Raw genomic sequence first — 144,179 nt, forward strand, 5'->3', positions numbered from 1 at the left:
TGTGATGGTTGAGTCGGTGACTACAACAATCGTTTCTGTGGCAGAAAACACGATTCCTCGCTCTTTAGGGCGCCCCCGGCGAAAAGCAGACACTTGGTGGTCGCCGGAAGTCGCTGAAGCAATTAAGGAGCGTCGGCGTGCTCTACAGCGGCATAAGCGGCACCCTTCCCTGGAGCACCTCATAGCCTTTAAACGGCTCCGTGCCAGCATTCGCAAACTTATCAAACGACGAATGCTGGAGTGTTGGTAAAGATTTGTCTCGACCATTGGGTGGTATACGTTACCTTCCCAAGTCTGGGCAAAGATCAAACGTGTTTTCGGATACCAGAACCCGATAAGTGTTACTGGCATTAACATCAATGCCGTGTTATCTACCGACGCAAACGTGATTGCCGAGCACTTTTCTCTTGTTTGACTTGTTCTTCAACCTCTGAGTCGGAGAATTGCCCCCCCCCCCCCCCCCCCCCCCCACAGTTATTCGCACTCTCAAACGGCGGCTGGAAGGGAAAGTCCTCTCGTTTACTACACGCCACGGTGAATCCTATAACGCCCCATTGGCAGAGTGGGAGCTCCTCAGTGCCTTTGCACATTGCCCCAACACGGCTCCTGGGCCAGATCGGATCCACAGTCATATGATTAAACGTTTCTCACCTGACAACAAGTGACATGTCCTCGTCATCTTCAACCGGATCTGGTGCGATGGCATCTTTCCACCGCAATGGCAGGAGAGCATCATCATTCCGATGCCAAAACCGGTAGAAACCCGCTTGATGTGGATAGCTATCGGTCCATCAGCCTCACCAACGTTCTTTGTGAGCTGCTGGAACGTATGGTGTGTCAGCGGCTGGGTTGGGTCCTGGAGTCATGTGGTCTACTATCTCCATGTTAGGGCGACTTCCGCCAGGGTCGCTCTACCACTGATAATCTTGTATCCCTCGAGTTTGCCATCCGAACACCCTTTTCCAGACGCCAACACCTGGTTGCTGTTTTTTTTTTATTTACGAAAAGCGTATGACACCACCTGGCGACATAATATCCTTGCTACATTTTACGAGTGGGGTCTCTGAGGCCCGCTCCCAATTTTCATCCAAAATTTCCTGTAGCTTCGTACTTTCCATGTCCAAGTTGGTGCCTCTCATAATTACCTGCCATATCCAGGAGAATGTGTCTCTCTATTTTTAGTGGTCATTAATGGTCTAGCAGCAGCTGTGAGGCCGTCCGTCTCACCTTCTCTATGTGCAGACGACTTCTGCGTTTCGTACTGCCCCACCACTACTGGTGTTGCTGAGCGGAGCCTACAGGGAGCCATCCACAAGGTGCAGTTATGGGCTCTAGCCCACGATTTCCAGTTTTCGGCCGGAAAGTCGTGTGTTATGCACTTCTGTCGGCGTCGTACTGTTCATTCAGAGTGAGAACCTTAATGACGATCCACTCACTGTAGTGGAGACATATTGATTCTTAGGACTGGTTTTCGACGCCCGATTGACTTGGCTTCCTCACCTTCGTGAGCTTCAGCGGAAGTGCTGGGAGAACCTCAATGCCCTCCGTTGCCTGAGCAACGCCAACCGGGGTGCAGATCGCTCTAAGCTGCTGCAGCTCTACAGAGCCCTTCTTCAATCCCGCCTTGACTGTGGGAGTGTGATGTATGGTTCTGCGATACCCTTAGCGTTGCGTTTACTCGACCCAGTGCACCACCGTGGCGTTCACCTAGCGACAGTAGCTTTTAGGACGAGTCCGGTGACGAGTGTCCTTGGAGGCCGAAGTCCCTCCATTGTAGGTTAGGCATGTACAACTGCTGGCCAGTTACGTTGCACACGTTTGTAGTTATCCTGTGCATCTGAATCACTGTCTCCTTTTCCCGCTCACGTCGGTTCATCTCCTGCATTGGCGGCCCAGGTCAGGGCTTCCAATTGCAGTTCATGTCCGATCCCTTCTTTCCGAACTAGAGTCCTTGCCTTTACCACCTATAATTCAGGTCCATTCACGTACACCTCCATGGTGTACACCTAGGCGACGGATTCACCTGGACCTTTCACATGGCCCAAAGGACTCAGTTGACCCTGCAGCTGTCCACCGCTACTTCCTCTCGATTGTTGACATGTACCGAGGGCTTGATATAATAAGGTCATATCTGTGTCAATGTGGAATTAGAGGACTTGTAATGCAGGGTGTTTATGAATGAATATCGGGGGTTTAACGCTTTATAATATTTGTTATATTGAACTTATAGTTATAAATGATATGTCAAATAAAGAGCAACTCAAACAGTTGTGTTTGGCACCAGTGTGCTCTCACCTCACTGGCATAGCGAAATACGCGATTGGTTGAACTTCACTGTACCCAGACGCTGGATAGGCCGCAAGGAGCCCAATGACTGGGCTCGCTTTGCATGGCCTCCACGTTCACTCTACCTAACGCCATGCGATTTTTTCCTTTGGGACTTCATCAATAATCGTGTGTACGTACCTCCGCTACCAGCAGACCTCCCTGAATTAAGAAACCGGACTGAAGCAGCTGTTGCATCAATCACTTAAGACACACTTATAAACGTTTGGGAAAAACTCGGCTACAGACTTTGTGTGCCGTGTGACAAATGTTACTCACATTGAACATTTATACGGTTCTTTGTTAAACTGTTTTAGTTGCTCTTTCATTTGACATATAATTTATAACTGTAAGTTTAATATAATAAATATTATAAAGCGTTAAAACCCCGATATTCATTTATAAACACCCTGTATTAACACGTCTCTGTGTGATTAAGTGTATGAGTATCGGCGAATGTAACTGATCTCAGTTATTTGTTCCAGGAAATACTCGGTGCAAGTGTACGAGTATTCTCTATTATAATCTGAATCAATGAAATTAAATTTGTAACGTAATCTGTGTGGGAGGGAAAGCTCCCTTTGTAGATCAGTATGCCTTAATCATTACAACAGAAGGTGCTGATATTATGGTTTCTAATTTACAAGTAATTTTAAGGAGTGTAGTCTTGCGTAAGGAGTTGATTTCCTACATTTTAGCCATTGTCTGTAGCTTTATTTGCACAGATTACTGTTGCCTTCTGATCTGTGTTGACAGGGTAGCTTTGGCAGTGGACTAAGTGTTCCTGCTGCCTAGGCCCGGAGCAGGGACGTGTTTACTTCCCGCTGCGGTGGCACTTCAGTCGTCACAGCAATCTAGCATCTCTATCAGCCGCATAATGGTGGCTCAAGTTGATGGTTTGATGTGTGCCACGGCAGAATGTTACCGATTAATCAAGAACCAGTAGTATGTCCTATTTGGTGAATTCACTAAGCTCATGAAGGTTAAAGTGTGCCTGCAAGCCCGAAGTTCATCCTTGCTATACCTGCTCTTTAACTAGTCTTTGAAACCTGGCACGCTTTTTACTACTACAGGAGCACATAAAGCTTAAGATCTCTTACTTATTATTTAGAACTATTGAACTTTTCCCTTGGCCTACAGTCATTAGCTAACTCCACTCATTGTGAAACTTCCCTGCTTGTTGCCTGTTGGCTGTGACAGCCGCCTGCTGTATTTCTCAGCATATCTTGTATTTTGGGCTATTGTATTTTTATAAAGGGTCATTGTCAACATTACTGATGGTGTGTACCTGTTGCGAGTCACTTTCAAATTGTATGCATTCTCAGTTTTACCTGTATTTTGCGGGATTCTGTATTTTATTGCTTAAGGGATTTTTATTAAGGTTTGTAAATTAAGGGCTTTCCAGCAGCCACAATCAGTGCCCTGACTTTTTACTCTTTCTGTATTTGGGAACCCACTTGTGCAACTTGTTACTCATGCTTGGAAGTTGTTAATATATTTAGTGGTTGTCACTGTAATTCATGTTACTGATTAAATTGTTTGTTGAACCTACTTGCACGCCTAGTTGGTGTGACTTTCTTCTATTTGGGAACTGTATACTCCCGGTTTCAAGCCCTGCTCTTAGTGATATAATTAGTTAAAGTTTGTTTTTAGTGAATTGAGTCTGTTACTTTTTTTCTAAGTTAGGATTTTTGATTATTTTAACAAGTTTTTAAAAAATTGTCATTATAATATTGTTGTTACACAATAAAATGTGTTCCACAAAACAACAAATGACGAAAAATTTCGGTACACCTTCCACGTGTTTTTTCTTGAAGTTATCCCAACCCTAGTCGTGAGGTATCACTAAGTATCATTTGATTGCTGTTTCCGCTGCCTTATATATGTCTTCAGGAACATCGGGCCAAAGTAGGACAAAGAATGTAAAAAAATTGAAAAACTCCTGTAATCAATGTAGCAAAATCTAGAAAAATGGGTAAGATAATTTTCAGTGTTACATCCGACCATTTGTAGGAAACAATTCATCACTTTTGTTGGACTCTTGGCCTAGATATTGTGACAGCTCGCCCTTTAGCAGAGTGACGAAAAAAATTTGGGTTTCACCCAGGATTAATAGTGTGATTCCGCCTCTCGATAAAAAGAAAATTCGGCATGCTAAGCATTTTTCAGCAAGTTGTCAGACAGTTAATTTCCAATAACTGTCATTTCAGGTTTATCAATGCAACAGTTTTGTCAAACTTCAGCTATTCCTGCATTGTCATTCTGCATCACAACATTTTACGAGTTTTATCAAGTATGCCAGGTGCACAGCGCAATATACAGAACAACGCCAGTTCTTACTCAGTTCAAGTTCTATCCAAATACAACTAGTAATGACTGAAGTGCCTGAATGCATTAATTTTTCTTTTATCAGGCGTGCCTGGAATAGGAAAAATGTTTTTCTTCAAACAGTAGACACTTCGCATTTTGTCGCAACCGCTGGGAGTACATTATTCAAAACTTATAACTATGCAATAGGCATAGTTATAAAATATTTGAGGTTGTGGTTATTACTGCAACTAAGGTAATGTGCATCAACAATAACACACGTCTTGATGGAAATACATTTATTAAACACTATATAACTGGACACAGTAAAGCAGAAATATGAGTGTTGCAACACGTGAGAAAGCTGGCATCAGACACCTCCAGAGAAAGTCGTTCACAGATAAAACACTTTTCACCTGTCGATAGTACCCACAGAGCCCCTCCCCCTCCCTCCCCTCCCCTCCCCCAAAATCCCCTCCCCCCCCCTTCCCATAGAAGTGCAGAGCATTGTGAAAAGGTTGTCCCAAGGCCCTGTGCTGGTGTGTAGGAGACTGGCTGCAGTAAGATGTAATAGTTTTATGCCAGCGGGGTAATTGAATATGACATCCAGCTCTGGAGGTGGTAGACACATCAGCTTGTGTCAGTTGAATGTCTTCATGTTTGTGCGCTGAAAGGAGGCCTGAGGGCGCATTGTCAACAGGCGATTGTGGAGCCAATGCCTCAGAGGACTCTTCCTGGATCCAAACGGATTTTACATGCTGTACCAATATTGTTTGAGATTTACCATTTAGGACATTGTGCATATTATTGTTGCTACATGTGAGCACTTTATGTGGTCCTGAGTAGGGGCAGTGAAGAGCTGCAAGTATGCAAGTATGCATAAATACCATGGACTCCAAAGTGGAGTGCACGATATCAGACGAAATGGTATGACCCTTAATGATGATGCTGCTGCTAAGGTGCGACTTTTCATGATTCATCTTGCCGCCATTCGAATCCAAGGCCACCTAAATGTGCTCAACGTGCTGCTGATGCTCGCTGACAGATAATGAGAATATCCTCCAGGTATGCATAGGCAAAGGGGAATTTAAACGACACGAAATAGATAAAATATCTCTACCTTTCAACGGCGTTTTTAAGGCTGTAAGGCATGAACTTGTACTCAAAGAGCCCAAACAGCATGATAGCAGTCTTAGGTATGTCAGGAGGGTCCATGGTACTTTGGTGGCACGCCTTATGGCAGTCAAGCACTGAAAACATTTTGGCCCCATTTAGCAGCAGTGTAAAGTTCTGGATGTGGGAATAGGGTAGTCATCGATGATTGTGTGAGAATTTAGCTTTCTATAAGCAGCACACATACAGAATGTACAATCTTTCTTTAATATGAGGTGTATTGGTGAGGAACAGTTGCTATCCCTCACTGAGTAAGCCTTTGACGATGTCTTCAATGTAGCATAGCTTGAAAGCATTAAAGCACTGAGCCTTGTGTCAAACCAGAACCACGTCCATGGTATTTATTTTGTGACTAGTGTTACTGGTGATAGCACCTAAGCAACAGGTGAGGTGGGAGGGGCAGTTGGATGGCATGAGTTGTGGGTTGCTGGTAGCTGATAAAACATAGCGTCAATGGGAGATGGGCTGTTGGCCCATGAGAGGGGAGGATGGGTCCAGCGGCAGTGCTAGTGGTGTGTCAACTGATATCAGGAGGTCCTGGGCGAGGTGCTGCAATGACAGGTGGTTAGTGTGGCAGAACATCAGCAGAAAGGATGATGCTATAATCACTGTGCACATCATGCAGAAGCAGGTGTGTTGGTTGGGCCTTGTGTAGTGGTCTCCAGTTGTTGCTCTGAACAGAGGGGTGGTGTGTTGGCCCATGTTAGAATGGTCAGGTCAGGTCAGGTCGAGATTTTACTCAGAAGCCTGGGTGTCGGTAGAGAGGCGACTGAAATCCGCCAATACACATGATACTTTGTGGACATCGCCACAGTGCATGACAGTAGCTCCGAGTTCTGTGTGCAAAGAGCTGCTGTCAGAACACTTGTGCGAGAGCTCAGTGCATCGTCACGACGTCAGAGGCCAGTGATGTGCATTCCATGAGAGTTACCAGTTGTGGCACCTGAGGAACAGGCATCAGGTGCGGCATATGGCTGTCATCACAGGAGAGCAAAGCACATGAAGAGTGGCGAAGTGTGGTAGCTTGAAGATCAGGCGAGAGGTCATAGTGGTGGAGGAAGCGAACCCTTCGACTGGTTCATCGATTTCTACCATAAAAAAGTCGATGGAAACAGCCTATTTTGAGCAAAACAGAGTGCTATGCCAACAGAGCTGTGAACATCTGTTTGCAATGGCGTGAGGTAACGTAGCTAGAGAAGGACAGGGATGACACCGACATCCACGCCTGTGTCCGTGAGGAAGTTAGTGTGTGGACACAATATCATGCATGTAGAAGTGATGAGCGTGTGCCTGAGGCAGATGCTGTGTGATCTGGGTGCTGGTTGGCGGTGTGTAGCACCATTGCGCGTAAATGTGTCTGCTTTTGGCGTTTGGGTGACTACAGAGAGGCCTGAAGTTACTAGCAGCGGCGCCAAATGTTGTGTGAACCCAACAGCGCAGATTGGTAGGGAGGTGAGGCAGGGAGGCGGTGTCGATGGACGGACTGGGTCATTATTGAGCGCTTAAGGGTCCGCCAGGCACAGCTTTAGCTGAAGTCAGTGCGCTTTGGGTCGTTGACACTGGCAGCGCAGGCTGGAGGCCACCAGGTGGCAGGGGCGTAGCAATGGGGGACTGGCCCAGGTGGGCGCGGCTGTGGCCACACAAGGGACAGGGTAGTGGGGAAGACACTGCCCCCACCACTGTGCACAGCAACGGCACTTGAGGCATGCCCTGGTGGTGCCGAATAATAGTGAAAACTAGGTCAGTGAAACGGAGGCATGACTCCAGAGGGGCTGTGTCTGCGAAAGCAATAGCAGCTGTTGCTCTTATGGCAGTCTGACAAGTCAAAGGATCCAGAGAACAATGACAGGCATAACTGCATTGTCAATTTGTGAGTGAAGGTGGAGCCAGATGTGGAACAGTGTGCTCGCCTAATACTTTGACATGAATAATGTGATTTATGGCCTCTGAGGGAGAAGGGGAGAGGCAATTTTTAGCTGACATACATTTGCAGTCCTCATGTGGCGAAAGCATTAGGTCATTAATGAGATCAATGTGGTCATGCAGATAACTTATTAAGCAAATGAACCTCATCCTATCACCTGAGATAACAAAAATCGAGGATGTTGTACACTAGGGCAAACCACATCTTAGGATAGTCTTTTTGCAGGGATGGCAGTTTGGGAATCCTCAGAGGGGTAGTATTATGAGTGGGCAATGAACCAGCCAACATGCACTGAGGGAGGGGAGTCATACTGGCCTGTGATTGAGCAGTGCAAGGATCGTTATCAGACTGGTGACAGAAGCAGCAGAAACCTGTCCTGGCTTGTTGTCAGACACATGTTGAAGTCTGCTATTAGCAGAAATGTGTGCGGTCGAAACAGGTGCGTCAGCACTCGGGGCTGTGGTGCGCTGAGCAGGTAGCAGTGCCATACTTGGAGACAGTTGGCGCGAACGAGGCAGGCATGAGCAAGAAAGGGAGGCAATGGTCTGTAGCAGCAGGAGTGGGCATGAGTGTGGCGGGCACAAAGGATGCTGCGACGCCATGGCCCAGTGCATTTGAAGCTGGTGCGAGCAGAGTATGGGCGCTGTAGGTCGCTGTGATAGGAGCCAGTACAGAAGGCATCTGGGTGACAGAAGCCGCCAGCTTCCCCAAAAATCACTGTGGGTTGGAGGCGAGATACTCGGAGATGGGGCTGTCCGATGGGGCGGATGCGAGTTGCGTCGCTGCTAAAGCGGGCATAGAGCAGATTTAGAAGAGGCGAAATGCAACGCCTGGTGAGAATTCAGGCGAACCGATTCGGCAGAGGCGACCGGCATTGCTGCGTAAGCATGTGAAAACGGAACCGTGTGTTCGCAGGCTGTCGCTGAAGGGGGGCGGGTGTCGTCGACGCGAACTGTGAGAACACTGCAGAATGAGGAGCCGAGTGGCACGACGAAGCACGCTGTGGACTCACCAAATGGGACGTGTAGCTACAATATTGTCCATGAGCCAGCGATCTGGTGTGGAGCTGTTGCGTGGCGACGTCATTTCCAGGGACGAGGTCAGTAGGCAGGCCGCTCGGCGCAGCCTGGCCGGTATGCAGGGCGGCCGGCGAGGTCGGTCATATTGTGCTGGGTGAGGCTGGCTCAGTGGCGTTGGAAACCTGTGAAACGAAGTCACGTGGTTGCGTCTCAGCCGTGAGTGACGAGGCAGGTAAGATAGCGGATTCACAGTCAAACTTCATTGTAGGTAGGAGAAATCCAAACGTGAAGGAATAATGCGGTCCATGTTGGAAGTGAACAATGGGAATCGAAGCTCGCGAAACAAAGGTGATGAACATTCACAGATTATTAATATTACTAATGGTTGTCAGAGTCACCAATGGGGCTGTTATGATAACACACATGTCGATGGAAATACATTTATTAAACACTGAATAACTAGACACAGTACAGCAGAAGATAGGAGTGCTGCATCCAGTGGCGCATATAAAACTTTTGCACCCCTAGGCACACCATATTATATGCCCCCCCCAAAAAAAACACTTGTTTTAAATAATAACTATTACCCTATCACATCACGATTGCTGTTTTGGGTGGGAGCAATGTGAGTGTGGAAAAATCATATTTGTTTTATAATCTAATAGTTAAACGTTTAAAGCATTAGGGTCTGTGTAGCTAGATGATGCATAATAAGTGTGCACAATACCTTTAATCCACGTAAGGGTTGAACAGTTTTGTGCAGCAGCTACTGCTTTCACCATAGGTGTTTCTAAAGTTATTAGCAAAGCCTTTACGTATTTATCGACAGAACTGAACTACGTTATTTATTAACACTTTTTCATCTGAGCGTACTATCCGATAACGTATATTTCCGCAATAACTATACATTTCAGCAGACGTCAAGAATATGCGTCAGTTGCAATATACTACAGTATCAGTATGACTTGACTGTACAGCGCCGAACGGCCTGGTTCATTCGGGTATTGTTTAGTATTGTCAGGCGCCTTCGGTCACGTCTGCAAGTAAACGCGGTTTACTTCCGCGTTCTGCCATCGGCAGTTGTAAAATAAACAGGTAATACGCAGTTTGTAAATCCAATAATTGTGCACTAAGTTATAATAAAAATCACATTGTAATCTTAGATTTTTAAAACTAATATAAATAAATAAACAAACTCACCAGTCAGCAAAGTTTGCGTCTGGCTCTGACGGCAGAAAACCCGTTGATCATATCTTCACAGTTCAGACGGTTGTCACATAGGAGGTCGACTTCGATGTGAAGAATGGACAAGGTGTTCAACCTCTCCCCAGACAACGTAGAACGTAGGTACGATTTCAGTCTTTTACAAGCCGAAAAGGAGCGTTCTGCTGAGCAATTTGTTAAGTGCTATAAATAGAAATATTCTAAGAGCAATTTCAACATTCGGAAACACGGCTGTAACTTCTCTTTTCGTAAAAATTTACTCATCTCGACTGGTATATAACTAATGTCAGAAGATTTCAAAAGTTCCGCGAAATGTACACATTCACTAGGGAAGGAATGCTCTAGATCTGTGTCATATGATGCTTGGAGTTTTCCTGCGTGTTCAGCAATATCGTCAGATGAACTGTTCTTAAGGTTACTGAAAACTGTGGAAGAGTCCAACAGTGTTCTATAGCTTTCCTTCCTCCTCGCTAAATAAGGGTAGAAGTTGTCGAGTACTGGGAGAAATATTTCGACTCTAAATTTTTCCCTTCCTGTCAACAAAATTTCTTCAGAGTCCACTTCTTCGTCATCATGAAGTTTGCGTTTTTGTGATCTTTTATAGGTGCATTCATAGTCTACATCAGTCACAATCTCCATGGATTTATTTTCATGTTAATCGAAAGTGCCACGAATAGATGCAATAAATCCTACAAGTGATTCATATAATTTATGCACTATTTTAGTATCAATATTTACACTTTGCAATTTCAGATTTACATCATTAAATCTCTGGAGTATGTCCTTCCAAACTGTCATTATGAATATTGTTTCTGGTCTACTGAATTGATTCAAATAACCTATGCCGCGCGGGGTAACCGTGCGGTCTGGGGCACCTTGCCACGGTTCGCGCGGTTCCTCCCGTCGGAGGTTCGAGTCCTACCTTGGGCATAGGTGTGTGTGTGTTGTCCTTAGCATAAGTTAGTTTAAGTTAGATTAAGTAGTGTGTAAGCCTAGGGACCGATGACCTCAGCAGTTTGGTCCCATAGAACTTACCACAAATTTCCAATTTCCAATAAAACTGGAGCCTCATTTCGCACAAGTGGTCTTTCAAACGTATTATTGGCAATATGTGTGAGGGCATTGATAACGCCCTCTCAGTTTTCGTATAAATTTACACACGCTTCCTCTCTTGCTGACCAACGTGTTTTTTATAAACTTTTTACCGTTTTGCTTCTTGGTTTCATGAAAGAAAGAAGTTTATTCCAGCGCTGTGTAGAAGCAGAGAAAAAATTATAAAGATTTTGCACTGTATTGAAAAATGAACATGCTTCCTGACAACAGCTTCCAGCACTGCTCCCGACTAAATTCAAAGAATGTGCTGCACAAGGCACATAATGCACTTTCGGATTTCGTTCTTTAACGCGTGTCTGCAAACCAGTGTAGGTTTCTGACATATTGCTTGCGATGTCATATGATTGGCCTCTATAGTCAGTAATTTGAAGACAGGACTTTTAGTACTGCCTCTTCTAAGTTTTCAGACTTGTGTCCTGCGTTTGGTAAAAACAGAAAGAAACGTTCAACTGGTTCACCATTCTCGTTCACATATCTTAATATGAAAGATAGTTGATCAATACGTGAAATGTCCACAGTAGAATCAAGTATTATAGAGAAATATTTGGCCTGCTTTATTTCACTTACGATAATTGTTTTTATTTCATCAGAAAGAAGCTATTATTTAATCACAGATTGTTGAAGAAAGGTAACTTTTATGTCCCTACCCTGGATTTCCATATTGTTCAATGTTCTCTGTAAGAAAAGGATCAAACTTAGCTGCAAGTTCAAGAAACACCATAAATTGACTATTATGTAATGAATGGAATTTTCAACGTGTCCACGTAGGTGAAGTCAATGACTTGTTAACTTCTTCGCTACTGCAAACACCATTTTCAATACACTGGGCCAGTACACTTTTTCCGTCTCAAGATATGACTCGAAATGGTTATCTATTGTTCCAAGTAACTTTTTGCTTGGCAAGAGTGATAACTCAGAATTTTTGTGGTCAAGTGAATTCTCATGATGAGATAAAATATTAAAAATATTTTTCCAAACAGCAATGTCATTAGTAGCAATTACAGCCTTACCTCCGAACAATTTACATGGTGCACAAAAAACAGCACCGGTGCTACATGAGTATACTAGAAAATCACGCAAAGTTGATTTACCATCTAAAAGTTTACGGTAAAATACATTTTTCTTCAAATATCTGGTTTTATCGCCTATTGATCTTCTTGAATTAGAAAAATCACCATTACAATTTTGATCCAAAGAAGAGCGGCGCGTTTCGTCACAGGGTTATTTGGTAGGCGTGATAGCGTTATGGAGATGTTTAGCAAACTCAAGTGGCAGACTCTGCAAGAGAGGCGCTCTGCGTCGCGGTGTAGCTTGCTGTCCAGATTTAGAGAGGGTGCGTTCTTGGATGAGGTAGCGAATATATTGCTTCCCCCTACTTATACCTCCCGAGGAGATCACGAATGTAAAATCAGAGAGATTCGAGCGCGCATAGAGGCTTTCCGGCAGTCGTTCTTCCCGCGAACCATGCGCGACTGGAACAGGAAAGGGAGGAGGTAATGACAGTGGCATGCAAAGTGCACTCCGCCACACACCGTTGGGTGGTTTGCGGAGTATAAATGTAGATGTAGATTAATGCCACCTTGTAAGAGAATGTCAATTGTTGATTCGTTGACACACCATTCTGCAGGATCATCACTAACGAGGTTATTCTTTTTGTAATGTCTGACTCGACACTTAGTTTTTCGCGAAACTCAAAATAGGAACAATTTGCTTTTCTTCATTTTTAACATTTTTAACTCGAAATAGGAACAATTTGCTTTTCTTAATTTTTAACTTTTTATTTACATCTTCTACAACAGCTGTAGTGCCAGAAATATCATCCATATTACTTGAACTCGAAGTCGAACCAGCAACATTTTTTGCGAAAAATATATCTACTCTGCCATGCGTTTTTAGAACATTGGCTTCTCGTTCTCGCCTTTCCTTTGATATTTTTCGAAATGCCGCCCCAGTTAATTTTGCACATTTGCTTTTTTCGCTGTTATTCATGTTAAGGCACTTCCAAAATTTTCAGCCAAGAGTCAAAACAAAAGAAAAAAATGTAAAGGGAACGAAAGAAAAACTGTATTCAGTTCCAATTGTCGTACACCACACATGAGCACAAAGCTTTTTACTTTAAACATGGCACATGGGCACAAAGATTTTTTCCTTAAACACATAGCGATGAGCTCGACCTAACAGTGCTGCGAAAGAACGACAATGCAGAATAATTTAATTTCATTGTTGCCTGTTTCTCTGTTGTCAGTGAACAGTAGAAGCACACCTGCCGGCTGGAATTCGTCTAATATAGAAAATGGCACAGTCCCTTTTTCGGCTTCTGTTTCCCGCGTCGCCAGAATTTTAGCTGGGACGCAAATACGTTCTGAATATTCTTGATACTGTCTTGCTAATTTGAAAAGCAAATAATTTTTGGAATTTTTTGCAGTGAGGTGTGCTGGATCGACTCATTTCACACTTATTCTTATAACATTTTAGCAGTTTCCGTGGGCAGAAAATACAGACTACAAAGTTTAAGTAGTTTTGTTGGTAGTTGATGTGGCGTGCTATGATTTGTTTGAACACCGCTGTATGTCTACACACAAACGCACCTTTTGTTCCAACATAAAATAAGAATAACCTTTCCTAGAACAAAGAAGCTTAGTTAAGAAGTTTAATATAAAATTTGCAATGCCACATACTATTCAATTGCACAGAGTGGGAACTTTGATATCGTGCAGACTGCAGCAGAATAAATGAGATAAGCGAAAGTTGGTTTCTTCTTCTTTTTTCGCCAAAAAGAGTTACTAAGTAAATAAATAAAATTTTTAAACTATTGTGAAGTGTATTTCACACATTATTAGATATTCGCTTATGTCCTTTTCGTATAAGCATGTGTTTAAAAATTGTAAAACATTCCCAGTATCGACATGTTTTGTTAAAGAGGTGTCGTTAAATCAAACCTCAGATATTGAAGACCACAGAGCTTTCACATTAATTACAGTAATGGAGGGTTGACCTGGTACTTCCCTGTAATTTCTACAAGAAATTTAAGTTGATTTGGTTTTTAGATTCTGAGGCCCGCACATGTTACAGTATTTAAGAAACTGCTGATTAATTTATCACAGATTTTCAAGGGGCCCAGTATTTTCACGGGGGAAATATGGTAGGATTAAGTGGCAGCCGACAACATTCTCGGTATAATAACGTTTCAAACATTGTATTGTAGATTGCCGTCCTGACATCCCACTTCAAAATATTTTGAACAGTCATGAAGAAGATATCAGACAGAAACCCAGTGTTAAATTTCGAATCAGACACCAAGTAAACTATGTATATTTCCAAGCTTTATTGTCGAATTTCGTTCTTAAGGCTTATTTAAACTAGCAAGTTGTTTAAAAATATTAAAAATTGTTGTCATTCGTAAGCGCAGTTATTTTAAAACGTAAATGGTTGAAATGAGTACAGAGCAAAAAATACCGCCCCCTTAAGGTGCCAGTGTAGGTCCGTGCCTAGTGGGCCTATATGTAAATCCGCCACTGGCTACAACACAGGAGACAGCTAGCTTCGGATTTCTCCAAAGAAAGTCGTTCACAGATGAAACACACTTTTCACTTATCCATAGTTGCCACAAGGTCAACAAATTAATGTCCCGAGTGATGGAAGACGTCTGTTACGTAACATCATACACTGCCTTGAGTTTCTTTTCTCTGCTAGTCATTTGTGTAACAATTATATTTGCAACAGTTAAAATGTCGAAACGAACTACGAGTTACTCAAAAACTGATATTTTTTGTATGGTTAAAGTGCTTAAAATACGCGTGTGTGCACTTTGTGCTTTGCACTGTATGGTGCTACGTTCGCTTGTCATGGCTGTGTGTGCTTATTCGTCGATCCTCGAGCTAGGCAGAAATCGCTGTTGTATGCGGTTCTTTGTGCGTCACCAACATTTGCCGTGCGGTTAGCAGCTAAAATTTTGACAGTGCATTTTTTCCTGTGTGAGAAATTTTAGTGCGAGATTCGACATGTTGGATTGGACCACCATTAACAAACATGACTCCAATAATCCTATTGTTTCCTCTCCATTTTCCAATTCTAGTACACTGCCGCGCCTCTACCAACATGTCCCACAGACCCTACAATGGCATACCCTCCACATCCTCTCCCAGCAAAAATTAAACCATTTTCTTTCCCCAGACCATGTAATCGGCCCCACAATTTACCCATCCTACCAACTATAAATGTACTCCACACAATCAGTCTCATAAGGGCTCACTTTCACTTCTCTCTCCATCCTTCCCTGCTTCTTTCCCCCTTCCTTCTTCTCTTCCTACCTCCTGTTTCCTCTGATCTTATCGACACCTCCAACTACTATTTCCTTCCTGTCTCCCAACATCCTTTACATCTACACCATTCATCAGTCATCTATCATTATATCCACACCCTTCTATCAACCGCAACGCCCAACTTTATGCCCCTTCAACATCAGGCGACCTTTTCCTGAGTAGGTCCTTCACGTTTTAGTGACAGAGAAGTAGATCTTTATAACATAATTGTTTTACATCCTGTTTTAAATTTATCCTTACTGTTCTTGTTTTATCTTTTTACTATTCCTGTTTTAAATTGAAAAGGAAGGAAGTACTGTTTTTTATATATAAATCCTTGCATTAATTTCACCTGTAAAAATTGTGTGAATTGAGTTGTAAATATCTCTCAATTTAGTGTTTTTCTGTTTTTATACTTAGTTACTGTTTCCTTGGCCAAAGAGCTGTTTGGATGTACCACTTACAGCCTGCCCATGGTGGTCATGCCCTCTGTTTGTTGGCACAACTTCAAATTTGTAAATTCATGAAACAGAAGGCAACAAGAATGCCAAATAGACAGAGTGATTTGACAATGCTCTACATCAATCATCTGATTTTCTCATTTTTCTGCAGTTCTGAAGATGGTCATCACTGATCGAAATCGGTAGTCAAAGGACCGAAAATTATTAATCATTGACAGAAATAACAGAAATTTATTCTAAACGTTTATTTGCGACTATGTAGCAGGTTGTGAAATCACACTTGACGGATGAAGCAAAGAGAGCAGTCTAGAACAGGCGAAGTGGGAATTCCAGGTCAAAAGAAATCTACTGGTATCAAATACAGACGGAAATTTTAGGGTGTAATTTCTGAGAATGTTTGTTTTAAGCACAGATTGTATCGTAGTGAAGCCTGGACTGTGGGGAAACTGTAAAACAAAATAACAGAAGCGTCTGAGCTGTGGTGTTAGAGCAAGATGTTGAGAATTATGTGAATTGTCAAGTAATGAGGATGTTCTCCACATAATCAACGAAGCGAGGAACATGTGGAGCACACTGACGAGAAGAATGGACAGGATGACACAACATTTGTTAAGGCATAGAGATTATCTTCCAGAGTTCTAGAGAGCCGTAGGAGATTAAAATAATAATAATTATAATAATAATGATAATAATAACACATTGAAGTGGAAACGTCACACGTTACTCATTATCAATTGATCATGAGTCGAAGCTATGATTTTAATCATTGTTTCTGCAAAATACCGTTCACGCAGCTGTTGAATGATAACCATTATGCTGTGATGAAACTTCAGGTCGTCATGTAGGATACGCCACAGTTGGAGCGTGAACGTCACAAAGATGGCTCACGATGCATAGGGACGTTTTGCGACTGAGGAAGAATCTCCATTCTCACCATGTTTGTACTCTGATTTGTCTGAAAAGAGCCAGTTGACCTTTTCTTTACAACACTGTAAGAAGCGAATGATTAGCTAATAGAATCAGAGAAAGCTCCATGTTGCACATCATTAAACCATTGACGTAAAAGACGGAGGATGTAATCAACTGAGCCGGTCGGAGTGGCCGAGCGGTTCTAGGCGCTTCACTCTGGAACCGCGCGACCGCTACGGTCGCAAGTTCGAATCCTGCCTCGGGCATGGATGTGTGTGATGTCCTTAGGTTAGTTAGGTTTAAGTAGTTCTAAGTTCTAGGGGACTGATGACCTCAGATGTTAAGTCCCATAGTGCTCAGAGCCAATTGAACCATTTTTTGTAATCGACTGAACAATGTTTCTAAAATACTCCTCAAAAGCGAAAGCACGAAGATTTCAGTGCGCCAAAGCTTTTGAAACCACCCACTCTGAACTACTTGCAGGTGCAGGTGGAAGATCGACAGCCGGCAGTTTCCCAAATAGCACAAGCGTCAGAAACAAGAGCACAGGAAGACAGTATTACCACCAAATTGAATGAAAACTTTACGAACAAAAAGTCAGAAGTTGAAAATATTTTTAATAACCATTTTCAAAATGTTGTGGATATAGTAGGATCCAGGTGTTCATTAGAAGATGTTAGGCTGTTGATGGAAGAGGCCACACCTATGCAATTTGATACAATTGAAATCTCACCCACTTCTATCTTTGAAATTAGGAAAATAATAAACTTGCTTAAAAGCAAAAACTCACATGGAATTGATGGCATTTCCAGCAAAATACTAAAAGCTTGTTCTCGACAAATAAGTAAGATACTCAGCCACCTGTGTAATAGCTCTCTGGAACAGGGCATTTTCCATGATAGGCTGAAATATGCTATTGTTATATCTTTGCATAAAGAAGGGGATAGATCTGATGTCAACAATTACTGTCCAGTCTCCCTTCTAACAGCTTTATCCAAAATTTTCGAGAAAGTAATGTATTCAAGAGTAGCTTCACATATCTGTAAAAATGAAGTACTAAAAAAATGTCAATTTGGTTTCCAGAAAGGTTTTTCAACAGAAAATGCCATATATGCTTTCACCAATCAAATTTTGAATGATATTAATAACCGAACACCATCCATTGGGATTTTTTGTGATCTCTCAAAGGCTTTTGATTGTGTAAATCATGAAATTCTGCTAGACAAGCTCAAGTATTGTGGCATGAGTGGGACAGTGCACAAATGGTTTAATTCATACCAAACTGGAAGAGTGCACAATGCTGAAATAAGCAGTTCTCATAATATGCAAAGATCAGCACATTCCTCAAACTGGGGAACTATCAAGAATGGGGTTCCACAAGGGTCGGTCTTGGGTCCTTTGTTGTTCTTAATATATATTAATGACTTGCCATTCTATATTCATGAAGAGGCAAAGTTAGTTCTCTTTGCTGATGATTCAAGTATAGTTATCACACCTGACAAACAAGAATTAACTGATGAAATTGTCAATAATGTCTTTCAGAAAATTACTAAATAGTTCCTTCTAAATGGACTCTCACTGAATTTTGATAAGACACAGTACATACAATTCCGTACAGTAAATGGTATGATGCCATTAATAAATATAGACCTTAATCAGTAGCATACAGCTAAGGTAGAATAGTCAAAATTTTTAGGTGTGTCAATTGATGAGAGATTAAATTGGAAGAAACACATTGATGATCTGCTGAAACGTTTGAGTTCAGCTACTTATGCAATAAGGGTCATTGCAAATTTTGGTGATAAACATCTTAGTAAATTAGCTTACTACGCCTATTTTCACCCATTGCTTGCATATGGCGTCATATTTTGGGGTAATTCATCACTGAAGACTAAAGTATTTATTGCACAAAAGCATGTAATCAGAATAATAGCTGGAGTCCACCCAAGATCATCCTGCAGACATTTATTTAAGGATCTAGGGATATTCACAGTAGCTTCTCAGTATATATACTCTCTTATGAAATTTGTTATTAACAACTAAACCCAATTCAGAAGTAATAGCAGTGTGCATAACTACAATACTAGGAGAAAGGATGATCTTCGCTATTCAAGATTAAATCTAACTTTGGCACAGAAAGGGGTTAATTATACTACCACTTAAGTCTTTGGCCACTTACCAAATAGTATCAAAAGTCTGACAGATAACCAACAAGTATTTAAGAAGAAATTAAAAGAATTTCTGAATGACAACTCCTTCTACTCCATACAGGAATTTTTAGATATAAATTAAGAAAAAAACAAACAAACAAAAATTATAAAAAACTTAAAAGAAACAAAAAATAAAGAAGTTGTTATATTAACTTAATTATGTTGTTAAATAACTTATTTATGTCATGTATTGGAAAATTTGACTCGTTCCACATCATTACGAAATATCGTATTCATGATCCATGGAACTAGTATTAATCTAATCTAACATAACCTTCTAGCGCCACCCTGCGGTATTGTGTATGACATTAGAGAAGAGTCTAGACATGAGTACTATAAGCTTGTTCTTTCATGGACCTGAAAAGAAGAAAAACATTTAATTCAAAAAATTTTCGATAAGAATGTAGAAATTATTAGTCTGTCATTCACACATTAAATCACTGTATATGTTTACGTTACTGTAGTGTACAGGTAGTTTAGAATAAACTACTGTGGTTCATTGTACTATAATGCTTTATTCGCCTGATTGGTAGGTGCATGTGTGGGAATCTAAGAAAATTTCTTTTTAATTGCATTTATTTTATAAATGTGTTTGCCTCCATCTTGTTCCTCCAGTGACTATCGTAAATCAGTCATTTCTGATCTTTCTCTTACTAAAACAGATGAATAGTGTCTCATGTGCTTGAAAAAACGTTGCACGAAAAATCACATATTGTTATCAGAAAGAGCCAAATCAGGTACTTAACTACAATCGATGGAAATCATTCGCCGAGTTCTCCTAGTCTCGTGAACTCAATGTCGACGACTTATGGCTTATGACATACTGACAGCGGATTGTACTTCCCTTAGTCTGCTAACATCGCAAAACTAAAAACAACGTAAAGTTAAAATCGAATCCAACTAACAGATTTCAAATGTAAGATAGAAACACACTTAAAAACATAGAGGATACATTTACAGACAGAAAGATTTGTACAAAAAATCCTCAAGCCCCCAGAGTGAGACATGAATCAAATGTCCATAAAGAAAATTATTCTGTCTGCCTGATAGTGAATATCAGAACAGCTCCCACATACCTAATAGCAAAACAAATGCAGTCACAACTCACCCAATACGAAAACTAGAAAATGATAGAACACTACGAAATACCTGTCAGCTAGTAGAACACATAAGAGACATTAGAATTCCTGGCATGGCAACACTGTTGTCCTTTGATGTAGAAATTATGTAAAACGGCATCTGTGTTAAGGAAACCATAAAACTAATTGGAGAAAACCTGAAAAGACAAAACTAGTTACCTCATGAATACACAGATGAAACAATAAAATTGTTACAGTTAATAACACAACAAGATTTTGAATTCAATCAACAATACTAGAAACATGAAGGCTTACCCATGGGTTTCTCTTTTTCAGAAACATTAGCCAATATTTTCGTGAATCATACAGAAGAATTAATATTTGAAGACGTAATAACAAAGGAAGCAACAACATTATCTACTTGTACAGGTTCACAGTGGCATAATATGCATGGTAGATGAACCTAAAAATACAATATATGAACTACACAAAGATATTAAAACTGTACACAAAAACATAAAGTTCACAGCAGAGAACAAGAAAACTCACTCATCTTTCTAGACATAAGCATAAGAAAAGACAACAAACACATATTTGACATATATAGAAGACCCACAACAAATAACACATTCTGAAATGCAACCTCAAACCACATGCAGATTCAGAAACAGGCTGCAATCAAATGCATGCTAAATAGACTGAATAGCATCCCACTAAACACTAATGATTATCAAAAAGAGCTGGCCATTATAAAACAAATAGTATTAAAAATGAACACAAAGAAACAATGTTAGACGAACTAACCAGAAAAATAGAAACAATGAAAAAAATACTATCCAAACCACACCAACACACACAACCCGCACTACCACAAAAAATGGCATACAATGACGAACCATAACAAATTCACACATAGAATAGGTAGCATATTAAAACAACAAAGCATAAACATTTCTCACAAAACAAAGAACTCAATGCAAAAGCGTATTCCAAAACTGAAACAGCAACCTGGTATCTAATAGTTCAGTGGAATGACTGGCAGGACATTCAACACAAGGCAGAAAGAACACATCAGAGCATTGAAATACCGTACAAACGAGTCAACATTTGCAGATCATCTGAAAGAGGAGCACCACAGACCAAGCAATATTGAAAAAGATACGAACATCCTAAGAATCAATAAAGACAGACACCTCTTCCCTTTACAAGATAATTTTCCACGTACACAAACCATTAACACAAATAAACAGTTGCTCAGTGGCTAAATAAATACTGGAGACCAGTTACTATGTGAAATAATTGGAAAGTAGCTTGAAAAAGAAGAGCCTTTTCCATCTGTCATCCTCACCCGCCCAACCCCCCCTCTCCCACGACTTCATTTCACTTCTTGCTACTCACTTTTTCCTACAACACACTCTCCATCACCCTGCTATGCACTTATGTCCACTCATCTTTGCTTCTACCTCCCCCACCTATTAAAAGAATACACTCCATCACTGTTCCTTCATTACTCTTACACGGTGTATAAATACATAGCAACATAATTAGAGTAAAACACATACAATTAACTGAAAAACGTATAGGTCACAGGGAAACTAATGGCAACATGGTGGCAACACTAGAAATCACAATACACACTTAGATGCATAAAACAATAAACTGTTAACAGTGGTGTAGACTAAAATTATCAGTGTATAAAGAAGAAAGACACCAAAGACGTGTAGCACGAGGCATTTCCTGACGTAAGCGAAGAACCAAGCGGAAGTGACCGTAAGTAAAAACAAAAAATTGTTAACGAACTGTATCTCGATCTTAAAAACAAACAAAATTGTAAATAACCTTAATTACAGATACAGATAATGCATTACTTCAATAAAGTAAATTCATCTGGGGAGAGTAACATGCGTTTTCTTTTAGTTGTAGCCAAGGAACGAAAATACCCTCAGGAAGAACAAAGCAACTGCGGACAATATGGTCATACAAATGAAAAATATAACAAGGAATTCTAGAAGAATACTGTGGCTTTTCTCAGTACATGATTAATAAGTCAAGTACTGCAGAAATTTTATAAGAAGTGATATCAACGCGTAAGCTTCGTGAAAGTGCAACATATTTTCCCTGTCCTGCTCAAGACGTAACGTGCACCTAAAAATCCTACCGTTCGGAGAGACATAGTTAACGACGTGCTGTTAACCTAAATTTCTATTGTTAAATGGATAATGCAGGTGTTTCAGGAAAGGAGGTAGGCAGGGATACTTAAGTCAACTTAAAATGAAAACAGTCGTAGTTTGTGTCCTTGTTAGTAATTGTTGGTTCAAATCTTTGATGACCTGCAGAACAACTCGTCGACGCAATGACAATAGGACATTGTACCTCAGGAAGAAATGTTCTGGTATTAGGTATTTTTTGGTTAAATTATGGCGTCCTAGTGCCGTAACCTTACTACTGGAACAAAAGAAGGAAGTTTAAAGCTTATCGTAGATCAAAATTGAGCTCGTCTGAAACGACACGAGCTCCATATAGACTGGAACAGACTTTTTTTTGCGTCATCAGTCTTCTGACGCGTTTGATGGAGCTCGCCACGAACTTCACTCCTGTGTCAACCTCTTCATCTCGGAGGAGCACTTGCAACCTACGTCCTCAATTACTTGCTGGATGCATTTCAATCTCTGTCTTCTGCAGTTTTTGCCCAGCTCCCTCTAGTACCATGGAAGTTATTCCCGGATGTCTTAACAAGTGGCTTACCAACGTTTCCCTTCTCCTTGTCAGTGTTTTCCACATATTTCTTTCCTCTACGATTCTGCGCAGAACCTCCTCATTTCTTACCTTATCAGTCCACCTAATTTTTAACATTCGTCTGTAACACCACATCTCAAATGCTTCGTTTCTCTGTTGTTATGGTTCTCCAACAATCCATCTTCCACATTCATACAATGCTGTGCTCCAAATGTACATTCTCAGAAATGTCTTCTTCAAATTAAGATCTATGCTTGATACCAGTAGACTTCTCCTGGCAGGAATACCCTTTTTGCCAGTGATAGTCTGCTTTTGATGTCATTCTTATTCAGTACGTCATTCGTTATTTTGCTGCCTAGGTAGCAGAATTCCATAACTTCATCTACTTTGTAGTCATCAATCCTTATGTTAAATTTCTCGCTGTTCTCATTTCTGATACTTCTCATTACTTTCATCTTTCTCTGATTTATTCTCAATCCATATTCTGCACTCATTACACAGTTCATTACGTTCAGCAGATCATGTAGTCCTTCTTCACTTTCACGTAGGATAGCAATGTCATCAGCGAGTTATATCATTGATATCCTTTCCCCTTGAAGTTTTATTCCACCTCTGAACCTTTCTTTTGTTTCTATCATTGCTCCTTCCATGTACAGATTGAACAGTAGGGGCGAAAGGATACATCCCTGCCTTACACCATTTTTATCTGAGCACTTCGTCCTTTGTCGTCCTTTCTTATTATACCCTCTTGGCTCTTGTACATATTGTGTATTATCCGTCTCTCCCTATAGCTCACTCCTATTGTTCTCAGATTTTAGAACATCTTGCACAGTTTTACGTTCTGGAACGCTTTTGTCAATTCGACAAATCCTGTGAACGTGTCTTGATTTTTATTTAGTCTTGTTTCCATTATTAACCACAACAGCAGAATTGTCTCTATCGTGCGTTTACCTTTTATAAAGCCAAACTGATCGTCATTCAGCGAATCCTCAATTTTTTTCCATTCTTCTGTATATTATTCTTGTCAGCAACTAGGATGAATGTGCTGTTAAGCTGACTGTGCGGTAATTGTCGCACTTGTCAGCTCTGACAGTCTTGTGTAGATGATATTCTTCCGGAAGTGAGATGGTATGTCGCCAGACTCATATATTCTGCAAACCAACGTGAATTACTTTGTTGCAAGTTCCCCCAATGATTTTAAGAATTGTAATGGAAAGTTATCTATCCTTTCTGTCTTATTTTATCCTACAAAGCACTTTTAAATTCTGTTTCTAATACTGGATCCCCTATCTCTTCTAAATCGACTCCTGTTTCTTCTTCTATCACGTCAGACAAATCTTCCCTCTCATAGAGGTCTTGAAACTTCCCCTTTGAACAATTTATATAGGACTGTGCTTAACCTGACACACAATACTTTGTTAGCGCAACGCAATCTGACTTTCAAAATTCCCTACAAAAGAATGGCCCTGACTAACATTAAACTATACCTTTCACAAATCACTTACCTCACAAAAATCTTCGCTGCTCAAGCTACTGCAATACAGCAAGCGCCACTACTGCCAGCTAAATAAAAGATTCAAACTACTAAAGGCACTAACTACTGATAGGGATAGTTAGCAAATGAAAGATATTAATAGAGAACAAACAATGTATTTACCTTAATATCATCACAAGTCATAATATATATATCAGTTCATGACAAATTGCAAACCTCCGCCATCTCTCTCCCCACATCCACCACTGCTGGCGGCTCACCTCCAACTGCGCAACGCTACGCGCTGTTAACATCCAGCTGCCGCTGCCCAACACTACAATGGCAGACAACAATGCAAACTAGCCACAGACTGCACACAGCACAGCCAGTGATTTTCATATTGAGCGCTACGTAACGTTGCCAATAAGAAAACATAAACAGCCTACTTACATAGAGAAAACATAAACAGCCTACTTACAGTCTTCAGTGTATTCTTTCCACCTATCCGCTCTCTCCTCTGCATTTAACAGTGGAATTCCCGTTGTACTCTTAATGTTGCTACCCTTGCTTTTAACTGGTTTTAACTTTCCGATGTGCTGAGTCAATCCTTCCGACAATCATTTCTCTTTCGATTTCTTCACATTTTCCGCGCAGCCATTTCATCATCGCTTCCATGCACTTCCTATTTATTTCATTCCACAGCGTCTTGTATATCTAAATTTCCCTGAACATTTTTGTACTTCCTTCTTTCATCGATCAGCTGAAGTATTTCTTATGTTACCCCTGATTTCTTCGCAGTTACCTTCTTTGTACCTGTGTTTTCCTTTGCAATGTCTGTGGTTGCCCTTTTTAGAGATTCCTCTTCAACTGTACTGTCTATTGATCTATTCCTTATAGCCTTGTCTACAGCCTTAGAGAACTTCAAGCGTGTCTTGTCATTCCTTAGTATGAGGGTTATACGGAAAGTAAGGAACGATCGATCGCGAAACGGAAAATACAGTGAAAATCTGATGAATCTTGCCACAGATGCGTTGGGCATTGGGTGTAGTACGCCCGTCGCTAGCATCATGTCGCTGTTTTCAGTTCTGAGCACACAGTGAGAACGTAAAGATGACTAGAAATTAGAGTCTTCCGCCAAGTATGGGGGCTTGGCTAAAGATTTTGCCTGAAGCTATGCAATCCACATAACATAACTTTCATGCAGTTTGCTCTACACGACAACACGACAATTCTCGGCCGCACTCTGCAGGGGCAATCAAGATGCTCCTGCAGCGCTTTCGATGGGAAGTGTTTGATCACCCACAATACAGCCCGTAATTGGCTACCCCTGAGGTTCATCTCTGCTCAAATGAACCGTTGGCAATGAAGACAATTTTTGACACAGACAACGAGCTGCAACCCAGAGTAGAAAATTGTCGAAAACCACTGGTGGCTGTCTTCTATAACGAGGGAACTGAAAAGATGGTAAATGCTACGACAGATGTCTAAGTTTGAGCGGCGAGTGTGTAGAGAAGTAGCTGGAAGGTGCAGCTAACCGCTGCAAATAAAACAGTTTTGATTTTCATTGTGGTTTCCATTTCGCGACCTATCATTCCTTACTTTCCGAGTAGCCCTCGTACTTCCGTACCCTACTTCTTTGCGTTTTGATTCTTCCTGACTACTCTATTAAACTTCAGCCCACTCATATGACATAAGCTGTGTTATTTTTAGAACCATTCCGAATTTGCCTTGATTTGTTTATGGAAATCATTGCGAACTCATAAGAGTTTGGGAGGACGAGTGTTTCATCATTCGAGTCCGAATGTCTTAACCAATACGCAGCTTCACTCGGTAGCAATGCAGGAAACAAAATCTCCAGTCATTATCCTCCAAACTATTTTGTTTCAGTAGTTCATCCTGAGTCGACTACTTTAGGTAACAACACCTTATCGCGCGCTCCACTTGGACGAGTACAAATGGTGCCACAAGCCAATACAACGGCAAGAAATCGGATAAACATTCCTCACCCAAGCAGCGTCTCTTGGAAGGGTTCCACGTGACCTACTTCCGTGGGGCTGCTCCAGCAGCTAGTCGCCTGGAAACGAAAAGCTCCTCAGAGCTGTCGCCAGATCAGTGGAGGTCGAGACATCCAGTGTCACTTCCTTTCTGTAAATATATATTTATTCGTGTTAAGTCCAATGGCCATTTGAAATCTTTTCACCCAATTAAAAAAAGGTGTAATTACATAACTAGGAGAAAGGTTTCAGCGTCCTCAAAGACTTTTTAAGAAGGATGACAACTGAAGTGATAGGTAACACAGCATGACTTTTCGATGTCTACGGAGAACCAAACGACGAACTTTATTATTACTTTTTATTTCATCCTATTTTGTATGTATGAACAGTTAGTGAAATAACTCTGTAAACGATGCATCTGTGCTCTTACTTTTAATTTATGTATTTACGTGAGTATCGACTCCTAAGGCGTCGTATACAATCGCTGGACTAATTTCGTTCGTCTGATATTTTTGTAATTCGGACATTTTGTTATCATTTGGGTGTTTCGTGTCTCACTCTCGTAAGGCACGGACGCTATTTTGCTGTGCTCAGTGCAAATATTATTATGTAAGTGACACTTAGGCTTAACATTGTATGAAGTTATTCCGCCTTTATTTCTAACAGAAACCATGTCACTTCTATATGATTTTTAATTTGTTTGACGTTTTCAGAGGATCAGGGCTGGAACAGGGGCATCGACTGCACGTTGTTGGTGGACGTTTATAACGGAACACTTGTGTTCAGTCACTACTTTTCATTGCGTCTTACATTATATGTCCTGGCGCGGTCATTTTATTTCTATCTCGCATGATTTTCACGCAAGCTATGCAAAGAATGATTCGGTCATTAGTCTACTAACAATGACACCGATGTGTAGCCTACACCCGTCGGACACGGGCTCCACGAACACTTAAAAGTTCTTTATGGTGGTTAAATTCCCTTATATGTTGCATTCTTAGCTTCACGCGAACTCGGTACGACGCATTGACTGCATTACCGCGCTCTGTACGTACTGCGGACTACAATATGCGCAACCACCGGCTGCTGATACGTAACCTTTTTTCTAATTTATATTAAATAACTGAAATTCCTGTTTTTGAATCTATTTAAGGATAGTAACGTGTCATTCTGACGCCAAACGGGGCGCCACAGAAAATTTCTATTGTACTAATCTGTACTTTGTTCTGTGTTTCATGTACCGTATTTCGAGACCCGAAATGATGAAAAATTGTTCTAATTAGAAGAATCCAGACTAAAACGATGAAGCTGAGCAACACATTTGTAAAAAAAGTAAGGAACATCAATGCACTTAGTCTGTTCATACGATTCACTGCTTTAAGTAATCGCTCAGTGTTAATTTCCGTTATAAAGTCAATCTTCATGGTTGCCAAAAGTTGTTATTTCAGTTTGCTAATCATTTTTAATGTCAATTTTGGACTTATTTCTATTGTAAATGCTGAAATACGGAAAATTTCCCAAAATGAATACCGGTGATGAAGTATAAAGACAAACGCAAGTCGATGGCGGATCGATTCCGAAACGGACGTTTCGGAAATCCGAGTCGCGAATGTTTCCACCCTCTGAGTCGGAGAATATGCAACCGGGAACAAGTGAAGCAACTGCTGATATTGAGTAACCGATTACATCATTCAGTGACTTATACCAAAAGCTGACAAATATGTTGGACGATGTTGCTACGAAACAAAATGCCGACTTGGCTGCAAATACGTCAAGAAACGTAAGTGCTGAATTGAATTCAAAATTGGAACGCTTAACGAGAAATATTCAAGAGAAATTTGATAACGTGACAAGAAACTTAAATAATGAATTAAATTTAAAATTTTGTGAGCAGAGCACTGAATTAGATTCGGAGGTTCAAGATTTGTCCAAAAATATGCACACGCAATTTGGTACTGTGGTGATAGACTTGAACGGTCAATTAAATGCGAATCTCATGCAGATCAGAACCGAGATGACGAGCCTCACGGAGGCATAGCGTGAGATTCCTGATTAAGTTAAAATATTGGTTTAAGATGTAAAATAGGTAGTTCAGAGATAGTCAGCTGTGGAAACAAAAATATCAAATTTGATAAAGCAATTTAACGATCTTTTCCTTTAATAAGTTCGTAAGCTGCAGGAAAATCTCGCTGCTCTAGGTGAAAAATTACATAAAGTTTTTGAGCAACGGGTTTCTTGACACAATATGGGCATATTTCAGAAAGCGGAGAAGGAAATAACGTGCTACAGTTCAAGCTGTCGATGGAGAAGTATTGTTCAAATCTGAAATATCAGGCAAATCTCTTCACAATTGAAGTTAGTCAGATGCAAAATATTTTAACAAACGAATTGCCTGTCGACGACTTTTAAAGCGGAAAATCTGATAGATACAAGAGTCACAGCGCGTGACAATATTTTCACCGCTGTTTTTGCATGATAATCCGGCGGGGCGAGAGAAAAGACTGTAACTTGACCGCAACATATTGGACCTTACAATCTGTATGGTCATTCCCCAATGGAACCTGTGGGGGCGGCAACGACTTTATCCGCAATTTTGTTGGAAGAAGAATTACTGAAACACTGTCAACCTGAGATTTTTATTCCTAAAAGAAATTCCCAGACCCCGTCGTATAAGAAGCTTTCGAGGAGTTGCCTACATCATGGACAGATCGCCAGGCAATACAAATCGCGGCAGCCTATATGCAAGGCCTCAGCAACCATCGTTCTAGATACGATCAGTTCGAGCAACCGTTCATGACCAAGTATTGGTCACCGCACACACAAGCCCTCCTACGACGGGAAGTTTTCAGTCCTGAAAGGTCCCCACCCTAAGGAAAAGAGCCTTCGAAAATATTTCGAGTGGTACATTAATAAAAAGTGATAATGGGATAATCCCATCGCACTCAAGGATGTGATCGGCACATTACTGGTGGTCATATGGGAAAAGTTATTTCACGTACCGGAAGATAACATTTAGGGTTCTATTTTGTCGTCGATGCTTTAGACTTAATGCATGACGACACGTGACACTCGAACCGAAACGGTGGGGCGCCAGCAGTGCACTCCTGCAGCCATAACAGTGGCTGGAGTGGCGCTGCTCGCAACGGTGCAACCCCTCCCACGCGAGACGCGCAGCAAACGGTAAACAGAAATCAGCAGGCGGATTCCAGAGTCTAAACCGGAGTAATAGTTTCCATCCTGGTTACCAGAGCAGTAGGAATGGGTCACATACTGAGCAGTAATCACCGGGGTAGAACCATGGTAACCAGTGGAGACAAAACTGTCCACCGAATAATAATCTACCGAAAGGAAATCACGGCTGGAATCAACCTGTTTCCGAGCCGAGACCACAAACAGAATGGTCACAAACCCCACGAAATGAGACAATACGGGTTGCGGAATGCGTTGATGAGCGACCTTCTCAAACGGACAATCCGTCAAACTAAATGCGGTCTCATCGTTCTTCCTGATTGTCCGCGGGTATTAATGGAGTCTTGTAATCCGGCGAACATGCTACGTAAAATGACAATCGAGATATCCCTGATGACTGTGTAGCCATACGGTGTCATGTAGGGAAGTCTGAGCAGAGCAGGTGAAGTCGGCGGTATTGCAGTCACCTTAGTGATTGACACCGGAACTAGTATGAGTGTGATAGCCAGTCACTTCCTAAAAAGAATTTTTGAAACAACTAAGGTTCCAATTTTGCCGGTACAGATGGCGTTGTGTCGGAATCTACTCGCACCCTTATGAAAAGAGTAAAGAAGCGGTATTGGTTTTAATAGAATCTGAGAACGGAGCAGTTGAGTGCACGTTCTTATTGGTTAAAGGGTCTAACGGTATAGCTCGCGCCGGATACGGTGGCCGATGCGCTGGCCGAGTTCATTTGTTTGTTCCGTAGGCTAGGCCGACAGTGTCTGAAAGTTTTCGGGTGGTCAACGGTGTCAGAATAGAGGCGCGCGCCCTGCAACCTTTCTCAAACGATTTTACAGGAAGTATTGTCCGCCCCGATGGCTGAGTGGTCAGCGTGACGGATTGCCGACCTACGGGCCCGGGTTAGATTCTCGGCTGGGTCGGAGATTTTCTCCTTCGCCTTTTCATTCCCATCCGGCGCGCAGGTCGTCCAATGTGGCGTCGAATGTAATAAGACCTGCACCAAGGCGGTCGGACCTGCCCCGCAAGGGGCCTCCCGGACAATGACGCCAAACGCTCATTTCCATTTGCACAGAATGTACAAGGTAAAAAATTTCATTTTTTCTTTACTCACAGCTTTGTATGTCAGGTGCATGATGATTTTCCCATCATTTCGCTAATGGCCTAGCTATTGTGACGTTTGCGTGGAAGTATGACAGTTCGCGAAATTCGGAAACGTGTGCAATGAAAAATAGAGGTCGCTATGATTTTGCGTTTTATGCGTATTACGTAATATGTTGCTAAGTAGCTAACATATTGAATTTTTCTTTAGACTTAGGTAGAGGTATCCATCTGTCACCAATCTCGAGAAAACTGATCTGATGTAGCCACAACGTGGTAGCACACAAGCAAGCAAGCTTCAGATTCATGCTCAACAGATTGAACAGAACACCCATAAGCAAACTGAATTACACACAGGAGCTAAATACAATAAAACAGGGAGCGTAAGGAAATGGTTACAAGACCCACATGATGGAGGATTTAAAACAAATTTGTAAACAGAAAATGAACGAAAGCTCAACACACACACAAAATCCTACACAACACAGAGCAACACAACGTACAAAAAATGACACATGCATGTGCAGCAGTACAACAACACACATACAAAACAAGATCGTATATACTCACTTAAAATAACAAAGTTGTCCACATAATAGGCAGTTTATTGAAGAAACAGCGTCTTCAAATAGGATACAGGACAGACAACACAACACAGAAAAGACTCGGAACACGGTAAACACCCACAGATAAATTCAACAGATCAGGAATATATGAACTCGCATGTAATACTTGTCAGTCAGTATACATAGGACAAACATGCAGGAACTTTAAAACAAGATACTCGGAACACCTCAGAGCCCTAAAAAGTAAGAGCACATTTAACACATTTGCTGACCACTTAGTAGTCTATAACCACCACATAATTACAATAGAAACACATTGGAAAATATCGAAATCCAGCCGCAGCCTATACCAAACATTGACAATTCAAGAGAACTTTCACATACAGAAGGCAATAGCAGAAGGCAAAACAGTTTTAAATTAAAGCACTAAACTCTGTAAAGGCACATTATTTAACACATTAAAGGAACTTTACAGAAACGGCAACACAAACAGCTAAAGGAACCTACTCACACACACACACACACACACACACACACACACACACACACACACACACAGAAAGAGAAAACGTAAACAAAATTCAAATTTGGCGCCAAACTCTTTCGGGAAAAAACGAACGCCGACGAGGTTAGTAAACACAACACAGTGCTCACCGCATCTTGCGAAGTAAAAAGGAGTTTATAAGGAAATAAATTACATTAATATGTGTTTGCAGTGAGCTTGGAATCCAAAACAAGGAACAGTCAGAAGAAAACATGATTAGTAACAAATATACACGCAAATCATTTTGACATGCCAAAAATCAAGTTTGTAAAAATCAAGGGCTGTGCAAGTGCCGATGAAATTTGCATTTAAATCGTTTGGTTTGCAGATGACAAACCACCAGTGCAGGACACAATAGAGTTGGTGCTGCAAAACCACGTAATGTAAAATCGCGGTAAGGAGCAAAACGAACAAAAACTTCCTTTACGCCTCACTTTGTTAAAACAATTATAACCTAAAATGCTTACACTTTTTACTGTTTTTCAGTAAACAAAAAACCCACTGATGATGGCACAGAGGTGCTGAAACATGTTTGGGTAAAAAGAAAAAGCAGTGTGTTTGCAAAAAGGCGGAACCCATATCCTACAAAGTGCGTTGATTTTGTCACTCTGTTTGAGGAGCTAATGAACGATCATTCACATCTTTCCACAGGGCTCACACCAAATGAAATTATGCTAAGCAAAGTCGAGAAAAATGATTGGCTGGCTCTGATTCCACTCGCCCGAGATGCGACATATCATGGGAAGAGAAAAAACACCAAGCGCTTGTGACCTTGTATGCCAGCACTGTGACGCGCGTGAGACCACATGATAAAAAGATAGTCCGAACCCAGCCGTTTGACCTAGACGATACGGTGCTACTTAGGTCTCATCCTAAGCCATCTCTTCTAAAGGTAAAGAAAAATGAAATGGCAGTTATTATATAATGGCTTGTACCGAATAATGAAAATTCCACATGATGGATGCTTCCACTTAGCGCATCCGAACTTGTGTAAAGTCAAAGGGCTTTATCACCACCGGAAGCTAAAGAAATTTATAAGTAGAATTTTGTTTTTATTATTGTATATAGCTATATCTGCTCTTTTTTGATTCGCGTTGCATTTTTATCTTGTAGTTTGTACACGTGAGTATGTCAATGTAGCGTACTTAAAAGGAATTGACATTTGGTCTATTAATGCGTGAATGATAGAGCTTGTCACTGGAAATACTGAATGCAAATGCATTCAAATGTTGTTTCACATTTTGAGGATTGTGTCCACTATACACTAGTTAGTCCTTCTGCACTACAAATTTTAGTAACGTAAGTAAATTCAAGCCAATAATATTTAACTTCTCATTTGTCTAATGTTTTCTTTTATGTAATGTAAACAGTAATCTAGAATTCAGTAATTGAGAATTAAGATCCTCTCGTTAAATGTGTCACTAGTGAGTGAAATATCACTGTAGTTACTGTATGAGGATGACTTTTGTGCCTAAAGCGCATCTAATAATAACAATCGTAACCAATCATTACATAGATTACAAAGCGTAGCAAACATGGATTTAGCTCTAGTCGCTATTCGATAACTTTCTGTGAGACACAGATCGCTAGAAGCAAATGGTCCAAATTTTTTTAAAATTCATGAACTGAATATTTCAGTGAAGGTAATTCTTAATTGCCTAATTAGTAAATCAGTTTTAAACTATATGTTTCCTGTGTTTGCTGTAATGTATTAGATGACATGTTTTTCTCATGTGTATTAGAATATATGCTTTAACTATAAGTACGTATATTTTGTCTATGTCCTGAACGTGTTGCGGAACATGAGTTATGTTAAAAGTGCGTCATGTGGGGTTAACTTGTGTCGTACTGCCGTGTTGGCATTTGCGTTCGCGAGCCTTGTTGCTTTTGTAGCTGTGGTCGTTTTGCTTTGCTTTCTGTCAAGTCCATGTTTAGGAGACTAATTGTCCCAATCTTTTATCTCATTTGTTAGACCTTGGACCATTTGCAAGTGTCCGGTTGACTGATAAATTCCGAACTTGGGAAAATACGAGGTCTGTTCAAAACATTCCAGAACATTCGTACTTTCGAGCCAGTGGTGTTTTGGAGCGAAATGTGGTTGGCATTCCTGCACACGCCTGTGTTTAATGTGTAACAGCCGGAAGTTTCATGGTTTTCTGACTTATTTGTTGTTCAATGTTGTATTGAGTAGAACATTGTGTCGCACACTTCGCGAATTTCTGGATGGCAGAGCTAGAGGAGCAGCGGATACGCATTAAATTTTGCTTGCAACTCAAGATGACCTTTACAGAGGCACAACAAATCATGTAGGAAGTCTACAGTGATGAGTGTTTAAGCCGTACTCGGTGATACTGAAGTTAAATGTGACCCTCGTTCAGGACGCCTATTGTATGTAATACGGTCTGAATTTCTTAAGGTATATGAACACTTAACGTTTATATCAACTTATGTAATGAACTGAAATACTTTGCGGAATGAAAATACGGCAAACCATTGGACCACGGCTTTTACCCTAAATGTGGTCGAAGACTTTAAAGTATACTGTGTTTCACATACTTTAAAGCCTTCGAGGGGCCCATGTATTATTACTTTTTATTTCATCCTATTTTGTGTGTATGAACCGTTTGTGAAATACCTGTGAAAACAATGCACCTATACTGTTACTTCATATTTACGCATTTACGTGAGTGTATCGACCGCTAAAACCTCATATCTAATCGCTGTACTAATTTCGTTCGTCTGATATTTTTGTACTTTGGATGTTCTGTTATCACTTGTGAGTTCTGTCTTTCGTTGTCCGCTCTCGTAAGGTCCAGACGCTATTCTACTGTGCTCATTGTAAGTATTATTATGTAGATGATATTTAGGTTTTCTTAATTAGGTATGAAGTTAAAGTTATTCTGCCTTTTATATCTAACAAAAAGCATGTCACTTTTATATGATTTTCAATTTGTATGATGTGGTTTCGTTAATGACCGAACACTTTTCGTGTTCAACCATTGTTTTTCATTGCGTCTTACGCTCTACGTCCCTCAGGTACTTGGAGCGGTCTTTTTATGTGTATCTCGCAGGATTTTCACGCACACTATGCTAATAATGATTCGGTCATTCGTTTACTAACAGTGACACCGTTGTGCGGCCACAGCAGTCGGACACAGGCCCCACGTACATTTAAAAGTTTTTGGTTTTTAATTTGTCTTACACGTTGCATTCTCCGCTTCATCCGAACTCTGTATGAAGCATTGGCTGTATTACCCCGCCGAGCCGTACGTACTGCGGACGTCAATATGCGCAACCACCATCTGGTGACACCTACACTTTTTTAAATGTATACTAAATCATTGAAATTTATGTCCTTGAATTTATTTAAGGGTAGTAACGCGTCAGTACAGATAATGCTGGAAGGAATCAGTTTTGTGCCGTTTTTCACCCAATCAAATATTTAATGTACTATCTATTCTTTTGTGTTGCTCCCAAGCAACAAGTCTTAAGAAAATGAAAATGATTCACACACAAAGTGATCACTTTATAAAGATTTCTGGGAGCCTGCCTATCTAAACGAAGCACGTTGGTTGCAAAATACATGAAAAGTTTCTGTAGCGTACCAAACGAAGGGGATTGTAATTCTGAAACGTGTGGTAGAACTTTTCAGGTGTGATTATTCATAGGTTTTGTACCTTTTCCTTCAATTAGTATTATCTATGTTACCTAAAATCTAAATCTGTATGTATGTGATTATCGTACATGTATATTTTTTGTTGTAAGAGCGTTGTACCCAAAATAGGATCAGTATCTGTTTAAAAGCAAGGAGCGAACAGTTGACAGAAGAGGTATGGGGTAGTGAGTGAAGAGAGAGCGAGAGAGAGAGAGAGAGAGAGAGAGAGAGAGAGAGAGAGAGACAGAATGGAATGGTATATTTATGGGCATCGAATGTATGAAATTATTTCAACGACTCAGAGATTAACAGTCAATGAAAAAAGGTGTATAAAGTCTAGGAAATAATATGATTCCGGGTAATTATAGTTGTTGAGATTCAGCAAGTTTTTTACAAGTGCGGAAGAAGTGATATGTGAGGTATGAATGACGAAAGAATGGTGTCCTTTATCGACTAGGATAATGCATGATTGGATTGATAACTTACTGACTTTTTATGAAGGCGTATCACTTTTCACTGGTTTACGTGTCTTGTGTTTAATGTGGAATCCTGCCCCGAAATTATGCATCGGGTTGCAGTCAAATGTCAAAATCAGAGGCTGTGAACAAATTGAAAATATAATTCAGCCTGTATATTCACTCATGCAGTGTTCCGAGTCCTTTTGTGCTTTTTAGAAAAGCTGTTTGATTTAAGCCAGTTCGTAGCACAAAAGCATAAGTTTTTATTGTAGTGTATATTTGCGTAAGGTCAGAAAAAAGCATTACACCACCTTAGCAAAATTAATGAAGGCAGAGACTGCAGCATCACTCGCTGTTTTCATACTATGTCACGAAAAAGACGACCCTTCTTCGCAAATACCCTTGGGAATTTGCTTGAGCACAGACGTTTCGTAAATAATAATTAGAATTAATAACTGCCATGATACCTTACCTTATAGCTAGAGGTAGTTAAGAAATAAGAATATTTTGAAACAAATTATAAATTAATTAACGCTACGCAATATTACCACGAAGGGAACTACTAACATGTCCATCATGTATTTCTTAAGACAATGTTGAATATTTGTAACAGCTTAAAACTTTTTTACAATGAAGTTATGAACATTAGCTGCTTACAGGCGTTGATTCGAACCCAGGATCTCTTGCTTGCATAGCAGACGCTCTATCCTATTGAGCCACCAGCGACACACAGGACAGTGTGACTGCAGCACCCTCCCCGTGAGCCCCACATTTCCAACTTACTGTTCACACACTATATTTGTAGCGCCCCTGCCCACTACACTCATTACTCGCGGCAGTCAATCTGCCGATTCCCATAAGAATTTGAGGAATTTGAGTGCATCTGCACCGAAGAAGACCATTGGCCGGTGAGCCTTATCTACCGGGTGATCAAAAAGTCAGTATAAATTTGAAAACTGAATAAATCACGGAATAAAGTAGATAGAGAAGTACAAATTGACACACATGCTGGAATGACATGGGATTTTATTAGAACCACCAAAATACAAACGTTCAAAAATGTCCGACAGATGGCGCTTCATCTGATCAGAATAGCAATAATTAGCATAACAAAGTAAGACAAAGCAAAGATGATGTTCTTTACAGGAAATGCTCAATATGTCCACCACCATTCGTCAACAATAGCTGTAGTCGACGAATAATGTTGTGAAGAGCACTGTAAAGCATGTCCGGAGTTATGGTGAGGCATTGGCGTCTGATGCTGTCTTTCAGCATCCCTAGAGATGTCGGTCGATCACGATACACTTGCGACTTCAGGTAACCCCAGAGCCAGTAGTCGCACGGACTGAGGTCTGGGGACCTGGGAGGCCAAGCATGACGAAAGTGGCGGCTGAGTACACGATCATCACCAAACGACGCGCGCAAGAGATCTTTCACGCGTCTAGCAATACGGGGTGGAGCGCCATCCTGCATAAACGTCGTACGTTCCAGCAGGTGTTTATCAGCCAGGATGGAGATGATGCGATTCTGTAACATATCGGCGTACCTCTCACCCGTCACGGTAGCAGTTTTGCTGTCCAGCTCCATCTGTCGGACATTTTCTGAACTTTGTTTTTTTTGTGCTAATGAAACCCCATGTCATTCCAAGCATGTGTGTCCATTTTTACCTCTCTATCTACATTATTCCGTGGTTTATTAAGTTTTCAAATTTATACTGACTTTTTGATCACCCTGTATATGAAAAGGTATCTGTTCTTTCGGACAAGATGGCATCTGTTCTTTCGGACATGTCCGAAAGAATAGATACTATCTTCATATAGATAAGGCTTTCTCGTCAATGATCTTCAGTGCGGATGCCTGGTCGGGGCACACATTTTCAACTGTCCCTGTTGATATTTACCAATGCCTGTAAGCAGCTAAAGGTCTGGATTTCGTTGTAATTTCATTCTTCGAGAGCTGCAAGCTATCCGCAAGAACAGATACCATTTTCATGTAGATAAGGCTTACCGGCCAATGACATTATTCAGTGTTGATGCTGTGAAATTGCTCAAAATCTTACGGAAACCGGTAGATTGACTGCCACGAGTAATGAGTATAGAGGGCAGGGGCACTACAAATGTTGTGTGTGGACAGTATGTTGGAAGTGTCGGTATCACGGGGAGCATGCCAGAGATAAGTCCCTACAGTCGCGCGATCGTCTATGTCCTCGGTGACTCAGTCGGACAGGGCACACATTTTCAACTGCCCCCATTGATATCTATCAACGCCTGTAAGTAAGTAATGGTCTGGATTTCATTGTAATTTCATTCTTCGACGGATGCAAGGCATGTCCGAAGGAACAGATGCCATCATAATATTTAAATTTTTTTTGTCCTGCCATCTTCAGCTGCCTGTAATATGTTTTTAAGGGACACTTTCGATCCATCTGTATTTCACTTGATGAAACTAAATTTTATCATTCCATACGCGCTTCACATTCATTTTCTGCGCCGGCCGGTGTGGCCGTGCGGTTAAAGGCGCTTCAGTCTGGAACCGCGTGACCGCTACGGTCGCAGGTTCGAATCCTGCCTCGGGCATGGATGTGTGTGATGTCCTTAGGTTTAATTAGTTCTAAGTTCTAGGCGACTGATGACCTCAGAAGTTAAGTCGCATAGTGCTCAGAGCCATTTTTTCATTTTCTGCAAAGCAGCATCAGTGTTTGAAATATGTAGATGTTTATGTATACTTTTTTTTTTACATAACAGATTGTAATTCCTGTTTAGAAACTGGCATCTTCTGAGTTACCACAACGCTATAACAGTCCAAATTTTTATTTACAAGATTTGTAGCTGCTGCTCTACATGAGTGCTCGCTTTGCCGGTTTTGTAGCTGCTGTTCTGCTTCCAGTCTTTCGAATTACACTTACACAGCACTGAGAATATAAACACACATTTCCTCGTGCTTTGTTTTGGATATTGTTGTTTTGAATGCTACTGCCAACTACTGAGTGTTGTTAGTAGCTGTGGAATGTGTACTGTTGACGTATGTGACCTTTGTGGATGATGTCAGTTGGTATATTTCGAGGTGTGGGTTGAGCAATTTATCATACCCCCTGAGATGCTACAGATTCTATTCCCAGCAACCCATAGTGATAGAAAACTTCCCATAAGATCATGAGCATTAAAAGAAAACAAGGTCGAGTAACAAATAGCGGTTTATTTAATGATATTAGTAGGCGTTTCCCAATTAAAAATGAAAGTATGGATATGGCACCCAACACAGAAATCTTGATAGGGGAATCCATCGATCTATGAAAAGGAACTAAGGGTCACTATCACAATATGATTTATCGTTAAAAGCCATCAAAAATGTTTCATCCACTGAATCAGGAATGCAATCAATTATTAACAGAAAAAGGAACTGTAAATTGGTACGACACCCTTGGAACAGGTGGATGGATACACGATAGAAACGATATACACTGACCAGCCGAAAAATTACGACCACTGCGTACCGCGACGGTAGCTGCCGCCGGGTGGCGTTGCGGGCACTTGTGCGGTAACAGAAGCATGCTAAGTGGAGCAGACACGGACGTGGGATCACCCTAGCGAAGATATGGGTTGTAAACCCATTGAGATAATCGACTTTGACATTGGGCAGATTATTATTACGCCGGGACTGAGAACGAGTACCACTAAAACGGCGAAGTTGGTTGAATATTCACGGGCTACTGTTGTGAGCATCTTCACAGGACGTGGGGTTCGATGGCCAGTCTTCTTTGTAAAGTAGGATAGATGGTGAACTTCGGCATCTCTGCTGAAAGAGCACAATGTTGGTGCGCGCACTAGTGTTACGGAGCACACTGTTCATTGTAGACTGTTGAACTTGGAGCCCGGCAGCAGACCACCCCTACGGATTGACATGTTGAGCCGGTATCGTCTGTTACGACTGCAGTGGAGACGGGACCGTGGGGATTCGACAGTCAATCAATATAAACGTGTCGGCTTTTCGAATGAAACAGACTTTTGTTACGCTACGTAGATGGTCGTCTCCACAAACGCCACCTTCGAGGTGAACAGCGGCTCGAAATGTGCAGCTGTGGACGAAAGCTGGTGATTATGTTATGGGAGACACTCTCCTTCGGTTGCACGGGACCTGTGGTAGTAATCGAAGGTACGCTGACAGCTGCGAACCACCTGCATCCCTTCATTCTTCATGTCTTCCCCGACGGCGAGGTGATCTTTCACCTGTACAATTACCTGTGTCTCAGTGTGTCATTTTTGACGTGGGCTACAACAGATATGCTGAACTGAGGAATAGAGCTGGCGAGCCACAGGAATGCAGAGCTGCATCAGGCCACCTTCGGGTTGACAACAGATGCAGTGGAGAAAGTAGACTAATCACTGCAATTATCAGCTGCGAACTAGCTAATTTTGGTTACATTAACTGATAACTCAATGTTGTGCACCATCGCTGCATGATTAATAAAAAAAAATGGCTCTGAGCACTATGGGACTTAACAACCGTGGTCATCAGTCCCCTAGAACTTAGAACTACTTAAACCTAACTAACCTAAGGACATCACACACATCCATGCCCGAGGCAGGATTCGAACCTGCGACCGTAGCGGTCACGCGGTTCCAGACTGAAGTGCCTAGAACCGCACGGCCACACGGGCCGGCCATGATTAATCCCTTGTAAGTGAATTACTATTCTTATATGCAGTAAAAATTACAATTCACTGCACTGCACTGCAACGTTTGATTTACAATCGTAAGGCAAAACATTATGACCACTGGCAACGGTGAAGCTGGATGCCTCCTGGTACCGATGGGGACACGTGATGCGATAGCAAAAGAATGTAAGTGTAGTAGACACGGACGGGGGATCACCCTAGAGAAGAAATGGGCTGTAAATGAGGAAATCCATTGAGACAGTCGACTTCTACAAAGGGCAGATTATTATTATGCCGGGCCTGAGAACGAGTATGACGAAAACGGTGAACCTCGTCGAATGTTCAAGTGCTGCTGTTGTGAGCATCTATGGAAAGAGGTAGGTCAGTGGAACTACCACTAGGCGCTAAATGATTGGACGTCCACGACTCTTCACAGAACGTGAGGTTCTGAGGCTTGTTTGCTCTGTGAAGTAGGATAGATGGTGAACTGTGGCATCTCTGCTGAAAGAGCACAATGTTGGTGCACGCACAAGTGTTACGGAGCACACCGTTCATCGTAGACTGTTGAACATGGAGCCCCGCAGCAGACCGCCTCTACGTATTCGCATGTTGACCCGACATCATCAATTACTGCAGTAGGCACCGGACCATCAGGATTCGACAGTCGATCAATGGAAACGTGTCGGATCTTCGAATGAAACAGATTTTTGCCACCATCGAGGTGAATGGTGATTCAAAACGTGCAGCGCGCTATGGACACAAGTTGGTGGGAACAGTATAATGCTTTGGGAGACATTCTCCTGCGCCTCATGGGATCTACTATAGTAATCGAAGACACGCTGACAGATACGATCACCCTAGCTTGATGTCTTCCCCGACGGCGAGGTCTGCAGTATAATTATCGGTGTCGCTGAGTGAGAAACGTACTGTAGTGGTTTGAGGAGGATTAAAGTGAACTCACGTTGATGTCTCGACGACCAAATTCGCCTGATGTATATCCTATGGAACTCACGTGGGTCGCTATTGGGCACCATCACCGCGTATACAAATAAGCGGCTTGTTATTTACGCGAATTAACGTGGTCTGTGCGTAGAGATCTAAGGCCATATGCCTCCACAAACCGGCCAACAAGCTGCCGGATCCTTGATACGCAGAATCAGTGATGTATTTCGCTCCAAAGACGGACAAACTATTAAGCAGTTGGTCATATGTTTTGGCTCATCAGTGTATGACTGCATTTAGTAGCACATTTTTGTGTCATCGATTTTGCTAAACAGAATTCATGCACGTTCAATAGCCAGATCGTACTCTACCGTATAACACACATCTATAAGACACGAATCAGAAACCAAAATTCCGTAATGCTATTCTGTCGAATCTATCAGGAACAACATGAGGTTGTGGAGCGAACGCACTCAGCATATCAGCAGTAGTGCTGCTTTACAGCGTGGCTGAATACTGTTCGCCAGTCTGGTTCAGAAATGCACACGTAGCTAAAGTGGACGTCCAGCCAAAAGGAGACAACGTGGATAATCAGTGGAACAACATAGCAAACACAGAGCCCCCTGAAATTAGGCGATCGCAGTTAGCTGTGAGATTATACAGAAAAATCCAAGACAACCCAGAACTCCCTCTACATCAAGACCTAGCCACTACAAACAGACTTCAGTCCAGGCCTTCTTTATTGAAAATCGGCCAAGAACTGCAAGGCTTCGATTCGGAGACAGTTTGGAAAGGACTATTTGCTGTAAGTAGACTTAAGAACCGATATTTGGTGGACGAACCGAAAAAGAAGATCGATGGATGCGGACTGCCATGGAAATTTTGGACAGCTTTGAACCACGTTAGGAAGAGTGTTGTTAGGTGTAAGCAGCTAATGAACAAATGGGGCCTGTCAGACAGTCTCGCACAGTGAGTGTAGGGAAATCCAGACAATGGACCATTTACATTTGTTAGAGGTGCATAGCTACGACAGTGAGCTGACGAACATACACAGACTTCCAGACTTACCCATAGAGTGTCTCAAGAACATTTGTAATACTGTGTAGTATTACAAGAACGCCATCGCTCAGCCAGAATATTATGACCACCTACTTAGTAGCAGTACGTCCACTTTTGCCATGTAAAACAGTGGCGACGTCGTTGCACAGCAGCAATGAAGACGTGGTAGGTAGCTGTAGGGAGTTAGCACCACATTTGCACGCACAAGTCACCTATTTCCAATAAATTGCGGGGAGGGGGACGATGAGTTTTGATGCCATGCTCAGTCACATCCCACATGTGCTCCATCGGGTTCAGATCTGGCGAGTTGGGGGGAGGGCTGCACGTCAATTGGATCTCGTCACTGTTTATCTCGAAGCACTCCATCACATTTCTGGCCTTGTGGCATCGCGCACTATCTTGTTGAAAAATGCCACTGCTGTCGGGAAACATGATCATTACGAAGGGTTGTACATGGCCTGTAACCAGGGTACGATACTGCTTAGCCCTCGTGGTGCCTCGCACGAGCTCGAGCTCCACAGGATCCATGAATGCCCACGTGAATTATCCCACGACCATAATGGAGCTGCCATCAGCTTGTCTCTGTCCCGCGGTACAGGTGTCAAAGAGCTGTTGGAACCTGGAAGAAGGCGGATTTGCGTGCGCCAACGTCCAGTGCCGATGTTAACGTCCCTATTTCAGTCGCAGCTGCCGATGTCGTGGTGTTAACATTGGGCAGCGCCGAGTGGCTGCGCAGTTAGAGGCATCATGTCACGAATTGCGCCGCCTCTCCGCCGGATGTTTGAATCCTCCCTCGAGCATGTGTGTGCTTTTTGTTCTTAGTTTAAGTTAGTTTGAGTTAGTTTAAGTAGAGTGTATGTCTAGCGACCGATGTCCTCAGCAGTTTGGTCCCTTAAGAATTCACACACATTTGAAAATTTGTTAAAATTGGCACATCCAAGGGTCGTCGGCTGCGGAGGAATTTTCGGTGCACTGTGTGTTTAGACACGCTTATATTGCCCAGAATTAAAGTTTCGTGTTAGTTCCTCCACAGGTTGCCTACTGTCTTGTGTCACCAATCTGCCCTGCCTATGAAGTATGACATCTGTAAAGAGGGGTGGCCACCCAACCCAACGACATCTCGAAGTGGTTTCAGCTTGGTTTCGTCACATGTTGAAAACACCCACCACATCAATCCTCTAACACCCGACAAGATGAGCAGTTTACGAAATTGTGGTGCTGAGCCTCCAGGCCATCGACATGTGCCCCCAGTCAAACTCAGATCGCGTGCCCTCCCCATTCCACACACGGACAGTACGCTCATTGATACTAAAAGCATCGTGCTTGTGTCTCATTAGCAGTCGTTCCTCGTCACGTGAGGCTACCATCGCCTAGGAAATTTTTTTGGAAATTTGTGGTAAGGTCTTATGGGACCAAACTGCTGAGGTAACCGGTCCCTAAGCTTACTCTCTATTTAATCTAACTTAAACTAACTTACACCAAGGACGACGGCCGGCCGGGGTGGCCAAGCGGTTCTAGGCGCTACAGTCTGGAACCGCGCTACCGCTACGGTCGCAGGTTCGAATCGTGCCTCGGGCATGGATGTGTGTGATGTCCTTAGGTTAGTTAGGTTTAAGAAGTTCTAAGTTCTAGGGGACTGATGACCTCAGAAGTTAAGTCCCATAGTGCTCAGAGCCACCAAGGACGACACACACACCTCCGACAGGGGGAGCCGCGCGGACCCATCGCCTATGGCGGTGGTCATATCGTTTTGGCTGATAAGTATATTGTAGCTCAGTATAGAACTACTGGAAGGTTTTAGTTAATACTTTATATGATGAATGCCTTTCTAAATGTCTAACGAATAAACAGAGATGGAATACGTCTCCATGAATATAGAAGCAACCAACGAACGACGGAAAACACATAAATGACGGACTTCTTTTGTAGGAGCGAACGTTCGAATACGACTCGCACTGTGTGTGCTGCTTGATGCGGCCACAGTAAGGGTTATTTCTCGCAGCGGCCGACTGCGCCTCGCCTCGCACCCCCGGGCTGCCTGGCCGGGCGAGGCGTCGTTAGCGGCTCGGCCTTTCAGCCGGTGGCCCCATTGTCAGCGTCGCGCCCTGGGCGTCGGCGTCCTATCTGCTTCCCCCCTGTTGTGTCAGCTCCTTCCCTTACCGGCAATGTGCCCCCCTTCATTTCTTTGCTCTACAAAGGGATTCTCCGTCCTGCGCCGCGGATCAGTCTTCCCGCATCTCAATGTTTCACAAGCGCACCGTGAAGGAAACAGTCCTTTAATCCATGCCACTGTTAAGAGGAAAGCATATGACAGTATCGAGAAATACGGAATCCTATGCTGAAGTTAATGTGAATTAAAGAGAACGGTTTTTCTCTCTGATCCGTTTCTAATCGGAATTAATGTATGATTTTTGTTCCACATGCAGAAAACGAATTTCGAAAGTATGTCAATGTAACACTTTGTGTGAGATCCCTGTAACATTAGAATCGTATATTCTAGACAGGTACCTGTATTTTCAATTTGATATAGTTATGTTACAGCAGGGATAGCCAAGCATTCGTCGCTTGAGCCGGGCTGTGGCATGAGTGTTATAGCTCTCCCGCCTGGCTGCACACTTCCTCCACTACCACACTCTGCTGTCTGAGCATGAGGAAAGAGAGGAGAAGACTTTGTTTTATAGTTCACATTTCTCAACCTAGGTCACAATCGAAACAAATTCTCAGTACTCTTCAACTATTTTTAGCGTACTGAAGACGGAATTTTTATCTAGTACAAATTGTCAGCATATGGGCACAAACAATTTCGTAGATTTCCGTTCTCAGGTAGCCACATAATTGTAACTTATTCAGTTTTACAATCGCAAAAACATTTGTCACATACATCTTGACCAATATACGAGGGTTGGAACTTAAATAGTGGCAACTACTTATTCGCAACCGATACAAAAGAGTTACATGTTTGCACCTGTTACTGTCCTTCAAAGTAGTCACCAGCGTTGTGTAGAACCAGTTGCCAGCGATGTGCAAGGCGTAGTATACCGTTAGCAGAGCCCGTTCTGTTGATGGTGCGAACGGAGCAGTCTACTGCCTGTCGAATCTCTGGAACAGTTCTGAAGCGAATGCCACGAAGTGGTTCCTTCATCTTCTGAATCAAATCAAAGTCACAAGGACTTAAGTCCGGGGAGTATGGTGGATGGGACAGTACTTCCCAGTCCCATCGACCCAATAGAGCAGCCACAGCTTGCGCTGTAAGCGCCCGCGTATTGTCGTCCAAAATGAGGGGTGGGCTGCGCAGAAAGTGTCGCCGCTTCTTTTGCAAAGCTGGTCGCAGGTGATGCTCCAAAACCGAACAGTAATACTGTGCATTGACGGTGTTGTGGAGGAACGCAATGCTTTAGGATAACACCATCACAGTCCTACACGAGAATCATCGTAACTGTAGACCGCTCCATTCGCACCATCAACAGAACAGGCTCAGCTAACGGTATACTACGCCTTCAACATCGCTGGCAACGGGTTCTACACAACGCTGGTGACTACTTTGAAGGACAGTACGAGGTGGAAACATGCAACTCTTTTGTATCGGTTGTGAATAAATATTTAAGTTCCAACCCTCGTATTTTATCACATTTGCAACATCGTTATGGAAACCAGGAACTCTTCCTGAAGAAAGCAACTTAGAACTACTGGACAGTTTTACAGTAAAAGAACTTTCTCCTTAAACGCGATTACACTGCAGATCTTTGAATTACATCTGGACATGGCACAGGGATGCTTTCAACTGAAACAGCTGACGGTCTCGAAAACGGACTTAAGACCGACAATGTCCTCAGGACGTTTCAGGACGTTTAGTAAACAATCCTTGTAATTTTTTTATGGCCACAATAAATTCTTCAAACCTCGCTTTTTCTTTAACGCCACTGATGTTAGGGAACTGGACTCTGTTTGTCAGAATTTGTCCTTTGTACAACGCGATTTTCTTTTCAAATGCACACCTTGCAAGTCTTACTGTGGGCATTGTGTAGCAAGTGCACTTAAAATGCGAGGTCTGCAATCCGTTACGGATGTTTTGTTTTTTGTTCCTGTACTCCTTTTTCCTTCATAAATTAAGCAATAGCGAATTTTAAATCGAAAAATCGTAACTGTCCTGCCCCTTGACTTAACTAACGTACTTCGCAAAAATTTATTGCGTCTCCATACTCTTTGTTTATTTACATCGAAAACTGTTGCAACTGGCAGTGGAATAATGCATGCGACTTGAGAAATTTAACTATTTGTACCATCAATTCCATCGCGTGCACCATGTCCGCATATTTACTGCAAAGCACTTTTTGATGTACAGAGCAATGAATCCTATCTTTCAATTAGTTTAATTTTCTGTTGTCTCATCATTAATTTCTTCAAATTGTTTCTGCATGGTGTAGTGTCATTCTGCAGCAAACGTATGATACCCGTCGATTAAGAAACTGCATAAGCGATATTGAGAGTTCTCATCCTTCTCTTCTGTCATTCCCTTTAACGTTTTAAGGCTTGTGACAATAGAGCTCCAGACTGCCTCTTTTTGCGAAGAAACTAGACCTATGAACTACCGGTACCTTCATACTACGAACAAACAGCGGAAGTTAAACAGCACTGACACGACGATTCTGCCAAATTGAAGAACATCATGTCGATCAAATACTGCACCGTAATACTAACTAATACGTCATATTGTACCAAACCAAGGCAGCCGAGCCTCGGCCCGCAGTTGGCACACCGTCGCCGTATGTGCGGTACAGATTACATAGAATGGCTGCATCCACTAAAGTTGCGTGTAAGCAGAAAAGTGGGTGCTATGATGCAGTACGCACTCAGTGAGATGGAAAACACTTTGTGGCGTGGCAAATGTGCTATATATCTCTGCTCCGCAGCATATTACAGCTCTCACGTTTTCTCGTCGTGACAGGGTAATGGTGGTCTTCCGGGTACGCAGCCAAGTTGTTCCTTCCATTCTACGCACTATTTCGACGAATACCCAGTCGTCGTCTTCAAGTAGTACAAGTTTTGCACTTGCGTTGCTCGCTTCCTGGACTCCAACCAGACAATGAACTACTGTAGACCTCGCGCCATTACTTAAAGCTGAACTTGACTCCCGACACCCACTTTAGCTTTCTTAGTCCGCAATGATATTCCGCGAAACGCACATTCTTTTAGCGTGTCCTAGCATTGTTGACGTCCGGTGAGATCTTATTAAACTGAATGCTGGACGACAAGCTTAGGGCATAACAAAATACTGATACACAGTCATACATACACACAACAGTAACAGGGCAGCGGAGGCCTCGGTGCAATTTTGATACCAAATTAATTAAATTGATCAATTAATCACACCCAGCCCCGGCCACACCCACCCATCCCCGCTACCGACCACGCCAACCCCCACCCCCGGATGAAATCACATGTTTTTCTCATGTTTCCGTCCCCTCCCCCACCCCTCCCCCTCAACATACCCTATTGGCGGAAATTTTGAATTTTGGCGGGAATTTCAAATTTTGGTAGGAATTTTGAATTTTGGCGGGAATTTCTTTGCCCCAGGGTTGTGCTGATATCCCACCCCATCCAACACCTGGGAATTGACAGGAAACTGAAATTGGCAGTACCCTTTCTGGGGCTCGAACCCTGGTCCTCCTCAGCAGAAAGCCGAAGTGTACCTCCATAACGCAATTAAACCATCAGAGCACTCCTAAGGTTAAAATGTTCTGCGCTTAAAACACGCAAGGTAACATGGCGGCGAGTGAGTGACGTGCGTTAGCTTGGCTCGCAAGTTTACGTGAAATCTGGAGGTGTTTTAAGCAGTTAGGCTAGTCTACATATACTAAAGCTGTATATCTACTGCCGAGTGTCGTATTTTACATTACATTCTGAGCACCAATTACAAGGAATCGCACTTAAAATGGAAAATCGCCGAACAACGCGCAGTGCAGCGAACGGCCAGGCCGGCTACAGCGCAGGGGTGGAGTCCACACCGGGAGCTGCGGCCGCCCCGCCCGTCATCGCTGACATCGCCGCACTCGTCAAGGCTAAGATGAGGTGAGTGCCGCGCTGCAGGCTAAGGAGACGCTCGGGCTCGTTGTTCAAACCATCACTGATGCCGTCACTGCAGCAGTGACGGACAAAATACAGAAAACTCTGGCGGCGAATGCGAGCGAGATCCGTGGACTGGGCACATCGTTAAAAGCAAGTGAGGAGAAAGTACGACTGCTCGAACAGAAATTGATCGAGAAGACGGACGAGCTCGAACAATATCAGAGACGCAATAATCTCAGACTGTTCGGCAATCCAGAGAGCAGCAGAGAGAACACAGATGAACTTGTGATAAACCTTGTCTAAGAAAAGCTAGGCGTGCAGGTGACTCTGAGTGACATTGACAGAAGTCATAGAGTGGGTCGTAGGTCGCCAGGTTCTACAAAACCAAGACCTATAATCGTGAAATTTATGTCATATAGGAAAAGATCTGAAGTCTTTAGAGCAAAGAAGAATCTCGCGAAGTCGGGTCTGACAGTACGCAAGAATCTAACCTCTGAAAGACTAAACATTCTGAAGAGCGCGATTTCGAAATTTGGGCTACAGAACGTATGGACAAATGACGGCAGGATAATGGTTGAGACCGAAAACGGAAAGAAAACAATTTACAGTAAATGAACTCGAAAGCCTGTGCTTTAGAAGCTAAATCATGTTTAGTCTTGCTGCCACTAACCTGTATGTTTATATTTTTTACACTGTCAACTATATCTTAACTAGTGTATTATCAAATTGTTCGTTTCTCTACAGAATTATTTTTTTGTCTCTAATTATTTTTTCTCGTGTAGTTTTGTTATTATTTGTATTATCAACTTTTCGTTTCTCCACATAACTGTTTTCATCTTTAATTGTTTTTCTCATGTAGTTTTGTTAATTATCACATAAGGTGGTCTCATTTCCATCCTTAATTGGCAACCCACCATCATACTTTGGTTGTTATCCTCATAAGTGCAATTAATATCACGCTCTGCCGTTCCGTGCAGGTTACTCCCGTTGTGTTTAGCGAAATTCCTTCCACTGCCAGTCCACGGCTACTTCCAGAACCGTTGCAGACCTCGCTGACCTTGGCCGCAGACCCCGTTGCCCCCCCGGGGACCCACCCCATCACCTTCTCGGCCGCTCTCACTGCACAGAACTGGGAGGACATTCCCTCACCCCCCCCCCCCCCCCCCTTCAACAAGCCTTCCGCATTCCTCATGCCAGACCCTCTTGTCACTGCTAACCACGAGCCGCAAACATCGATCGGCAGCCTCCCCGGGCAATCAACACCCGAACGCACCGAGCTGCGTATTGCACATGCAAATGTCCAGTCTCTGCCAGCTCACTTCGACGAATTCAAATATCTATTTCAAACTGCTGATATACACATAATACTTTTGTCAGAGGCTTGGCTCAAACCAAGTATTCCCACAACTTCCGTAAACCTAGATAGCTATATATTTCTCAGGCACGACAGATGCAACAGACGAGGGGGCGGAGTAGGGGCGTACATACGCTCTGGTTTGTCACCTACAGTACTACACACATCTGACAACAAAGTAGATAAACAAGAGGAATATATGTTAATAGAGATCAAATCCCTTAACAGAAAGTGCTTAATGTGTGTCCTTTACAAACCTCCTAAAGTAGGCGGTTTCGCCTGCTTCGAAACTGCCCTCTCTAGTCTCGAATCGCCATATGAACATGTAATTATAGGAGGAGACACTAACATTAATTTTCTGCGCAATAGTCCTTCCACTGGGAAATTCAAGAGAATGCTTTCTTCCTCAAATATGACGCTACTTCAGCTGGCACCTACTCATCACACGACTACCAGTCACACCTTCATAGATATATTCGCAACAAAATCTCCAAACAGAATAATCCGCACCTCTCAAATATCTGCGCTCGGCATGTCTGCCCATGACATCATTTTCATGACGTATTCACTAGAATGTCCTAGAAAGAAACAAAAACTGTCTACACACCGAGACCTCAAACGCATAAATTTGCCTGAACTCGAAACTGAGGCACAAGAAATAGTTTGGGGGATGACCTCTACTCCCCTCATGGACATAAACGACAAACTTCAGGATTTCACTAACAAAATTACTCAACTATATGACAAATATGCTCCAATAAAGACCAGAAAAGTAAAAAGGCAACCTGCACCTTGGCTGACTGATGAACTAAAAGAGCTCATGAATCTAAGAGACGCTGCACATCGAGCATACAAGATACACCCTACACCTGAAAATCATACTGTTTACAAGCAGAAACGAAACAAAGTCAGTCAAGCGGTGAGAAATGCTAAGCTCAGGCATGCCGGTACATTAGCTGACAATAGAGGTAGACCAGCTATCCTGTGGAAAAATCTCCGTAGTCTCGGTTTAGGCAAAATAAAAGTTTCAGAAAATCCCATGGTCCCAGCTGAAGAACTAAACAGTTTCTTCACATTACCTACAACCACAATTGAACCGCAAAAAAAAAAAAAAAAAAAAAAAAAAGAGAACCATTGATTACTTCATGGGGATGAATGACTGTAGTAAAGAAAAATTCTATCTACAGCACGTCACTTGCAGTACTGTCAAGAAAGCCATAACGCGGATTAGATCAGCATCTACTGGACATGATGGCATCACTATCCAGATGCTAAAACTTATTATTGACCAACTACTGCCCTCTATAACAGACGTTTTCAACAATTCATTAATCACAAGTGGTTTCCCTGAGGCCTGGAAACTGGGACAAATTAAGCCACTGCCTAAAAAGGACATCGCCACAGCACCCTCCGACTACCGCCCCATCTGCCTTCTTCCTGCACTGTCAAAGGCCTTAGAATATATAGTTCATGACCAGCTCACCAACTACCTAATTACTAACAACCTACTAGACGAATACCAATCTGGTTTCCGTAAACATCGAAGCACAACATCCGCACTGATAAAGGTGACAGATGACCTGAAACTTGCCATGGACAGACAAGAAGCGACTATCATTTGCTTCTTAGATTTCAGCAAAGCATTTGATACTGTCGACTTCGACATCTTACTAGCCAAACTTAGCGGTCTAAATTTCTCACCAAGTGCAGTGCAATGGTTTCGCTCATACATGACGTCTCGTCAGCAACGCGTCCTGTCTGGGAATATAAAATCACAATGGCGGCAGGTAGTGTCAGGCGTTCCCCAAAGCTCAGTATTAGGTCCTATACTCTTCTCTCTGTATGTCAATGATGTGCCATCGGTTCTGACCTATTGCAAATATCATATGTATGCTGATGACCTTCAGTTGTATCTAAGTACGAAACCAAGCAATCTCAAGAAAGCTATTGAAAATTTCAATACTGACCTCGATGCACTGTCAAAATGGGTACAGGACATGGGTCTAAAACTAAACCCATCTAAAACCCAAGCGGTACTTGTTGGTCACTCTAAGCTCATTAGCCCAAAACATCGGGAATCCGTACCATCTCTTATCGTAAATGGAACAAATATTAACTTCTCTCCCTCAGCAAAGAGTTTGGGAGTAATAATAGATGAAAATCTAAATTGGACAGAGCACGTAACTGCAGTGTGCAAAAAAGCATCAGCATCCCTTCATGTCCTACAAAAATATAAAAAACTCTTCCCTTTCGATCTGAAAAAGAAATTAGTACAAATGCTTATACTCCCAATCATTGAATACAGTGATATTATCCTACAAGGCCTCTCTCAGGAAAATTAGCGACGTCTAGAACTGGTCATGAATGCCTGCGTCCGTTATATCTGTGACGTTCGACTTTTTGATCACATTTCACCAGCATATGCAAAATTGTCTTGGCTGCGTGCAGACAAACGCAGAGATTTCCATACACTCTGTCTCATCTACTGCCTTATAAATGTACACAGTCCCTCATATCTCTCCTCGTCCCTAACGCTCATGTCGGAACAACATGACAGAAACACACGTTCCCATTATAATAAAATCCTCTGTTTCCACTGCATCGCTCAGTCACCTTCTCCAAGTCCTTTACAGTAGCAGGAACCCGACTATGGAATAACCTTCCTCGTTATGTTAGGGAACTTAAAAACATGTCCGGCTTCAAAAAACAGTTAATGACGTATCTACTTAAGCAACAGAAATGCCTTCCTCTGTACATGAATGCACTTCACCTCATTACTTCCCTCTTTCCCCATCCTTAAATCTCCCTTCCCCAAAACTCGCTGTACTAGTAAACATCTACTTTACACACCAAGATATTAATGTACATCTGCACAAATCTTCATTACTATTGCCAATTTTTCTCATGTTTATCATTATTATTTGATTTTTTACTGTTATTATTATTGCTTTTATCATAATATGTATGTATAGCACCTGTTGTAAAATACTGCCAGCATTTACTTTATTAGGTCTTAGTCACTACTCTTTATTCATATTGTCACTAGAGTAATCTAATTTTCTCATTTAAACTATTGTCATGATGTAACTCTGATGAGTGAAATGCTGAATGTGTGGAACAATGGTCCGATGTAAGAGAGGGCCGATGGCCCTAATCTGATTAGGTTAAATAAATAAATAATGTTAGATCGTTGCGATTTCCGACCTATTAGTCTTGTGGTTGGTTGTTGTTTTGGGGAAGGAGACCAGACAGCGAGGTCATCGGTCTCATCGGATTAGGGAAGGACGGGGAAGGAAGTCGGCCGTGCCCTTTGAAAGGAACCATCCCGGCATTTGCCTGGAGCGGTTTAGGGAAATCACGGAAAACCTAAATCAGGATGGCCGGACGCGGGATTGAACCGTCGTCCTCCCGAATGCGAGTCCAGTGTCTAACCACTGCGCCACCTCGCTCGGTATATTAGTCTTATGGAATGCAACACTGTTACTATCCAAATGTAAGAAATATATTTCCAGTGTATGACATACATTGTTCTTGCAGGTTTCTCTACAATAAACTGTGGTGATAAAATGTAAATTGAAAAGCTACTACCTTAAAACATCGATTCCCAGTGATACATGCACAATATAGCTTTCCACAGGTGTATAGCCCCCACTATCCACATCCGATGACGGTTTAGAAATTATGCTATGCTCGCATCAGTCCTATAAAAATGATCATTAGTTACGGAGAAAAATAAACGCGTAACAGCGGTGTCTGGCATGCGAAATTACACTTCATGCCGCCACTAACTCCATAAACAGGACATCTGTCAAGCATACGTATACACGGGGATTGTAGTATCTCACAAACACCTTTCGCTAACTTAGAATCACCGCAGTTATGAAAATGAAGATCCGATCTTACGCCCATGATACGTCAAGGGAATGGAGCACGTTGCACAAATCTTTGTTTGTCTAGAGGAATGGACCATCGGTATGGGAAAGATACCATTGATATAGGGCGACGTGCTGTAATACACACTGCAGCTGATATCGAAAACGAATACCGTCTATGTGCCGGCATCGAGCATATGCGGCGATCCTATTAAATATACAAGTATTTATCCATTGGACCCGCTGTCAAGTGATCGACGTCACTGATGATCGAGAGGTTTGCTGTTAACGATCGCAACAGTGCTCTAAGCCACACACAGAACACGCAATTGTATACGAGTCGAACGCATGTTATGACACACAACCGATGCATCCTGACAGAACAACGGAAAAAATTGAGCAAATGACCACAGTGACACATCCCTCTCTCTCTTATGCAAGTTCGTTTAGAGGCAAATGGTTCTCTTTTTTCCAGGAAAGCATCAAAGACAGCAGTCAACTCGCGCGTGTCACTATTACATCAACAGACATACATTAGAATGTTGCCTCAACGAAAAGTAAAATATTGTATCCCCGGTTCACGGTGCTTCCATCTCACCGTTTTCCTGTATTCCTCTTGCTGTGGTATACTCGTTCCCATGTACAGTCGGGCTCAAAAGTATCCGAACGACCTGAATTGCATTTCGCCTGATTCGCGCAACCCACATAACGCAGCTGCCTAGCGGGTCCTCTAATCGCTCCTTGGTACAGTCGTTTGACTATTGAAAATGGCTGCAACAAGTCACCACTAGAAAACTCGGCTCTGTATCGCAATAATTCAAGATGTAAAGTAATACCACGATACTACAAATATCAGGGAACACCTTATAACAGATAAGACTGTCGTTAAGGCTTGTAAGCTCACATTTATTGCAATAAATGACATACCTGAAATGTTACCACTCTCATTATTACGTCGGATGGGTAATCCACGTAGTAAGTTCGTCGTATTCATGATTTCCTCTTCAAAGTAACATACCGTACTTGTTATTTAGCACCAAATGATATTAAAAATTTAAGTTATTCACGAGCAGCTAGTTGAGAATATGTGTAAACTTCAAATGACACGACGAACCGTCTCGTTCTGCATTTGGATTCAAACCCAGGTCATGCACACTAAGATTTCGTGACTGACGGAAACTAACAGTCATTCCTCACTAGGTATACAGAGAGTGATATACCTCGATTCTAGACAGTATCAGTTAACAAATATCAACGTTAAATTACATAACGTAAACATTTTTAACGGACGCGAATTCCTACCCAGCATCTATTGTCCCTGTTAACGAACTATGAGACATGTCAAATGTTGCTTCTTCACAAGTAACTTACTTGAAATACCGTGATGTAAAGCTTTGTGTTAGACAGGGATTCGAACCCAGAACCTAATCGGATATTTATCGAAGCACAATCAACTGTGACATATCGGATTTTCTCGGGAGTAGCTAGATGTTTTAATTGAAATGACGAGGCGAAACATTAATTTTTTCCTTCCCAGGACTCCATCCCAGAACCTATCGCTGTTATTTATTAGAGAAAACGAACGTTAAATATGGGTTTGTTGCATCAGCAGTGACATGTGAGCATGTTTGAACTAGAAATAATATGACGAAGAGTTCAATGCTAATTGGGAATCGAACCTCACACATATCGTTGTTGACTACACACAAAGAGACGTCAGCTACAGAATTTTTCTCGACCAGCAGCTCGGAATAACATCCTTGAACTTAGAGTGATCTCTCAAATAGTTCTGTGTCTCACTGGGAGTCAAAAACGTCAGATATCGTTAGTGTTGACAACGTATGAAAATGCATTAAAAATCGAAATTATTATCCACCAGCAGATAGGTGTTCTCATGCTAGAGCTTGATAATACATAATGAAAACTTAAGCGCCGGGCCAGCATTCGAACACATTCATGCACAATATGTGGAGATGTTGAGGAATCTGCAGTTTTGAACAAACAACAAATTGTAGTCGAGCTGTATTGTTACAAAGGGAACAAACTCCGCGTTAAGGGCGATCTGAGTTGCATTCCAAGTTCAGAACCAATTTTATCGACATACAGAAGCTCGAATAAAAGATGGAATAAGGGTCCTGTGACCCTAAATAGCGTTTGTTTCGTCACTATAAATAAATAACTAGTATAAGAAAGGTTACTGGTGACAGGGTTCCCACATTTCGCCACTCCTGACCTTATTGTGGTGCAACCTAACGACTACTTGGGAGAGAAGGAATATCATGTTTAATGTGAATTTCAGACCACAATGCCACTATACCTTCTTCACTTGGTGTAGCCAGAGGAGAATAGAATCTGTCTCTCCCTATTAAAAATCATGGGCAGAAGTTGGAATATAACCCAGACCATCAGAATAGGAACCTATTATCAATCCAACAGACCACCAAATCATCTTCTGTATGACTCATTTTTCTTTCATAACACCGTTGCGGCACACTCGATGAGAATTCTGACACACAGGCTACCTGTAGTGGTTTCCAGCATGTTCAGTACATTCATTTACTTGGTTGACCGAATCACCATGAACTAGCTGCCTCGGCTACCCAGTGCATACATTCGTCTCTATTTTGTAATCACCGAAATAAAATCATATAACTGCCACCTACACAGAACTGCCAACAGTGTAGGATGCAGAAATTTAAATAGGAAATGTTCCTTTCCACTTGAGCTACTCTGTTGCGCTATCTGTTTGTTGAAAACGTCGTGCAGTGCAAAACAAAAGCTTTAACTGTTTGTCTCTCAGAAGTGTACACCCGGCCATATGCATTATCTCACAACACTGTGGAATGCGGAAGTTCTGGAGGAACTATTGTTGACTTCTGGAGGTGCTGTAGGTAGATGACAGTTAGTAGCGTCACGGTAAGTGTCACGCACTGTAGGTAAGAGGTCGCCAGTTCCATTTCATTCACTGCTACATTTTTTACAACGCAATTCTGCTGTCTGCTGAAGTTAGTAATTTAATGGAACTTTGAACATAATTACCTACACTTCTCAACACAAAATAGTCGCATGTGGGAAAGGGATAACTTCTGCGACATTTTGTTCTTTTCAGGTGTAATAGAAGGCCAGGCAGCAGATGCATCTCGAAGCTTTTGTATTGTGTATGGGGAGAGCGCATCGTGCCAAAATAGTCAGAAAAGTATTTTCTACATTAGCTGTCGTCTAGTGTTGCTGTTGTGGTCTTCAGTCCTGAGATTGGTTTCATGCAGCTCTCCACGCTACTCTATCCTGTGCAATCTTCTTCATCTCCCAATACGTACTGCAGCCTACATCCCTCTGAATCTGCCTAGTGTATTCATCTTTTGGTCTCCCTCTACGATTTTTACCCTCCACGCTGCCCTCCAATACTAAATTGGTGATCCCTTGATACCTCAGAACATGTCCTACCAAATGATCCCTTCTTCTAGTCAAGTTGAGCCAGAAACTCCTCTTCTCCCCAATCCTATTCAGTACCTCCTCATTAGTTATGTGATTTACCCATCTAATCTTCAGCATTCTTCTGTAGCACCACATTTCGAAAGCTTCTATTCTCTTCATGTCTAAACTAGATATCGTCCACGTTTCACTTCCATACATGGCTACACTCCATACATATACTTTCAGAAACGACTTCCTGACACTTAAATCTATACTCGATGTTAACAAATTTCTCTTCTTCACAAACGCTTTCCTTGCCATTGCCAGTCTACATTTTATATCCTCGCTACTTCGACCATCATCAATTATTTTGCTCCCCAAATAGCAAAACTCCTTTACTACTTTAAGTGTCTCATTTCCTAATCTAATTCCCTCAGCATCACCCGACTTAATTCGACTACATTCCATTATCCTCGTTTTGCTTTTGTTGATGTTCATCTTATATCCTCCTTTCAAGACACTGTCCATTCCATTCAACTGCTCTTCCAAGTGCTTTACTGTCTCTGACAGAATTACAATGTCATCGGTGAACCTCGAAGTTTTTATTTCTTCTCCATGGATTTTAATACCTACTCCGAATTTTTCTTTTGTTTCCTTTATTGCTTGCTCAGTATACATATTGAACAACATCGGGGAGAGGCTACAACCCTGTCTCACTCCCTTCCCAACCACGGCTTTCCTTTCATGTCCCTCGACTCTTATAACTGCCACCCGGTTTCTGTACAAATTGTAAATAGCCTTTCACTCCCTGTATTTTACCCCCGCCACCTTCAGAATTTGAAAGAGAGTATTCCAGTCAACATTGTCAAAAGCTTTCTCTTAAGTCTACAAATGCAAGAAACGTAGGTTTGCCTTTTCTTAATCTAACTTCTAAAATAAATCGTAGGGTCAGTATTGCCTCAAGTGTTCCCATATTTCTACGGAATCCAAACTGATCTTCCCAAAGGTCAGCTTCTACCAGTTTTTCCATTCGTCTGTAAAGAATTCGCGTTAGTATTTTGCAGCCGTGACTTAATAAACTGATAGTTCGGCATTTTTCACATCTGTCGACGCCTGCTTTCTTTGGGATTGGAATTATTATATTCTTCTTGAAGTCTGAGGTTATTTCGCCTGTCTCATACATTTTGCTCACCAGATGGTAGAGTTTTGTCAGGACTGGCTCTCCCGAGGCTGTCAGTAATTCTAATGGAATGTTGTCTACTCCCGGGTCCTTGTTTCGACTTAGGTCTTTCAGTGCTCTATCAAAATCTTCACGCAGTATCATATCTCCCATTTCACCTTCAGCTACATCCTCTTCCATTTCTATAACATTGCCCTCAAGTACATCAAGTATAGACCCTCTGTATACTCCTTCCACCTTCCTGCTTTCCCTTCTTTGCTTTGGGTTGCCATCTGAGCTCTTGATATTCATACAAGTGGTTCTCTTCTCTCCAAAGGTCTCTTTAATTTTTCTGTAGGCACTATCTGTCTTACCCCTAGTGAGATAAGCCTCTACATCCTTACATTTGTCTTCTAGCCATGCCTGCTTAGCCATTTTGCACTTCCTGTCGATCTCATTTTTGAGACGTTTGTATTCCTTTTTGCCTGTTTCATGTACTGCATTTTTATATTTTCTCCTTTCGTCAGTTAAATTCAATATTTCTTCTGTCACCCAAGGATTTCTACTAGCCCTTGTCTTTTTACCTACTTGATCCTCTGCTGCCTTCACTACTTCATCCCTCAGAGCTACCCATTCTTCTTCTACTCGCTGCAGTCTGGAACCGCGGGACTGCTACGGTCGCAGGTTCGAATCCTGCCTCGGGCATGGGTGTGTGTGATGTCCTTAGGTTAGTTAGGTTTAAGTAGTTCTAAGTTCTAGGGGACTTATGACCTAAGATGTTGAGTCCCATAGTGCTCAGAGCCATTTGAATCATTTTCTTCTACTGTATTTCTTTCCCCCATTCTTGTCAATTTTTCCCTTATGCTCTCCCTGAAACTCAGTACAACCTCTGGTTTAGTCAGCTTATCCAGGTCCCATCTCCTTAAATTCCCACCTTTTTGCAGTTTCTTCAGTTTTAATCTACAGATCGTAACCAATAGATTGTGGTCAGAGTCCACATCTGCCCCTGGAAATGTCTTACAATTTAAAACCTGGTTCATAAATCACTGTCTTACCATTATAATCTATCTGATACCTTTTAGTATCTCCAGGCTTCTTCCATGTATACAACCTTCTTTTATGATTCTTGAACCAAGTGTTACCTATGATTAAGTTGTGCTCTGTGCAAAATTCCACCAGGCGGCTTCCTCTTTCATTTCTTACCCCCAATCCATATTCACCTACTACGTTTCCTTCTCTCCCTTTTCCTACTACCGAATTCCAGTCACCCATGACTATTAAATTTTCACAGCCGGCCGAAGTGGCCGTGCGGTTAAAGGCGCTGCAGTCTGGAACTGCAAGACCGCTACGGTCGCAGGTTCGAATCCTGCCTCGGGCATGGATGTTTGTGATGTCCTTAGGTTAGTTAGGTTTAACTAGTTCTAAGTTCTAGGGGACTATTGACCTCAGCAGCTGAGTCCCATAGTGCTCAGAGCCATATTAAATTTTCGTTTCCCTTCACTATCTGAATAATTTCTTTTATTTCATCATACATTTCTTCAATTTCTTCGTCATCTGCAGAGCTAGTTGGCATATAGACTTGTACTACTGTTGTAGGCGTGGGCTTCGTGTCTATCTTGGCCACAACAATGCATTCGCTGTGCTGTTTGTAGTAGCTTACCCGCATTCCTATTGTTTTATTCATTATTAAACCTACTCCTGCATTACCCCTATTTGATTTTGTATGTATAACCCTGTATTCACCTGACCAAAAGTCTTGTTCCTCCTGCCACCGAACTTCACTAATTCCTACTATATCCAACTTTAACCTATCCATTTCCCTTTTTAAATTTTCTAACTTACCTGCCCGATTAAGGGATCTGACATTCCACGCTCCGATCCGTAGAACGCCAGTTTTCTTTCTCCTGATAACGACGTCCTCCTGAGTAGTCCCCGCCCGGAGATCCGAATGGGGGACTATTTTACCTCCGGAATATTTTACCCAAGAGGACGCCATAATCATTTATCCATGCAGTAGAGCTGCATGCCCTCGGGAAAAATTACGGCCGTAGTTTCCCCTTGCTTTCAGCCGTTCGCGGTACCAGAACAGCAAGGCCGTTTTGGTTAGTGTTACAGGGCCAGATCAGTCAATCATCCAGACTGTTGTCTCTGCAACTACTGAAAAGGCTGCTGCCCCTCTTCAGGAACCATACGTTTGTCTGGCCTCTCAACAGATACCCCTCCGTTGTGGTTGCACCTACGGTACGGCTATCTGTATCGCTGAGGCACGCAAGCCTCCCCACCAACGGCAAGGTCTATGGTTCATGGGGGGGGGGGGGGGGGGGCATTTTATTCTTCTTCAAACCTTGTTTGACAGCTTTAACTCAGAACAAGTTTTCTCCATGCATGTAATCAATAAACTGCTTGTGCAATGTCAGACCGTTGTAGTTCACATCAAAGAATTCGCATATATCGTTAATGATTAATTTCTCTCTACCTCTACATGTCACGAGATGCTAACTCCCCATTATAAAATGGAAAGGAATGTACTGTGCTGTTAGTAGAGAAGCAGAATGAGGCGATCAGGAGAGCTCAGTGGCTTTGAAAGTGGACTAAACATATGAGTAACAAATACGAGGGTTGAATGAAAAGTAATGCGTCAACTTCGTTAATTGGGTTTGGATGGGAATATTTTAATAAATCAGACGCAGAAATAATCCGTAGAATGTGATCTTTAGTTACCAATATTCACTTTTCCACATAATCACCAACCAATTGGATACATTTCTGCCAACTATGAACAAGTTTTCTGAAGCCGTCACGGAAGAAGACGACACTCTTTTTCCGCAACCACAGTCTCACATTTCTCTCAACGTCTTCATCAGAATCATAATCATGTTTCGTCTCCTTTCACAATTGATTGGAGAAAGGCGTCACCTTCATTCTCATACCGCGAGAGCAGTTCCTGGCAAATTTCAAGTCTGTGCACTTTCATTTCAGGAGTCAGCATCCGGTGTACCCATCGTGCACAGATCTTCCTATAGCCAAGCAAAGCAATAATGTTACCTTCACGTTGTTGTGAAATGCCGACTGTGCTTGCAATTTCTCTCTGAGTGATACGACGATCTCCCTGAATCACTGTCAATATTTTGCTTTTGAAACTCGGTGGTTGCTGTCACAGTTCGTCCAACTCTTTGTCACGCAGGTCAGATGTTCTCGCCTTAACATCTTTAAACTTATTCGCCCATCGACGCACAGTAATCACATCAGCACAATCACCATAAACTGCTTTCATTCTCAGATGAATCTCCTTTGGGGTGACACCTTCTGCTGTCAAGAATTCAATGACTGCACGTTGCTTAAATCGCATTTACCGACCGTCTGCGCAGGGTTCCATACCTTACACTGTAACAACACAACCGTTCAATGCTAAGGCTTCCCGCCAATTTGAGCTGTAGAGAAGAGGCTACGGAACAAACCAGTACCTGCCGCATACCAATGCTGCCAACCGTTAAAGAGATACGAAGGTGGAGGCATTACTTTTCAGTCAACCCTCGTACAACAGATCCATTTCAGGTATTTTAAAGCTGCTCAAGGTGACTGTTAATGATGTGATTCTGAAATGGAAACGACAAGAAACAACTGCAGCTCTACCCAGACCAGGGATCGTCGAACATTGCGGAGGGTAGTTGTAAGAAATCGAATGAAATCAGCCGAAGGACTCACTCGCGGGTCTGAAAGTGCGACTACCTGTCGATCTAGCACAATGACTGTTCGTAAGGAGTTAAAAGGTCGGGTAATTGGTTGGTTGATGTGGGAGAGGGGACCAAACAGCGAGGTCATCGGTCTCAGCGGATTAGGGGAGGATGGGGAAGGAAGTCGGCCGGTACTTTCAAAGGAACCATCCACGCATTTGCCTGAAGCGATTTAGGGAAATCACTGTAAATCTAAATCAGGATGGCTGGACGCGGGTTTGAACCGTCGTCCTCCCGCATACGAGTCCAGTGTGGGTAGCTAAAAGTAATGGGGTGTAGTGATCGGGTAGCACACTTCTGTAGTCAATGCTGATTGTCGCTTGAGGTGATGTAAAGAGCGACGTCAGTGGGCAGTGGATGACTGGTAACGAGTGATTTGAAGCGAAGAATCACATCGTGCCATGTGGCAATTCGATGAAAGAATTTGGGCTAGACGAATGCCTGTGGAACGTTTACGTGCCATTGTGGGTAGTGTCAACAAAGCAATACGGTGGAGATGGTGTTGCAGTGTGGGGATATTTTTCGTGGAAAGGCTGTGATTCCTTTATTGTGCTTATGCAAACGCTAAATACGGTAAGATAGGAATATGTTTTACGGCCTTGACTACTGCTTACAGTAAAGGAATAGTTCGCAGACAATGATTGATTATATTAGCGTGCAATGCACCCTGTCATCAGACAGCACCTACGACGCAATAGCTTGTGGAAAACATTTCTGAAATGGATTGACTAAAGTCCCGATCTGAACCTAATGGAACGTCTTTGGGATGGGTTAGATCGTCGACTTCGCTACGAATTCCAGCGAGGAACATCACTACCTTCTCTTTTCGGCTCTTAAGAATGATGTGCCATTCCGTCAAAGTTACCGAGAGACCTCACTAAAAGTGTGTTCAGCAGAGTGCTAGCCACTATAAAGATGAAGGAACACCACACACCATATTAATATTCATAGGCAGATGTCCGGATACTTTCGATCATATAGTGTATGTAAGCGGCGCAGAGAGGAATGGGGAATCGTTGTAGCTAAGATACAGACCGGCCGAAAAGGGGGAAATCCACGGACATAAGCAACTTTTACAAAGAGCTCATTGTTGCAGTACCGCGCTTGGGAACGAGCATCTAAAAAACAGCGATGCTGGTCGGTTGTTCGCGTGCTGTGCTATTGTCGTGAGCAAATGGAGACAGTAACTGAGGGACGGTGGAGCCGTGAGTCGACGACAGGATGTTCGCAGAAGAGCTTCTGTAAAGTTTGGAAGGTAGGAGACGAGATACTGGCAGAAGTAAAGCTGTGAGTACCGGGCGTGAGTCGTGCTTCGGTAGCTCAGATGGTAGAGCACTTGTCCGCGAAAGGCAAAGGTCCCGAGTTCGAGTCTCGGTCGGGCACACAGTTTTAATCTGCCAGGAAGTTTCAGGATGTTGAATGTCCGCGCCTCAGCGCTGAACGTAGAGATCAGAAGCTTGCCCACTCTGTAAAGCTGGATAGGTGACGATCTGTGGCAAATACGACGAGAGTGAACAAGGGTTTCGGAGCACCTGGTCAGCGTACATTGTTGGCCGTGGGCTCCGCAGCAGATGATTAATTTCGATAGCAATGGGCACGGGATCACCGAGATTCGACACGGGATCACTGAAAACGTGTCGATTGGTCGGATAAATCACGGTTTTTGGTACGCCATGTTGAGGGTCTTTTCCGGATGAGCCGTTATCGAGGCGAACGTATGCTCTAAACATGAACCACGCCACAGACACAGACCAGTAGAGGCAGTATTATGGTATCGGGGACATTCACTTACCCTTCCATGAGAGCTATGGTAGTAATCGAAAGTAGTATGAGAGCTGTGGACTACCTGAACATTATTACGAACCCTCTGAATCCCCTCATGCTCTGTGATCGACGGTGATGGCGTCTTCTAGCAGCATAACTGTCAGTATCAAAAGACTAGAATGCTATAAGGATTGGAGGAGCATGATAGTGAACTCAGATTGATGTCTTAGCTATCAGATTTGCGTGATCTACGCCCTAGGGAACACGTATGGGACGCTGTCGGGCACCAGCTCCGCAACCACATACCACCGGCCCGCGGTTTACCTACCAAGGACGTTTAGAATGTGTGACAGAGAGTATCGCTACTTCATTGGGTTCCAAAGGTGGACCAACTCGCTGTGAACCAGGTGGTCATAATATTTGGGCTCGTCAGTGTATATGCCTTGAGGTATTTCATTAACCATAAGAGTTCTGCTTCATTCACAAAAACATATTCAGGGATCATCTAATAGAAGAGACCAAATGAACTTTAAGACAATTTTTACCTTAAATATTTGTAAGTACTTTTAACATGTCTTCTGTTACTAATTACATTTTTTTCTGTACGCTCTAGTTTTGGTTTTCCATCACCCAGCATTGAAAAGCTGTTGTGCTTTGGGTGTTATTTGCGTTGTAGACAATTTTTATAACATGCCGAAAGGAAACAAGACACTGACATACTCTGAGGTGAGAAAGGTGGTGGGATTCCTCATAATATCTTGTCAGAACTTCTCCTTCCTGGCGCAGTGCAGCATCTTGTCGTGGCATGAACAAGTCGTTGGAAGTCCTCTACAGAAATACTGGCCCATGCTGTCTCTATAGCCATAAAAAATTGCGGGAGTGTTACCGTTGCAGGATTTTATACACGAACTGACCTCTCGATTATGTCCTACAAATGTTTAATGGGATTCATGTCGGGAAATCTGGAGGAGGAGGAGAAGGGGGGGGGGGCAAAACATTCGCTCTAGTTGTCCAGAATGTTCTTTAAACCAGTCGCAAACAATTGTGGCTAAGCGACATGATGCATTGTCATACAGAAAAAATCCATCGTTGTTTGCGAACATTAGGTCCGCGAATGACGGCAAATGGTCTGCAGGTGACGGAACATTTCCAGTCAATGATCCATGTAAACACAGCCCACAACGTTATGGACCCACCACTAGCTAGCACAGTGACTTGTTGGCAACCAGAGTCCACGACTTTGTGTGGCATGTGCCATACTCTAAGCCAACCATCAGCTCTTACCAGCTGAAATCGGGACTCATTTGACCTGGTCACGGTTTTCCACTCGTCTAGGGTCAAACTGATGTGATCACGAGCACTGAAGAGGTGTTGCAGGCGATGTCATGGTGTTAGCAAAGGCACTCGCTTCAGTCGTCTGCTGCCATAGCCAGTTACCGTCAAAATTCGCCGCGTTGTCCTAACGGATACGTTCTTCGTACGTCCCAGATGGATTTCTGCGGTTATTTAATTCAATGTTGCTTGTATGTTTGTTAACACTGGCAGCTCTACGCAAACGCCGCTGCTTTCGCTCTTTAATTGAAGGCCGTCGGCTACTGCGTTGGCCGTGATGAAAGGTAATGCCTCAAATTCGTTATTCTCTCGTCACCCTTGACACTGTGGATCTCCGAATATTGAATTCCCTAACGATTTGCGAAATATGATGTCCCATGTGTCTATCGCCAACCACTATTCCGCATTGCAAATCTTAATTCCCGCCGTGCTGCTATACTCACGTAGGAGACCTTTTCACATGGATCACCTGAGTGCAAATGGCAACTCCGCCAATGCATTGCGTTTTATACCTTGCGTAAACGATATTATGACCATATGTGTATGTCGCTGCCCCATGACTTCTTTCACCTTGGTCTACACCTATGTATTTCACGGGAGTGTATATACCTCGTGTGTAGAGTGATTTCTTTCGTTCTACTCGTTAGTACTGAATATGGTACTCCTCGTTTTAATTTAATCTCACACTTTCTGTCAACCACCATCAACTCCTCTTATTTCTCGCGCATGAACATGCTCCTTTCTATCCCTCCCCTTCATGTGTATGTGTGAGTGTACTCGCGCGCTGGTGCGTGTGATGCAATCCAATTACAAGATTTTATTGATTACATATTACAGCATCGTGTTTTACAGGATTGTATTCGAGGCGGGACAATGTTACTTTTCTTTGTCTCCCTTCTAGAAGCAAATAAGTGTCCTCCTTCGGAAATACTATCATAAAAAGCTATGGTATTTTGCAGCTTAGCTTATACCGACTGCTACATTATCTCCGATCCACGCTGTCAGCCAGTTCGGAAGCAAATGGAACCTGCAGGAACTTGCTCGCTCATCACATTAATGGCAAATTAATGTCAAAACTTTATCCCATCCTGGTCTAGTATTGCGCAGTAGCATGGTTGCGTTTCGGTTCGTTCTTTCTCTGTTTTCGTCGCGACTTGCTTAACGGCTTCCGTTAGATTTTAAAGTCGTTTTATATGCGTTCTCGGTTGTAAACTCCAGTATACAGCAAATGCAATTATACTGAACACGAAATTATTTGATAAGGCTTTTTCCAAAAATACACCTGTCTGTACAAAGATGCTCTACAAATATTTGTGAAGTTCTTAAAGCGGTTACTCATTACTCCTCCTCATCTATCCGTTTCATGCACTGATGGAGCACGAAACGAACAGTTTTCTGAGAATTGTACTAAGACTGCATTTTCAGTACCTTTACGAGATCTATGTGGAAAATCGAGTGCTATTAACGCACTTTGAACTGGATATTATGGACAAAAAATTTCTATAATTCAGAGCGTATTGACGAGTCATGTGAGACAACATCTATAATTAGTTGGTAGTTTTAAATTTACTACCGATTTTCACTTACATTCCGGCGAATAGTCTCGTTATCTCACTTTGTAGTTTCCAGTGACACCCGAACCAATTCTTCAGCAATGATTCAGCAAGACCTGTCTCTTTTTCCACTATTTCTGTCACTGCTGCACGTGTGACAAAGTTGTGATCATGCGCGTTGCTCTTTTTTCTGTCCAGCCTAACAAACCTCACAGACACTACATCGACAGAAGTTCTTCAGGTATTTTACAATCACTTCTGCTAGTTTCCAAAATTTATGCAGGAGATTTGGACCTATGACTTTTCCTTTCAATTTCAGATTTCCACACCTTGGTATCTCACTCGGATTTTGAGTGGAAAGAGTAACTCAAGTAATGGTTCATTAATCCATCAGTCGAAGGTGACAATCGTTTATGTTGCTTGGAGAGTGGAACTTATATCGATATGAAAACGTTTATTCGCTCGTCGGTGGAACATTGTACGACAAAATAACATCAGATTTGAAACGCAATTAACAATGAAAGTAAGATGAAAGTAAACATTGGTTGAACCGACAACAGATAAATTATGGGTGTGCGTGTGTCGCGCAGTAGGCCTATTTGTTTTGGCCTTGACGTCATCGAACCAGTGAGGAGACGTACGGATGATTGTTACGAAAAAAGTTATGTACTAGTGTAGCGTGGAAACGAGTTCAGTTAGGGCATTGATTTGGCTGTCATTGCAAACTATTAGGACCCAAAGTGAGACAGCAAAAATATTCGTCGGAATGTAAGTGAAAACCAGTATTAAATTGAAAATTACGAAATAATGATAGATGTTGTTTCACAGGACTCGTAAATACGCTTGGCATGATAGAAAACGGAATTCAGTGGGAATCTTGCTTCGAGAGGAACTCACAAAGCCTCAAAACTCCAGTGTCGAGCGAATGCCAGACCTACGGCGGTGTCGAAATGAAATGAAAAAACAGCTGGAACCGATTACGCAGCTGGCCCGTCGGGCATACAGCAGCTAAAGACAGTCCAAACTTATGATTTATCCATTCTGTAACCATTATAGTACTCTGTTTAACCATTGTATCAAAAAGACTGATAACTAAACCACGTGTTAACACCACTACTTACTGTTTCATCTCGACGTTTTCACGAAGTGCTCGAGCCCGAACTGCGCATTCAAAAATTTTTCACTGTGTTTTGGCTTGGGAGATGAGGGTGTTAGCACTCGTCGAGATGAAACACGGAGATCAACACGACGAGGATGGGGCAGAAAATCAGCTGTATAGATTCTAAAGGAACCGTACCAGCATTCATCTTAAACTATTCAGTGAATCTACGGTAAACCTAAATCAGGCTGTTTGGATTGATATGTGGAGCAGCTCGTTCCAGTGCATGTCTGCTTCCTTACCCTCAGTATTGCCTCACTCCGTTCGGCAAAATTTTCTTAAGATAGTGCGTGGTCTCCGGCAGCAATATTAAAGATGTATATAGCAGTATGGAATCTACATCTACATCTACATCTACATCCATACTCCGCAAGCCACCTGACGGTGTGTGGCGGAGGGTACCTTGAATACCTCTATCGGTTCTCCCTTCTATTGCAGTCTCGTATTGTTCGTGGAAAGAAGGATTGTCGGTATGCCTCTGTGTGGGCTCTAATCTCTCTGATTTTATTCTCATGGTCTCTTCGCGAGATATACGTAGGAGGGAGCAATATACTGCTTGACTCTTCGGTGAAGATATGTTCTCGAAACTTTGACAAAAGTCCGTACCGAGCTACTGAGCGTCTCTCCTGCAGAGTCTTCCACTGGAGTTTATCTATCATCTCCGTAACGCTTTCGCGACTACTAAATGATCCTGTAACGAAGCGCACTGCTCTCCGTTGGATCTTCTCTATATCTTCTATCAACCATATCTGGTACGGATCCCACACTGCTGAGCAGTATTCAAGCAGTGGGCGAACAAGCGTACTGTAACCTACTTCCTTTGTTTTCGGATTGCATTTCCTTAGGATTCTTCCAATGAATCTCAGTCTGGCATCTGCTTTACCGACGATCCATGATCATTTATGTACAGCGGATTTTCGTTCTCCAATAACGTCATATGAAGCGTTCCATACTCTTACGGTAGACTGACATCAGCGATATAGGATTAGGAGCATCTGTGCGACATCCATTCTAGAAAAGGGGAATGACCTCCGGTTTTATGTTATCACTAAGTAATCTTTTGTGGCTCCAGTGATCTATACTACTGGCCATTAAAATTGCTACATCACGAAGATGACGTGCTACAGATGCGAAATTTTACCGACGGGAAGAAGATGCTGTGACATGCAAATGATTAACTTTTCAGAGCATTCAGACAAGGTTGGCGCCGGTGGTGACACTTACAACGTGCTGACACGAGGAAAGCTTCCAATCGATTTCTCATACACAAACAGCAGTTGACCGGCGTTGCCTGGTGAAAAGTTGTTGTGATGCCTTGTGTAAGAACGAGAAATGCGAACCATCATTTTTCTGACTTTGATAAAGGTCGGATTGTAGCCATCGCGATTGCGGTTTGTCGTATCGCGACATTGCTGCTCGCGTTGGTCGAGATCCAATGAGTGTTAGCAGAATATGGAATCGGTGGGTTCAGGAGTGTAATACGGAACGTGCAGCCACGTCTCGATCCCTGAGTCAACAGATGGGGACGTTTGCAAGACAACAACCATCTGCACGAACAGTTCGACGACGTTTGCAGCAGCATGGACTATCAGCTCGGAGACCAAGGCTGCGGTTACCCTTGACGCTGCATCACAGACAGGAGCGCCTGCGATGGTGTACTCAACAACGAACCTGGGTGCACGAATGGCAAAACGTCATTTTTTCGGATGAATCCAGCTTCTGTTTACAGCATCGTGAAGGTCGCATGCGTGTTTGGCGACTTCGCGGTGAACGTACATTTGAAGCGTGTATTCGTCATCGCCATACTGGCGTATCATCCGGCGTGATGATATGGAGTGCCATTGGTTACACGACTCGGTCACCTCTTGTTCGCATTGACGGCACTTTGAACAGTGGACGTTACATTTCAGATGTGTTACGACCCGTGGCTCTACCCTTCATTCGATCCCTGCGAAACCCTACATTTCAGCAGGACAATGCACGACCGCATGTTGCAGGTCCTGTACGGGCCTTTCTGGATACAGAAAATGTTCGACTGCTGCCCTGGCCAGCACATTCTCCAGATCTCTGACCAATTGAAAACGTCTGGTCAATGGTGGCCGAGCAACTGGCTCGTCACAATACGCCAGTGACTGCTCTTGATGAACTGTGGTATTGTGTTGAAGCTTCATGGCCAGCTGCACCTATACACGCCATCCAAACTCTGTTTGACTCAATGCCCAGGCGTATCAAGGCCGTTATTACGGCCAGAGGTGGATGTTTTGGGTACTGATTTCTCAGGACCTATGCACACAGTTCTAATATAATATATTTGTCCGATGAATACCCGTTTATCATCTGCATTTCTTCTTGGTGTAGCAATTTTAATGGCCAGTAGTGTATGAATAACTACTGTAGACAGGAAGCAAATCCTCTCGCATAATCCGTACATAGCCTGTTAAGATTTTTAGTCAAATCATTTTGCAAAGCTTTAACTTTTGTACGAATGCACGCCCTCTCGGCGATATCGTTTAACAAAATATTCCCAGGTTTCAAGCCGCGTCAAGTGATTAACTGTCAACGAGCTTCGGCACATATCTTCTCTGCCACTGTGAAGTGGTTGACTGTCGTGTGGATGCCGCTGCCGCCGTTCGTGGTCATTTAACCACTTGACGCAGCTTAAAACCTAACAATATTTTACAACTTTCAAGGACGACTCTACCCTTCAGCTATTGCTCTGTATTCCCATTGGCCAGAATTCTAGATCATTGCTGTCTTCCTCTTTCAGATCACTATTCCCCATAATTACAATTATTCCCGCTCTGCATCCGCACTTCGTCCTTTCTGGCGTCGACCATTCCAGGATTGCTTTTGGTAATTGCTATAGCTCCATTCACTGGACGTGGCCAAACCACCGAAAAGCTCTTCTCCGTTATTCGTACGTAAGCTTGTTGCATATCCATTATCACCCTAATTTTCTCATTTCTTATCCTCTCTGTTCTGAATAATCTGGCTGCCTTTCTCATCCCATCCACCTTTACTGCCGCTCCCACAACGTCCAGCCTTCTACACAATACGTCCGTATACTTTAAACTACTGTTGACAGAACGATCTTGTTTGTTTATTTTGATATTACCCTTCTCCACAGAAATGTGGGTAATCGACCCTAAATATTCAAACTGCTTTACTGCTTTAGTAGTTCTTTGCAACAGTACTATATTCCTTTCATCTCCTCCAACTACTAGATATTATGTTTTGTTCATATTTATTCTAAGACCGCCTCTTTGAAAAGCTCAAAAAATTTCTTTATCATACCTTGACATACTCCTTCCTTTGTACTATCAATGCTTCATCACTGGCCAATAACAATAAGCACATCGTTCCTTGACGGAAAGGATATATATATTAAACAGAGTCGGCGACATACTCCAGCCTTGGCTGTTTCGTTATCTACGATGGCTTACTCAACTTCCTCCCCACTTCAACTGTTGCGGACGGCTGCTGTACATTCTTTCTCCCAGTTATAAATATACCTATATACTCTACCATTCGCATAGTCAGCTGATCGGTACAGAATCATACGCTTTTTTCAAATCCACAAATATTTGGTATTACTTTCTGAGCCTTAGAATATGCCTTCGCACTTATTTTTGTAAGGCTAAAAATATGATCCACACAAGATCGCCCAACCGTAAAACCTGCTTGGCCGTCTCGCTTCTTTCTCTCAATCTATTTTTCCAACTTTTTTCAGTACAGTCGGCTGTCTTATGCTACAACATTAATCCCCCTACAGCTGCTTGGGCGTTTCTTGTTTCCTTTTTTACAGATAGAAGATATGCATGCCGTACACTATCTCTTGGTATTTGCTCTCACCAACTGGCTGAAAAATTTAAATATCTCAAAAATTGAGGGGGTCGCATTTCTCCAGTCCTATCACAACTCCTCCCGGTCCGCTTGCTTTTCCATTTGTTGCTTTTCTCGGCATTTCTTTTATTTCTTCCTCTAGTATATATTCTGTATTATCTATTGTACGAGTACAGCTTTTGCTGTAGATTTCAATCAACTCGTCTCCTCTTTCTTGCGTCAGAAGTTCTTCGAAGCATTTTCTCCACTGTCCAGTAGATATAGGTTCTACTGCGGATGTGGGATTGGTATCCATTTTCATCTTACTTGTCATCCTCCATGCCTCCGCCGATCTGCCATGTCAAAGTATATGCTCTATTTCTCTGTATACTTTTTCCCATTCCTCTACGTTACAATTTCTCGTTAATTTCTTAGGTCTCTTCTTATACACTTCTTATCTACTCCAATTCTCTTCAGTCCTGGGGTTTAATGACATGTGATACTCATTCTTCTTTCCGTAAGTCTCATGTTAAACAATTCAGCCATCGTCCATTCAGCCCATACTCTTTTCTCCCTTTCGCTTCCTAAAGACTCCTCCGCTCCTTCCTTGATCAATTGTTTCTGAAAACCTCATAGAACACTGGCACTCCAGTCCTCCACTGTATACAATCTTAGATTTACCCTTTGCTGATTGAAACTTTTCACTTTTCCAGTACATGACAGGGCTGGTACAGCAACCAATGCCGGCCGCGGTGACCGAGCGGTTCTAGGCGCTTCAGTCCGAAACCGGGCGACTGCTACGGTCTCAGGTTCGAATCCTGTCTCGGGCATGGATGTGTGTGATGTCCTTAGGTTAGTTAGGCTTAAGTAGTTCTAAGTTCTAGGGGACTGATGACTTAAGATGATAAGTACCATAGTGCTCAGAGCCATTTGAACCATTTGAACAGCAACCAGTAAGTTGTTGTTGTTGTGGTCTTCAGTCCTGAGACTGGTTTGATGCAGCTCTCCATGCTACCCTATCCTGTGCAAGTTTCTTCATCTCCTAGAACCTACTGCAACCTACATCCTTCTGAATCTGCTTAGTGTATTCATCTCTTGGTCTCCCTCTACGATTTTTACCCTCCACGCTGCCCTCCAATGCTAAATTTGTGATCCCTTGATGCCTCAGAACATGTCCTACCAACCGGTCCCTTCTTCTTGTCAAGTTTTGCCACAAACTCCTCTTCTCCCCAATTCTATTCAATACCTCCTCATTAGTTATGTGATCTACCCATCTAATCTTCAGCATTCTTCTGTAGCACCACATTTCGAAAGCTTCTATTCTCTTCTTGTCCAAACTATTTATCGTCCATGTTTCACTTCCATACGTGTCTACACTCCATACAAATACTTTCAGAAACGACTTCCTGACACTTAAATCTATACTCGATGTTAACAAATTACTCTTCTTCAGAAATGCTTTCCTTGCCATTGCCAGTCTACATTTTATATCTTCTCTACTTCAGTTATTTCATCATCAGTTATTTTGCTCCCCAAATAGCAAAACTCCTTTACTACTTTAAGTGTCTCATTTCCTAATATAATTCCCTCAGCATCACCCGACTTAATTCGACTACATTCCATTGTCCTCGTTTTGCTTTTGTTGATGTTCATCTTATATCCTTCTTTCAAGACACTGTCCATTGCATTCAACTGCTCTTCCAAGTGCTTTGCTGTCCTTGACACAATTACAATGTCATCAGCGAACCTCAAAGTTTTTATTTCTTCTCCATGGATTTTAATACCAACTCCGAATTTTTCTTTTGTTTCCTTTACTGCACGCTCAATATACAGATTGAATAACATCTGGGAGAGGCTACAACCCTGTCTCACTCCCTTCCCAAGCACTGCTTCCATTTCATGTCCCTCGACTCTTATAATTGCCATCTGGTTTCTGTACAAATTGTAAATAGCCTTTCGCTCCCTGTATTTTACCCCCGCCACCTTCAGAATTTGAAAGAGAGTATTCCAGTCAACATTGTCAAAAGCTTTCTCTAAGTCTACAAATGCTAGAAACGTAGGTTTGCTTTTCCTTAGTCTTTCTTCTAAGATAAGTCGTAAGGTCAGTATTGCCTCACGTGTTCCAATATTTCTACGGAATCCAAACTGATCTTCCCCGATGTCGGCTTATACCAGTTTTTCCATTCGTCTGTAAAGAATTCGTGTTAGTATTTTGCAGCTGTGACTTATTAAACTGATAGTTCAGTAATTTTCACATCTGTCAACACCTACTTTCTTTGGGATTGGAATTATTATATTCTTCTTGAAGTCTGAGGGTATTTCGCCTGTCTCATACATCTTCCTCACCAGATTGTAGAGTTTTGTCAGGACTGGCTCTCCCAAGGCCGTCAGTAGTTCTAATGGAATGTTGTCTACTCCAGGGGCCTTATTTCGGCTCAGGTCTGTCAGTGCTCTGTCAAACTCTTCACGCAGTATCGTATCTCCCATTTCATCTTCATCTACATTCTCTTCGATTTCTGTAATATTGTCCTCAAGTACATCGCCCTTGTTAGACCCTCTGTATACTCCTTCCACCTTCCTGCTTTCCCTTCTTTGCTTTGGGTTCCCATCTGTGCTCTTGATATTCATACAAATCGTTCTCTTTTCTCCAAAGGTCTCTTTAATTTTCCTGTAGGCAGTATCTGTCTTACCCCTACTGAGATAAGCCTCTACATCCTTACATTTGTCTTCTAGCCATGCCTGCTTAGCCATTTTGCACTTCCTGTCGATCTCATTTTTGAGACGTTTGTATTCCTTTTTGCCTGCTTCACTTACTGCATTTTTATATTTTCTTCTTTCGCCAATTAGATTCAATATTTCTTCTGTCACCCAATCATTTCTACTAGCCCTCGTCTTTTTACCTACTTGATCCTCTGCTGCCTTCACTACTTCATCCCTCAGAGCTATCCATTCTTCTTCTACTGTATTTCTTTCGCCCATTCTTGTCAATTGTTCCCTTATGCTCTCCCTGAAACTCTGTACAATCTCTGGTTTAGGCAGTTTATCCAGGTCCCATCTCCTTAAATTCCCACCTTTTTGCAGTTTCTTCAATTTTAATCTGCAGTAAATAACCAATAGATTATGGTCAGAGTCCACATCTGCCCCTGGAAATGTCTTACAATTTAAAACCTGGTTCCTAAATCTCTGTCTTACCATTACATAATCTATCTGATACCTTTAAGTATCTCCGGGATTCTTCCATGTATACAACCTTCTGTTATGATTCTTGAACCAAGTGTTAGCTATGATTAAGTTATGTACGATAAGTTATGTATGATTAAGTTATGTATGATAAAAAGAAACAGACAGTTTTGGTTGCAGTGTTAAAATTTATTATTTCCAACGAAAAGTGAAACCCGTCACTGGGAAATAACAAAAAATTTCAACACTCCAACCAAGACTGCTTGTTTCCTTATACAAACATTTCACACTCTCTTCCTGTAGTAGATGTATCCTATATTTTGGATCATATATAACTGTGCTTCCAACTTTATCCTCCTTCGCTTCCTATTTTATATTGGTCTTTATCGCAAAAGCAATTTCTAAAGTAACTATATAATGACTGGTGACATACCATATTTCTATTTTTACCCTTATATCTTGTACCTTAATACCCCAATGTCTATTACATGATGTAAATTGATTTTAGATTTTTTGATGGATTACTTAAGATCCATTTATGAAACATTTTGTTCTGGAATTGCCCATTCAGAATCGTGCACGTCTAAACCTTACGGAAGTCAACCTACTACCGTTACCATAGTCTGCATCCTCTCCCCATTGCCCTACAACTGCGTCATTTAATTTTTCGCAACTTGTCCAAATAAGAGCCTCATTATTAACAATACACGCCCATCTGAGCATTCATCAACCTATTCTTGTAGGCCATCGAAGAAGTGCTCTTCTCCTCAGGGCTATCTTCGTTAAGGCTATACACCCAAATTAATCCAGTTGTATCCCATGAAGTTTTATTGATACACCGTTTATTCTTTTATTCACTTCTTTCCAGTTATTTATTCCTTGTTTCCACTCCGGGAACGAAAATATTGTCAAATCATTTCTTGTTCACTATTTCTTTTTTGCTTCTGGCATTTCAGTATACATGTTTTCGGCCTTACTTTCGTTAAACACTCTATGCAAAAGAATTAAAGGATAAATTTTCTGGAATTTCGTCATTTTTTCCCCCATTGCGTTGCAGAAGTTTGATATTTGGCTCTAAGTTACCTAAAAACTTCCCCCGTAGTGACGGAAAGCGTGTTGCCCTGCGGTGTCACTCCTTGACTATCAGACACATAAATTTCACCTTCAAAGTAGGTAATGATGTCATATTGGTACCAAATTTCACCACAATTCCGCCCACCGCCACCGTGGACGTCTCTGACTATCGGAATTCGTCACGCTCTCTTACCTGCATCTCACCCCGTCTGTTGACATCTCTGCGACAGAGGTCAGAACTGCATTGCACAGCATCAAAAACAAGAGCTGTTTTTATGGGTGGCCGAGGAAAACGCTTCAAGTACACTACCGGTCAGAGTCGACAAGAATAGACCCCAGGAGGTGGCATAAAGGGCGTCAATGAAAACATGCATTTTCTTGGGGTGTTCATTTACAAACATTTCGCAGTAAAAAATGACAATTTGCAGTGCAATGTGCTACATAACGACTCTGTCGGACTCTAGTAACACTACCTGGACCCTTCCCTAAGGACGTTGGCGGGCTGCAACCCCTTTTAAGTGCACCACCACCAAAAGTTTTCTATGTAATAGAGGATGGAACCACTAGCTACTATTCAAAACTATTGGACGACATTTGAGTGTGATCCAAAGCAGGTAAGGGTTTTCATGCATTTTCAGCTCCCCTGTGATTATGAAGGAAGGGGTGGGGTGGCACGGTGTTCGACAACGGGCTGTGGGATTGACATACGCATGAATGAGGTGGCAAAGGGTCCCTCTAAGGTTCCAAGTTCACCAACACTCTTGGAGCCATCCGCTCACCTTTGTTGAATCTTAAAAAATGTACTTGTACAGGGACAACCTGCGACTGTTTTCTAGGGACCTGTGGGCAAGCAACCCTTCTGACAAACCTCGTTTTCCACATACCTGCAAGTAAGCGTTAGGGTACCAGTTTAATGCCATTCACAACGAACCCCTTGAGTGTGAGGCCTCAAAATTCCATCTTTAGGAAGGCTCATTTGAAAGTATTGTGTTAACAATTACGACAGGGAAAATATTAGCGGCTAATGAATCACCATGTGTATCAGGAGGGTGACAGAAAATGAGTGTCCTGGAGAAGCAGATATCAATTTCCTGCGGGGTACATATATTATACTTTACGAAATAGACATCATAGACGCTCAAGAAATCTTCAAAATAAACAATTAACTTCCACCATGAACACCGAACGAAAAATGGAGGCTACAGTGATCACGAAGGTTCGCACCATCTCGATCGAAAGCGAACTCCTGTGTAGGGCGTTGAGCAGGGTATCCACTCTTAAGGAATGCATGTAGAATCATATTGGTGTGACAGGGTGATGAGAACTGATGGAATGGCAAGACATGCAACTGAATACGAAACAATCTGTCGTGGAGCTTAGTGTAAAACTGGCTATCCTTTAAGGCTTAGATACAGATAGCGCAATAACACGTTTTGTATCCAGAGGCTGAATTTGACCAGTGGTTCCAGGTGATATGAATTGCAACGTCTCACACTTTTCAGGAAGAATAGTTTGCTCTACAGGAGTACGATTCTTCTATGTAGTCCAGAAACCAAGCGATAGCAGGTTATTTTGACCAGCTGTTCACCAGAAGCAGTGATCATACCACAGTTGTAGTTCTCCTGCGCCAGTTTTCCCACTCTTACTTGCTGTGACGTAAATATTCCCTACCGCCCTTGCAAGATCACGCACACGAAAAAGAAGCATAGGGGGAAGAGAACCTCCAGCTTCTCGGAGCACTATACATAACTTTCCAGCCAATTTACTATCCAGATTAACAATCGGCATAATTGTACACTAATACGTTAAGGTACTGATGGTAGTTGATCGTAATACAACTTTCTTGGCAGTCTAATTTCCAGTTTTTCTTTCACATGCATTTCTTGTTCAAATCTCGATTAATCAGAGTTGAAAACAAATTCCTTATTGAACGCTGGGATAAGTTTGATTGTCTCATCTGCAAGTTTTTGGTCCAATTCCGCAGTATGCTGTGCATCATCAGTTGACACTTTGTTTGAACTTCAGTTACGTTAGGTCTTCCAGTTCTGTAGCACTGTTTGAAGTTACGAAACCATCCACTGCTTCCCATAAAATCACTGTGTAAGGCATCCATATTTTACAGACCTTACATGAGCTTGATCTATGATGACAGTGCGATACAGTATGAATCCTCAGAAAATAATAATTATATTATATCATCAAAAGGCAATTGCAGTAATTTAATGTGCCAAAAACTAACAAAACAATGTCTACCAATATATGGACAGGGGGATGAATTAACAAGTTAAAGTCAAATGCACCAGAACAATACATTATTCCTTTTAACATAAATACAGCTGGGACTGAGGGTAAGTGGCTGGATGGCTTTAACAGGGCTATGCTGCAACCCGTTAAGAAAAATAAAATTCACCTCTAATGAGACGGCGATTGGCAGAAGTCATACTGGGTGACGCAGAAGTAACACAGTGGGGAGATCCCCATTATATAAAAGCATTTTGAGAACTAAAATTTCTAGATATCTCTCTCATCTTGTGGCGGACCACACAGGTGTGTGGAAAATAGCAAGGTGTTGAGAGCTTTGCTTTGTGTGAAGTGAGGACGTAGTGCTTCACATATTGTGGCAACAGATAGCAAAGAGGTAGTCTATTATTCCTGTGGAATTTTTGCGGGCAAAGAAATTGTTCACATCGCTCCAACAGTTAGTGAGTGTGCAATAGCCATTATTTTTACAAGGGAAAAATTAACGTTCTATGGAAAGCAAGAAAGTTGAGATTGAGTAGGGAAGTAGCATTTCAGATCCAGCACAGAGACAACGCCATAGCAGATGCCACTTAGGAAAGTACCATTGCGCATTAGGCCACAGTAAACGTTGAGTCGAGATTTTGCTCACTTGAACTTGTGTATGCTTTGACCATTGAATATCAAAAGCTAGGCTACTATCCTACCCTCACATTGAGTACATGAGAGATTTTTCGAAAGTTAATTTATTCCCCACCAACTCAGTGCATTGACCAGCTATGACATCATATTGGTAAATGAGCTAATGAAGACTGTAATAATTCTTTCCTGTGATGAAAAAATTTTCATATGTAGGGATAACGATTTTAATAATCGTCAATTCAGTATCTCCAATAGTTAAATATTTTGTTATTGAGTGTTGAAAGTAATTGGACATGATTGTTCTGAATCACTTGACCCCTGAAAACACAGTTGATAAATTGTATGTAGAATAAAAAAAGAGAATAGCTGGCTCATCTTTGTAGAATAGACCCCAAACTTTCACTTTTATTAATTAATGCATTCTAGTTAACTGACAGCAGCATTTATAATGATTTTGTTACGATCTGCACTTAATATTAGCTGATTTACAGGGCCAGGTTCATATTTATATAGAATGTCTGTTCAACACCCTGGGCTTGAGAAGACAGTTAAGATGTTTTGTCCATTTGCGTGCTAAGTGGTAAGCTAAGTTTGCACACGTTAGTCCACTCATTGTGCAGATACAAAGTGCAGATATCTCACAAATGGCGACCCTGCTAGGATGCGAAATTACAGCATTCTGATAGACTGAGGGTTTGTTTTTGATAGATACAAAACACATAATCCTCCCAAACAATAAGCTGACACAAATTGGAGAAAAAAAATTAAAAGTAAATGTGACTCAACTGTGTAGTATGTGTAGATAGAATTGTCTTCATGTGTTTCTTATTTGCTGGCGCAACACATCGTTGAAATGGGTTGTGCTGAGTTCTGCCTCAACTCCATTTAGCAAAGGGCTAAATAAAAGACGAGGGAATGGTTTCAAATATTGAATATAGGACTGTGGATGATATTTTGGGGCAGAATCAAGTCTTGTGATCAGATGTTAACGCGTAGTCAGGTTCGGAAAATTCGCAGTTAGCATCGCTTAGTAGATCGCTCAAAAATGACAGAAAATAATCGATTAAGACAAAGAGAAGTCATGGAAGATTTTGATAGTATCGATTTGGACACGCAACAGGTAAATCAGCGTGAACAACACGAGACGGAACACGTAGAAATACCGAATTAGACCGAAAATGCAATACATGACGTTCAAATGGTCCAAAGAATGGACGTGAGAACGGCGTTGCTAATGAATCAGACGCTAAGTCTGTAGCTAGTGATTTACAGCATATTGAACCAAACGTAATCACATTGAATCAGTCAGGCTTGCAATTGTATAAAAGAACGAGTGTTAGTGCTCCTACACCACGTTCGGAAGTGAAGGAAACGGTTCACGAAATATGAGATAGGGAACGGTAGCATCACATGGCAAACTGGCGAAAATAGGGCAGATGAAAACGCCAACATATATGGAATGTTGCAGCGTTTATTACAAGTATCTCAGGAATCAGAAAGGAGTATAGATGAGCGCATAATACAAGGGCATAAAGCTTTAACACTGGGGCTGAGAGAAACTAACAAGGAAATACTAAAACCGCGTGATAATATTTTAAGGCGAATTAGATCAAATATGAACTGAAGCTAAGGAAGCACAAATCACGCTTCAAGCGCTCGTTACAGAGTACAAACACTTGAGAACAGATATTGACACTGTCCAGATAGACATGATTACATTTCGTGAAGTACGCAACAAAGTTTCAAAAAGGTTAGGCGACAGGTCGAAACTTTTGCCATCAAAGCGACGATGAAAGCGAAACATGTTGTTGCTGAGACGACGTCTCACAAAGGAAAGACAAAAGCAGCATTAAAGAAATTCTATGCTCGTGCTTTAAAAATACAAGAGAAAAACGAACACCAATTTCAACGGCTGAGGTCGGAAGTTTTACGTTCGATCGAAAGTCGATGTGACGTAGAAAGCGTTAGTGAGGAGTCGCAGATGACGACAGAATCCACATTAGTGTCGGTGGATACTACTGTGAAGACTGCAAAATCAACAGTTACCGATAATATGACAGAAAGGGTACCCGAAATTACGTGTGACATAATACGGAAAGGCACGTGTGGATGCCAGTCCTAAACCGCAAACCGCGAACGGGAAATTAGTCCAAACCAGCGTATACCTGAACATCACGGTAACCGTAGGGAACAGTGTGGATTGCGACCACTTGTTCAAGAAAGAATAACAGGTCAATCGGGAATACAAGAGTGTGGTTTGCAACAAGGTTCAGTACGTCAAGCACAAAGCGTGACATACGCTGATCAAACCATAGAGACGTGTTACGCAACGCCACAAACTGTAGGACGAATACCGACGGATTACAGTACGGCGTCTAACGTGCCAGAATTGCTTACACGTCAAGATACAAAGCCGGTAGCGGGCGTTATGCACGCATATTGCGCGTTGACACCTGCAAGTGATTCTCCGGCACAAATGTCACAGAATGAACCAAGTTACACATGTTTGCGTAGATCTGACGCAAACCAAGGACAGAATTTCAGTCTTCAAAACCCAGAAGGTACATCCCAGAGAGAAGAGAGAGGTTTTGATGATAACCACTTTCTTACAGTGAGGAAATACCAGGACTATAAGGAAGATGCAAATACTCTCCATTCCCACACAGTTATTGACCAATTTAAAGTAGGAATACCGACGCATTGGCCATTGAAACGTAAGTTAGATTTCATTTGCCCACGTATGGAGGGAAGTGTTGCTGAAACTATGCATAAGATAGCAGAAACTTGCGATTGCTTTGATTCGTTCAGAGCTGCCTTTATATCAAGATGTAGGTCACCTGAGGCTCAGATGAGAATAAAATATGGATTATTAGAAGATGTCTCATTTCGAAAATTCGTGTGAGAAAACAGCAGCCAAAGTCTTTGAGAATGTAGTTAAAAGGAACCAATACTTAGATAACCCATATAGCGACGGAGAATTGATTCAAATATGTAAAACGAAACTGCCAATGAAGTATCAACAAGTCTTGATAGAACGTGGGGGCTATAATGTAGAAACTTATAAAGGTGTTTTGAGAGAAGTAGAATTCAGGTATGAAAACGACGCTCAAAGACGTCGCGATTAAGGACAGTATAATTTTTAAAGAGCACGTAATAGAAAAGAGAATAATAATGGTAGCGATGGTAGGCCGGTATTGGGATTGAAATCTCGACGAAATGGAAATAATTACGGAAATGGGAGTAGTGGAAACACTACACCACAGCGTACTGGACATGGCTTTAATAGTCGTTGCAACGGGTGGAATATAGACGAAAATATGAATGGAAACTGGAGAATTCGGTATAACCGACAGACTGATTTTAATCAGCCATCTCCAGGTCCATTGAGAGAAAGCAGGCGGAGAGGCGGTGCAAGAACGCAGCCACAGGCAAGTACTTCGGGTAATTACCGGAGCAACGATCCACAGATGGAGGTTGAATTACGACCACCAAATCCTGGGAAGCGCGAGGATTGACTGACATTAGATATCGCAGGATTTCAAGCTGATAATACACTTTCTGCAGAAATGGATGACAAGGTGACCGCAGTAATAAATAGGTTAAGATGGGACGTACAAGAGTCAGAATAGGGAAGAGGAAAGACAGAACGAGCATCGAAAGTATCCGTACAGATAGTACAAATAGGGAGGAAGTCACAATTGAGGTGTTGGTACGAGATAGATTCTACTGACACTGACGATGAGGATGAACTCCCAGAATTACCTAGTAATGAACCATTTGATTATAACGAAGCATTAATGTATATGGTGCACATGTTTGATTCTGCACAGACGAAAAATTATTTTCAGCACGATAATACATAGCCTACTGTAAGCTTTAACGCTACGATTGATCAAGACCATAGGATTAACCGCCAAAATAGAAAAAAGAAGGAAGGGCAGACAAATACACCTGATGAAAAGTTCGACACGCTACAACATCTACTAAAATCCTTCCACAAAACTTTGAAAGGAAAGCAGAAAGAGTCTGAGGCGTTGTGGATAGCGGCGATCGAAGAAAATCGGGAAGAACAAGGCGATAATGGAGAGGAAAATGACAGGGAAAATATCCCGTCTGGTTCGGAAAACGAACCAGGTTATAAAGGATGTGTACAGTCTGATAAATCAGATTCAAAAATATTCAGTTTTGGCACATATGAGGACAAAGTACGGCAGGAATACCAACACAACGTTATTATCACACCAGACACAGAAAACAGCGTCTAATAAATGATGACATAGCTGAGAAGTTGAATCTGCAACTCTCAGTGGCAGATACAAATATGATAACGAGTTGAATCAGGGTGCGAGTACAGACACAATTAATGTACAATCTGATGATTCCCCAGAATCTAAGTGTGAAGTACTGTCACACTTAAAGAATATTTGCCAGCCTCTAAAATCCAAATTAAACACCATTACACATATGTGTGATGGGCAGACAAACTTAGAGGATGTAGCAAAATGTGAAAATGAGGATTTAAAATCTAGATTCGTTACTGTGGAAGCTGTTCTAGAAGCAGCACGACTACAGTTGAACAATTTGAAAAAGGGAAGTTGTTCTCCCCATACTCTCAATGAAGACCATCAGATGTTGATGGAAAATGGTGCAACTGTGGATGCCCATAAACATCCAGTGGTGACGGAACATACACTTACATCGGTTCAATTACGAAGTAATTGAGGACATATTAATGGAGGAATTCGAAGACGAGAGTACTTCAGAGATAAGCCCACTATTTAGCGTAACAATCAAGTATATTGTCGTTAACGCAATCGTAGATAGTGGGAGTGAGTTAACGGCGATATCATAGCCGTTATTCAATCGTTGCTATAGTGACAATGACTTTTTCGAACAGAACAAGGACCCACAGGTGTTAAAGGTCAAACATAAGCGGAAAGACAAGAACTCGGTTGACGTTCATCAGTACTATTTGCTGAAGAATGATGTGCCCTTCTACAGATGCACTGGATAGGAATTATTGCACTGGTCATATGGCAATTAGCCATGAAAACAAAAATTTTAATGCATCACAGATGATACAGCAAAAGAATGTAGATATGTTTTAGGTAGCAGCAGATCTCAAGAGGCAGACAGGGCGAGCTACAGACATGTAAATATTCAAATATAGGTACAATAATACTAATCATTTAAATCGTTAAAGTAGGTCAGAAAAAAATAAAACTAATGACATGATGTATTAATTAACTAACCTACATATCATCGATCCATGTTCATTCAAGAAGTAAAGGAACCGTTATAAAATAAAGTAACTTAAGGTGTAAATGATAATTTTTCTGTAAAGTACTGAATAAAAACTAAATATTCATGGCATTATTCATGTAAGTATTCAATGTAAAACTCATTGTAGATTTAGATAAAGAAACTTGTAAGTAGTAGCATTGAACAAAAGTCATGGTAACCAGGTGAAACAGAGAAAACACGCAGTGCCACATCACTACAATCGTCTGGGGAAGGAAGACAAGCTGACAACAGAAGTTGAAGGTCGATGGGAGGCTACGCTCTGAGTGGGACAGTTTATACGATTGCACAATATGGCACTGGCAACAAACCGGAGACCAAAGTAAGGAATTTACTGGTTCACGTTTCACATTAGTGTGAAGACTAGGCCAGCTGTATTTTCAACACTATTGTCCCATGCCTCACCCCAACAGCGAGAGGATGGATATAGCCCAGCAATAGCGAGGGACAGACGTACACCTGTGAGGAAAATGAAGCGACCCCATTAGCGACACACAATAGAAGCGACTAACAATAGCAAACCGTCAGTAACAGCTCTGTAGTACAACCGCCTGGAAAAATAAACTCAGAATATTTCTCTCAATACGAGATGGAGAAGCTAATAACTGACCACCGAAATATCACTTTGGAAATTATCTATTCCGACATGACAATATATCATAACAACATTACTGGTAATCCTTCCGAATAACGTTCACTGAATAACATATCCCATCCGGCCGGAGTGGCCGTGCGGTTAAAGGCGCTTCAGTCTGGAACCGCGTGACCACTACGATCGCAGGTTCGAATCCTGCCTCGGGCATGGATGTGTGTGATGTCCTTAGGTTAGGTAGGTTTAAGTAGTTCTAAGTTCTAGGGGACTGATGACCATAGATGTTAAGTCCCATAGTGCTCAGAGCCATTTGAACCATTTTTGACATATCCCATCCCTATGCCCAAGAAGTTGCAAGTTCCAAGAAAGAAGACATGAAGACACAGCAAGAAACAAAGAGAAGAAAGGGTTCCAAGATGAGGGCAGTGAACTGGTGCGCTGTTATCGCCAGTCTCCGTCCCTTGTAACCCCGACCGTTGTGAGTCGATTTTCGATGCCTGCTTGTCTTCTTCGCATCTTTGGCGGATGGCTATTTAACTACGGTGTGCGCCCTCTGCAAGGGCTTGCATTTGGGTATCAGCTGTGTGAGCAACAGTGGCGGTGGTGAGTGGCCGAGTCGGTACGACGGAGGAGCGTGGGCAGCTGCTGCGGTGTGTTTAGCCGTTTGAATGCAGATCCACTGCCGATGGTGATTGGGATTTCCTTGAGATTTGAAGGACAGATATCCGACTTGTCTGTTACATGTTACTCAAAGTAAATGAACTGGAGTCGTCAAATTGTTCCTTGGTGGGTTCTGTTAATTGAATACCCGAGTGCACTGAAAACTATCTTGATTGTTTCAGTTACTTGTCACTGTACTTGGTTTGGCTGCCTGATACATTGACAGTATTTATGGGAGTGCTAGCTATCCACAACAAATAGACATGAAGCTGTGCTTACTGCGTAGCTAGAGGTCATGCCGAGTAGTATGTAAGTCTGTGCATGACGTTCAAGAGCAGACTGAAATAACTTTCCCTATTTCCTTTTTCTATGTTATTATTTCATTTTTTTTATAGAGAATTGGCTAATCAAATTTTAAGAGCCATTACTGTGCAAATGGTCACGTAGGTTAGTTCTGCTTGGGTTCGTTTGTGCTGTGTATAATTAAAGGTTTATTCATAACCAGTTGGGCAGATATACTTTGTGTATCCGATTCCCCACAATGTTGTCTGCCGCTGATGTGTTTGTGTTTCAGATAATTGGCAGTGGTCGATGTGAGCAAACTCAGATTGGGGTATCATGGTGGAAGAGGGAAATTTAAGGACCTTGATCAGTGTCTATGGTTACGTTGTTAGTGTCCTGCAATTCCATTTTTCCGGTGGAGCGTTGTGGTTTTCTGGAAGCTTAATTGTGACTCAAAGTTGATTATAGTTATACTTTACCTTACGGTCTGTGAATCTCCTGTATCTGGTAGAACCTTTTGGTCTGCTCACGTCTATCCCTAATTTTCAATGTAAAATTGAAGTGGCTCCATTTTAAAACTGTTTAATATGCTATTATTATATTCTGGGGGTGAAATGCATGTGAACTTCGTACCTGTAAGTAATACTAAAGAGAAGCTTAGTTGAGAGTATTAATCTGATAATACTTTTGATTTACTGCAATTGCTTAAGATCAGCCCATGGAAAATGTCTTAGTTGTTGGAAGCAGTTTTAGAATTTGATATGAGTTATGTGAAAGCCAGTTTCTATGACATAAGTCATGAAGCATTGAGTTATGTCAGTTAAATTTGATTAATGGTGGTTTTATGAACATTGTTTAATTAGTGAAAATTGGTTGAGTAATTTTTGAAATATCTGTGTCTATCGCACTTAAATGCATTAACATTTTGATCTGAGTTCTGCTGCTGGTTCTGTAGGGGAGGTGCCTTTTATTATAATTGTTGTTACTGTTGGTTTCATTAACTGGATGTGTCTGTAATAAAGAAGTGTATGCCAACTAGAAACTGGTTACGTGTTTAATTTCGATGTGTCGAAAGGAACAACACATCAGGCAGAAGACAGCAGGATACCTTTCTAAATCCTATACCTTAAATCATTATGAGATTTGGCAGAATTAACAGAAAACAATATCCAACAAAACCATGGCAGTTATTTCATTCTAACTATCAAACCAACCAAAGGCAGTCAAACGATCAAACAGGGTACACATAATGGAGGCATCAAACTGCAGCGATCGTCGAGAGGCTACACTCATCAACCTTGATGGCAACTATGCCAATAAAGGACGATGCCACTTATATTGTCACATAATGGCATTGCCTTGGACGAGCAGTTTGTCATTAAAACAACACAACATCGAATTGATCGTGTAATGGCACTTGTGATCGAACACTGAGAACTGTGAATGTCGATAATCTTCATCAACATCATGCAGAGTCTACAAATAACTAGCAGCATCAAGCGCCACTGATCAACAGCAGCACCAGGAAGCAAACCCAGCCCAAAGTTTAAAGTGTAAAGTGCATGAAGAAAGAAAGTGATGTATGTGACGAATTCATTGCTATATTATAAAAAGTTCAGAAGATATTCACTTCAGCAAGGTGTAGAGATGCCTGTAAATATTCAGTCATACCTGTACCACTGAGAATTTGTACTTTATTTGTTTCATTTGCATTCTATAATTCGATTTGGAAATTGTTAAAGTATAATTATAAATTAACCATGTTTTATATTTTGTATTCCATGTGTAAATTTTTAAATGTATATTCAATCCAAAGATATGTTAATAAGAATTTGTGCATTTGTAGATATTTTGGAAACAAGTGTCTTTAATGATAAATAATGTGAACAAATGTAAAGTTTGTGTTATGCAAAAATATTAACTATTTTAAATATGATCACAATTCAATATTGATGTAGTACTTACATGTTGAGAATAGCGATAAGAGAAACAAGTTCTTCCTTAATTTGACTCATCTTTCACAGCCATCAATATCATGAATGTTTGAGAATTGTGGAATGCCTGAGGTTATTGCAAAGAAAAAAATCTAAAGGGTGAACTAATCATTTTAATAGAACTCAACCACAAGTACTAGAGAAAATTGTTGTAAGATTTGTCAAATAACTGCTATAAAGGACTGTAAAGACACATAATAATCATCTAAGTAGAAAATGCAGTGTAAAGCAATACATTTCAAATCAAAATAGAATGTTAAAACATCATCAAGCGTAAGATAGACAAGTAGCTGGACAATAATTAAAATCAACTGAATTTATAATTTTGCATTGCAATAAACAATGGCTCAACTAATGATAACAGCAGCACAAAACTGATTCGTAAGGGACAGCATGCATAACGCATCCAGATTTTATGGACCTTACATGAGCGTCATCCATAACGACAGAATGATACAGTATGAGATCCTCAGAAAATAATAATTATATTATATCAGCAAAAGGCAGTTGCAGTGATCTCATGTACCAAAAACTAAAAAAACAATATCCACCAATATGTGGACTGGGGCAAGAATAAACAAGTTAATGTGATATGTGTTATGGAGGCGAACTGGGCAGGTGGTTAAGGGTATCGCAAGCCCCACTTAACAAGAGAACAGCGAGCTTCAGCACAGAGAGGGATCAGGCCACAACAATACATTAATCCTTTTAACATAAATACAGCTGGGACTGAGGGTAAGTGGCTGGATGGCTTTAACAGGGCTATGCTGCAACCCGTTAAGAAAAATAAAATTCACCTCTAATGAGACGGCGATTGGCTGAAGTCATACTGGGTGACGCAGAAGTAACACAGTGGGGAGATCCCCATTATATAAAAGCATTTTGAGAACTAAAATTTCTAGATATCTCTCTCATCTTGTGGCGGACCACACAGGTGTGTGGAAAATAGCAAGGTGTTGAGAGCTTTGCTTTGTGTGAAGTGAGGACGTAGTGCTTCACATATTGTGGCAACAGATAGCAAAGAGGTAGTCTGTTATTCCTGTGGAATTTTTGCGGGCAAAGAAATTGTTCACATCGCTCCAACAGTTAGTGAGTGTGCAATAGCCATTATTTTTACAAGGGAAAAATTAACGTTCTATGGAAAGCAAGAAAGTTGAGATTGAGTAGGGAAGTAGCATTTCAGATCCAGCACAGAGACAACGCCATAGCAGATGCCACTTAGGAAAGTACCATTGCGCATTAGGCCACAGTAAATGTTGAGTCGAGATTTTGCTCACTTGAACTTGTGTATGCTTTGACCATTGAATATCAAAAGCTAGGCTACTATCCTACCCTCACATTGAGTACATGAGAGATTTTTCGAAAGTAAATTTATTCCCCACCAACTCAGTGCATTGACCAGCTATGACATCATATTGGTAAATGAGCTAATGAAGACTGTAATAATTCTTTCCTGTGATAAAAAAATTTTCATATGTAGTGATAACGATTTTAATAATCGTCAATTCAGTATCTCCAATAGTTAAATATTTTGTTATTGAGTGTTGAAAGTAATTGGACATGATTGTTCTGAATCACTTGACCCCTGAAAGCACAGTTGATAAACTGTATGTAGAGTAAAAAAGGGAATAGGTGGCTCATCTTTGTAGAATAGACCCCAAACTTTCACTTTTATTAATTAATGCATTCTAGTTAACTGACAGCAGCATTTCTAATGATTTTGTTACGATCTGCACTTAATATTAGCTGATTTACAGGGCCAGGTTCGTATTTATATAGAATGTCTGTTTAACACCCTGGGCTTGAGAAGACAGTTAAGATGTTTTGTCCAGTTGCACGCTAAGCGGTAAGCTAAGTTTGCACACATTAGTTGACTCATTGTGCAGATACAAAGGTCGGATACCTCAAAACTGTAATCTATATCTCGTGGAATTTAATGTGCATAACATAGTAGCTCAGATCATGAACATCATATGAAGTGTGTAGAACATTCTTGAAACTCGCATACACCAGTTTTTGTAAAAAGTGCGCTTGTCCTCCATTAAATATCATTAGGTTTTCTAATGCACTACACAGCCATACTCTTGAGGACATATTCGAAATCTATTCATAATTTTTCTTACTATGCTGTGGATGATCTTCCATGTACATAATTATGTTTAGTACCAGCTCCTTGGCCATCGATTGGCCTTTACTACGTTTGAGTGGAGACGGGATTTATGGCTCCTTGTCTGACACAGATGACAAACTACATGTCTTGACACTGGTTTCAGTATCAGTTTCACTTGTGAGCATGTATCGTCATCATTGTACTCCTGTTGCACGCTTGCCGCACAGTATGAGGTATATGACACCACACGTTCCACTGACTCCTCTTGCAGAATCTTTAGTATTTCATCTGCCACTTCTTCATTCTGCGAAATTCCTTTGGCTCCTTTTTTAAGAAATGTCAACTTCGAGAATTGTTGTTGTAGGTATAATAGAATATTTTGTTTGTTATTGCCGTTAGTCTGGTTTGCATCAACATCACTAGCACTATAGTACTGTTGTGAGTTACTCTCCGACTAAACGGTTCAACTAAGCCCTGCAGCTGCCTACTGTGCTCACATTGGACACCTCCAGTCACGCCCCCCTTTTGCCATTAGCTGGCAGTAGTATGGTTGAATGGTAGACAATATGTCTGGCGTCGAACGTTGTAAACATCGTGGGCCTCTTGCGACCTCACACTCAAGGGGTTCCTTGTAAGTACCCAACGCCGACGGCGGGGTCGTCATTAGTAGTGTCTCAAGTAACAGTGCCCCACAAGGCTCTTTGTCCATCCGTTTCCGTTTACTCCTTTACCTGACTGTAAGATAACCCGCTTGACAGTCATTTGCCTTATTGAACACACCTAACATGGCATCATTGATCAGATGAAAGTCAGAATTAATTGGAGAAATGAATTACTGTTTGCGATACATGGAAAGATCACTATCTGCTTGCGACTGTGCCAAATATGCATGCAACATCGCTTAAAATAGATAAAAATACTAAAATATTTCACAAAAATATAATTATGTGTTCTTACTCTCTCAGTCTCAAATAGCAGGGATCTTTCAAACGCTCTATATTTCTTTAATTTTTAGGTGAGTAGTTACGCATTGTCTCTCTTTCTGTACTCAAAATTCATAACAGTAGTGGTAGTGTTGTGTCACAGTGTACAAAAAACTTATAAATGGAAGTGGAATACTGGTTGGTGCTCGTAGTCGTTTCCTCAATACCCACTCCGCTTGGCCGGCTGCGCTTCTACTTCACTGAATTCCGTAACAGAATGGGCATCAGTCGAAACTCGCTGTATAGTTCTCAGAAACAACGATGTCTTAATACTGTAGTCATTGCCGGAAGTTCTCATGACAATTCATACAAGAAACTGCTCCTGTAATTGAAATTTGCTACTTTTTCCGAGCTGTACAGGTAACACTTGCAAACTCAAAGACAAGATAGTGCAAAATATAGACACTGATGACCTCGTCACTGATTGCAGTGATACTGTAAACAACAAGCGTAGAGGAGCTAATTATTTTGAAAACATCTGCTGGTGAGGGAATATACATACCTGTGTAAAATGTGGCTAATCTACCAAATGCAGCAAATATGTGGCGGGGGGGGGGGGGGGGGCTGTGGGGAGCAACAGTTCATGAGAAAGTATGTCGTCATATGAAGCAATGGGAAAGGTTGAAAGTCAAACAAATCTTTTTCCATATTTTATTTATCGAAAAGATGGTAAGACTTGTCGCTACTGGCATGGAAGTAGCAAAATGTCAAAGTTGTGAGCGGCTACGTTCTCACAAACGACGCAAGATGGTACTTGTAGTAACATCACGTGAGCTGCGATGGATATGGCAGTAAGTCAACAAACCACCGAGTTTCCACCTTTAACTATGTGACCAACCGTTCATCACTGTCTTACGGATTCAGTAATGTTACTAGTTGTTAATACAAGAGTTGTACCAAAAGTAAGGTTCCCATATTTTTTACAAATAGAAAACATTGTTTATTGTTATTACTTTCTACATCGTGGAAAAGCTTACACTTTCGTCTATTTTTCAACATAGTCTCCTTTTTTTCGACACACTTTTGAAGACAGTGCTTCAGATTTTGTACTCCTAAGTCGAAGAAGTCTCCTGCCAACCCACTGAGGAAGTGTGTGTCCTCTGTTTGGACTTCATCGTCGCTCTTGAAGTGTTTTCCACCTAAGTGTTACTTTAGCTTGAGGAAGAGGGGATAATAGCTGGGGGCTAAGGTGACGGGTTGAGCATTGTCGTGAGGAAGCACTACTCCGTCCTTCAGTTGTCCTCTCCGGCAGTCCTGGATTGCTCACTGGGGTTTGGTCAATGTTTCACAAAATCTGGTTCAGTTTATTGTCGTACAAAACACAATCGCCATAACCTTTCCTGCCAACTGTGTTTGTTTGAATTTCTTTGGTGGTAGTGAACCGGAGTGACGGCACTGATGAGATTGTTGTTTTGTTTCAAGGGTGTAATGAAACACCCTCGTTTCATCTCCTGTGACAATAGAGTCCAACAACTTCTCCTTGTTGCCTCGCCCCCTCACATTGGTGAAGAAAATTGTGAGCACAGTCAAGGCGTTGCTCCTTGCGTCCATCAGTCAGCATCCCGGGGACCCAGCGAGCACACACCTTGCGATAACCCAACGTTTCTGTTAAAGTTCTTTCAATTGTGCCATGGGAAGCTTCAGGAATGCGTTCAACAAGTTCACAGATAGTGACCCTCCGATCTTTTAGCAGCTCACTGCTTATCTTCTGGACAATCGCATTCGAAACCGGCGGTATTACGCTCCGTTCTTCATTGTGAACTTCCATGAGAACCTGAGCAAAAGCCCTGCACCATTCACGGACGTGCTGAACGGACATGCACTCTTCACCATAAACCTCAGTCAGTTACAAATGAATCTCCAAGGACGGTAACTCCTTTGCGTTGAGAAACCGGATCACTGCTCGAACCCCGAACTTGGCCGGAGCGGCGATCAACACTTCCATCTCTGACGGCTGCCCAGCCGAGAGACGTAGCGAATCGGGGATGGGCAGGCTCAAGAGTGGGGGAACCACTGCGCACGGCACTGTTGTTGGATTTAGCCTAGCACCTTCCCTCGAGGCTGTAGTTCAGTGGGAACCTTACTTTTGGTACAGCCCTCGTATGACAAGATGCCTTCGAAACCTGTTTCATAGAAAGCTGATATGTCATGTTTTCCGTCTGCAATGAAATACACTCTCTTACATTCAGTGGTAGTACCTACGTTTGTGTTTTATTATGATGTAAATGATTTGTATGCTTGCTTTCTGCAGGCTACTTGTAAATGCGGATATAGCTGTCGTGGCTGCAATCGGAGTTTTGGAAGCAAAATTGTATAAAACAAGGTAATTTTCTTTTTGGTTTAATCAACATAGTGTAAATACAAAAAAGAAGGCTGCGGTAATACCGACAATGCTGCTTTGAGCAGAAGATAAGTATCTGTCACTGACTCCGACTCTGACTGTGTTGTGACAACTGCACTAGCCAAAATAAAAATCAGGTGATTTTAAGGGGTTTAATCTTTGCAGTGGCAAACAGTATGGTTGATAATAATAATTTGAAATTTCTAGCATTGGGGCATTCATACATGCCTTGTGAGCGAGATTTCGGCATAAAAGAGGAGAGAAAGGTTTCAAAACCAATGACTTCTGACGCAATAGCTTATATGATTAGATTCAATGTAAAGATGGCAGAGGAAGATTTATATGATTTCACCTAGGTATGCGATACATTATTGCATACAGCACCACTGAAGTTCAGTTCTGCTTTTTGGAGTAGATCTGTGAAGGATAAGCTGCCCATTATATAAATAAAAGATTCGTTCAATGAAATGGAACCATGGAGGGTGCACAGCATTTTGAGGGTAAATCTGTCAAGAGCAGTTCTGCAATTTGTGTTCTCTCACCTGTTGCATGAAGGCCCACCATTAGTGATGCTAGAAAGAAGACTTTCTGCTGATCTCTGACTACATGAGCATCAAATATCATGGATTTTATCGCAATTTTTGTACACTATAACTATATTTTTTATACAAATGTGACAGCTTGCTGTAAATATATTTGTTAATATGGAGTTTCTGTAACCTTTTCTAAATGGACTTCATATAGCATCAAAACCGTCTTATTTTTTATTGTTCTGTCAAATTTTATAATTTCAGATGAAACGTTAACTAATTTGTTCGTACATGTTTAAGGTACAGTTAGGGCACTGAACCTTTAAATTCGTATTTACGATTACATTCGTTATGTTGCTAGCAAGAAAAAGCGGAATAAACATGTATGATTTCTCCTATGCGAATTTCATAAGGGAACATCGCATTTTTTGTCATGCTGCTAACTGGGACTACCACAAAAAAATGTGCCCAGGCACGTGCACATACTACGTAATATTTCAAGTTTTTATTTCGTATACTATTTGCAACGGCTGCTGTTATTTCCAAACTGGCCGCAAAGTGAATTCAACAAATTTAGATACAAGGAACTTTGGCATATAGAGACAAAAATACATCCTCAGCACACTGGAAATATTAATTTGACGTTTTACAGATTAGTAGTTGATTTTCTGCCTGTCTTCACTAAAGTCTAATAGCCACTGACATATTCCTGAATTGTGAACTACAGCAGAATATTATGGAATAGCGACTACTCCGTGAGGTCCGAACGATGTCACGTACATGGTGACTGTACCGTCTCCTTAGTTTTTTCAAAAATAGTTTCATATGGAACTCGTTGCTTCTAGTCGAATTTTGGAGCAGTTGCGAGGATTCCCTCTGCGAAATGTGTAGCAGCGAAATGAGAAAATTACTCGGACAGGCAGCTAGCGAGAAGAGCGGGACGCTTTAATATCCTGGCTGCAATATTTTTCCAGCTCGAGTAAACTGCTCCCCTGCGCCTGTCCCCTCCCCCCTCCCCCACCCCCCCCACCGCGGCGCTACATAACTGCGCAAAACACACCATTAGCTTAGGTCCAAAACTAAATGGAGCAACGCGGATTCACGTCATTCCATTTTTTAGCGTCGCTGGAAAACTGCACGCGTTGCTGACATATGCTTCCTCTTCTGACAAAATAGCCTCGTCTATTACATTTCATTAGATTCCAAATTTATTCTCTCCTCTCTTCGTTTTCCAGGTTAAGACCTTACGATGTATTGCGCACCCGTTGATATGACGTATTTACTTTCCGCCGCTTATGTTTCTTGTTCCAGCTAGACTGTGGACAAAATTTGTTAAGCCTTTGCTTTGTTGCCCATCATTTCTGCGTAGCGAAACAGCTCTGGTATACTACTATAAAAATAACTTGTTTTCAAATGTAGTTGCTTGAATAGCAATAAAATGATAACGTGTTTATTAACGTTAATAACGTTAACAGTAATGATGTATGTAACACTGTAAACTCCCTCACTCCACATCATATCGATAAAACAATCGTGCAAATGATCTATGGAACATGAACTAATTAACTAACTAACATATCTTCGGAATATTACACGTTTCAAGGATGTTCCTTGATATCACCTGACAAGTTCTGAACAGTACTTCTAGGCTAAATAAGTTAAGTCATAATATGTAAGTTACAAGTCCTGTATGCCGAGTAGAAGTAATTAGATACTTGAGGCCCCTCAAGATACTTAATGAAACTGAGGCCGAAAGCATGTGGCAACACATAAACTGTGTTGTTTCACAGGGAAATAACCTCAAAGCTGTCATATAACATTACTAATAACATAAGCTTTACAGGTCAACAACATTAAAGTAAATACTGCAATCAGTCTGCATCAGGCTCTGTTAACAATGCGTTTTGTCTAAGACTTGTAGGACTTGGCATTCGCAATAAAGAAGTGACACAACTTCAGTTCAGAGATTTCAATTTATCTTCATAGTGAAAACGAAGTTGTTGTTCATGATGAAGGGAATCAGGCATAGTCTTGTCAAAATAACAAGAGCTTTAGGGAATCCACTGATAATAAAACCGTGTGCTAGGAATGGAACTTTAAATCTCGTGCCTCCAGAATGTGAGTCCAGTCCATCTTATGTCCCCACTAGTTATCTCAGACTTTTGTATCTTGGCGACAGTAGCCTATTTTTATAATATTAAAGCACGTTGCAGCCAACGAACCTAAAACGAATTCTGTAGTCCCGTGGTTAATGTGCTAGTATTAATTTGTATGTGAAATGAAAAACATTATGAGAAAGTCCCGAAAGTCTGAACTGTGAAAGTTTCTTGTAGTTGGTATGTGAGAAAAGTGTAAAACCTATTTTGATATCGAAATATGTAAGTTCCAGTCCAGGGCAATAGGACTATGAGAAAATTAGATTTTGAACGGAAATATGTGGAAACCACGATACAGGATGGGAAGTCCAGACCAGCCAGTACATCAAAGAATTCGTCTGCGATAAAGCAGTCCGTTTTCAATGAAATCTGACTGCAAAACCAATGACTCCGATTAAAATATTGGCTCTGAATACTGTTCTCTTTATCTTCAGTCCTGCAAATGATCGCTATACCAGAACTGTTATTGAAATTACACAGCAAATTAATATAAAAATTAATGCATCTCTCTTTCTGATAAAACAGCTTGAAAATTCACAAGATAGTGCAATTGTGCTGATACTGACATTTTCACACATACACTCTGAAAATCACTGTGCCTTAAAGGGACATGAACTTCGATGGAAATTAAATTTATTGGCCTACCTGTGTGCACAAAAGTCTCGTCTGCTCTGTATCTTGTTGCTATTAGGAATAATGCTCTTACTGTCAAAAATCGAATATCATTTACCGTATTGAAGCAAGACGGTGTGCAACGCAAGTCGGTATCTTACCAATTTTCATAAAACGCTTCTCAGTACACAACTCGCTATGTGCAGTGCAAGTCTGCAAACAGAGTCATGAAAGTAAAAATAGGAACAGGGAACTAATCTGAACGACTGATAAATGAGAACTAAGACTCCAAGTTTAACAATGCTTCATTAAGCCATGACAACAATACACTTTTTCATAAAGTTCTCGCACCTAGACAAGTTAGCAAAATATTTCTTAATAACTCCTCTGTGTACAATTGCCTTCCCTGACAAGTGTTTCAACTATGAGGCAAGACCATTTGCGGCATTATAAAAGTTATACAGCAAACTTCAATCATACACAATGTTCTAACAACTAGGAGCTAAGCAGTTACAAACATAAAAAACTGGATTACTTTTAAAATTGGCTGTTATCATTATCCCGTTAATATGGTCTCATCTGCTCAGTATCTTTCCTCAAAAAATATTATTATAAAAACCTTTTCTTAAATAATGCTGCTTCCGCTACACAGCAGGCCATCTTCCATCCTTTTCAATCGCCGTTCATTACCAGACTGTCCGAAACACATGGGCGCTATTAGGCTCTGACTTACTCTAACATTTCTGGTCTCAAAAACACTCTTACAAAATACGTGGTTATATCTATAGAGTGAAGACAAATCGCGCACTCGGACTTCGCAGCACGATTCCTCACATACTGGTAATACAAAAGTATCTGTCATAAAATATCGCCCTGCAAGTATTTCGGGCAGTAAGATCTAGATTTCAAATCTGTTTTCTTTGTACCTTCCCCCAATGGTTCCATTTAAATTATTGCTAGTTGTGATGTAAGGCTGTAGCGGAATGTAAAGCACCTGAACGTGCCAAGAATAACAGTTGGTATTAATCGATGGGACCGCTGGGGGACGGCACACACAAAACACGTTTGGAATCTTGTAGATGCAGCGGTGCAAAACAATTCACGTCTACGACATGCAAAAGGTTTCTTTAAAAGCTGACTAATGAAAATGATTGTATTTCACTTCTGTGTTCGTAATACGTAACTGCAAATGTTTTGTAGAAGACCCACTGTAATCACTGTCTGGCAATTAAGACGCCAGATAGTGTTGCACGAAGATTACTTTTAGCATATAAAAACATTTAATCCGCTTCCCAGAATCGAACCCTGGACGTCCTGTACGCTAACCCAAAACGCTATCCGCTGCACCAACTGCACAGAGCTACTGTTATCTTCTGGCACAGACAGTTACCGTACACATGATTACAGTGTTGTCAGACTGTCAATCTATATGTCCATTTACTGCCCGAAATATGCGCGAGACGGATTTTTTTGAGCGATGTTTTTGTATTGCCAGCATGTGAGGAATCGCGCAGCGAAGTCCGAGTGCTCGATTTCTTTTTCACCTTGTATGTTACAGAGGTTGAGTACATTTATTAAATTCGCAGCTTCATTCACATTAATGGTCAAACATCCTGAAAATCGTCATGGTAAATAGGAAAGCCTCCTTCCAACTGTGCCTTCATGGAAGCTGTTTAAGAAGCTGGAATTTTGGCTCATCGATTGCATTCCATGTGACGTTCTTTGCGGGTTGTCTTCGTTATCGTATTAGTATCAGCGGGTCTTCAGAAAAATCACTTGTTTGAAAAAAGTCAGCTGTTTACTAGCGTAAAATACGAAGCCGGCACACCGGTAGCATACCCCTCTTGTGTAGCACCAAGGTGCCCGCCGCCCTTAATGTCCCCATCCGACGGGACCACAATCAACATTGGGACACCTGCTCACTGCATGAGATACTACAGAATGATTTTGACGGAATACGTGGTGATCAGGCACCTTAAACTTTCGCTTTCCTCTGTTTACAAGTGAAATACTGGCAGTGAAAATTTCTTCCGCCGCCACGATTCGAACCGCCTACCTTCGAGTCGAGCGTCAACTCATAGGAGAGCATCAGCAAGCGGTTACGGAAGCAGGTTGCGTAAAACATTAGAATGGGTGTAGAATTTTTCCAGAATTGAACTTCGGAATTATTCCGTAAGCATTAAATGTGCTAAGACCTCTGCACCTGCTCTTTATAAAGGGATGTTTTCTGACAAGGAGAGACTGCGACGTTCGGATCACTGGTTTACTTCAGACTTCGCATATTTTTAGAAGTCCATTACGACAACAATGACCAAGTAATACGGCGTACTTCTTAGACGATGGAAACCGAGAGAGGAGTTTTACGCGTCAGTAATGTACCGACGGGTTGCGACCCTCAGCATGAGATGGCAACTGTCACGTGGTTACTGTTCAAACTCGCTAGTCGCTGGATCGAGTCCCGCTCATCTTTTTTTCTTTTAATTTACATTTTTTCCTACACTAATATTATTCCGTACGTATTAATTAGAAAGGTAATGTGTTATTTCACTGTTTATTAATTTTTATTTGTACAACAAATACCATGCGCTTTTATTTCTATAGCCAAGTTAAAAAGCTTTTCAAGCACCTTTAAACCTGTTCATATTTGATTGGCAAAGGACGAGAAATTGCTTCTCATGAAAATCCTATTAAAATATATTCAATCGTACATCAGCAAGTTTCGGCACCGATGTTTACGAAAATGTTCCACATTGCGGACGTTTTGCGCCCCATTTGTCAGAAGAAAGAGAAATTTTTAAAAAACCAATGAGTTTTGTTTTTCCTTAGAAACTCTGAAGATTCTTTCTACATGCGGGAAAACTGAATTCATTCGATGTAGTAGATTCCGTTTTAATTTATGTCTTCCGCGACTGTATGAAAAATATCATCCTGCAACTTCTAATGTCGATAGCACATCGAATGATTAGCCGTTCATTGCCCTCTTATTCTGGTGTATTGTAACTCAGTGTATTATTGAATAAAGTTATTTACATCTTTATTTACCGGTGTTTGACTTGCACTTTCTAAGCCTGTCGCTATTCATACAATCACGTATCTGCAGATCGATGCGTCCAGGTGCGAAGCAGTTATCGGTACCTTACCCTATTGCAGGTATAAGGGATTTCGGAAACCACGATACGCATACAGTTTCAGGAAAATGTTAAGCGGTTGGCCGTTCACTTTTCGATACCTACGAGTATAAATATAATATTTGTTGTGATGATAAAAATTAGCAGAAAACTAAATGAGAATGGAAATTCAATAAAAGTTCACGCAAATACACGTGTCCTTCCATCATTTTAACTCTCAAATATGATATTTATGAAATAATATGTCTAGAATTGAAAAATATATAAATTAAAAAAAACATTAGCGGGAATCGGCCCAGCATTGCTCCGATTACGGATCTGAACGCTAATCACATGACCGCCGCCATCTAGTGCCCAGGATCGCAACGTACTGGTACATCTCCAACTTCTCTCGTTATTTTCTCGAAGTCTCCAAAAAGTATGCTTTACTACTTGCACATTACGTTGGCCTAATGAACTACTAACAGTGAACAAATTTTCAGTTTAAAGCATGATCCTAACGTTATAGCTTATCCTTGTGAGTATTATATCTCTGGTGGCTCGTTACAGAACAATTACATTTCGTTCGATTTCTTACTCACGTTTGTCTTTATATCTGCATTGTCTTGTTAGGTAACGAACTACCGCAGAGGATGTAGTAAGTTAAGGAAAATAGAGCGATTTTAATGTCTTTTTAGATCGTATGATACACGCACCCTTGTATCCCGGCCAGAGTTGGACTCCGAGACCGATGGCATGCGATTGACTCCGCGAACATCGCCCGCAGCGGCAAGATGGTGACGCAACTGCTGTAGCACATGGGCTTGCTATCTCCCCAGTAGATAAGACCGCGGCGTTCCCGGAGCAGACATCATATAATTCGTCAGGGGCATTTATCATACTGGCTAGGGGAATTGTCTAGAGCTCGATGGTTAGGTGCCATTCATGGGTCTGAACCGTTGTCCACTCACTTTGTTGATTAGCTTGAGCCAGTCTCAGGATCACTTGACATGTTTGAGCAAATCTTCATCATTGTGCCTAGCAAAATCTTGGGCTCTGTTGGTGCTGCACTGTCGTCAGTCGACCATTATCAGCACTCGTGGCGTCGTCCACCCTTCATATCTGTGTCGGTCATCTGCTGCTCCATTACCAGCCTGTCGCCGCGACCAACTGTGTCACCGTCAGAATCGGAGTTACTGTCATCGTTTAGTTCACGCGGCGGCCCCAGTCGGAGGTTGAGCCCTTCTTCGAGCATGGGCGTATATTTGTTGTCTTTAGCGTAAGCTAATTTAAGTTAGATTAAGTAGTGTGTAACCCTAGGGACCGATGACCTCAGCAGTTTGGTCCCATTGGAACTTACCGCATATTTCCAAATTTTTCATCGTATACATCGTCTTTGAACTACCATGCGACTGCCTGGTACTTACGCCAGTACTGTTCATCACTGTGGATACAGATGAGTTTCCCTATCACCACTGTGCCAACCTTAATTCAGTTCTCCCCTACCATCTATACTTCCTCCACCTATTTCATGTTGCCACCAATTCTTCTTACACCCACTTATCCCCCCTCCCCAGCTGTGTGGTCCCTCCAGTTAGTCATATATTCCAAACTCTACTTCTTTCATTTAGAGCTTCTGCTACACCAGAGTACCGCCTTGAGTCAACCTATCAATAGCGACGGCACTCTGATCTTCGCCAGAAACATCAGCATCAACGTCATGCTTTAAACTGAAATTTTGTTCACTGTTAGTAGTTCATTAGGCCAACGTAATGTGCAAGTAGTAAAGCATACTTTTTGGAGACTTCGAGAAAATAACGAGAGAAGTTGGAGATGTACCAGTACGTTGCGATCCTGGGCACTAGATGGCGGCGGTCATGTGATTAGCGTTCAGATCCGTAATCGGAGCAATGCTGACCTATCAGCACCAGTCATTATGTGACGACAGAGAAGGCTCCTGGCCCAGCATATCCAACTGCACCTGGATTAGCAACACTACGACTAGCATTCATTGCAGTGCGCACAGCAGGTGAACCTACAGATTCTTCACAAAATTGCTTCTAATGAGGGAAGTCCATTTCCTTGTCACTGCAGTACCTGCTGTAGCCTGGAAACCTGCCACCTCCCACCTCCCATTAATCATCCTTTCCTTCCTCCAACACACCGCGAGAAGAAGACTCAGATACGCCGCAGCTCCAAAATAGCGTAATTTACCAGCCAACAAAAATTCAAGACCAAACTGAATCTATGGAATGCTCTCCACATCATAAAAGTCCATACTCTCACAAACTTCCATCTATCCTGTCCTGATGCGAGATTCAGCAACAAAAGTCTATTTAACTTGAAATCCGAATATACAGGGCTATTACAAATGACTGAAGCGATTTCATAAATTCACTGTAGCTCTATTCAGTGACATATGGTCACGACACACTACAGATACGTAGAAAAACTCATAAAGTTTTGTTCGGCTGAAGCCGCACTTCAGGTTTCTGCCGTCAGAGCGCTCGAGAGTGCATTGAGGCAAAATGGCGACACGAGCCGAGAAAGCGTGGGTCGTGCTTGAAATGCACCCACATCAGTCAGTCATAACAGTGCAACGACACTTCAGGACAAAGTTCAACAAAGATCCACCAACTGATAACTCCATTCGGCGATGGTACGCGCAGTTTAAAGCTTCTGGATGCCTCTGTAAGGGGAAATCAACGGGTCGGCCTGCAGTGAGCGAAGAAACGGTTGAACGCGTGCGGGCAAGTTTCACGCGTAGCCCGCGGAAAATTGGCTCATGCCACAACTGGAGACCGACAGCGCCGACTTCATCTTTCAACAGGATGGTGCTCCACCGCACTTCCATCATGATGTTCGGCATTTCTTAAACAGGAGATTGGAAAACCGATGGATCGGTCGTGGTGGAGATCATGATCAGCAATTCATGGCCTCCACGCTCTCCCGACTTAACCCCATGCAATTTCTTTCTGTGGGGTTATGTGAAAGATTCAGTGTTTAAACCTCCTCTACCAAGAAACGTGCCAGAACTGCGAGCTCGCATCATCGATGCTTTCGAACTCATTGATGGGGACATGCTGCGCCGAGTGTGGGAGGAACTTGATTATCGGCTTGATGTCTGCCGAATAACTAAAGGAGCACATATCGAACATTTGTGAATGCCTAAAAAAACTTTTTGAGTTTTTCTATGTGTGTGCAAAGCATTTTGAAAATATCTCAAATAATAAAGTTATTGTAGAGCTGTGAAATCGCTTCAATCATTTGTAATAACCCTGTATATGGTCAGTATACCCATACCCTCTTCACTATACACATAGCCCCAATTATATCCATTGTCATAAAATAACTATTCATAACTTCCATACCCGAATCCTATCAAAAATGTCCTAAGTTACTAGGATGGTTGATTGGTTGTTTTGGGGAAGGAGACCAGACAGCGAGGTCATCGGTCTCATCGGATTAGGGAAGGACGGGGAAGGAAGTTTGCCGTGCCCTTTGAAAGGAACCATCCCGGCATTGACCTGGAGCGATTTATGGAAAGCACGGAAAACCTAAATCAGGATGGCCGGACGCGGGATTGAACCGTCGTCCTCCCGAATGCGAGTCCGGTGTCTAACCACTGCGCCACCCCGCTCGGTAAAGTTACTAGGAAATCTTACTCCCAGACGTCTAATACATCCTCCTAACTTCACTGCTGTCATCACAAATCAAGAAATAGACATAGATATTAATGCACACCAAGACCTCGAAATCCATGGAACCCTGCGTATCTACAGTAATCCTGGTGCTACTAACCTCATTAGGATTGATTTTTTACTGATTCAGCCACCACTATTGACCATCTTATTCAACATGCAGTATTGCAGAGCAGCACCCTAAGGGTGTTTGACATATAGTGACAATTTAATGGAGAACTTTAAAAGTGTTCCAACGTATCACCATTGCAAAGAACACTGCACACCTGAATTTTCAACCCTGTCACTTCCAAATCTGTAACACATGTAGATCAGAAAAGCCTACCTGTTCCCGTAAATGCAAATGAGAACTTGTACCAGCTACTCTACTTTCGGAATAATACACAGCATAGAGCTGTGGGCAGAAAAATGCTAAAAGAAACGATTCTGGCTCACTAAAGGCCAATTTGTGAAGCCATCAACGACTACCGTAAGATAATCTTATCGAAATACCTCTTTCGGAACTCGAAGAAATTCTGGTTGTACGTAAAGGCTACCAGTTGGTATCCAGACAGTCATAAATGACACAGGAACTGAAATTAAAGATATCTTAATAAAATCTGAAATGATGATATGCCTTTTCAAAGGTTTATTTACGGAAGAAGAAACAGTGCTACTGCATCAGTTTAATTCTCATATCAGTGTAAGGGCAATGATATACAGGTTACTCTCAGCGGTGTTGAGAAACAGCTAAAGTCGGAAAAAAATGAAACAAGCCCCCAAAATCTGATAGAATCTCTATCAGTTTCTGCACAGAATTTGCGACTTAGTTAATCATAGTATACGATAATCCCAACGAACAACAAACTGTACCCAGCGTTTCAAAAAAAAAAAAAAAAAAAAAAAAGGACAGATCACAGATGTTTTACAAGAAGGGTGCATAAGTGATCCACAGAACTGTAGTACGATATCACTGACATCCATCTAGTGCCGAATCTTAGAACGTTTTGTGGACTCAAACATTATGCGTACCTCGAACAGAACGATTTCCTTCATGTACACATCAGTCATGCGAAACCCAACTCACGCCTTTCCCACATAACTTCCGAATTTCCTTCATGTACGCATCAGTCATGCGAAACCCAACTCACGCCTTTCTCACGTAACTTCCGAAAAGCGTTTGACCCAGTACCACAACAACGCTTGCAAACGAGAACACACACACACACACACACACACACACACACACACACACACACACACACATACACACAGAGAGAGAGAGAGAGAGAGAGAGAGAGAGAGAGAGAGCCTGACTTCAGGCGTGCCCAGGCGAAGTGCGTTGGGCCTTTTCATGATGTATATTAATTACCTAGCAAAGGCAAAATGCGCGAACTCTACAAACGACACTCCTTACAAAAACACTTGTTTTTACAATAAACTTGAAAATTGTTCCTCGGTCTAGCAAAGCATCTTAAATCATTTAGTAAAGGCAAGTCCTTGCTCCAGATTGTCTAGATTCCTTAAAGTATGTTCATACAGTAACTCGATACTTAGCAGGTATATACAACCACTCGCTCGTCGAAAGATCCATACCTAAATACTGGAAAGTTGCACAGGCTGCATCAGTTCTAAAGAAAGGAAACAGGAGTAATCCCCTGAGTTACAGATCCATATCACTATCGTGATTTACGGTAGGATTTTGGAACATACACAGTGTTCGAACATTATGAATTACATCGAAGGAAACGATTTATTGGCAAGTACTCAACACGGATTCAGAAAATATTTTGTGAAACACAACTAGCTTTTTATTCTCGCGAAGTAACGAGTGCTATCAACAGGGTATATCAAAGTTACTTACCCTACAAGTAAACCGAAATAATGGTCAATAGATTGCATTTATTAATATTTTGATAAAAGGCATGAAGAGGAAAGGCAAAGGAAAATTTGGAATTGTAAAATAGTTCCAAGACAGGATTGTATTTACAGCGTCCACGAGGACTCTGCAAATAACTTTCCAAAAAGTGACTGTAAGTAAAGCGTATTCTGTTAGTTTCATTTTGAACTTCGAGGAGCTCACGGCAGCTCATGCGACCTAGCGAAGTCCGTTGAACCCGTCAGGTAAAGCACTTTATCAAAAAAGCTTCAAAACTGATCTTATCTCACCGAGAGAGAAAAATAAATCACGTCCCGACAAGGCCGCATCAAAATACACCCACTATAAGTCGCCACCTATCCTACCCAATATTGAGCGAAATCATGTGTTACGCATGGTTGCTGCGAAACTCTGCCATGAGAGAGAACCTTTCATGAATGTAAACCAAGTTTGTTTTTATATGGAAACTTCAAAACAACCTTGTAATTATAAAAATGTGGCCTTATAACGTGTGTAATATGCTGAGAAATTATTCGTTCCTCTGTTTTTGCAATAAATATTACGTTAACGCGTGTGAACTATCAACTGTAACATGATAAAAATATTTAATTTTACATTTCAAGTTCTATAAGTTCTAGTGCACTCCTCATAATCGCTTCCTGGATATTTATTTGCAGTCCCTTTTTTTCCTTTGTCTTTTCGTGCCTTGTATCTAAATATTAATACATGAAATATATCGAGCATTATTTCGATTTTCTTAATATAAGTAATGATAAAAATTGACATAAGAAATCCGCATATAGGCTCGATCTCACGAACCTCGAATTAACGTCCTGTATTTTTTGCGCTGCTCCAACCGCTGCCTGGAAACTAAGCTAATGTGAATGGCTCGTACCTTCCCGGTCCGCGCCAAAAATTTATTTTAAATTCCTGACCATTTGGAGCTTCCACTTTTCTCATTTTCATTTCTAGTCAGGCCCTACGTACACCATAAATCTGGAGGGGTTTCGGTTATGAGTAGCTGCGTTACCTTGTAAGGTCATTCTGAAAATTGACAAAGGCACATCCAGACTTGTGGGAAGCAACGCTCAAGCGAAGTGCGGTTATTGGCTGTCATACTTGGGGCCAGGTCAACTCGTCCGAATCTTACATTGAAAAAAAAAAAAAAATCTTCGGTATCTGTGCCTTGCATTCATACGGAGTAATAGATTCTTATTTTCTTGCAGTTATTTCTATGTATTCTACAATCATACCCATCTCATGTTTGATGAATGACATTTTGTGCACAAATTACAGTAATGTGTCCGCCACACTACGCTTGACGCTGTTCTTAGTCGGGTTTTGTTAAATTTTCCATCGGGAATTTCATTGTGACATTCGTATGTGATGCTTTTCTCGTTGTCACCCGTGACGAGATTAGTTATAGACCTTACGTATTGTCCGCAGCTCGCGGTCGTGCGGTAGCGTTCTCGCTTCCCGCGCCCGGGTTCGATTCCCGGCGGGGTCAGGGATTTTCTCTGCCTCGTGATGACTGGGTGTTGTGTGATGTCCTTAGGATAGTTAGGTTTAAGTAGTTCTAAGTTCTAGGGGACTGATGACCATAGATGTTAAGTCCCATGGTGCTCAGAGCCATTTGAACCAAGCCTTACGTATTGCACAGGATGGCAGCCAGTCAAGGAATATTTTAGGGAATTAGTTTAAAAAATTTATTTCAAAGGCCCAGTGGAATCCTTACAAGTTTTCTAACGGAGTAATTCACGCCGTGTCTACGCGACACAAGTTGTCTCTCTCGCAAAACCGAGGCAGTTCTGTCCAGTTAACGCTGCTGACAGGAGACGCCCTGAGCCCTCTGCTGAAACTGCCAGCGAATTCACGCCGTCGGTTTTAGCCATTAGCGTGCATAAGATACCGATCACGTGTGTGGACGCTGGAGTCCTCTGCGGTGCCGAACACAGTTGCTTCTCTCTCTTGTAATCCAGACTTCGAGCAGAACAGACGTCTTTTTGGAAGGCAGAGTCTCTGGCTCTGCCCTTCGCGATCGGCCACCAACGTAAGTCAACATGAACCGCTTCCTCTTCCGTTGCCCATTTCATTTAATTGTTCGTCCTCCTAGACTGGCCTAAACCTGCTAACTTCCGACCCTAGGCGCGGCTTTTGTACTCATTATATTGAAATATATCCTCTTTATTGTACTTAATTCCTCTTTTTGTCATTTAACGGCAGCCCTGGATGCCCACTATCAAATCCTGACCGCTCGACCTCCTGCACACTGCCGCCACGAGGCGTATTTAACAACCTTCTTCCCCCTTCTGTGCCATTTTATACATTAACATTGGTGTCAGAAGTTTCTCTCCCCATCCGCAAACCACGTACAATTGGTTTCAGAAGTGGGATGTAACAATTATATACCCCCTTCCCAGCACGAACTGTTTTACAGTATACCGTATATTGTAGAAGTAAAAGACTCTAGATGTTGCCATGGCGCACCACGAAGATTTCACCCCACATTAGAATGAGGAAGAAAAATTTCAATATTTTCAATGAAAGATTTAGTGGAAAAGCAGGTCAGATGTTTTTTCGTCATGCTTCTTCAACCGAGTCCGCAGTAATTTCATCAACAAACATCAATGCATTAGTGTATGTAACAAGCAGGTGCTAGTTGGTAGTTTAGTAGCCGGTATCTTGTTGTAGAGCATTTCAGTTTCTCCTATTACTCTCGTCAAAGTTGTCTGTTATTTTATACTTTAACTACAGATTTTCTTAACAATTATTATGTATTACGCATTTTGATCCAGTGATACAGATCTCTGACTTTCCTTGGCAAAGTTTTATTACTGATAATGAATAGCAGCGTATCTTGCAGTTTCACTCTACCTGCGCGGATGTACCCAGAGAGAGCATAAAACGGTTCTATTTTAAAGCAAATACTATCTCCTTTTCGGAACCTACTGTTTGAAGCCGATCATTTAAGACTGGATTGGGCAACATTTTCTTAATAGTGAATTAAGTAATTTCTTATTAAATTTTATTTCGACTTCTGTAACTATCTGTACACTGAAGAAGGTCCTTAATCCGAGTGCGCGCAAACTATATGTTTGGAAATGTTAATTTTCAAAATATCCATTTTCATACATTTTCAGTTTGGTTGCTTGATTACCCGTGAAATGTCCTGGTCTTCGAACACTTCTGCAAGAAACGCTGTCAGCATGTAGTTGATCCTCTAAATTTAAGAACACGAGTTCAACACAAATAGCCTTCCTTGACCGTCACACAGGAGTAATATACGGTGTAACCTGTTCCTAACAGGAAAATAAGTTCACAACTAAAGGCAAGTACTTGGAACCCAAGTCTTGCTTGAGGTAACAACACAATGAAAGCTTCTACAGCCAGAGTTCGTTCTTCCCTAATTTGACTATCAAATGTTTAAGTTCAAAAATGGTTCAAATGGCTCTGAGCACTATGGGACTTAACATCTATGGTCATTAGTCCCCTAGAACTTACTACTTAAACCTAACTAACCTAAGGACATCACACACATCCATGCCCGAGGCAGGATTAAATGTTTATGTTCTCAATCTTCTTGAGCGGAGCGCATTGGAACAGAATAACATGTGAGTTACGATCTGTACGAGTCCACAGTTCCTACGGTCTATCCAAACTAGTTTGACGGAGTAGCAACAGGCCGTGAGCACGTTGCCGAGGTCCGTTGTCGGAAAAGACGGCTTGCGGTCGAGGCGGCGCTGGATCCGGAGCAGACTTCTTCTCTCTCGGCAGGCTTCGCCGTAACCGCCTTACTCGGCGCGGGCGATATTGTAAATACACCGCACTGCGGAGGTACACTTCCTCCTTATTTACTGCACGTGACATTGCAGGACGCAGCAAAAGGTTCATGGCAGGGGCGACTTCTCTTGCTGTTTTACACGCCCTATGTGCTTTGGTTTGCTGTATGCTAAGGCCCTCGGCTGCAAATGGCGGAGCCGGGACGTCGTGTAGTCGCAAGGGCTGATCTGGCAGCCGACCCGACGGAGGTGTGTTGCAGTGTGGCGTCGGTGGCCGACGGCTTCTGTGACACGCCAACCCGTACATCATATTTGCCGATAACGCGTTGGGAACAGTTCCACAAGATTTTTTTGACAGGCTAGGAAACGTTCAACGCAGCCATCCAACCAAAAAGTTATGTACTTAAATCGAGGCCTCTGGAAACAATGTCGCCAGTAAGATTTGGCACGATTTTCTGAAGGCTGTCTCTGAAACAATCTGCTGCTTCCTGCGTGGAATAACTAGATATAAAACAATTGTACACAAGCAACACATACTCTACTAGCCAAATGGCTGCAACTTACTTGCGTTTCGAATCTGTGCTATCAACTGAAACCCTATATCTTGCAAGATGAGAGTAAGAATCCGCAGACGGGATTGCCGCAGAAGCTACAAAATGTCTGTGTGAGTCTCTCCTCAGAGCTCCAAACCAGAGAATGTGGATGAGTTTTTGATGCTATTATAGAAACAGCAAACTACACTTTTAATTCCAGTACAAGACCGTTGGTCTTAATAACAGCCGATATACGAAGTGCACCTACATACGAAACTGCATCTAAAATCCAAACTAGGCACTGAAAGTAGCTCCGCCACATTTTGTTTAAGATGTATCTCATGTTCACCAAATCTTATTTTTACCTGTTTCTTTATGAGCGAGAAGCCATAAAAATAACGTATTTCTAATTACTAGCACTAGCGTGAGACCTCTGGATACCGGATTGCAAATAAGTGTTCTCAAAATGCACATCCCTGATATTCGAGAATCAGAAGGTAGCAAAACTTAAGTAACGTGTGTAAATAAAAGAAAGGATCCGATATCTGTCGCTTACGTAACGGGTGGCCACTTACTGCAATCAGACACAACCTCCAAGTGTCCAGGAGTTTCTGTCTGGAGTGGCTCATGTAGTGGGACGCGAAATTGAAGCGTCACCCATCCACCAGTGTCAGCCCAGTTTGCAGGGGAATATAAGTTCAATTTAGTGTTTTGTTTATGTATTTTGTAATATTTGTAATGTTTGTGAATTATCTAAAGTTTTGTATTTATTTTTATGTTTCATGTACGGAGAGGGCGGCGCAACGAACGGAGACAGCATCTTCACTGCCGGGAACAGAGAGAAAATTGCTGGCCACTATACGTCGCGGGTAGACAGCCAAAGAGCAACAGAAGATCCTGAAACCGAGTTGTTGCGTCGTGCATCTAAAAACTGGAAAAATAAGAATTTGTAATGTTTCTACAACAATGACGTCATAGAAACTTTAATCATGTTGTAAATGTTCAGTCCCATCTTGTCAAGGCTCATGTTCACGTCTATATGTAGTATATATGAAGATAATAAACTACTGTATACTACAAAAGTTTAAATACGTGTTCCGAGAATTTATTTATGAAGAATTATATTAAGGAAGAAGTATTACTGATTTATTTGAGAAGATTATTAATTTTTGACAACGTTCATCGTGAGTTTGAGTCTTAAAAGTTTATTCAATGTGGTTTTAATATTTATTAAAGCAGATAACTTGCATTAATATAATTTCTGAGAAGAAACAAACGACATCTAAATTGAAAAAAATTTGCGCAAACCAAGTGGACTGAGTGACGTAATTCTGCGCATACGACTCAAATGATGATGTTTTAATTACAGTTTCCTTCAAGAACCATTCAGAGACAACTTTAAAAAGAATTTAAATAATTTTGAAGTGTTTTGTAACTGACGTAGGTGACGAAGTCTGCACATGATCATATGTCAAAAGAAAATCATTTACACAAAACTGACGTCGTTACACTACACTCAGTGTAGAATGGCCGCATAAACGTAACCGGGTAGAAGGTCACTAGTAGGTCCCTATTTATTGGAAGAGAGTTGAGAATGATGTATGTTTCAAAATCCTTGTTGGAGAAATTGTATGGTGTTGTCATCGGTAGAGGGCTGTCTATTAAACCAACAAGTATGAGAGATTCAAAGAAGAGCGGCACGTTTCGTCATGTGTTCGTTTAGTCAGGTTGAGAATGTCACGAAAATACTCCGCCAACGGCAGTGGTACATGTTGGTGTGTGGACTCTGTGGATCGCGAAGAGCCTTACTCACGAAATTCAGAGCCTACGTTTTCGAAACGACTCAAGAGACGTTATTTCTGTCGACATAAAGGGTATCAATAAACTCCCTCTATCGTTTCAAAAAAATCATAGCTTAGAAACTATTAGAGCATCGTGGTTTGTTGCAAAACGTTTTGCAGTTTTCAACGTTTCTTTCTGTTATGTCAGAATTCCAGTGTGAGCCCCACACATAACACGTAGAACAACAAAGCAATATTCGAGTTCTACCCATGTACAGTTCAGCATTGCACCATCCACAGTTCTGATTGCTTCGTTGATTCGTCTAGGAAGGGTAGTACGTCACTGGCTGACGATCCTTGACGTAACTCCACAGAAATAAGTCTAATGGCGTATCAACCAGAGAGTGCAGGGATTGTGCGATGAGACCATCACCACCCGTCCACCACTCAGGAAATGTGTCATTCAGCACATTCCGCACGTCCAAACTTCAGCGTGGTGATGCATCATCAAGCTGGAAGACGATGGACGGCGGTAGCTCTTCCATGTGTGGTAGCAAGAAGAGTTCGAGCATGTCCACGTAAACATTTTCACTTGTACCTTTCTCTATGAACAAAAATTGGTCCATCACCCTATTGTGCATTAGGCAGCACTAAACATTAAGCTTCGGGTTATCTCAGACGTGTTCACGTGTGTTGTAAGGGATTTGGTAGCCCGAAATTTTAATGTTGCCTCATCTGAAAAAGGCTATTTTTCATGTAGTCATTGTCAGCATCAATGGAGGCTAGCATGGAACAAGCGTATGCATACCGCAGAGGACGATCGTTTGGCAGCAGTGCTTGGACCATTTGCACTTTTTACGCGATAAGGCGTAACCGCTTATGTAACGCGTTATGGTCAATTGATCTTGCTTCCTACAATTCGCGTTATGCACCATCAGTTGACTTATGGGGATCTGCTTTGAAATGCAGCTTTCACCCTGTCAACACGTGCCTAAAACACAAGGGGAGGTCCACTTCGAGGAAGGTGTTCTGCACTGCCTCTCTCTTTAAAGCTTTCCAGCCACCTCTTTAGGCTTGTTTTTGCCGGTAGTTCCTTCCCATATTGGTATCATCACCGTTGTCACAGATCTGGATTCTGTATACCAAATGACATAATGCAACCTCTTCTCGCCTGTCGCTATTTCTATGCACACCAATCAAATCTGCAACAAAGGGCAAAGAAACTTTGAGAGCTGTTTACAAAAAACCGCTATTCTCTACCTCTAATATTTTCAAGGTCATGAACTTTTCAAATGATAGCGAGACTTTATGGATATTCTCTACATCTTATGTAACGCATTGTACACAGGCTTACCCGCAATGTCACAAACACGTGCTTTCGGGACATCATACAAATTAACTGACTGGATTGAAGAGTTTCTTGCAAATAAATGCAGCTTGTCGTTCTTACGGAGAGAAATCCTCAGAAATAGAAGAAACTTCGCGAGTCCCCAAGGGAATGCTATAGAAGTGTTACTGTTCACTATACAGATGACCTCGTAGAAGCCGAATAAGGCTGTTCGCGGCTGATGCAGTTGCTTAATGAGCTATCAAATGAAAACGAGACATCACCTACATGGTATTTCAAACGTAATCGCTATAACTGTTAATACAGTTATTCCGTTATAAGAAAAGACGGTCAGTGCTTTCATGAAAAAATGTTTGCGGTTGCCTGCGGAACCATGATTGTACCCAGGCGTACACCTCTTGCTCAGAAACAAATCAATGGCTACGAATGTCTTTCTTCAAGGCCGCAAATATATGGAACGCATGGGGAGAGATCGGGACTGTATGGAGGATGTGTAATGGTTTCTCAGTGAAACTGCTGCTGCTTACTCTAAAAAACCTCGGTAACATTTCGCCGGGCCCACCATCATGGTTCCATAGGCAAACGCAAACATTTTTCCATGAAGGCATCGCTCATCTTGTCTCACAGACGGATAAATCTGTTAACAGTTATGCCGATTGCTTTTGAAATAATAAATAGTTTACTTACTTTTCTTCCATCCGTTTCGTTTCCATTAGGCTGCCCCTTATATAGAGACAAGCCAAAAAGGCAGAAATTTGTAGCGAAAAGTAGGAAGACCAACAGAGGACCAACGCTTGGCGCAGTGGTTGGTAGTTGACCGTCGACGTTAAACTGCGCATTTCTTAATTATTTCAAATACTTTCTATTACACTACATTTTTGTCATTCTCATTTCCGCAGAACGAAGAGCTCTCTCCAGTGCAACTGTGATCGACCCTGACCTAGCTTGTTTTGTCTCGTATGACAAGAGGTTCATGAAGATTCATAAAACTAGCAGTCTAGAGCTTTACTTCTTATGAGGCAGCCATAAGACCTTATAAAGTCTCCAGTGTAATATACTGTGATTGTATAGATGCCGTAAAAATCATGTCCTGTGATTGGGGTGGTGCTTAGGAAATTAAGGAAGTGCTTTATCTACAACGAAGCGCCTAAGAAACTGGTATAGGCGCGTGTTTACAGAGATACATAAACAGGCAGAATACGGCGCTGTGGTCGGCAACGCCCACATAAGACAACAACTGCCGGGCACAGTTGTTAGATCAGTTACTGCTGCTACAGTGGCAGGTTACCAAGATTCAAGTGAGTTTGAACGTGGTATTATAGTCGGTGCACGAGCGATGGGACCAACCACGACTGAAGAGAATCGTTCAACGTGACAGAAGTGCAACCCTTCCGCAAATTGCTGCAGATTTCAATGCTGTACCATGAACAAGTGTCAGCTGAATAGACGCTGGAAGCACTTACCTCCATTAGTGTCGAAAGTGAAACGACCACATAAAACTAATCGTAGGAAAGACAGACTAAGGTTTATTGGAAGAATCCTCAGGAAGTGCAATCCACACAAAAAGGAAGTACCTTGCAGAACGTTCGTTTGCCGGTACTTGAGTGTATCTCGCCAATCTGGGACTATTACCAGATTGTTAGATACATGAAATGGAGGAGATGTAAAGAAGAATAGTGCCTTTTGCCACACAGGGTAGATTAAGAGCGAGAGCGCTAAGGAGACGCTCATTCGTCTCTAGTGGCAAAAGCCAGAAGAGAAGTGTTCTGAACCACCAAGTAGTTTACTTTGAAAATCTCTTGATGGTACTTTCCTAGAAGAGTCAACCTGAGCATTTCTCCCTCCTACGTTTATTTCAAGGAGAGACCATTGAGACAAGGTTGGAAGGATTCGACCTCGTCCAGAGGCTTGTCAATAATAATTCTTCACGCGGACCAGTTTCGGCTGGAGAGGACATTAGGGGGGGGGGGGGGAGGTAATGACAGTGCTACACGAAAGACCCTCCGCCACGTGCCACAAGGTGGCCTTGGGTGTATGGATGTAGTTCCTTGCTCCCGCGTACCATCCGTGGAAGCAATAGGAAGGGGCAAAGAGATGATGGTACGCCATACCATCTACTATACGCCGCTCGATGTACGGACATGGCTATACACTGAAGAGCTAAAGAAACTGGTACAACTGCCTAATATCGTGTAGGGCCCACGCGAGCAGCCGAAGTGCCGCAGTACGACGTGGCATGGACTCGTCTAACGTCTGAAGTAGTGGTGGAGGGAATTGACACCATGAATCAGGGCTGTCGATAAATCCGTAAGAGTACGAGAGGGTGGACATCTCTTCTGAACAGCACGTTGCAAAGCATCCCAATATGCTCAATAATGTTTTTATCTGGTGAGTTTGGTGGCCAGCAGAAGTGTTTAAACTCAGAAGAGTGTTCCTGGAGCCACTCTGTAGTAGTTCTGGATGTGAGCGCTGTCGCATTCTCCTGCCGGAAATGCCCAAGTCCAAATGCACAATGGACATAAGGGGATGCGGGTGATCAGACAGGATGCTTACGTACGTGTCACCTGTCAGAGTCGTATCTAGACGTATCAGGGGTCCCGTATCACACCCCACACACCCCACGCCATTACAGAGCCTCCACCAATTTGTACAGTCCCCTACTTACATGCAGGGTCCATGGATTCACGACTTTGTCTCCACACCCGTACACGTCCATCCACTCGATACATCCTGAAACGAGACTCGTCCGACCAGGCAATATGTTTCCAGTCATCAACAGACCAGTGTCCGTGTTGACGGGCCAAGGCGAGGAGTAAAGCTTTGTGTCGTGCAGTCATCAAGGGTACACGAGTGGGTCTTCGGCTCTGAAAGCCCATATTAATGATGATTCGTTGAATGGTTCGCACGCTGACACTTGTTCATGACCCAGCATTGAAATCTGCAGCAATTTGCGGAAGGGTTGCACCTCTGTCACGTTGAGCGATTCTCTTCAGTCGTCGTTGGTCCCATCGCTCGTGCACCGACTATAACATCACGTTCAAACTCACTTAAACCTAGATAACCTGCCATTGTGGCAGCAGTAACTGATCTAACAACTGCGCCAGACAGTTGTTTTATGTGGGCGTTGCCGACCGCAGCGCCGTATTATGCCTGTTTACATATCTCTGTAAATACGGGCCTATACCAGTTTCATTGGCGCTTCGGTGTAGATAAAACACTTCCTTAATTTCCTAAGTTTACGCACCAACCCAATCACAGGACATTACTCTATGTTTACGCATCTATACAATCACGGGACATTACACTGGAAACTTTATTGAGGCTTATGGCTGCCTAGTACGAAGTAAAACGCTAGACTTTGCTAGTTTTGTGAACCTTCATGAACCTCTTGTCATACGAGACAAAGCAAGCTAGGTCGGGGTCGATCACAGTTGCACTGGAGAGAGCTCTTCGTTCTGCTGAAATGAGAATGACAAAAATTTAGTGTAATAGAAAATATTTGAAATAATTAAGAAATGCGTTTCGGAATGCAGCAGTGCATTTCGTGAGGTGTAGCGGGAAGGTAGTTTAAGCCTCCAACGATTTTACAGACGCTGTGAGAAGAGTGGAGAGAAAGAGAGACAGAGAGAGAGAGAGAGAGAGAGAGAGATAGAATGAGGGGAAGACAGTGAAGCGCGTCCCTGACGCAATATTGCGGACCGAAGTCGGCTCTCAGCCCCAGTCGCCGTGTTTATCGTCATGCCGGGACCATTAAGAGCCGCTATTAAGCTCCCTCATTAACTGGATCCTCTGGTCAGGCTTTACCAGGGGCACGAGATTAAACGAGCCGGCCGCTCCGGAGTTTAAAATTCTGTGCGCTTCATGATCAACTTTTAAGAAGATAAAAAGAGAATCTGCTCTTTGTCCGGTGAGTAACGACGAGGCGATAACGAATTCGTTGTTGACCAATGAAGCTAAATCCAACATAATGAGGAGATAAAGCATGTCGAAGCCGCACTTTAGTGGCGAGTAAGCACTGTAGAGATACGGGTTGTTTTGAAAGCAATAATCTGATTTTAATAATTTACATTTATTGATGACAAAGATGGTATAAAACACGGACAAGCTGCAAAACGGCCACAAAACTCAAAGATTTCTTGCTGCATTACAAAAAAAGGACAACATCTAGATGAAAGCTACACTGCAAGAGTCAAAATATTATGAGGCCGTATGCCATCTTTGGCAGTGCGGGCACATAACGCAGTAAGGAAACTTCAATATATAAGTCGAGTACAGATGAACTAGGAATCATTCTAGTGAAGATACAGGCTGCAAGTTGGGGAATCTATAGACACAAACGATTTTGACGAAGGGCAGATTGTTATGCCCTGGCTCGTGGCAACGAGTAGCCTATGTGAAGCTGGTGGACTGTTCGCGTGACCATCTATGGAAACCGGTTGAATGACGATGCAACTGTGAGTAGACGATAAACTTTCGAACGTCCAATCCTCATCACAGGACGTGGAGGACAGAGGCTTCTCCGCGCTTTAAATCAGGACAGGCGGTCATGTTTGGCAGCCCTGACGATAGGGTGCAGTCACATGTTTCGCAGCACACCGTTCAGCTCACATTGTCGAGCATGAATCTCCGCAGGAGACAACCATGCGCCTTCCAAAATAGAGATGGGAAAAACTGACCGGTTGAAACCGGTATCGCTATCTTAGTTCTGAATAACCGGTATTTTACGGTATTTTTTCGGTCGGTTATAAGCTTTTTTCATTTTTTTATACCAATAACCGAGTAAAAGAACCGACATATCAATTTACCATAGCAACAGTGCTAAAATTTTTGGTTTGGAAAAAAATTTCTTTTTAAAAAATGTGTGTGAAATGTTATGGGACTTAACTGCTAAGGTCATCCATCAGTCCCTAAACTTACACACTACTTAAGCTAAATTATTCTAAGGACAAACACACACACTCATGCCCGAGGGAGGACTCGAACCTCCGCCGGGACAAACTTCTTTTAAAAAATATTGTTTGCTTTGAAATACTGCATCATTACAGAAATGGGTAAAGCGAACAGTACTATTTTAAAAACAACGCCATTCGTTAGAAACTAGTATCAAAGACCTGACTTATAAAGCAATATAGTATTCCTGAGACAGTAACAAACATGATGCCTTTTGCGTGGCCTATTAGATGGTGTACGAGTACGTGCTGTCTGCAGGACTTACCCCCACATGGTCCATACGTTAGTTTCACGTTGTCGTCCTGAGGCATCTGTTGTATTGCAGAATGGCACCATACCTAGTTTGCAAGTATTTTGCGAAGTGCAGCAGCAGTGAACTACAACGCTCCATTTGCTCTAAAATATTAAAAACCGTAGGAGGGACAACTAACTTACGTCACATACTGAGAAAACATCGACAATATTCCTTGGAAAAGAAGGTAAATTTGGTTGCTATACCCATAATTTTACTGAAGCGCTATGAACCGGACCTTTCAAGGTAACGATGCACGCAAGTCATCAACTCGTGACTTTTCATTCTCGCCTTCGCCACGCCCATCTCCTTCGCCTTCGCCATCTTTGCTGGAGACAATGAGACCAAGTTCTGTCGCAGCGTCAAACCCATATCGTTCGAGATCACCTACTCCTTCACCTTCATTGGAATTTTTCAATCTTTGTTAGTCGTTTACGTTTTCTACAGGAGATAACGACAATAAAAAACCGGAAACCGTTTATTTTAGGAACAGGTTATTTTGAGAGGTTATAAAAGCCAAATTGAAATGGAGACGCAAAAACTGGTATAATCGAAAACCGGTTCATTTAGCGATAACTGCCATCTCTACTTCAAATGTTGTCCCAACGACATTGTTCATTACATTTGCAGTGGCATTGGAGGATCGATATTGGACAGTGGATCAGTGGAAACGTATCGCCTGGTACCATGAATCATGTTTCTTGTTACACCAAATAGATAATCGTGTGCTCGAAACGTGCACCGCCCCACGGATGCTGGCCGGTGGGGCAGTGTTAAGTTACGCGAAATATTCAGCTAGGCTTTCATGGGACCTGTTGTAGTTAACTGAAGGCACCAAGCTAGTTGTGGATTGCGTGATCATTACCGAGGACCATCTGAATCCCTTCATGCTTTATTTTTTTCCCCGACAGCGACGGCGTCTTTCAGCAGGATAAATGTTCGTTTCTCAATGCCAGAATGGTGCTACACGAGTTTGAGGAGCATAACAGTGAAGTCACACTAATGTCTTGGCGACCAAATTTCTGGAACGCTGTTGGGTGTCAACTCGACGCCCACAAACGATCGGAACGTAATTTACGGGATTTACATGACCTTTCCGTAGACATCTGGTGCCAAATCCTCTGGAAGTCTAACAAGGACTTGTCGAACCTGTATAATCGGATTCGCTGATGTATTGCTCTTCAGAGTTAGATCAACACGCTGTTAAGCAGGTGGTCATAACCATTCGGCTCATCAGGGTATGTTAAGTGCTTCAGAATAATCTTCGTATGGGCACCTACAGTCAGTTTAAGTAGATTTACGACAGCGACAGAACGTAAATTCGTTCTATCAAATTTTCACAATCTTCGTCTATCCACAAATTATACAGCTGCTAGTGTACAAGGCCAGTTGCCGAGCAGACAAACAGGACATTACATGGCGGGGCAGTTACCCGTTGAATTGGTTTCTGTCTTCTTCGTAATTAATGTAATTTATTTTTGAAGTATCTATTTCTAAACATGTAGTTCGTATCAAACGAAACAATATGGTTCCAAAGATGTCTTCAAATCTCAAACATCCATGACGTATATGTGCAGACTGAAGCGATGAATGAAAATTTGTACAAAGGACGAGATTCGAACCTAGGTCTTTTGTTCAGTAGGTAGATGCACTAACCATTACGCCATCCTGGCACAGTGGGTTTGCACAACTGCTAACACTCCTCCCCCCTCAATCCAAATTCTAATTCACGCCTCAGCCCACTTGGTATTCTCCCTAAACTGGAACAGGTTTGTAGAGGCTCTCCAAAAGTAACGGGATAGCATCTCAGCATCGACCGAAATCAGCGATCCTGCCTGAAAACCAGGCGTAGCTGCTTTAGTCAAATGATATTATATGGATCCATATAGGTAGATGATTATAGGGTAGTACAGGCAGTTACAGCGTGCAGTTATGCAAAGCCACTGTGCATGGGAGGCGTAGTGGTCAGTGCATCTGGCTAGTGAGCAGGGACCCGGGTTCGAACCTGGACTTGGAAAAAATTTTCATTCGTCACTTCAGTTGGTATGTATACATCATAGATCATAGATGTTTGAGGCATGAAAAAGTCTCTGAAATCATGTAGACCCATTTGATTAAAGCACATATGCCTGGCTTTCAGGCAGTATCCCCAATTTCGTTTGTTGTTGAGACGCTTTTCCAACACGATTGGAGATCCTCTACAATGCTGCTCGAGTTAGTGGAATGCCAAGTGGGCTGAGACGTGTATTAGAATTTGGAATAAGGAGGGAGGCGTGCTTTGGTCGTCCTTGAAGTTGTGCAAAGCTGCTGTGCCAGGGTGCTATAGTGGGTAGTGTATCTATGTAGGGGGTGGAAGAACCAGGTTCGAATCCTGCCTCTGGTACAAATTTTCTTTCGTCGCCTCTGTCTGCGTATATACATGTAGTTCCTACACCTTACTACATAATCTGATTTCATGAAGATTTTAACGTTTAGAGTATGATATGCTGCCACTCAGCTGAACAAGTAAGTAATCAAATTATTTTTGTGTCAAATATATATACAGTGCTATATCGTGAAAACTTTACCTATCTTAGTTACTAGATGGCAGCAGGAAAGAATGTCAAGTACTTTTTTATGTTGTCTTCTCTAAAGAGCTCGTTTCGGAGGTTACTTTTGCAAATTTTTAGAGCGTATTATTTTTGACATTGTTCCAATAAAGGTGGGCCTGTCGTTGTAGTTAATACTACCTCGCCGTAATTATCCTTTGTTTCCGAGTCGATTTGTGTAGACGGATCGACAGCGAAACATTTAGCATTACTGGAATACACGACATCCGTGTCTAAACATCTGTACAGCTAAACATACGCTGACCGGTTTGTATATCACTGACCGGGAAGACTGTGGCCTATCCAAAGAACAAACAGAGAGCACTAGAACATACAACATTCATACGTCACACAGAGGTAAGAAACACTTCCAATGTCGTACTAAGAACAACGATATGTGATATTATGATTGTAACCCAAAATTAAGCAACAGTTAAGAGGCAGTGGAAGATTGCAAAGCAAAATAGGAGCTAGTCAGTTTTAAAATGTTGTTTTGATTTTCGTCATGAAGGGAACGGCCCACAATCAGTTTGTTCCCTAAGGTTCAAAATGGTTCAAATGGCTCTGAGCACTATGGGACTCAACTGCTGTGGTCATAAGTCCCCTAGAACTTAGAACTACTTAAACCTAACTAACCTAAGGACATCACACACATCCATGCCCGAAGCAGGATTCGAACCTGCAACCGTAGCGGTCGTGCGGTTCCAGACTGAAGCGCCTTTAACCGCGCGGCCACTCCAGCCGGCGTTCCCTAAGGTACCAGAGCTCGCAAGCACTATTACCTTCAAGTTTTACAGCGTCAGGCTGAAGAACCAAATAAAAAAGGTTGACCTGTGCTATATCGAAGAAATTATTCGCTCACACATGACAACATTTTCGATAACACAGCGTTGAGTGTGTAGCAAGTTTCGGTCAAAAAATTAAATGACAACTATTTAGTTCCCAGCTCTTGACTGTTTCCAGTTCCCTAGAGTGAAAAGAGAGGTGAAAACGAGGAGTTTTCAGGGCACTAATGAGCAGCAGTAAAAATCTCCGAATACGACAATGCATTTACCAAAACATTCACTCAGTTCGTAATTGACTTTTCCGCACGGATGACGTTAGAGAGCGGAGGTCGCAAAGGCGCCTAGCGTGAGAAACTATTACTGTAGCCCCTTCAGTCGATGGAGAGTACTTCTAGTTACTTTGAAAGTTTCCCGCGTACTCGGTATCGAGTCATCTTATCTGACTGCATGTCGGCTATAGTAATGTGTAGTTTTGACATCCACAGATGTAGATGCTATAGATACTTGCAGTACTGTAATTGGAGACAACTGTGATAAGCAGCTGTGTTGTTTCTGGACTGTCACATATTTACGTGTCGCCCACTGTGGCTGTTACTGTTATTCATTCTGCTTGGTGTACCCCTTCACTCTTCTGCAGTGCGATCAGTGTACGCATATTGACAATACTGTATCTTCAACAGTGCTTTCATTTTATCGTAGCCGGCCGGTGTGGCCGAGCGGTTCTAGGCGCTACAGTCTGGAACCGCGCGACCGCTACGGTCGCAGGTTCGAATCCTGCCTCGGGAATGGATGTGTGTGATGTCCTTAGGTTAGTTAGGTTTAAGTAGTTCTAAGTTCTAGGGGACTGATGACCTCAGAAGTTAAGTCCCATAGTGCTCAGAGCCATTTGAACCATTTGAACCAATCATTTTATCGTACTAATTTGTAGAATATACCTGAGCCCATGAAACAATCGCTATTATCTGGATGGCCATTTTATGTCCTGCGTGTCACTGAATGTCTGGTATACCAAATCGTAGCATTAATTCATACATGTCAAGGATCCCACATCGAGAAGACGTCCTTTTTGAACCTTGTTTCATTGTAGATCAACACCTCAATCTAAGACGCTCTGGTTTCTTAAACGACCTTTCGTGAACAGCATGACTCACTCGTTCCGCAGTCTGCATATACACGTGTTCCAGTGCGGGAGATGTATGGGAGGACTTTGCGCCTAGTGCCAATACAAATCCTCACTAATTGGGAATAATTTATGAAGTTTGCGTGAAATATAAGAGAATATTCGGTACCATACCACGACATATAGAATTTAATGGTCTCTCTGTCTGAGGCGAATATAATTTTTTCTAATAAGTATTGCTTAGAGAATGAAGTATAAATTATACCCTTTCCGCGTGCTTAACCACTATTACTAGGCTGTGTTACAAGAAATTTGTTTAACAGCCTTTTTGCTTTTATGTGCAGCGTTCTAATATCAAAGTTTTCCCAGACGCTTCACCACTATACCTGGCTGCAAAGCTTGAAGATCGTCGGCAATAAAACTCTATTAATTTAAGATGCCGGTATTGCCAAACAGGAAACTGATCTTCGTTATTCAAGTAATTTCATAGTGTAATACAGCAGTAAAGGAACGTGACCAATATCTGTTCAATAATGTAAATTTCTTTTTGGGCAATGGCATACGCAACAAAAGTTACTAGAAGTCGAACCGTGCTACATTTTACTCGATTGTTCCTGTTCTAAGTACTTCACCACAATGAGAGGATTGACATCTGCTTGTGAACATAGGCCTCATCTACATTTTGCTGGGAATTGCTGCCTTTAGCTGTAAGCACCCCTGTCACTTCTGTACCTTTTCTACTGTCGTCTATTCATCTTTCATCAAGTAATTTTCTGGCATATTTTCACCTCTTGCAATTTCTTGGTCCTCCTACCATCCATTCACCAGGCTACGTACCCAGCCAATTAATTCGGTTTCATTACTTTCATAGTTACATACTTTACTCCAATTTGTTTCCTGAGCCGTTAGCATTCTTGTTTCTTTGAGTACAACTTAGGATATAAAGAGTGCAATAAAATGTTTTGCACTTTTTTAATCACAATATTCAGTCGATATTGCACTTTTAATTTCATTAATAACTGTACAAGTTGTCTCTCTTGTTTTCAGTAGTCGTAGCTATACAAATAATATAGGTTTTAGGTTTTATACCATCTTTTGCAAGTCTAGTAAATGTCTTAGACGACAAGCGTTTCGCTTCATTTCGAAGCATCTCAAGTGGTCACTGTATTAATGTGGTTTTTCACAAAAGTTTATTTGCCAAGATCGTAAACAATTCTCATGTTTTAAATTACTACTACGAAGCAGTATTTAATTAATGTGACTTTCGGCTTTCCTGGCGCAGGAAAATTTTGGTATTTCTCTGGTGTTCAGCAGGGTGCCATCGTCCAGAAGGCGCAATATTTCAGCAAGCACACTTCTTGTCATCCTCAGGCAATCCTCATAGCTGTTTTCTGCTGGACGCCACCTTTATCTCCCCTCCATACGCACCCTCCACTTCGCCCACTGACTCCCGGCTGTGGGCACAGACGTGGTGCGATGGTGGGGGAAGCGTGACGTCGGGAGTCGATCCAGGGTCTTCAGCAGCGCCGCGGCCGGCGTGGCGACAATGCGTCTACGTCCTCTTCAGCTGCCACGAAGCGAGCGGATTTCCACTTAGACTGCTGCTGTGTTTTGACCATGCCTGATGCCTCGTCACAGGTAATTGAAACTTACTTAGTTCGTCATGCAAAAACTTGGTGCCTTTGAAATTAGTAGCACTTCCGTGGGGGATGCAGTGATCTGCAACAGATCTATACTCGATGTTAACAAATTTATATTCTTCAGAAACGCTTTCCTTGCCATAGCCAGTCTACGTTTTATATCCTCTCTATTTCGACCATCATCAGTTATTTTGCTCCCCAAAAAGCAAAATTCATCTACTACTTTAATGCCTCATTTGCTAATCTAATCCTCTCGGTATCACATGACTTAATTCGACTATGTGCCATTATTCTCGTTTTACTTTTGTTGATGTTCATCTTATATCCTCCTTTCACAACACTGTACATTCCGTTCAACTGCTCTTTCAAGTTCTTTGCTGTCTCTGACAGACTTTCAATGTCATCGGGAAACTTCAAACCGTTGATTTTAATTCCTACTCCAAATTTTGTTTCGTTTTATTAACTGCTTGCTCATATACAGATTGAATAACATTGGGGATAGGCTACAACCCTGTCTCTCTCCCTTCTCAAACACTGCTTCCCCTTCATGCCCCTCGGCCCTTATAACTCCCATCTGATTTCTATAAAAATTGTAAACAGCCTTTCACTCCTGTATTTTACCACTGCCAACTTTAGAATTTGAAAGTGACTATTCCAGTCAACTTTGTCAAAAGCTTTCTCTAAGTCTACAAATGCTAGTAATGTAGGCTTGTCTTTCCTTAATCTATCTTCTAAGATAAGCCGTAGCGTTAGTGTCACCTTGCGTGTTCCAACATTTCTACAGAAACCAAACTGATCTTCCTCGAGGTCGGCTTCTACGAGTTTTTCCATTCGTCTGTAAAGAATGCGTGTCAGTACTTATAAGCCGAGACTTATTAAACTGATACTTCGGTAATTTTCACATCTGTCATCATCTGCTTTTTTGGGATTGGCATTATTACATTCTTCTTGAAGTCTGATGGTATTTCAGCTGTCTCATACATCTTGCTCACTAGATGGTAGAGTTTGGTCAGGTATGGCTCTCCCAAGGCTATCAGTAGTTCTAACGCAATGTTGTCTACTCCCGTGGCCTTATTTCTACTTAGGTCTTTCAGTGCTCTGTCAAATTCTTCTCTCATTATCATATATCCCATTTCATTTTCATCTACGTCCTCTTCAATTTCCGTAATGTTGCCCTCATTTTTGAGACGTTTGTACTCATTTTTGCCTGCTTCATTTACTGCATTTTTGTGTTTTCTCCTAACATCAATTAAATTCATATCTCTTCTGTTACCCAAGGATTTCTATTAGCCCTTATCTGACATATATAGACCCTCTATGTACTCCTACCACGTTCCTGCTTTCCCTTATGTGCTTAGGACTGGTTTTCCATCTGAGCTCTTGATATTCATACAGGTTCCTCCAAAGATCTCTTTAATTTCAAATATGGTTCAAATGGCTCGGAGCACTATGGGACTTAACTGCTGTGATCATCAGTCCCCTAGAACTTAGAACTACTTAAACCTAACTAACCTAAGAACATCACACACATCCATGCCCGAGGCAGGATTCGAACCTGCGACCGTAGCGGTCCTCTCGCCATCCCTACTTAGCCATTTTGCACTTCCTGTTGATTTCATTTTTGAGACGTTCGTACTCCTTTTTGCCTGCTTCATTTACTGCATTTTTGTATTTTCTCCTTTCATCAATTAAATTCAATATCTCTTCTGTTTGATGTTGAAATCGTGTACTCTATAATTCCGACCAAAGAAACAATCTGCATCACAGAAGATGACCTCGATATTTACAATTAGTTTCCAAATGAACTCACCTCGGAGTAAAGCACACGCGTACACCTTGCTACTGACAAAAACTACTTTGAATGTAATAAAGAATTCTACTTACAGCATGAAGGACTGCCAATGGGATCCTCCATTTCAGGAAAATTCTTAAATGTCTTTATGAACAGGACGGACGGAAGAATATTTCAGAAAATAGTACCAGGAAAATACCATCTATTATAGTGGCTGCGATAAATGAATGAAATCCCCTGCCTGGTGGGCGCTGTATTCACCAAAAGAAATCTCATGCCCAACGTCCAAGGTAGCAGGAAGTGACTTCCTATTACAGAAAACTACTTGCTATACAAAGCAGCTGGCTTGCACACTGACACCCGATGTGCTCACAGAATGTTACATCTATAACAAAAGTAGCATGGCCAACACGAAATAAAATAAGTAATAAACAATTTATTAACGCAGTGAACAAAGAAATACTCATCTCTAAGTAGTCAAAGTCCTACACGCTCACCTAACTTAACACAGTGAAAGACAGATATCTAGGGTACAAAAATTCGGTCTGGAGTTCTGTATCTAACAGTTTTGAGTTCTGGCTCACAATACTGACAAGGGAGTGGTCCAGTAAGACATGTCGAAACCTACGCTGAAACTTTTTACACAGGAAGAAGACAACGAAAGAAGTGCATTGCCAGATTTTTAGCTGTCAAGAGGCACTGCAAGTATTTTGTAAAAAATGTCAAAGCTATACATTTTTCCCAGCGTAGAACAGCTTTTAACAGCGGTTTGTACAGCCCTGCCCGCCTAGCGCGCGACTCGGAAAATCTAGAGTGCCTGAGTATCGGCTCTCTAGACGAATCACTCACACAGCGCCGCGTAGCGGAATTATACGTAATTCACAGACATAAATTTTAAACGCCTAAAACCTTGTTCACAATGGAGCGAATGGAAACGAACACGTGCGAATGAATGTTGTGTATTTGACTATCACTGAAACAGTTCTTTGTTTATTCCCTGCAGTCGTCACAAAAATTCGAAGTGTCTATTGAATGTCAGTCACTTCCCAGTAACCATTTTATTTAGACAGAAGTAGGATGGAGTCAGAAGTGGTCCCGGCCATTGTTATGACACTGCGCTGCATACCGGGCATACTTGATCAAATTTGTATCGCATTCGGGAGGACGACGGTTCAATCCCGCGTCCGGCCATCCTGATTTAGGTTTTCCGTGATTTCCCTAAATCGCTCCAGGCAAATGCCGGGATGGTTCCTTTCAAAGGGCACGGCCGACTTCCTTCCCCGTCCTTCCCTAATCCGATGAGACCGATGACCTTGCTGTCTGGTCTCCTTCCCCGAAACAACCAACCAACCAACCAAATTTGTACTGCGTGGCGAAGAGAACTGGTAATTTGCAAATGAGTGGACCTTAAGAATACTGTTACGCTGATAAATCTCAAATGAGAAAGAGGTATCGGAAATTATGTTGTCTGATAATTTCCTGAAAAATGTTTTCCACTGTCGAAAAAATTCTTTATCGAGAAGTTGAATCATACTAGTAGTTCCAGGCGGAATCCACATTACATGTACAGATTTTTCGTCGGCCTCCACGAAAACGGAGGCGTCTTATGTACAGACCATGAATCCAACAAAATAAATGAATTAGTTTCTGCAGCTGGCAGGAATACGTTTCGAGCGAAATGTTGAAAATTATTCTTTCTCATTTTTCCAGATTTTGATACACTGATTACAAGATTTTTGCAACTAAACAGTACATTTTTTATTTTTGGTCCTAACTTGCCTTGAGGTTCATGAAGACAAGTATATAGCTGCGGAAACAGTAAACTACTCACACTTATTTCTGGCATTATCGTATATGAATGTGTCATTGCATTCATTGATTGGTCAACAAACTCCGTTTTTTTTCACCTCGAAATGATAAAGTGCGGTGTGCACGCAGTTCTTCCACGAAACCTGACTGATCAGGGTTAAAACAGCAGTTGCGGGGATAACAGCAAGTTTCGTCTTCACGTCAGCTATGAATTGTCTACCACTGGCAGCTGCTCTATACGTTTACGTGACGTAAACTTCGTAGTTTTTTGACTTTCTATTCTTTACGATTTCTTGAACCTGAGCAGCCAGGTCGATGAAGCCTGGGAATTAGCAGGGTTCATGCCAGATGCAATTCGGAGGGTCCAGTCTCGTAGATCTCCATCGGTAACGGTACATAGACTCTTTCGAGCAGTTCTAAATGATTCGAACAGTTTTTCATTCAGATGGTTTCGGGTTACTGTTTGGCGTATATTTCTTACGTCATGTAATTCATTCTTCCATTTGTAGAGTTCACGCTCCGATTTTACGAAACGAACTTCGCTGGCCGGAGTGGCCGAGCGGTTCTAGGCGCTACAGTCCGGAACCTCGCGACCGCTACGGTCGCACGTTCGAATCCTGCCTGGGGCATGGATGTCCTTAGGTTGGTTAGGTTTATGTAGTTCTAAGTTTTAGGGGACTGATGACCTCAGAAGTTAAGTCTCATAGTGCTCAGAGCCATTTTTGAACTGCGGAACTTCAAACGTTTTTTCCCCTCCTTCGTTTAACCAACATTTCACTGTGTTTTCTTTGTCGCTGAAAGCTGTTGCACTGCGTGTTTTTTTAGGCTTGGAAGGTATTCTTCTTCAGAATTGTTACTGGAATCGCCACAGTTATTCCCTATTTCTTCTAACGTATCCAGAATTTTAAACAAAATGTTGATATCATTCGAATGAATGTCAATGAAATCAACTAACAAATGACATATTTGCACGTCCTCAGGAGAAGTAGGTGATTTCGGCTGGAAACCACGTTCTTTGCATTTCATCATTGCTAAACTGAGAATGTTAATTGGATTCCACATTACTGTGAAACTGGAAGAAAAAAAAAGGTACTATTTAGCAGGACAGTAAATATTAATTCAACTTTATCTGTATTGTCAGTACTTACCAATACTGCAAAAAGCAACTGATTATTTATGATAGATATTACTTGAGTGGCTAATTTGAGAGAATAGTAACTGTGTTCTGTAGTGTCAGAGAAACTACAACTGAGGCAACCTGAAACGTCCTTTACAAATTATGATCGGGTTGTGTTGTGTTTCCTGTTTACAAATGTGCCACCGACCTCGGCTTTGTGCCTAGTTCCGCATGTGTAGTTACTACAGCGCCAGTAGGGGTTTACATTTCTTCTGCCGCCTGGCACGCAACGAATTTGGCAATTTTCAGCTATTTTTTTAAAAATACTTTCAGTGCCTCTTAGCAGCTAACATTTTGACAGTGCATTTCTTTCGTTGTCTTCTTCTTGTGTAAAAAAACTTCAGGGTAGGTTTTGACACGTCTTATTGGACCATTTTCTTGTGAGTATTGCAGTACTTAACACTCGGCATTCGCTGTCAGTTGATCTCTCACTTACAGCGGCTGGCTACATCGGCGGCAGGGGTTTGAACCCCTCTATCATTCTCCACACCTACAAATCCTTAATCCGTCCCATCCTCTGTTACGCCAGTCCTGACTGTATATCCACTCCCCCCAAATTCTGTAGGTCCCTCCAGATTCTTGAGCGTCATGTACTCTGCTTCGCCTTCTGTATATGCCTCCCGTCCCCCACGTGGATCCTCTACGACCTGATTCCTTTCCCCCCACCTGCTCCTTTTCCTCGAACATATCCGTGTCCTCTACACCTCCCACTGCCTTGATCCCCCTCATTCCCTGGTTGCTCCTCTCCTCTCCAACCCCCGTCCTCTGCCACGTCTTCACTGTTGTGTCCCCCCTACCCTCCATGTCCACACCCTTCATCTCCTTTCCCAAGGTGGCTTCCATCGACTCCCCCTCCCAGATGATGCCCTCTCTCTCCATTTATCCCTCCTATCAACTCTGATCCTCGCCTCCCCCTCCCTTCCTCTGTCCTTTTGCCGGGCTCCCTCCCACCCAACTTCCGTCCTGTTTTTTCCCCACCTACCCTCTCTGCCTCCCTTATCTCCCCTGAGTCCTTTTGTATTCCCCTTCTCTGCCTTTCCCCAATCCCTCTTGCGTCTGGCCTTCCCCCAAGCCCCACTTATGTGTCGTCTCCCTCCATCACCTCCTCCCCCTCACTTCGTTATTACTCTCCTTCCCCCCTTCTTTCCCCTCATCTGTTCAGCCCCCCCCCCCCCCCCCCAATATGCCCTTGGATGTGGTGTGTCATCTTTGTGCCAACTTTTTAGTGCAGTGTTTTAAGTGAGTGTTAAGTGTTGTGCGTTTTTTCGGAAGTGTTGCGAACAAAAATCATACAATCGCTGGGTGTGATTTTTATATCTCTTGCGAACAGAAATCAGACTGTCGCCATGTTTTTAACTGTCTATTTTCCCTGTCCGCTTCCTGTGTCTTTTATTAGCATCGCCAATCCTTTGTTTTATGTTTTAACTTCCACAGCATTCAGCCATTTTACAATTTAAGTCACCATTTTTATCGCCTGCTTTTATTGTTTATTGTCTTCTTCTGTTTTAAGAAGCTTTAGGCTGAAGAGCGGCGTACTAAGCTGCTGCCAGCCCGCCCCCTTCGGGGGCGGGGGGGGGGGGGGGGGGGAATCGAAACTCAATAAAGGAAAAAAAAATTGGTGGCAGCTGATAGCATCGCCTGTCGGCAGTTGTATGCCGGAACTCTCGGCAACTGACGAACTGTCGGAACTGGCATACAGCACGACCTGGAATTGGCCGAGTGCGGCGGTGCATTTATCGGCAAAGGGCAGAATAATCTGCAATTTCGTCTGCAAAAGCAGAATGTAGTTTCTGGCGTCACCGTTCTCTGTACTATAGGCGGATGGAGCGGACACTTTAAAGCTTTTGCGGCAGAAGCACAAATTGATTCCACTTTATGAGCGCCATCTGTGAGGCGACAGATGAGAAGTGAGTGGCGCCCGGCGGAGAGAGTTATGGATGGTGACGCCCTCTGTATATATTCGCTGTATATCATGTGACTACACACAACAGTAGAACCTGGAACTAATATAGAACAACTGCACACACAAAAATGAACATATCACAAAAAGATGAAGTTCACTTTTGAGAAAGAACAAGCAGGCAAATAAGTTTCCAAGATACATCACAAAGCAAATTAACCAATACTTAGTCTGTACTCGTGTTTACAGGAATACCAACACAACAGGCACAATATTACACCAATCATCAAATGACCCACTGTCTCAAAAACAAGCACCTCTCCGATACGAGCTTCAAAGTTTAAACACACTATAAACTGACGAAAGCAACTACAATAAGGAGTTAGAAATAATAACTCAGATAGCAAAAAACATCGGATACAAAAATCTCTAGTCACAAATTAAATAAGAGAATCCAAAATTACATAAAAATAAAACAAACAATTAAAGCAAAACGCAACACAAATTCGATGACCCACAACACTCATCACAAACACACGCACCAACCACATCACTTCACAATAAGGACAAAACACAAAATCGTAATGCGATGGTACACTCACATACCGTAACAAACTGAATACGCAAATCAGTTTCCTTAGTTACGTGTTCCAAAGATGATCTGAGTGATTATTTTATCATAATGGTGATGAACGAGTTATTTTACAAGTTGTGTGTACATCTTTAGTGCTAACATTAATCAAAATCTTATATTTTAGACCTGTTTCTACAGGTTAAAAACCAGGACTGTTTTTTAATTTGCCACCCATCAAAAATTTTACGTTATTCGCCAAATAATCAGAAATTTATCTTGCTGCACACTGAACTCCTTCCTGACCCACTAACACATTCACTAGTGAGTAATGTAGGTCTTTTTTTCCGTGTAGTGGGTATGGACATTTCTGTTCTTCCGAAATTGTCACAGATTGCTTACGAAGGATTTCATTAGCGAATATACACTCCTGGAAATGGAAAAAAGAACACATTGACACCGGTGTGTCAGACCCACCATACTTGCTCCGGACACTGCGAGAGGGCTGTACAAGCAATGATCACACGCACGGCACAGCGGACACACCAGGAACCGCGGTGTTGGCCGTCGAATGGCGCTAGCTGCGCAGCATTTGTGCACCGCCGCCGTCAGTGTCAGCCAGTTTGCCGTGGCATACGGAGCTCCATCGCAGTCCTTAACACTGGTAGCATGCCGCGACAGCGTGGACGTGAACCGTATGTGCAGTTGACGGACTTTGAGCGAGGGCGTATAGTGGGCATGCGGGAGGCCGGGTGGACGTACCGCCGAATTGCTCAACACGTGGGGCGTGAGGTCTCCACAGTACATCGATGTTGTCGCCAGTGGTCGGCGGAAGGTGCACGTGGCCGTCGACCTGGGACCGGACCGCAGCGACGCACGGATGCACGCCAAGAGCGTAGGATCCTACGCAGTGCCGTAGGGGACCGCACCGCCAATTCCCAGCAAATTAGGGACACTGTTGCTCCTGGGGTATCGGCGAGGACCATTCGCAACCGTCTCCATGAAGCTGGGCTACGGTCCCGCACACCGTTAGGCCGTCTTCCGCTCACGCCCCAACATCGTGCAGCCCGCCTCCAGTGGTGTCGCGACAGGCGTGAATGGAGGGACGAATGGAGACGTGTCGTCTTCAGCGATAAGAGTCGCTTCTGCCTTGGTGCCAATGATGGTCGTATGCGTGTTTGGCGCCGTGCAGGTGAGCGCCACAATCAGGACTGCATACGACCGAGGCACACAGGGTCAACACCCGGCATCATGGTGTGGGGAGCGATCTCCTACACTGGCCGTACACCACTGGTGATCGTCGAGGGGACACTGAATAGTGCACGGTACATCCAAACCGTCATCGAACCCATCGTTCTACCATTCCTAGACCGGCAAGGGAACTTGCTGTTCCAACAGGACAATGCACGTCCGCATGTATCCCGTGCCACCCAACGTGCTCTAGAAGGTGTAAGTCAACTACCCTGGCCAGCAAGATCTCCGGATCTGTCCCCCATTGAGCATGTTTGGGACTGGATGAAGCGTCGTCTCACGCGGTCTGCACGTCCAGCACGAACGCTGGTCCAACTGAGGCGCCAGGTGGAAATGGCATGGCAAGCCGTTCCACAGGACTACATCCAGCATCTCTACGATCGTCTCCATGGGAGAATAGCAGCCTGCATTGCTGCGAAAGGTGGATATACACTGTACTAGTGCCGACATTGTGCATGCTCTGTTGCCTGTGTCTATGTGCCTGTGGTTCTGTCAGTGTGATCATGTGATGTGTCTGACCCCAGGAATGTGTCAATAAAGTTTCCCCTTCCTGGGACAATGAATTCACGGTGTTCTTATTTCAATTTCCAGGAGTGTATCTGTTGTGATGGTGTAGTTAAAATGGCAAACTCCTTGATGAGGTACCTACGTGTCGACTGCGGGAGAACACCATATTTTATTCTTACTGCTCTTTTTATTGTGTAATCAGTACTTTCAGTATTTTGAACAGCTCAGTAAAACTTCTTCCAGTTCATGTTTTCATTAATATGAACATACAATATTTGGAGCCATCTACCCCGTTCACTGACTCCATTCCATAGTTGTTGGAATGACTATTTGTTGTATCGAACTGAATGTAACAAATACGACATTGTAGTATCTGTATTGTTCAGAAGTACGATGCAAAGCCCCATCGGAAATGCGTGCATCGTACTTCTGAATAAAAGAGGCACCGCAGTTTCATACTCTTTTTTTTTTTTTTTTTTTTTTGGACATCAGTCTACTGATTTTGCTGCGGCCCGCCACGAATTCCTTTCCTGTGCTAACCTCTTCATCTCAGAGTAGCACTTGCAACCTACGTCCTCAATTATTTGCTTGACGTATTCCAATCTCCGTCTTCCTCTACAGTTTTTGCCCTCTACAGCTCCCTCTAGTACCATGGAAGTCATTCCCTCATGTCTTAGCAGATGTCCTATCATCCTGTCCCTTCTCCTTATCAGTGTTTTCCACATATTCCTTTCCTCTTCGATTCTGCGTAGAACCTCCTCATTCCTTACCTTATAAGTCCACCTAATTTTCAACATTCGTCTATAGCACCACATCTCAAATGCTTCGATTCTCTTCTGTTCCGGTTTTCCCACAGTCCATGTTTCACTACCACACAATGCTGTACTCCAGACGCACATCCTCAGAAATTTCTTCCTCAAATTAAGGCCGGTGTTTGATATTAGTAGACTTCTCTTGGCCAGAAATGCCTTTTTTGCCATAGCGAGTCTGCTTTTGATGTCCTCCTTGCTCCGTCCGTCATTGGTTATTTTACTGCCTAGGTAGCAGAATTCCTTAACTTCATTGACTTCGTGACCATCAATCCTGATGTTAAGTTACTCGCTGTTCTCATTTCTACTACTTCTCATTACCTTCGTCTTTCTCCGATTTACTCTCAAACCATACTGTGTACTCATTAGACTGTTCATTCCGTTCAGCAGATCATTTAATTCTTCTTCACTTTCACTCAGGATAGCAATGTCATCAGCGAATCATAACATTGATATCCTTTCACCTTGTATTTTAATTCCACTCCTGAACCTTTCTTTTATTTCCATCATTGCTTCCTCGATGTACAGATTGAAGAGTAGGGGCGAAACGCTACAGCATTGTCTTACACCCTTTTTAATACGAGCACTTCGTTCTTGATCGTCCACTCTTATTATTCCCTCTTGGTTGTTGTACATATTGTATATGACCCGTCTCTCCCTATAGCTTACACCTACTTTTTTCAGAATCTCGAACAGCTTGCACCATTTTATATTGTCGAACGCTTTTTCCAGGTCGACAAATCCTATGAAAGTGTCTTGATTTTTCTTTAGCCTTGCTTCCATTATTAGCCGTAACGTCAGAATTGCCTCTCTCGTCCCTTTACTTTTCCTAAAGCCAAACTGATCGTCACCTAGCGCGTTCTCAATTTTCTTTTCCATTCTTCTGTATATTATTCTTGTAAGCAGCTTCGATGTACGAGCTGTTAAGCTGATTGTGCGATAATTCTCACCCTTGTCAGCTCTTGCCGTCTTCGGAATTGTGTGGATGATGCTTTTCCGAAAGTCGGATGGTATGTCGCCAGACTCATATATTCTACACACCAACGTGAATAGTCGTTTTGTTGCCACTTCCCCCAGTGATTTTAGAAATTCTGATGGAATGTTATCTATCCCTTCTGCCTTATTTGACCGTTAAGTCCTCCAAAGCTCTTTTAAATTCCGATTTTAATACTGGATCCCCAATCTCATCTAAATCGACTCCTATTTCTTCTTCTATCACATCAGACAAATCTTCACCCTCATAGAGGCTTTCAATGTATTCTTTCCAGCTATCTGCTCTCTCCTCTGCATTTAACAGTGGAATTCCCGTTGCACACTTAATGTTACCACCGTTGCTTTTAATGTCACCAAAGGTTGTTTTGACTTTCCTGTATGCTGAGTCTGTCCTTCCGACAATCATATCTTTTTCGATGTGTTCACATTTTTCCTGCAGCCATTTCGTCTTAGCTTCCCTGCACTTCCTATTTATTTCATTCCTCAGCGACTTGTATTTCTGTATTCCGATTTCCCCGGAACATGTTTGTACTTCCTCCTTTCATCAATCAACTGAAGTATTTCTTCTGTTACCCATGGTTTCTTCGCAGCAACCTTCTTTGTACCTACATTTTCGTTCCCAACTACTGTGATGACCCTTTTTAGAGATGTCCATTCCTGAATAACACAGGCAGTGCAATATGGATGTTAAGTGCTGTCGGGCTTGGCTAGCACTTAGATGGATGGCCGTCCGTATCTGCCGAGCTCTGTTGACAAGCAGGGTACACTCAGCCCACGTGAGACAAATTGAGAAGTTACTTGACTGAGAACTGGCGACTCCGGTCTCGGCCGGGAGAGCGGTATGCTGACCATGTGCCCCTCGATATCCGCATCCAGTGACACCAGTGATCTGAGGATGACACGGAGGTCGGTCAGTGGCCATTTGGCTGTTAAAGCTTGCTCGGACCGAGCTGAGTTTAGTTTTATGCCTCAACTGCAGCAACATATACAGCTCAGACATGATACTTTCTTTCATTCAAACGCAATCCCCTCCCCTCTTTGTTTACACTGCTGACTGCTGTGTTAACCAAGGGCTGATCATGGCGCTTCTAAAACCTCAACACGAGAGTACGCTTTTGACAACATCCTTGAGAAACAAGGAATAAAAACAGCTTTTCAAATTAATAAGCCAGTGCGGAAATGTCTAAAGATGGACGCCACTTGACATAAAAAGAATTTCGCGGTTACCAATTTCAGTGCAACAGCTGTAATGCTCTGTACTCGGGACAGACCAGAAGAACATATGAAATAACACATAAAGAACGTAATTTATAAGTACAGTATCTAAATTAAGAAATATGATCCCCGACAGTGTCTGTACTCTGGACGCACCTGCTTCGCGTGTCTACAACGCTAATTTGTAAATTTCTCTATGGCAATGCGTCCTCATAGCTCTATATATGCCTTTCGTTCTCGTGTACAGCCGTTTGCGCTTCGCAGTTGAAAGCTGTCAAAAACGCTGCCAGGTGTCAGGGATTTCCTTAAGTTGAGTCGGCTGTATGAGTCTCCTAGTAGTAAAGAATAAACGTGCTAAAACTTCGTCCGTGAAGTGGTATTTTCTCACGCATCTCAGTGGTAATGACATGTCTCTTGAACTATCTGTAGTTCAATGCTGGATTTATGTAGATACATTCAGCGAGATTTGTGGATATTGTCAGCGAAATATGTTGCCAATATAGCTCGTAGAAAAGAAGTTAAATTTATTACTTCTTAGTCATGGTCAATGCCTCAGTTTTTCATGTATCTCATTGTTTATGACTTCGTGTCTCCTGGACTGTGGAAGGTAGGGGGACCTTACCCCGCACACCGATTGTGGCCTGACAGTACGGGATGTTTATTCAGGAAATGTTTAACGTGCACACACATACATGCAGCCATTTTAACATATATCACTTGCAAAATATAAATGCATGCACCGATCAACAGCACATGCTTCCACAATCACATAAAACAAAACAAAAGACGATCGCTTCCACGAGGTGTAAGTGGATCTGCACAGCATGAAAACGAAATTTTTTCTGTGTTGTTCCACTGTGGATCAACAGATATTTTTGCGATATTTTCAGTGTCAGTGAAGTTGTAAAATCGAGCGCCTGTGTGTAGAAAAACATTAGCAATTATGTAAGAAGCAAAACATTAAGAGCAAAAATTGCAGTTTAATACTGTTAACTGTAGTACTTGGAAACTGTTTATGACCTTGGCAAACAGATTTGTAAGAAAAACTACGTTGTTAGTTTGACCACTGAAGATGCTTTGAAATAAAGCAAAACGCGTATGGTCTAAATAATACTTGAATAAAAGTCATAGAAGACAGTATATGACCTACATTAATTGCGTTAGTGATTTTTTCAGATACTACCATTATGAGACTCAGTCTCTCGACACTTGTAGTAACTCCCATAATGTATCTCTTCATTGCTCAATGTGCAAACCTCAATTTTTAGTGGTTTTTCCCCCCTTAAAATTATTTTATGCTTACGTATTTATTCAGTCATTCCCCAAAATGTCTGAGTATTTCGCAATTTTCACAATGTTGTTGTGCTCTTCAATTCTACAAGCACTTGAACCTAATTATTCTAACCAATCCTCCGTCTCCTATAAATTTAACACCAAATACTTCCTCAATTATCAATTTAGCTACTCCTTGATGCCTTGAGACTGGTCTAAGTGATACTCATAAATTCTTTATGGAATACGATCTTTGTTTAATGGCAAATCCATAGTACAAAGAACGATCCAAATGTAACCGTAAAGCTTTATTTGCTAGAAAGTGTCGGAGGGGATGGGGGGTGGTGGGGGGTTGGGGGGGGGGGGGACATATCCCGACGCGACATTTTTCCTTACACTTTTAGCACACATTTTTCTGAGTGATCGTCAGTTAGGTCGGAGTGCTTCCTTTTGTCGTTGTATTACGTTTTCTCCTACCTCACATTTTCAGACGTGACGAAATCAATAAGTTTTTTTTGTTAAAACTTATTTTGGTGACTAGGCCAGGTGTTATGGTTGTGGCTCAAGAAGCCAAGCAACAGACAGACCCCAGTGGAAGACTGTTTCATCTCATAGGGCATCATCAGAGAGCACCTCAAGCTTTCTGTTCAATTAACTATAAATATTTTTTTTCGTGTTAAAATGTTTCTTCACTGTGTGAGTAATTTAACCGATAACGACAGGACAAGGAGTCAGTTTTGTTGCCTCTTTTGCTATGTGTTTCATATAATTTGCAAACAGCAGGATAAGCAATAAAGAAATAACAGTTAGTTACAGTATTCTGTACCTGTAATTCAGGTGCTACACAGGTCAACATTTCAAGTGCCTTAGATGAGCGTAAATATACGGAGTGGGACTTGAGAAACATTTGTAGCAATAGAAATCGATTCGTTTCTAACTATCTTGCTTTTTTTACACATTTCTTCCGTCTATAGAACACGACGGAGGGGGATGGAGTACGTCATCTTTCTGTAAACCTGTGACACAGGTTTAGCTTTGTGGCTTTCGATTACCGATTCTTGTTCGGACGACGAAGCGTATATTTACCAAATATTGCGCGCCCCTCAATGTTTTGCCAATAAACGTTCGGTGCAATCGCGTTCCTTTAACAGGCGATGCCAGATCACCCGTATCTTCGGTCCTAACATGAGACTTATGACTGGAGTTATCCCAGAACTACGTATTTCCGTTACATCGCATTTTTGTTCGGTTTCATACATTGCATCACCGGTTAGAAGCGAAGCATACACGTTGATGCGGATTTCAAAATCAGAACAGGCAACAACTTTATTGGCAGTCAATATGAAAAGCCGAAGGAATGTATTAGTTTGGACGTCTTCCATTGGTCGTTTTAGAGAGAAATTTCAGAGCTATATCCTGTTGCTTCAGTGATGGATAGATATGAACGCTACATGAGTATTTGTTGGTCAGGGAATCTGATACATTGCCTAATGTATGATTATTAGGAATTCTGGTCCCTTCCTTACTTTTTAAGAGTACTCCGAAGAGTCTGGAGATGCTGGTTGTAGCGATTAAGATCCTTCGTCAAGCTAGAACACATTATACAGTTCTACAAATCTCCGGCTTCACCTTTGCTGCTATGTCAGCTACTTTCCCGCAAACGGCTACTCTGAACTAGTACTTTCTTCTTCTGTTATCCATTTGTCTGTAATACTACCTGTAATTTCCAGATATACTGCATTACATGTGATCTGTGGTAAAATGATTGGTAGCCTATAAATATTTTACCATATTTGGCATACTAACAGAATAATCAGTCTCAACTTTGTGTTTATCGAGAAAGCCTGCCGTTGCCTGCGGATCTGTATACCTGGAAGAATACAGTACTGGAATGCTACGCGATAGCGTAAGACTTGCCCGTCTGCCCTGTTTGGTTGTCGCTTTTGCCCTGTGCGGAGAGTTTTTTTTGGCTGCGTTGTCTTTCAAGCCTTCAGTTTTCAGATCGTTGAAAAAGACCATAACGCTTCACAGTTCATTCCTTTTGACATTTTAGAGGCATTATGTGACAAATATTCATTCGTCTCCCTTTGACGCCGGTCTGGATATCTCCTAGCACGCTGAAGCTAAGTAGATGTCGCTCTGCCTTTCTGCATCTGAAACCATACTTTATCGAAAGGCAGAATACATTCTGTTAATGTTTTGCACCTGGAAACTTAATCCACTGAGCTGTCTCTGATGCATCAAAGTATTTACGTGTCGCTATTGGGATCAACAATATATAGCAATAAGCCGACGAGGCAGCGAGCCGCTTCATCGCGTACAAATAAAAAATAAATAAATAAAAAAAAAGGACTCAGTTTGGACGACAATAATTCCGAAAAGAATTTCATTAATATGTAGATATATTATTACGAAAGTATGTACTTAATTTTCGAGCCCAAATGGGTACTCAGTACAGTAAATACAAAAGTGAATCTCACAAAGCGTAATCGGAAGAACATCATGCCAATACAAAACTTTGGACTCTCTTATAATTCAGGCAAGGGGTTCCATTTCGCTATGTGGAAGGCTTATAGTTCAGGAAAGGAGTTCCATTTCGCTATGCGGAAGAATATTGTCGCAAGCTTGAGCGTAGAGTAATCTTGAATTTAGAGCACAATCGCAAAGTAACTTAACCAGACGGTTAACATTCACCAAGGCAAGTAACTGAGACTATCTCACAAGATTTCTTCATCATCGTAAAAAATCTGCTGCAATCCCGCACCAACCAGACAAAGCCAGACCTCCTTCTCACCCTAACTGAACTCAACGAAAACTACCACCAGAATGGCGAAGCCACGTTGAATCAAGGAACAACTCATGTCTTCCAAAGCGCGAAAGTTTCCCATTAGCTACTAGACAAACCGATCTCCCAAAGATACGGAAATGTCTCAATGGCCAAACAGACAGGTTACTAAAAAAAGCTTATTCCGATCAACCGAAGCTGAATGTGTAGCAAAGATGATGACGCGATTTATGAAAACAAAAATTTGGTTGGTAAAATGAAACTGCCAAATTAACAGGCAACTTGTAATTTGTATCGCTACAATCGCTTGCCTTTCTATCAACTTATCTGCGAAATCCTCAGTTGCGGTAGTTACTTTCATTATACAATTGTCACTGGTCGTACCAAAGTACAATCTGTGCCAGCTCTTTATGCACCTCCAGCAGAATTATCTGGAGTGCAATTTAGATAAATGTGAATCCAATCTCAAGTGGAACACCAGGGTACATCCTTAGCAATAGAAGCTTGAACCCGACGGAAAAAAACTAATAATTTGGTGCCATTGCTCGATTACCCGCGTGAACAAAACTGAAGGTAGAACAAGTCTTAAGGGAAAAGCAAATTGTAGCTCCAAATTCATAATGTAGGCATCTGAAATTTTTACAATACTTACAGAAAAAAGGCGCACGAATGGCTCATTTGAAGCCTTAAAGTGAGGCTTTCAGAGTGCTCCATGCCTAGCTACTTTCGATCCCACCGAACTTCCATCGTAACCACCAGTGTCTGAAAGTAACATAAAAGCAATTCCGTTGCACAAAAATCCTGACAAGCCCCTTAAAACTCCGATCACAGCTCAGGTTAGCTACGGTAAAACTGAGAAAGGACATTATTTTTGGGACCCAAAAAATTTTAACACCTTATTATAAGGAACAAAATATCACTATACCACTGACCACAAACAACTCCAATCCTTATGTCAGACCTACATCCAAGCTACCTGATGAGACAACACCGTCAACACCGGGCCCTAAGCAGGTAACATTATGACAGTCATTATTGTCCAAAATTTGAAGTTGCAAACGCAGACGCACTCTCTTGTCTCTCTTCATAGGCCCTGAACACGCCATGTGCTTTCAAATCGACGACACCCTCATCGAAACTAATCAAGCTGTTCCGATTAACGCAGGTGCCGTCACCGTGGCAAAAGACGAGGAGCTCTTACTTCACCAGGTACAGCACATTATTACTAACAGCTACCCGCACACATACCTTCAAAACCAGCCCCAGAACTATGCATATAAACATATTTCACTCCTACATCATCAGTTAAAAGTCATCAATGAGGTCATTGTTCGCCTCCTATAAAATGAAACCTGCTGGGTGGTACTGCTACGATCACTGCATCCTCACAGCATGTAGTTGCTACAGGTGGACGGTTGGGACGCCAGTCATGAAGGAGATGTCACGCAATCTTGTCTGACTGGGACATCTGAAAGCCCTCTCTGCCTCAGCGCTTTGCAGCCTCTCCCACGCCACGAGACCCGTGGAAGTATATGCACGTGGACTTGGTCAGACTCTTCCTCAGGGACATTTGCCTCATCCTCATTTATGCTTTCTCTAAAATCCCAAACATGGTGTGTATGCACTCTATCACAGCTCGTGTCACCATCCCCACCCTCAGATTTAGTTTTCCTATTGAAGGGACTCTCAGACATTCCTACCAGACAATAGACTACAATTTGCTTCCTCTTCTTTTTCCGATTCTACTGGCATTGAACATATATTCGAATCTCAGATCTACCAGCCTCAAACAACGAAGCAGAGTGCTTCGTTGATACCTGCAAAACAACAACTTAAAAAATCAATGTCTACTTGCCACAACAGAGAGGACGTCCTGGTAAGATTCCTGTCTTTGTATCTAACTCTCCAGTTCATGGGAGCTCCTGACCAGGATACTCTATGGCTGCTGCTGTTACAGCTTGTTAAACCTCTTGTATCTGTCACAACAGTGAGCTGGCAAAAAGTGTGAGCTCTGTAGTGTGAGCCTGCACCTATGGCTGCGTATCAGGTTGGATAATGGGCACAGTTATGATGACGTCAGGTAAGTTGCTTTTCAAATATGGAAATCATCAATGACACGTCCACGCCAATCAGTTTTGCCCTGCAGTACTTTCTATCTTCTAGGTTGGGATCAGCCTTCTTGTCCACAGCCACAGTATAAACTTAGACGTCACCACGGAACATCTTCATCCACAACCCCCTCCCTCCTCCCCCCCCCCCCCACCCGACTTCCGTTCTTCTTCAGCAGACACCAGAGAACCAATGATGGTGGAACCTCTGACGAAGCCAATGGTCACTGCTCTTGTTACCTAGGACATGTTCCCCACGCAGCTGGCCACTCCCACAGCAATCATAAGGAACTGGAGGACAACACTGATGGTGACACAATAGAGGATGAGCCTCCAGATAGGTGAGTCCAGCCTTGCAGTCAGAGCCTCTGTCAGTTTACACCTTCCGGTGCATCCCTACCACCACCCAAATGAGTGTGTGCATACTGGCCTAACGGCAGCTCAGGCTCCACCTCAGTGCTGAAACAGTATAGTCACTAACATTCATTGCGGTCTGCACTCAGAAGCACTCATCGGAACCCTCAACTACAAAGGACAGCCAAAACATAGGGACCTCCGTTAATCACACAGAGACAGTTTGGATAATCAAGCTGTTAATGACATCGCCTAAAGTGATCTAAGAGACATGCTTTTGCCTGAGACGTGGTACTTAGGGAAAGGCAGGACTGGGTGTGGATGGGGCCATACTCAGTTACTATTGGTTACTCAGATATTTTTTTTAAAATCACATACACGTTATTTGGAACCAGTTGCAAATAAGGTTGATAATAAGGAACAATTATCAAATTTGAACGTTAAGAGACAATGTCCAATAAAAAATTCTTAAGCAAGTGGCACTCATTGCTGAAGGCCTTATTAACCAGAAATTCAAATTATTTGTCGGCTGAAGCCCCAATAGTAATAACTCAAAAACAATTTTACGGCTGAAGGCCTGGATACCAATTTCTTAAGAAAAGTTAAATTTCTCCAAGAGATACTAATATTTATTTAAAAAAAAAACACAATCATCAAATTTCACTATTAAGAGCCAATATCTAACTAAAAATTCTTTAGACAAATTCATGGAAAGTCCCTCAAATTAGTAACTGATGAGACAGGCAGCCATGAATTGTATTCACTTAACTGGATGGCAACTCAAACTAGTGACAGTTCAAACGCAGACCAACACTCTTGCAAAAACTACCTAATGTCTGACAACCAATACAACGATGGAATAAGCCAGGCAATGCAGAACCGGCGGACAGTACTGTAGCTTCAGAATCCAGTGTTCAGAACATCCAGAAGCAGAAGGAAGTACTACAAACAAATCAGTCCAACAGAAACAACATATCCGAACCAATCAAGGAGGCTGTCTAACTACACACCCTAGTGGACAGCAGCAGCAAGGCGAGGAAAGGTACACTGCCACGAAAGTAAGCTAACCTCCAGGGCAGGTAACTGGAGTGTTAGTGGCCAATATGCAAAAAAATTCCGCTGGTTGAACTTCACCAATAACACAAGAATTCAATGATTAATAATAAGAAGCGGAGGATGGCTAAGTAATTTCTCCAACTCCATACACTTCATTCGTTGCTCTTCGTTCCAGCGACCCTGCAAGAAGCAACGCGTGAAGAAACGACGTGATCTCAAAATAGTGGTGGTTTCACTTCTAGATTAATGTCCACTCATCTCAAACGTCCTAGGTCCGGTGGACAACGAGGTTGTGGCCCTCGCCACTACAGTCCCTCGATCCGGCAGTGCCTGCATGCCGCCAGCGGTCCCGGCATGTCCTCGTGCTGCCGGACGTCACTGCTGCTCCGTCCCAACCAAAGTACTCAACACACTCCAATCCGGAAAACACTTGACGCCCTTCCAAAGATAGTACTAGGGTACTAGATATCGATAACCCCTGCTGCCGCCACTCGCATACAGACAACGCTACCAAATGTAGTGGCACCAGTAAACACGAGAAGAAAACGATATGCCACTATCCCTATTACACAATGCCAACATACCAACAGCAGCAACGCGAGCCACAACATGGATCAACCTCCCACCCCCTCAAACACCAACTCAGGGGTAATCCAAAAAGTGACCTAACCAAACGTAATTTGATTAATATGGACCCGGTATTGCTTACCGGTGCAGTTATCCTTATCCAGAAGATTAACAGGGCCTAAAATACGTA

This window comes from Schistocerca piceifrons, chromosome 4, assembly GCF_021461385.2.
Source record: "Schistocerca piceifrons isolate TAMUIC-IGC-003096 chromosome 4, iqSchPice1.1, whole genome shotgun sequence".
NCBI classification, from domain to species: Eukaryota; Metazoa; Arthropoda; class Insecta; order Orthoptera; family Acrididae; genus Schistocerca; species Schistocerca piceifrons.